At 31.9% G+C, this 108,563-nt stretch overlaps 7 protein-coding genes, 2 long non-coding RNA genes and 1 other non-coding gene across 18 annotated transcripts; 5 read left to right on the plus strand and 5 right to left on the minus strand.

The window, feature by feature from the left end:
* Positions 1-23,284: 23,284 nt before the first annotated feature.
* Positions 23,285-24,439, plus strand: LOC149988459 (uncharacterized). The gene is made up of 2 exons (XM_090252493.1): positions 23,285-23,843; positions 24,179-24,439. The coding sequence occupies exons 1-2, from the start codon at positions 23,574-23,576 to the stop codon at positions 24,254-24,256; spliced, it is 348 nt and encodes a 115-aa protein (XP_090108619.1). The 5' UTR covers positions 23,285-23,573; the 3' UTR covers positions 24,257-24,439.
* Positions 24,440-26,193: 1,754 nt separating this feature from the next.
* Positions 26,194-31,335, minus strand: LOC112285965 (Phenylalanine 4-monooxygenase, chloroplastic). The gene is made up of 6 exons (NM_001426583.1): positions 30,988-31,335; positions 29,972-30,260; positions 28,793-28,923; positions 28,505-28,572; positions 27,526-27,700; positions 26,194-27,024 (listed from the first exon to the last, which is right to left on the minus strand). The coding sequence occupies exons 2-6, from the start codon at positions 30,192-30,194 to the stop codon at positions 26,437-26,439; spliced, it is 1,185 nt and encodes a 394-aa protein (NP_001413512.1). The 5' UTR covers positions 30,195-30,260; positions 30,988-31,335; the 3' UTR covers positions 26,194-26,436.
* A 176-nt stretch (positions 31,336-31,511) lies between these two features.
* LOC149988460 (uncharacterized) lies at positions 31,512-33,276 on the minus strand. The gene is made up of 2 exons (XR_016504469.1): positions 32,000-33,276; positions 31,512-31,647 (listed from the first exon to the last, which is right to left on the minus strand). It is a non-coding gene; the product is annotated as an uncharacterized LOC149988460 (long non-coding RNA).
* Positions 33,277-51,302: 18,026 nt separating this feature from the next.
* On the minus strand, positions 51,303-52,765 carry LOC112285486 (aquaporin TIP1-3). Its single transcript, XM_024526354.3, has 2 exons — positions 52,348-52,765; positions 51,303-51,957 (listed from the first exon to the last, which is right to left on the minus strand). Exons 1-2 carry the CDS (start codon positions 52,685-52,687, stop codon positions 51,542-51,544), a joined length of 756 nt encoding a protein of 251 aa, XP_024382122.1. The 5' UTR covers positions 52,688-52,765; the 3' UTR covers positions 51,303-51,541.
* Positions 52,766-54,358: 1,593 nt separating this feature from the next.
* On the minus strand, positions 54,359-56,944 carry LOC112285588 (uncharacterized). The gene is made up of 2 exons (XR_016504470.1): positions 56,739-56,944; positions 54,359-56,517 (listed from the first exon to the last, which is right to left on the minus strand). It is a non-coding gene; the product is annotated as an uncharacterized LOC112285588 (long non-coding RNA).
* On the minus strand, positions 55,361-55,456 carry LOC112286197 (small nucleolar RNA Z43). Its single transcript, XR_002970955.1, has one exon. It is a non-coding gene; the product is annotated as a small nucleolar RNA Z43 (small nucleolar RNA).
* A 7,681-nt stretch (positions 56,945-64,625) lies between the features above and the next one.
* LOC112286058 (uncharacterized) lies at positions 64,626-69,094 on the plus strand. 7 transcript variants are annotated; one of them, XM_090252495.1, is made up of 6 exons: positions 64,626-64,721; positions 66,130-67,410; positions 67,577-67,699; positions 67,830-67,943; positions 68,120-68,410; positions 68,553-69,094. In XM_090252495.1, the coding sequence occupies exons 2-6, from the start codon at positions 66,190-66,192 to the stop codon at positions 68,727-68,729; spliced, it is 1,926 nt and encodes a 641-aa protein (XP_090108621.1). In that variant the 5' UTR covers positions 64,626-64,721; positions 66,130-66,189; the 3' UTR covers positions 68,730-69,094. The 7 variants fall into 7 exon arrangements, with proteins under 7 accessions (XP_090108621.1, XP_024383358.1, XP_024383359.1 ...); XM_024527590.3 differs by having other exon boundaries at positions 64,665-65,190; XM_024527591.3 differs by lacking the exon at positions 64,626-64,721 and adding an exon at positions 64,789-65,162.
* A 3,368-nt stretch (positions 69,095-72,462) lies between these two features.
* On the plus strand, positions 72,463-79,012 carry LOC112286057 (uncharacterized). Of its 2 annotated transcripts, none has more exons than XM_024527589.3 (11): positions 72,463-72,983; positions 73,359-73,699; positions 73,899-74,403; positions 74,509-74,684; positions 74,853-75,021; positions 75,520-75,572; positions 75,776-75,919; positions 76,014-76,118; positions 76,367-76,693; positions 76,866-77,135; positions 77,481-79,012. In XM_024527589.3, exons 1-11 carry the CDS (start codon positions 72,776-72,778, stop codon positions 78,432-78,434), a joined length of 3,252 nt encoding a protein of 1,083 aa, XP_024383357.1. In that variant the 5' UTR covers positions 72,463-72,775; the 3' UTR covers positions 78,435-79,012. The 2 variants fall into 2 exon arrangements, with proteins under 2 accessions (XP_024383357.1, XP_024383356.1); XM_024527588.3 differs by having other exon boundaries at positions 72,501-72,983; positions 73,356-73,699.
* A 9,822-nt stretch (positions 79,013-88,834) lies between these two features.
* On the plus strand, positions 88,835-93,273 carry LOC112285765 (uncharacterized). Of its 2 annotated transcripts, XM_024526860.3 has the most exons (6): positions 88,912-89,479; positions 89,570-90,613; positions 91,133-91,260; positions 91,458-91,683; positions 91,838-91,965; positions 92,248-93,273. In XM_024526860.3, exons 1-6 carry the CDS (start codon positions 89,224-89,226, stop codon positions 92,968-92,970), a joined length of 2,505 nt encoding a protein of 834 aa, XP_024382628.1. In that variant the 5' UTR covers positions 88,912-89,223; the 3' UTR covers positions 92,971-93,273. The 2 variants fall into 2 exon arrangements, with proteins under 2 accessions (XP_024382627.1, XP_024382628.1); XM_024526859.3 differs by having other exon boundaries at positions 88,835-90,613.
* Positions 93,274-93,667: 394 nt separating this feature from the next.
* LOC112285766 (uncharacterized) lies at positions 93,668-95,622 on the plus strand. Its single transcript, XM_024526862.3, has 4 exons — positions 93,668-94,267; positions 94,520-94,756; positions 94,943-95,030; positions 95,227-95,622. Exons 1-4 carry the CDS (start codon positions 93,869-93,871, stop codon positions 95,331-95,333), a joined length of 831 nt encoding a protein of 276 aa, XP_024382630.1. The 5' UTR covers positions 93,668-93,868; the 3' UTR covers positions 95,334-95,622.
* Positions 95,623-108,563: the final 12,941 nt, after the last annotated feature.

Here is a 108,563-nt window from a genome sequence, read left to right on the forward strand (position 1 = left end):
AGTTGCTTCTCCAAGTGTAGAAGTTTGAGGCTGGTGCAACCTAGATTGTGCCATCCTAGATGCTCCATCACTATAAAGCCTTGCCACGACTCTTTCAATTTCTGCAGTTCTTTGCGATTACGTAGCGATGGCATTCATGATAGCATCCAACTTGGACTCTGAACTTTCTATCATACTAATGTCTTGGCCTCCAGCCATTCTAAGAGAAGGACAGAAATGACTCTACAAGAAGACAATATTGGTTTAGAAGAGGGTACTCCGCAACCTCTAAAATGCCTTAAGAGCTTCAAGAAAAGAGGTAATTCACTCTCTCCAAGAAGAATAAGATTCCAACATTATAATAAAAGAAGTGTCAATTTAGAGGAGGGTAATCCGCAACCTCTAAAACGCTAGTACACCTTCAAGCAGAGGAGTAATCCTCACTCTAACAAGGAAGAAACTAGCTTTTATATCTGAGGTGACTTCAGTCTCGACAAACTGTCATGAACACAAAAATACACGCTCGAGATCTAACAAGAAGTTCAAGAAGAACAGGCAAGAATTAGATTAATTAGATGAATATAAGAACAACACCAGAGAGATGAGCTAGAGCTCGAAGAGATGTGTTGTCGAGACTGAATAACTCTTCAGTCTTGATTCCAATATATACTCCTATTTAGGAGGCTTCTCAAACAACTTCTACCAACTAAGAAGCTTTTCAAGCAACTTCCACCAACTAGGAAACTTCTTAAGTGACTTCCACCAACTAAGAAACTTCTAGAAGGTTCCAGAGACTTGCTTCTAGAAGGTTCTAAGGACTATGTCCCTAATAAAAGAATGATAGTAGGTAAAAATTTCACATCTAGACTTTAAATAGCCATAACTCTCTCATTGCAAACTCAAAGTTAATAACTCTTACACAAAAATTATATTTCTTGAAACCAGCTTTCCGACAATATCTTTCATTTTTAAAAAAAACCTTCTACAACTTTTTGTATGCTTAAAAGATTGACAGTCGATAAACAATTCATATCCTAACTTCAAACAACCTTAGTTTCTTCATACAAAACTCAAATAACAAACTTTATACACCAAAATTATAGCTCAAAATACTAGCTTTTCTGAATATCCCCTCTATATCCTTGAATGCCCTTGAAAAAGTAGCCGCTTCTTCAGTTTTCTCTCGAACAGCCTCTTGAAGCTCATTGGTCATGACCTATAGCCAATGAGAGTGAAGATCCTCTTATCTTTGCTTTATCTATCTATGTAGATGGCCTAAGATCTCAATACTATAATATCGATATCCATATCTTTCTACATCTTTCATATTAAATAATCCTAATACTTCTACTTTTACTTGTAAAACTTACATAAGTTATTTAAGATTTCTACAAACCATAAAATTCTATAGAAAATAACTCATTATTTTCTAATATCATTATTAAATAATATCAATATAATAACCATTATTTTTATACTATGAATAAATTAGAGCATGACATCCACCCCCTCCAAACCTGCACATTCTTTGACATGTCCCAATTTATATATCTTCATCGTCTTTATCATCTTCTGTTACCTCCACGTCTTCTACTTGATCCTGATTTAATATTTCAAAGTACTCAAGATTACATGGATTGAATCTATTTTCTCTTATCTTTAATGCCTTAATTCGTTTTCTAGCCATAGGCATTTTTAGCATTGTTCCATCGAATTCATGAAGTAAATTAGTGGCATTATCATATATTGTCACTTCTACATAAGGAACAAACCATCTTCAAGCAAACTTTCTTAGAGTACTATGTTGATGTTCAAGACTGCTATCAAATACTAACACCCAATCTTCAGCTTGAATTTGTTTGATCTTCAATCGGTGAATTTTATCAAATCTTTCTTTGTTATTCAACCTAGCTGCCTTTTACTTCTTCAATGTAATATTTTTATTTTCATGCAATCTTTCAAGCTGTTGGATTCGAAGCTCTAGCAGTTCTTGTCTTGTAATGGCATCTTTTTAATTTAAAAATATCTAAATAGGCACTGAATCTTCCACTCGCAAAATTGGGTTTTGACCCAACATAAGCTTAATAGGCATATAATCAATAACAATGCTATGAGTGGTTCTATCTACCCATAAAGCAAATGGTAGAAGTCTTGGCCACTTTTTTGGCTTACCTCTACAAGCCTTAATAAGAGCATTAACAATAGAAGGATGCCCTCTTTCACTCTTGCTATTAATCTCAGAATTATAAGCAGTAGTTAATTTCAACTTCACACCATATCTTTAAAAAAAGTTTTTAGCCTCAATTGCATCCAATTCTCCTTGATCTGCTCTCATTCTTCCAATACTTCTATATCTGCTAAAGATGTCTTTAAGGATAAATCTACAAGCCCCTTCTATAGTCTTAGTCCTCAAAGCTCTTCCTTCAACAAAGTTGAAGAGTTCTTCTCTAGCTAAGACAAGATATTTCATACCCCACAATTCTAAAGGCATGGCTACCAAGTTAATCATCCATTGAAAGTGCATGACAAATGGATAGGTAGAATGTAACTCATTCCTATATCTATTTTTAGATTACGATTGGCATTCTATATAAAAAGTCACAAATTCCTCCACATCTTTATAAAGACCTTTCTACCAATATCATTCCATGAATTTGTTGTAGGTGGTCCAAATTCCTCTATGTCCTACCCAAAGGGTATCATAAAATTCTTTAAGAATCTGATTTTTAGTCCGTATGTCATCAATCACTCTTAATGGCACTCCATCTTTCTTTTTCGGCCTCTTCCACAAAAAACTATCCTTTAGAAGATAGTTATAAGACTCATGTCTAATGTCTTTAAAGGTCTTGTCTGACCAACTTTCTTGCCTTTTCATAGTATTCAAATAAATGTCAATGTCTCTCAATTTTTTCTATAAAAATTATCTCTAAATGATCTTTTTTCATCACTTGATTTTACTTTGTCAATAGACAATACATAACTATAGTCCTCAACCTCATCGTCTTCACCAATTTCTTGTGTTTCCATTTCTTCTTCACAAATATATCTAGCTCTAGATAATATATCTGCTATAGAGTTTTTTTTGCCAAAAATGTGTACCAATACAAAATTAAGTCATTTGATGTAGGCTATCTACCTTAACATAGTAATATCAGGAGTAAAACAATTAGCAATTATATCTAATAATAGTAAGCAATCGGTTTTCAACACCACATTGATTCCAATCAAATAATTTTTGACTGCCTTCATAGACAAGAGTACTCCCAAAAGTTCTCGCTTCACTTGTGGATATTTTCTTTATCTCTTTGTAAGAATCCTTATTCCAAATCTGATAGCAAACCTTTTTTCTTCAGCATCATCTTGACCAATAGCCCAACCAATAGTAATTAGGCTTGTATCAATGGTAATAATAATTGGCCTTCTACAATCATAGTCAACTTACCTCAAGATTGGCAATGATTTTAAAATCTCCTTTAGACCTTCCATGACCATTTCTTGCTTCTATTCTCATTTGAATAAGGTTTTTTTTCTCAAGAGATTATATAATGGCTCAACTATCTAACCAAAATGAGGAATCCAAATTAGATAGAAGAAAAAAGTACCTAAAAACCTTCTTATTTTAGTGATGCTATTATATGTCTTCATTCTAGCAATAGCATCAATTTTTTTAGGATAAGATTTTTTGCCATATATCCCACACAAGTATCCAACTATTATAATCTCACCAATTCCAAATTTAGACTTGACAATTGATAATATTAAGTCTAAATCTTCAATTTTCTTTAAAATTCTTTCTACATCTTCAATGTGATCGATTACAAACATTTTGCATCCATAAACATCCTCAATAAAGTCTTTTGCTTCTTCATTGCAACCTTTGATAGGAATATCATCTACAAATGGAATGGTCTTCTCAGGTACAAAATCTCTTAAGATTTTATTCATAGCATTTTGTATATGAGCCACTGAATTTGTCGCACCTTGAAGCAAGGTGTACATCCTCCCAAGTCCTAAAGGATTTTTTTATAGTTGTCAAATTTCTACTTTCTGATGCAAGTTGAAACTGATCATAACCAGAATAAAGATCTTTAATAGAATAAATGGCATACCTTGCAAAAGCCTCAGCAACCTCATCTACAATTGGTCCTAATCCCTTATTTTTAATTTTTACTTTGTTGGCTTGCTACATGTCTTGAATGAATTTCAAAGCTCTAGACTTCTTAGGTGCCACAAACCATCGATTAGAATTTGGAACCATTGATGGCTCAAATATTCCCATTTTTAACTTTTCTTTCAATAAATTCATCAACTTAGGTAGTAAGGATTTTGGTACAGGAATTGGCTTCAAATCCCAAGGCACATGTGGAACAATAAAAATGACCATTGGTGCAATAATCTTTGGATTGATACATCCAATTTCATTTGGTGAAGAAGCAAAAGCCTTATTATGCTTGGAGATCATTTCTTGGAACCTTTTCTTTTCAGGTTTTTTTAAAAATTTACCTCCTCCAATTTTTAGTTTGGCCAATGTTTCTTCTATGAAATTGTGTCCAATCCTTGTAGTTTCTTGTAATCTAGGCTCTTTTTTTGCCTCTTTAATATGATCTTCAGAGTCTAGCGATAGTTGTATTGCCACTGGTCTCACCTTCTTTGCTACAGTCTTATACTTGGCGTTTACTATAGCATCAGTTTTTAATCCATAACTTTCAATCAACCTTGAGTTAACAATTGTCTTTAATATTTCTTCATATAAGCTTCTTGAGTGAATCTCTACCATCACATTAGTAGATGTAGTCTTCTCCCCTTGTAAAGTCTCTAAAACTTGTAAAATATCATTTGAAAATCCTTCTTCTTCAACAACTCCAAAAATAAATTCATCACTCAAAATTACACCCATTGTTTTTAATTTTCTTTCAATATTCTTAATTAATCCTTTATATTTTAAATTCAAATCTTCAACCTTCTTAAAACTTACAAATCCTTCTTTGATTAAATTCCAAATCCTACAATCATTCTTTTGTATATTGGAGCATGCAACAATAGATAATTTCTTTGCACCCGTGGCATCCCATATTTCATGTGTGGGGTCTAAAAATCCAGAAAATCATCATGCTCACAATCTATAGGAGTTTCTCTAAGTTGATCTCTATGCCTCTCATGATTTGGTCTCACTATAAGAAATTGAACTGATCTTTTTTCATCATAGCTTCGAATTCTAGCATAGTGTGAGCCATCATTTAATACCTTAGTCTCCATCCTTGTTGCAGTGATGTATGGCTATCTCAAAACAATCAAATAACTTCCTTGATTTTATATGAAGAAATTTTGTTATACTTCTACATCTCCAACCTTCACCTTGACTGCTTGACAAGCACCAAAAAGAAATCCTTTTTCATTGTTAGCAGCTCTCAATACCTATCTATGGTTAGTATCAATGGGCCATTTTTTTTTTCATAAGTCTTCCTAAATAGGATGTTGATCTCAGAACCATGATTTATAAGAGCTAAAATTAGCTTATCCAAACCTCCAAGCTTGACATGTATTTCCGTAGTGGCTCTTGTCCAAAATGGATGAAAATAAGATGCTTCACCTTTACTTTTTCTATAACGTGCCACCCTTGCCTCTTTTTCAAGTCATCTAATACTTGTGACATGAGTCGTTCTTCTTTCAACAATCTCTTCATCTTCTTGGTTCTTGCCAAATATACCTTTTATTTTGCTTTTGTTTATATGAGCACCAATAACCATTTACAAGACTTCATCTTCCATTTCTCTACTCAAAATTTCATCCAATTCACCAGAAAAGTCTTCACACTTCTTCTTTAGTTCATACATTAATGCAAACACTTGACTAATCTCTTCTTCCTCTTCTTCACTCATTAAAGTATCTAATGCCTTTACCATCACTGCTTTTGTTGTCATCTACCTTTTTCTTTTGATCACGTCAATACTGAGCTCATGAAAGTCTTTTTTTGCAATACCAAGAGCTTCTCTTAAAATAAATTCGATCTTAGCATCCAAAATCCTTTCCTCCAAAATATCCTTCATATCAATAGAAGATTCAATATCTGATTGTAAATTGTAGGCTAGTACTTTGGACTTTAACTTTGTCCCATCTTTCTTTTTCTTACTATTCTTTGCATTCATTCTTTCTTCCCACCTTTCCTAAGGAAGTAGTGTATTACTTGGATATGAAAAAAAAGGCTCTGTTTCTTGTCTTTGCCTTGTATGGCTTGCCGGTCCTTGTTCTAGTGAAAGATCTTTGATAATAGGTGATCCTTTCTTTTTTATTGGCCTTTCTACCTCTTCTCCTTCATCATTTCTACCTCTCTTTACTTCCACGGATGCATCATAAGACTCTGCTTTTCCATGCTTACTTACCAAATAGGCTCTAATGATAGTTGCATCAACTAGATCATTCCACCCAATTAGCTTTTAGATAATTTGTGCACCCCAAACCATTATCTCTTTAGATTCAAGTGATGGAGCTTTTATCTTACTGTGATGTACTTTAATGCTATAAATTTTTGCTTCTTTGCCATGTGACAAGCTACCTTTGTATAATTTCTCTTCCATCAACTTTTTCATACCACTTCTTCTAAAATTGGTCTCAAGAGCCTCATCAATTGCTACATCTCTAATTCTTCCTTCTTTAAAGGTAATAATTCCATTCTTCATGGCCTCTACCTATGATCTACAATCTCCATGCTTATGGCTTGAATCATCACTTCAAATGCACCGTATTATAAATCCTTTTGTATTTTCTGTTGATCGTGTAGAATTTGGCTTTGTCTCTCTTTTTAAAGCACTCATTTCCACTTTTAATTCTTTAATTTCTTTCATAAGTTCTTCAAGGGTTCCAACATCCAATGTCTTACCTCTTGAGAAATTTACTGACATATGAATATCTTGTGATGCCGCTGGAGCTTTTGTGACAATTATTGGAATTGCCTCCATCCTTGCTCATAGTCCTCTAGCCTTTATAGGTTATTGCTTTATAATAGGACTTACTACCTCTTCTAATCTTCTCCAGTTAGTTGTAAACCCACCTTCTGTTGTTACATCTTGTAAAAGAAGAAACAATCTATTTTCTAAAATCTCATCTGTAGCTTGTAAAAACAACTCTGATTTTCTAACCTCCAAAAGGCACTTCTCAGATAATGGAAGTTATTCAAATTTCTTTTCAAATTCTCTGAGCAACTCATTAGGTCCCATATGCTTGCTTGGTTGTTATTCTACCCAATCAAGAAATGCTCTCTTTGATATCCTTTCAGTATCTTCATCAAAATATTCATCATGAAGTCTTTTCTCAAACTTGGTCCATGTATTCTCATGGATTTTTTCATGAAGTTGCCTAACTCTCTTCCTTATCTCTCGTCCAACTGCCAAATCAAAGATTTCAATCATTCTATTCTCAGGCACTTGATAGATTTCTATCTCTCAAGCATAAATTCTGAGAAAGCCGTGATGTTCTTACCATCAAATCTTCCAATCTTACTAATTATTCCTCTTAAAGCTTAGGTAGCTCCTTGCCTTATTGCATTTGCGGCTTATTAATTCATAAATATTTGCATGGCCTTCAAAAAATCTTCAGCAAAATTTTGACTTCTACTACCACTTATTTTTTCAAATCTAGAAGCTTTCATCTTGACTTGTAGAGAATTCAATGCCTCAAGGCGCTCTCAATAGAAGCACCAATAATATCGGGAAAAAGAAAGCTTGCTTTGAAAAAGCATTGGGCTTTTGGCTGATGCTAAATTCTTAATTAATCATAAGACAAAAAATACTCCAAAATTATTTATAATTTTATTTTTATTCCTTTTCATAATATTAAACATAGTAAGAATAAATATCAAATGCCAAGCCTCTAGTAATAGTAAAAGTTGCAGAAATAAATAATAATTATCAAACCTTCAATAATAGTAAAAGTTGTAGCAATAAATAATAATTATCAGACCTCTAATAGTAATAAAAATTATAGCAGTGAATAATAATTATTGAACTTCTAGTAATAATAAAAGTTATAGCAATAAATAATAATTATTAAACCTTTAGTAATAGTAAAATCACTCAATAATTTCCAAATCTTTCATAATTTCCAAAACCCTTTTTGTAGTAGTAAAATCCTTCTAATACCAAAATCCCTTCAATATCGGATCCCTTTGATGCACTAAACTTTAAAATTTGATAATTCTCAATCCCATTGTTAGATTGAGCTCAAATTATCTAAGAAGTAAGGTACTACCTTTAACTCTTTTATATCTAATTTTCAACCATTGATTCTTTACAAAACTCTAGATAACACAATTTCAATAGCATAGTCTTTACATATTGACTTACAAACACCTATGTATTGATTTTGCAATTTCTTACAAACTCAACACTCAAATGACATCAAATTTTTTTGTATAACTTCTCAATATTATAACTACACCTTTAGCAAGTTTGAGCCAAATTTCATTCAAAAATGCTCAAAAAAAATGATTCAAAATATAACCATCAACAATTCGATTCACTTACTACCTTAATTTGCAAGCTCTGACTTCGACCAGCCATTTCTTCATCACTTCAGATCTGATTTTATCAAATCTTGGACAATAGTTGAAGTCCTTTAAGTCAACTTTCCAACTCTACCATTTTATTGTTAAATGCCTTTCTACAATGCTTTATATGCTTGAAAGAATGACAGTAGGTACAAATTTCACATCTAGACTTCAAATAGCCATAACTCTCTCATTGCAAATTCAAAGTTAACAATCCTTGTACAAAAATTATATTTCTTCAAACCAGCTTTCCGACAATACCTTTCATTTTTTTAAAAAACCTTCTACAACTTTCTGTATGCTTAAAAGAGTGACAATCGATAAACAATTCATACCCTAACTTCAAACAACCTTAGTTTCTTCATACAAAATTCAAATAACAAACTTTATACACCAAAATTATAGCTCAAAACACTAGCTTTCTGAATATCCCCTCTACATCCTTGAATGCCCCTGAAAAAGTGGCCTCTCCTTCAGTTTTCTCTCGGACAGCCCCTTGAAGTTCATTGGTCATGACCTATAGCCAATGAGAGTGAAGATCCTCTTATCTTTGCCTTATCTATCCACGTAGATGGCCTAAGACCTCAATACTATAATATCAATATCCATATCTTTCTACATCTTTCATATTAAATAATCCTAATACTTCTACTTTTACTTATAAAACTTACATAAGTTATTTAAGATTTCTACAAACTATAAAATTCTATAGAAAATAACTCATTATTTTCTAACGTCATTATTAAATAACATCAATATAATAACCATTATTTTTACACTATGAATAAATTACAATATGACACCGCTACATATACTATATACCTAGGATCTATATAACTATGTTCTATAGGACCTCCAAAAACGTGTTGACTTTGCATGATACGTATTTTAACTTGCAAAGTAAGTTTTTTATATGGTTGCCATATAGTTAGCTTATTCCACAAGCTTCTAATACATGTGGCATATAGATACCTTTTTGATTAAGTTTCTAACCTACTAATCAACTAAAAATATATGTAAAGTCAAAATAGGATTTAGGATGCTTTTCTAGAAGGTATTATAAAATTATTCTATTTTTATCTAATTCTACCTATTTAGATAATGATTACAATAGGTATATAGTTGTGACTATTTGAAGAGAGAATAGGACCTTTACTAGAAGTGTTGCAAGATTTCATTTGCACAATTTCTATTATAGTTGAAGAAACTTATTTTTTGATACATCGTCTTCTTTGGTAATCACGCTCTACATTTTGTAATTGCATTGTTCCTTTGATAAATATTAAGCAATGTATTTAGCTTCTTTATACTATAAGCATAAGCCATTTTGACCATGTTGAGTCTTTTTATGCTCTGTAAGGATTTTAAAATATATTATATTAATTTACATTGGTTTTAGCCTTGATAAATAAGTTTCTAAAAATTTGAAAATTATTATTATTACTTTAGTTCTTCCTTTCTAATCAAGTCTTTGTTCTTGATATCTTTTAAATAATCAATTGTCACATAAAATAGCTTAAGCTATAAAATTCTTTTTAAAGATTTTACTTTTGGCATTGTCAATAACAAATCTTTGACGCTATCCTTTAATCTATATCAAAATTGAATAATAAAAGCTTTATTATTCAAGTCCACATCACAAGTAAGGTTTTGAAATTCAACAGAATATATGGTGGTTGTGATTGTTGTTTTACTTACTCTAAACTAATTTAATTAGAATAAACTTATATAAAATGATTTGAATACAAAAAAAGACTATCTGCATGAGTTTTCATGTTAGGGGCACCCAATTAACTATCTTCTAGTCAACTAAAATATCTAAGAATGTTATATGTCTTCCGCATTCTATCAAAGAAAATATTGCAATCAATAATTCTATCTTATATATTCACTATCTTCTCTTTTCTAAACTTATGATAATGATAGGTGATACTATACTATTTTAAAAGACTGCATAAAATATTCCATAATTCAATCACTAAAATTCTCCAAACTAACTATCATACCCTGTAATCTACTTCACACAATTCCAGACTCTACAAGCTTCTTCTTGAATCTGAATATTCAATGTATTATAATACTCCTAGTTATATCCATACTTTACAAACAACTTCCATTATCAACTTTTTAATCCTCTACTTATAATTTAATATACAATAAATTCAATTTTTTATTTGACATCATCTAAATCAAATCAAATATATTTAAAATATAAGAGCTTTATCTATTCTTGATTAAGAATAGATTTTTTTTTCTAAATAAGATATAAACATATTAGAAGTTATAGATTATCTTCTTTTAAACTAATATTGTTCTTAGTATCATCTTTCTAATCAAGTCATCTCTTTTGCTTATTCTAAGCAATGTTATACATTTTTTTTAAGTGACATTATGGCAAAGCTTCTTAAAATAAAAATTGCAATGGCTTAAATATAAGAGCAATTAAAAGAATTAATGCTTGCAATGCATCAATTCAATTTATTGCCACTTAAAGCAACAAAAATGGCAAGAAGTGAAGATACAAACATGATTGGAACCGCTTCAACATCTACACCAAATCACATCTCTTCTCTTATAATAGAATATCCTTCTAGTATTAGAGAACCTAGAATTACCTTACTCAAGAAGTTTGATGGCACAAGATCTAAGTTTTGAGGATTTATCAATCAAATACAACTTGTAATTGAACTTCTACCTCAAAGTTATCTAATACTAAGATCACAAGTTAGATTCATTAATATACTTCTTTCAGATTCAACATTATCATAATTTTTATCTTTTCTTGAACAATAAGATTCAATATTGGATAATCTAAAGGCATTTTTGGTGGAGTTTTGATCTATGTATGAAAAATAAGAAATAATTCATGTTGCAACCAATAAAATTTGTATCTTGTAATAAGGTATTTGATTAGTGATAGCATATACTTCATAATTTTGATAACTAGTAGTTAATGTCAAGTGAGATGATGTTGCTTTTATTAGCTAATTTCTCTATAAATTATAATATGATGTAAAGAAATTGATGCTCAACTTACCTGATTCTCAGACATTGAGTCAAGCAATTGATTTTATTATAAAGTATGAAAATCAAATTTTTGAATTTCAATTTGAGAATCATGCAAGAAAATTTCTATACTATTACAATTCAATGATAATACTGACAACCTCTCAATATAAACATTTGGAAGTAGAAGTCATGCAAATTGATGCGGTATGTTTTAAACCTCTTACTAAATAGAAAAAAAAAACTTATTGCCATCAAGAAGGAATATGTTTAAATTGTGGAGAAGCTAAGCATATTGCTCACTATTGTCTAAAGAAACAATACCACTATAAAATAAAAAGTACGAATATCAAAGATAAAAAAATATCAAAAAATAAATTTATCCAGCTGCAATAAAGATCATGCAATTAGAATCTTGTACAAATGAAGGTCCTATCCTCAATTCAGAACCCTTTCTTTATTTTATAATAGATGTAAATTTAAGACCTAATAATCACAAAGCCTTTGGCTTAATAGATTTAAGAACCTCACCTTGTTTCTTAAATAAAGAGTTTGTTAAAAGCCATAGAATATTGTTAGTACAAAAGCTAAACTTGTACATATAGAAGTCATAGATGGCAGTCTGTTATCTTTTGGAGATATTACTCATGAAACACTTCTTATAAATGTAGCAATAAATAGTCATAATAGTTGAATAATTTTTAATATAATTAGGTCTCTCTCTAATCTGGTCATTTTAAATTTATTGTGATTAAAAATATATAATCCTTTGATAGATTAGATTTCTTGTAAACTTGACTTTTTTCAAAGTACTATTAAGAGTTTTGTAAAAAGCAATAAGCCTAGTATAGCCAAATCCATATTCATAGATGCAAAAGCTTTCTTGCATGTTGCAAAAAAAAGATCACCTTTTGTTATTTATGCCACATCCATTTTTAATGATAGAAAGACTTTAAGTGGCATTCTAAGTCAATATCAAGATTATTAAGGTATTTTTGAAAAAAAAATGTAGGTATTCTCTCGGAGCATTTTCCATATGATTGCTTAATTGACCTTAAAAAAAGAAGTTAGCTACCATTTGGTCTAATCTACAATTTATCACAAAATGAATTGGCTAAATTCAAGAAGTACATTGACAAGAACTTAGCAAAGAATTTCATACATCATTCAAAATCTCTTGCTAGAGCTTCTATCTTATTTGTGAAGAAAAAAGATGAATCACTACAAATATGTGTAGATTATTAACGACTCAATAAGATTACCATCAAGAATAGGTATCCTTTATCTTTAATATCTGTACTTTTTAATCAATTAAATCAAGCTAAGAACTATAAAAAAAAATAGATCTATGAAGTGCGTACAACTTGGTCCTCATTAAAGAAGGAAATGAATGGAAGACTGCATTTCAAACAAGGTATGGACACTTTGAATATAATGTCATGCTTTTCGGACTTATAAATGTACTAGCTACTTTTCAACATCTTATGAATGATGTTTTTTGTGAGTTTCTAGTTGATTTTGTTGTCTGTTACTTAGATAATATTTTAATCTATTCTAAGAATATAGAAGAGCATGAAATTCATGTTTATCATATGTTACAAAAACTTAGAGATACAAGATTATACACTAAGTTAGAAAAGTATTTATTTCATATTACTTAAGTTGATTTTTTAGGATATATCATTTCCAATGAAGGACTTATGATGGATTCAAAGAAGGTTCAAACTATTATAGATTAAAATATTTCAAGAACAATAAGAGATGTGCAATACTTTTTGAGCTTTGTCAATTACTATTAGATCTTCATTAAGAACTTTTTTCAAATTGTGGCTCTTCTTATATGTCTTATATGCAAAGACAAACTTAATTGGAGTAAAAAAGCTAAAGAATCTTTTGAAGCTTTGAAGTTGTTATTTATTTCTATACCAATCTTGTATCATGTCAACTTTTCAAAGGCATTTTTTATAAAAATTGATGCATTGCATTTTACTATGGATGCTAATTTATCACAAATAAGAGAAGATATCAAATTCCATCCAATAGCTTTTTATTCCAAAAAATTCTCATGAACTAAGATTAACTATGACATCCATGATAAAGAATTTCTTGTATTTATGGATTTTTTTAAAAAATGGCATCATTATCTAGAAGGTGCTTCCAGTCCGATCACCATATATATGGATCATAAGAATCTCTAATATTTTGTATCAATACATGTTTTGAATTCTCGCCAAGCTTGTTGGAGCATGTCTTTGTTAAAATTTGAGTTCAATATCACTTATTAGTCAAGAAAATAATAAGATTTGTATGATGCATTTTTTAGACATTCTTATCTTGTATCTAAAGAAGGAAATGTAACTATTGATCAATAAAGGATAATTTTATTGAAGCCAAAATAATTTTATTTTCAAGTAGTGAAATCAACATTGACTGTTAATTCAAATTTTTTCAAAAAAATTCTATCAACTATGTCTTTTGATCCTCTTATTTATGATATCAAGAATATTTCTTCTAAGTCTTGTGATACTTCTAAGTTTGAGTTTAAGAACAATCTACTTTATTTTGAAGGATGCTTATATATTCTAAAAAAAGAAACATGTTTATGTGTTCTTCTAGTACGTTACAACTTTCTAGCAATATGATATTTTGAATGCAATAAGACTTTAGAACTAATATTTAGAGATTTTTGGTAGCCGCAAATATAAAAGGCTATGATAGACTTTGTTCAATCATATAACATTTGTTCAAGATTAAAAACTCTTCATCATCAACTTTATAGACTTCTTCAGCTATTACCTATTCTAAAATAATTATGGTCTTTTATTTCTATAGATTTTATTACAGATCTTTCAATCTCAAGTTTGTATGATTCTATATTTGTGATAGTAGATTATTTTATCAAAATGGCACATTTTGTACTATGCACAAAATCTATCATAGATGAAAAAATTAACAATCTTTTCTTTGATAATATTTGTCAATATCATGGATTGCCAAAAATTATTATATTGGATAGGAGGACTTAATTTATATCAAGATTTTAGAAAATTCTTTTTAAGATTTTAAAGATAGACATAAAACTTTCTTCAACCTTTTATTCTCAAACTAATGGACAAAGAAAGCACATAAACCAAGTTTTGGAGCAATACTTAAGGTATACTATCAATTATCAACAAGATGATTGGAAAACCCTCTTGCCATTGGCAGAGTTTTCTTATAATAATACGATGCATTCTTCTATGTAATAAATACCATTTTTTTGTCAATTATGGTTACCATCTACGACTTGATACTTTTGAATTTTCAAAAATTGATAATCTTACAACAAAAGATTTGACAAATCATTTGTCTAAGCTATATGTAACAATAAAGGTGTAATTAAAAGAAGCTCAAGAATGATAAAAGATCAACGCAGATGCTTATCAAAAGGAATAACCACAATTTAATGTAGGTGATAAGGTATGGTTACTTTGTCGTAATATCAAGACTACTTATTTTTATGATAAGTTGGACTATCAAAGGCTTGGATTTTTTCTTATTTGTAGACAAATCAGTTTAGTTGTTTATTGATTATATCTACCAAAGTCAATGAAGATCCATCTTGTCTTTTACATGTCACTTTTTGAACCATATAAGACTATGAATATACCAAAAAGAAGACAAGTCCCATTTCTTCCTATAGAAGTAGATAATAATGAAAAATTTGAAGTGGAAGAAGCTTTAGACTCAAGGCGATGCCAAAATAGGTTGGAATATCTTATCTATTGGTGTAGATATGATATTAATAAATTTACATGGGAGCTAGCAAAGAATCTTACAAATGCAACAAAGACAATGGAGGCTTTTCATCAATGACACTTATTAAAATTAAGATGAAAGATAACAAATCTTTGCTATAAATGAAACAAAATTTTAGGAAAGATTGCATTCTACCTTTTATCTTTGTTTGTAATTTTTGTATAATTCTACCATCAAAGAGATGGAGAACCAACAACCAACAGACTCAATTCAAGAGCCATTATTTACTAACTTGTCGGATGAGACATTGTAATTATCACAGCCTTCAAGACAACATAATAAGGATGAAGACCATGAAAAATGACATGTTCTTCTTCAAATAAATAGCAAGATACAATGCATTTGGTATCATGATGTGGAAAAAGACTTTCAATGTTTGATGATTTTATTGGAGGTAGGCACAACTCTTAATGGTGGTACAAATATTGTGTTTGAAAGAAGTTACAGAGGTTTCAAAAATGATCAAATCATAGGATGGTCTTCTTGCTTTGAAATAGAACATTATTAATGATTGAGAAGACCTATCAATTAGCTTCAAAGGGAACAAAGATTAGAGTATGTCACAAATACAATTTGCTATATTTTAGACTTCTTCAACATATGATCACTGCTTGACATAGAACTTATTCCAAAAAAAGAGGATAATGTCATGGATATATATCTACTGTAATCATTATCTAAGTAGATAGAATTAGGTGAAAGTAGATTAATTTCATAATACCTTGTAGAAAAGTTTCTTAGAAGCTTTTTAGATATTATTTTGAATTTATATATATTTATAGTTGATTGGTAGCTTAAAAACTTAATCAACAAGCTATCCATGTGCCACATATATTGGTAGCTTGTAGTACAAGCTAACTATGTGGCAACCATATAGAAAACTTACCTTGCAAGTCAAGATACATATCATGTAAAGTCAACACATTTTTGGAGGTCCTATAGAATGTTGCTACATAGATCCTAGATAGATAATATATATATAAAGACAAGAATAAAGCCTTCTTTACTCTTATCAACTCTTTTTTTTTGCTTCTAGTCTAGATTCAAGAGTCTAATTTTTTTATCTTTTGGCAATAGCCATTCAAATTTTCTTTTAATATATATATTATTTTATTTCTATTTTGTCACTTTTCTTTTGATACAAATTTTTCAGATTTATGCATCTTCTTCCAATTCATGTCCTTGATATAGATCCCTCACCTTATTTTATAATAGAAGTTTATTTAGAACCAAAAAGTTACAAAGTATTAGCCTTTTTAAATTTAGGATCTTCAACTTGTATTATCGAAAAAGGCTTTGATAAAAAACAAGAAATATTGTTAATCAAGAATACTAAACTCATATATATAAAAATCTTGTATGATCATTTGCTATTTTTTAGAGATATTATCTATAATATTATTCCTTTAGATGTAGAAATTAAAGATCATAATAGCATAGTAATATTTAATGCAATAAGATATCTATGTAATTTGATTATTTTAAAATTATCTTGATTAAAAAAATATTATCTTTAGATAGATTGAAAATCTGTAATCTTAATTTTTCTTATATTTTGATCTAAAATTCTATTAATCAAGTAAAAATACATAAGCCTAGTATATCCAAATCTTTATTAGTATATGAAAAATCTTTTATTCTTGAGGCAAAAAAATATCATCTTTTGCTATATATGCTACATCCATTTTTGATGGTGAAAAGATGTCAAGTGGTATTTCTAGCTAATATCAAGTTTTTTAGGATATTTTTAGAAAGAAAAATATAAATATTCATCTGAAACATCAATCTTATGATTGCTTAATTTATTTTCAAAAAGGAACTCAACCACCATTCAGACCAATCTATAACTTATTACAAAATAAATTAGCTACACTAAAAAAATATATTCAAGAAAACTTGGTTAAGAACTTCATATGCCATTTGAAATTTCTAGCAAAAGCTCTTATCTTATTTATAAAGAAAAAAGATGGATTTCTATAGATGTGCTTAAACTATTGGAAACTTCACAAGATTACCATAAAAAATGAGTATCACCTACCTCTGATTTTAGGACTTTTTGACCAATTCAATCAGATAAAGATTTATATAAAAATAGATCTATAGAAAGCATATAATATGGTCCACATCAAAAAAAAAAAAAATTGAATAGAAGACTGCTTCTTGAATTATGTATGGACGTTTTGAATATAATATCATTTACTTTGTGGACTCACAAATGGACCAACTATATTTCAATATCTTATAAATGATGTTTTTCATGAGTTTTTCAATGATTTTGTTCTGTGCTATTTAGATGACATTCTAATTTATTCTAAGAACACAAAGAGCATGAACTTCATGTTTATTATAAATTAAAAAAAATTAGGGATACAAGATTGTATATCAAGATAAAAAAATATATATATTCCACACTATTTAAGTTAACTTCTTAGGATACATCATTTCCAATGAAAGACATGATAGATCCAAAGAAATTTCAAACTATTATAAATTAAAAGATTTCAAAAATAGTTAAAAATATACAATGTTTTTTAAAATTTGCTAATTATTATAAGATCTTCATGAAGAACTTTTCTCAAATTGTGGCTCCTCTTATATGCTTGACATGTAAAGATAAATTTAAGTAGAGCAAAGAAATTGAAACATCTTTTGAAGCCTTAAAGATAATATTTATTTTTGTACCAATTTATATTGTGTCAATTTTTTTAAGACATTCTTTATAGAATCAAATACATTAAAATTTGCTATAAGTATTGTTTTGTCACAAATGTGAATAGATGACAAGCTCCACTTAATAGGTTTTTATTCCAATTTTTTTTAAGGAATTGAGATTAACAATGAGATCCACAACAAAGAATTTTTTATAATTATAGATTTATTTCAAGAATAGAATCATAATTTAGAAAGTACTTCTAGTCTAATCATTGTGTATATGAATAATAAGAATCTTAAGTACTTCATATTGGTACGTATTTTGAATCATCATTAAGCCTGTTGGAACATGTTTTTATGGAAATTTGAATTTAAGATCACTTATCAACTCAAAAAATAACAAAAAAATTTAGATATTATTTTTAGAAATTCTTATCTTATACCAAAAGAAAGAGATATAGCTTTTGATCAATAAAAAATAATTCTCTTGAAGTTGGAGCATTTTCATCTTTGAGCAATAAAATCAACATTGACTATTGATTGAACCTTTTTCAAGCAAATTCAATTAAGTATGACTTTTGATTCTCTTATTCATGATATGAAGAATAATTCTTCTAAGTCTTATGATATTTTTAAGTTTTGATTCAAAAAATCTACTCTATTTTGAAGGATGATTATATATTATTAAAGATAAAGTATAATTACATATTTTTTAAGTTCATCATGACTTTTTAGTAGCTAGATATTTTGGATATAATGAGACTTTGGAGCTAATATTTAGAGATTTGTAGTGGCTTCAAATGTGAAAGATAATCAAAGACTTTGTACAATCATGTGATATTTGTTCAAGATTCAAAAGTCCTCATTATCAAGCTTATAGATTTTTTAGCCATTACCTATTTTGGAACAACCATAGTCTTTTGTTTCTAAAGATTTCATCATAGACCTTTCTGTCTCAAGTTTATATGATTCAATATTTGTGGTAGTAGATTATTTTATCAAGATGGTATAATTTGTATCATATATAAAATCTATCATTAGTTAAAAATTAATTAAGTATTTTCTTATCAATATCTATTGCTATCATGGATTGTTCAAAGATATTATATTGAATAGGGAGATTCAATTTGTATCTAGATTTTGGAGAATTCTTTTGAAAAGTTTAAAGGTAGATATAAAACTGTCTTCAATTTTTTATTGTCAAATTGATTGGCAAACAAAATAAGTAAATGAAATTCTAAAGTAGTATTTGAGATATATCATCAATTATCATCAAGATGACTGAATAATTATTTTTCCATTGGTTGAGTTTACATACAATAATTTGATATATTCTTCTATCTAACAAACACCTTTCTTTGTCAATTATGGTTACCATCTACAACTTGATACTTTTAATTTTTTAAAAATTTCATTATCTTACAGTAGAAGATTTGGCAAATTGTTTATCAGAGCTACATACAACAATAAAGATACAATTAAAGGAAGCTTAAGAACATCAAAAGATCAATACAAATGCATATTATAATGAACAACTACAATTTAACATGGATAAAAAAATACGGTTAGTTTATTGCAATAACAAGATTAAATGTCTTTGTGACAAGTTGGACTATTGTAGGCTTCAACCTTTTTCTATTTGTGAATAAATTAATTCTATTGCTTATCAATTATATCTACCAAAGTCTATGAAGATCTATCTTATATTTTATATATCTCTTCTTGAACCATATAAGACAATGAATATTTGAAGAAGAAAATAAATTCCACCTCTTTCTATAGAAGTGGATAATAATCAAGAGTTTGAAGTAGAAGAAGTCTTAGATTCAAGGCGGCATTGAAATAGATTAAAATATCTTATTCATTGGTACAAATATGATATTATTGAACGTACATAGGAACCACCAAAGAATCTTACAAATGTAATAAAGAAGATTGATGCTTTTTATTGATGACATCTATCAAAACTAAGATGGAGAATAGCAAATCTTTGTTATAAAAAAAACAAGTTTTAAAAAAGATAGCATTCTCCCTTCTACTCTTGTTTGAAACTTTTATATATTTGTGACACTAAGGAGATGGAGAACTAATAACTAGTAGATTCAACTTAAGAGCTTTCACTTATTGATTTATTGAATAAGACATTATAATTGTCATAATCTTCAAGATGATATACTCAAAATGAAGATCTTTAAGAACAATATATCCTTCTTCAAATAGATGGCAAGATACAACATATTTGATATCATGACCTTGGAAGAGACTCTCAATGTTTGATAATTTTATTAGAGGTAAGAACAACTCTTGATAATGTTTTAAATATTTAATTTGAAAAAGGTTACAAAGGCTTCAACAATGATCAAATAATAGGGTCGTCTTCTCTCTAGTATGAGACAATATTGATAGCTAAGAGAATATATCTACCATCTTCGAAGAGAACAAAGATCAAAGTATGTGATAAACACAATTTCTGCATTTTGGATTTCTTCAACATATGATGACCACTCCTTATGGAATTCGTCTCTAAAAAAGGAGGTCATGTCACTAACATATATATTTATTATAATATTTACTTATATGATTAAGTAGAAATATATAAAAATAGATAATTTTATAATATTTTCTAAAAAAGCTTCCTAAAAGCTTCATAGATATTACTTTAACTTTACATATATTTGAAGTTGATTGATAGATTAGAAACTTGGTCAACAAGTTAACCACATATTGGTAACTTGTAAAATAAGCTAATTATGTGGTGTACATATAAAAAAAACTTGCCTTACATATTAAGATACATGTCTTACAAAGTCAATATATTTTGAAGGTCCTATAGGACATTGCCACATAGCTCCTAACTAAGAATATATATGGAGGCAAGAGTAAAGCCTTCTTCACTCTTGTCAATGTCTTTTTGTCCTTAGTCTTATTTGAAGACTTTCTTGTCTTTTTGTCTTTACCAATAGCCATTTTAATTTAATATTATATCATCTTTGAGTGATTATCTAATCTTTTTAAATAATAGAAGAGTATCATGATCTTTTAGTTCTTCAAGCTTCACGTCCTTGATAAGAAATGGTTAAATTTAAATACTTTGGTAGAATATCATTTTGGCTTATAGATGCTTTAATGTGAGTTTAGAATTCATATTCAAAATCATAGATTATTTCAAAAAATAAAATAAAATAAAATCTAAATGGATATATATATATATATATATATATATAGAATTAATATTGATGCAATAATTTTTTAAATCTTATTAGAATTCTAAAATTTTATATTTGATTAGTTCTAAATTGAAATGATAGAATCAAGATGATTTAAACTTTTAGATATTTTTTTAGATTATCTAATTAATAATATTAAAAAATATTCATAATATATAATACATAAATAATTTTTTAATATAATACATAGAAAATTAATGGATTAGTATTTTAAAATTAATTTTTTTTGTTTGTTTGTTTATTTTTTTTATTTTTTTCACAAATTTTTGCATTCATTTGATACAAGATTTTAAAGTTGAAGATATTGTTTAACTTACAAGACTCAACTAAGAAAAAAACTGAAATTATTGAAGGTAAAAGAAACTTTTTGGTCAATAAAAACTTATTCATTTTTATGAATTTTATATTTCAAGAAAAACTTTGTCCACAAAAAATTAACTTTGTATGTATATTAAAAAACACTCTAACTTAGTAATAAAAAATATTTTGTAATATTAAAAATAGTTTAATATTTCAATCTATTTCGTGATACCACATTTTTATTTTTACAACATTATTATTCAACGTAATGCCAATAATGAATCCAGTTCCAGAAAAAGCCTTTATTTCTTCAACAAATTGTATTTTACGAACTACCAAATACAAACAACCAATACCCTACTTAATGAAATTGGCCTTTCATGCACTCCAATAACCACAACTGCAAAGGAAGGGGACATGAAAGGCACACAACGAAGAGAAGGAGAGGCCAAGCCATGCCCATGCATTGTATGCATTGGGTTGCTCACTCGCAGCGCCCCAGCCCTCGCAGCCGCGCTCTCGTGGCGTGCTCGCTCTAGTGCGTGGCGCGGCGCGGCGAGATGTGGCGTGGCGTCGCACTGCGTGAGATCACGGCGCTGAAATGGTGGCGCGCGCTGACCGTTCTCAGCAGCCAGGAGCTTCCATCCTTCCATCCTTCTCCTTCGGACCTTTACAGATTCCTCGCAACGGTGGGACGGAATTTCATGCACGGCCCAATGTAGTGGATTACTTTGGTCCCTTTTGAGCTCAGTCCGCGCTGCGACGAGTGGAGAGTAGGATACTTCCAATGGGGTGCTGCGCAGGTGGACATGGGTGGGCTGTCGTTTCTTCGATTCAAGGTTTGGAACCGGACTATTGCAATGTCGCTTTTGACACACAAGCTGTTTGAGGTAGCTGGGAATTCTCGGGGTGGTTCGCAGAGGTTGAGTCCCTGGGCGTCGTTGTTGGATACTCTTGAATGATTCTCGAGTCGAAAAGAACGGAATATATATATATATATATATATTCTTTTTACTGTGTGGCTAAGGTCTCGGCGCTGCCTGTTGACTTACCTGTCAACCTCTTTAAAGGTGAGACCTGCAACCGGTTTGGTAAACGGTTTTGAACGCCGACCCAATGGCAACCCTTGGCGCTGGTCGCGATGAGACCTGCGCAGAGTCATGCACCTGATCGTGTGTTTCCGATTCCCCACGCACGATGCGGTAATAACTCCGGCTGGGATTTATCGAGGTGGTGATTTGGGGAAGTGGAGGAAGAATTTGGGTCGCCAAGTAATGACGGTGGTAATCGGAAATTGTAACAAAAAGCCCAAAGTTAAAAGAAATCTCGTGGACCATTTCGGTTGCACCTATTGATTGTGGGTATGTTTCTCAATGCTTGCTTCATTTCACTCCCATTGACGAATCGTAATTTTCTCTCTTTTTCCAGGTCTCCGTTTGCTGCGTTGACGTGGGGCCCTGCGGCCAGCCTCTGGAATCCTGTATATTGTGGCACCACCCGTTTCACTTTGCATCTGCATCCACTCCTCGATAGTTTCAATGGGGAGGAATTGACTTCATATCGCGCCAAGTAGGGTCCAGTGGGGCCGGCTTTCCTCGGGCTACTGGATTAGTTTCTTTATGAAGAACCAGTTCTTTTTTGTTTCTTTTTTATTTTCTACAGCTTTTTTCCTCGTCTTCCTCCTTTTGGGCTTGCAAGGGGAACGGAGAGGGTCGAGTCGAACTTTGCAGCAGCAGGTTTAAAGGCTTCGGCAGAACACACTCTGCCTGTCTTGTGCCGCTCCATTTGGGGTGTCGCTCAACCTTCGATGCCAATGGGGCTCTTCCCTCTTAGCTCTCCTGCTCCCGTACTATCTCTGGGTGAGATTCAGCATTTCGTGTCCACTGGAAGACAATCCTGCTCGCGAGATGAACGATATCTGCACCATTCGCAAGTGCTGCCTAGTTTGATTACATTTTAGGGTGCAGAAGGAATGTCGCGAAGTCAGAACTCTGCGGCTAGCCATAAACTGAAAGCTTGGAGGTGAAACGGTGGAGAACCTAGGTGACAACGAGAGAGAGCACGCTGGAATGCTTTTCATGCAATACGCTTGGATGTGTTCTAGCGTGCCCTCTACCGTTGTCGCCAAACATCTTCTCCATGACTTCTCCTCTCGTCTGTATTCATGTTCTATGAGCCTGCAGTTAGTGTTGTATTTCACTGTACGCTTTCGATTTGGCAGTGAGTGGAGCAAGAAACTCATGCTCCAGATAATCCTCAAATCTGTTCAGTGCTGCCGACTACGGTTGGTGCATGATCACCGTGAGGTCGTGTTCGTCAGCAGTTCGATTGTCCTAAGCGTAAGCTTCATCCCTCTCATCACGTCGTGGTATTTTGTTTCGTAAAATGCAAATCTGAAGGAATTTACTTCCAGGATCGCAATGATTTGCACCATCACGTAGTTTCTAGTACCTCATTGAATCGGTGTAGCAAGCCAATATCTCTCTGACTGTATTTTGAAATGGTATGATCTCTTGTCTCGGCAGCGTTGTCAAGGACCAAATTTGAGTCTCTTTACAAAGGGATACAAGTGTAATAGCACCTGACAATGTCACTCTCCTAGACAGGTCCTGGTTTTCTGTTTCTCATGATTTATTTTTCACATAGAGATCATCACTAAACTTTGATTCTTCAGGTCAAGTTGACTGGTTTGAGATTGATCGGAGCTGAAATCGATATCCTGCTTCTCCAAAGTGAGGTTGCTCCGGATTAAGACTGCATAATGCTTAGTTAATATTCCTGCAAGCAAACTTGCTCAGTGGAAAGTAGTAGTCTTTTCATCTTTGCTAAAACCCAGGATGAGCTGCTGCTCTGTTGTTAAGTACCCACAAGCCATGACCCTCCAAGTATTCCTTAATGAGTATAATATTTTTTCCTGAAGGCTTTAACTCCTTCACCACTTGTCCTGTATAATTCATTCAATTCGCATGCATACTGTACTCTTGTAAGGAATGACGTGAGAATAAATGGAAGTGTATAGTTGTTTTCTTCTGTAGAGTGAATAATGTAACAACACAAAGCATGGTTACAGAACGTCCATTTTTGCTATCAAAATTCCTGGGCACTAAGGTAAGAATTTACCACAACACGAAGAGTTGCTGTTACCTCTGTACTGATTAATCACCACCGCAAACTCTTGTGTACATGCGATATTAGATTTCTGCCACTGAAAGAGAAATAGAGAATTAGATCTTTTGACTGAAAAACCATGACTTCTTTTTTGCACATCTTAAATACCAGATCGTAGAAAATTCTTCGCTAAGAAAGCTCTCAAAAAAATTACAGTCTGGAGCACTGAAAATAGTTCGAATCTTGTCATTTCTCTCCGCTCAATCCATCTGTGAGTCTTCGAGAACACGTTTGTCCATTATCAACGAAGCAACATCAATGTACGCTAGTTCACTCTCAAGGATAATTTTATCCCATTGTATGAACTCAGAGAGATTCTGGGAAAGATGTGGTGTTCGGGAGGAATACTGGGCGGTAGTTATCACAACTGTTTTGAACCTGGGATTAACACCTGTGTCAGTCTTAGTAAGAATTTGAGTATCATAACTCAAAATTGTCCAAGTGGAAGAAAGCGCAGGCTGGTACAATAATGTCAGTCACTGAGGAATAATAAACCAGGCCCATGATTGTAACATGCTAATCTGCGCTGGGGAATGGAAATGTACGCCAATCAGGTCGGGTGGCATTCATTTAGCTCTGAAGCAGCAAGGACAAGAGCTAGATTCACTGTATATTTAAAAATGCTAAGGACAATACTTGAATTGTATTTTAGTTTGACGGAGGAAGGACGACTAATGAAACATACCCTCAATCATGCAACTTGCAACGTGATATCACGTTGGTGATTGTAAGCGATCTGAAAAGAAAGATTTGTGAATCTGCAGCCCAGGCAGTAGAGTCTCAGTGGACTAAGATTACGTAACTAGGTTCATGTGCCCCAGCTGCTATCGCATCTAACGCCTTTTGTCCGTCTCGAGAATCGTTTGATATAGCTCCCTTAGATGATTCATCTTCTTACCTCATCTCAAATGTGGTATTATCAGTAGAATTGGCGAGCTGGTCAAGGAAAAGCACTCAAATCCGATCGATAGCAGCCTTTACCAGTACAACGGCCCAATTCCTAGAATACCAATTGCAATTGCTGTGCCCGTTCGTTCTGAGCCCTAAGTCATATCAGCATATGTCGGAATGAAATTATACTTGTGCATGTTCTCGAGATGCATGCAAAAGCTGCTCACGATTGAGAATGCAACGGCCTACCAAGTTCGACGTCTAGAATTTCCTGATCAATCTGCATGTGTAAGTGTACAGAAGTTGTTAACAGAGAAGTACCCAGGAGCCTAAGATGATCTCTCTTTCTGAACTTGTGCCTACTTCGATTCTGCTCTCGTCTGAGTTGTATTAAAGGATAATCTTCAGAGTTATGACGCAATTACAAACAAAATGAGCTTATTCATGGAAACCAGATGCGAGACAACTCGGTCTCACAACTTATAATCAACCAGTAAACCAATTTGTGCAAGCATTTCTAAGCCTTAGTTCCAATACTTGCCCTTAGTATGTTCACTGTAGCCACTTGAATGCCCAGACTCTGGTTTGAGACAAGTCTTGAGAATATTGCGAAGCTCACAGCAAGAAATTGAATAATGAATACATGAAGCTGTCAACTCTTTAATGTGCATTGTGAAACCACAAGTCAAATTCTATACAAAATAAAACCACCTAGAAGTAAAATGTAGGTAGCATTCACAACTATATAATTTAATCTAAACAACCGTGACTAGAGAATCACCAACAAGAGCAAGGATCTTGATCAGTAATCTACAGATCTATATATGGTCCAGAAAACCAAGGAACTGGTTCTACATTGGTGGAGCTGGAAGTTTAGAGCCGGATTGGCGTATCTCCAAACTTGATGGACTGCACCTCAGGCTTCAGAATGCTTCTGGAATACGCCCTAAGCTTTGCCGCTGCATCTGCAAAGCTCTCGCATAGAAAATACCTCTTCTGGTACCCGTCTTTGTAGCTCATCTTGGGCATCTTCTTAAACGGGTCAAGCTCCACGAACTCAGGCATGAATCCATCCGTCCCCACCCGCATGTGCTTCAGCTCCCCAAAACTAGACAGAAGGCCTGCACCGAACGCTTTAATCTCGTTACCTTCCTTTACTGTGCCAAACTCCACAGTGTACCAGTAGAGCTTCGTAAGGTGCCAGATATCCTTCTCTGAAGCACCCAGAGAAGCTTGGCCAATGGCCCAAGCTAAGTCAGCAAACTCCGGATCAGCCAGAATGGGGACGTGGCCTAAAACCTCGTGACAAATGTCTGGCTCGGGGGTGTACATGGGATTGCTGCCATGCCGAACATACTGGGTTGAATGGAAAGTGCGGAAGGCTAGACCGTTTAGGAAGTCACGAGGGTGGAGGAGTCCAGCTACTGGGCGGATGTGCCATCCTGTGCTCCGTTCCAGGACCTGCAAGGGCACAACAAAATCATATATTTAAACCACTGAAGATGAAACCTGCGAAAAAAGTGCAAAGATTAGACAGAAAAATTTGAATGTACTAGAAGCTAAGGCTCTTGGTCATGTACTGAATGAACTGATCACAAGAAGTTTGCGACGAGTTCGGCTAATACTATCCCTGTGCCATTTCCAAATCAGTCAGGAGATCAATCACCAGACAATCCATTATATACCTCACTGTCGGTTAAGTTGTACAACTTATGAGTGAGGAATGATTATATGATCAGTGACAACAAGGAAGAGTCAACAGACTTCCTTGCGAGAAGCCAGTCGCATACAGACTTGGCGTTTCACTTCTTATAAATGAGGACATATTTAACTTGGTTCTTCTTGAAAATTCATGAATGAGATTTCTGCTCCTGTATTATTCATATTAATCGACAGAAAATGCGCGTGTAAATCATTTGGTTCAATAATTTAAAGAGAACAGAGAAAGAGAATAATAATCACCTCCGAAAGTTCTTGCAGCTGTGGAATATAGTTTGGCTTGAAGTTAAACAGCTCGTAGCAATTCAGGTATTCCTTACAAGCATGAGTTGGGTAGAGGTCCACTAGAGTATCTAACACATGACCCCACACACGAATCTCTTCCGATGTGTAGTCCACGCAAGGAATGGGTTCACCTCTGCATTCGCCGATTCAATTAAAACATGAATGTTAGTTACAGTAATGATGCATAATCACTGGAAGCCCTGTCTTTTGATAGAAAGAAATCCAGAACAATTTACAAAAATATGAAAAAATTGATGAAAAAAGATCCCCAGCAAAACTAGTGAGACATGTATTCTGATATATACTGAGAATAAGTGGTGCAAAAAGAAAAGCCTGAAATGCAATAATTCATGAAACTTGAGATCAAAAGGAAACTAAAGTTGAGGTCGAGTGAGAAGATGTAAGTTAAACTTCAAAATAGTATAAGCTTTTGCACAATTTCAATAGAGATTAATGTACAATACAGCCTGCGTATACACTAATGCTGGTAAAGTAAATTATCATATTTGTTTTTCTACGAACTAAGACTATATTGTACGATCTAAGCAGTTAGCGTGTACAGCATCCGCTTTGGTACAACCCTCAGCCAGGTTATGTATCAAGTGCAGAACAAGGAAACATGACAACTAACGTAATACTTCACATAAGTTCTAGCTTGAGAGTAAAACCAATGCACAATACAATTCCAATGTCTTATTAACCAGACTCTAGTAAATCTAGGATAGGTTCGTCCACATATGCAGTACAAGGTTGCACATGCAGAAGACATTTTTGTCTCCAATATCATTGCAATGAAGGTTTTATCTATTTATACATAGCTTGCTGCTTCGAGTTGATCCAGCTAACGTCTTGGGGTAGTAATGAAACCAAGAAAATTAAGTTTTAGAGTTTTTGTACAGAATAAAATGCTTGGGTTTAGCCGAAAATGTATGCTTACATTTTATGTATCTTCGCAAGGTCAGCAATACGACTACGCCTCCTCTTATATTCAAGATCATGGTAGCCCTGCAAAAGGTGACATCGGGTTTGTTCAGAACACAGCACAGTGAAATCCTTCGTTGAACTGTGTGTATCCTGTCAGGAGCCAGCTCGAACTTAGCCTCAAGGTTCAACCAAGACTGCACAATGATGCACCACTCCTTTCAGTGCTCCTACGATACCGTGCAGATTGTTGAGATTGACCAATATTGAGACTAGAGGAAATACATGGGACTGTTCGACTTACAGGATGATCTTCGGTCAAATCGGCTCCGAAGCCAAGAATGTGGTCTCCATTTGAAATATCGTGGATGCTACTGGGAATAGGTGGAGTGGATGTTTTGTCTGCCTCTCTCTCCTTTTCAGCCGTTGAAACAGCTGCAAATCTCAGCAAATTCGAACAGTTCAGATATTGGATTAACCATTCCGGATAGCCCAATATATTCTCAGAAGACATACTCACCACAATACAAACTTTCGATTAATTTTATGTTTTTTTATCCACCACTCTAGCGACAATTATGTTAGATCCTCCATACCCTCTCCATCTTTTAGCCCTTGACGACAAAGAAATTTTAGTTCACTTATTATCATCGTCAATAACTTGTTTAAGGTAGAGCTGAGAATACGAGGATTTTTCACGAGCATAGAATCATAATCCTTGGGGTGAAATCTTCCGTACGATAACGTTCAAGAAAGATTACCAAAATATGCCACAGCTTACTGACTCATGCTTCTAGCTTTTAATTTAGATGATCAATAAACAATATGAGAGTCCGTTGTATAGTCAAGCTAAATCGCATACCCTTGACAAGATTTTATCACAACAAATGTATTGTTCAATTTGTTCAGTGCTAAGCATCTATAAAGAAATCTGCAAGATGCATCCAAAGTGTTAACAAGAATGGATCTGAATCAGAACCGGTTTTCCGAGTTAGTAACTGACCGCTTATGAATTTCTAAGCGCCTTCTTAGTCCTACCTGCTGAATCCGAAGAGTTGCTTTTAGATGTGGACTTAACTCAAAGGTGTCCCAGCTAGATATGAGTTCGAGAACTCAGTACTCCATGCGAGTATAAGCTGGCTAGGTTACTCTTTGATCTTTCCAACTAAAAATAAGCTAAAAGTGTGCTAAGATTCTAGCAAGAATTTAGGAACGAGACGTTAATTGAATTAACCCCGAAACGACAATCCCCATTTAAGGATGTCATTGAGCTCCTTGAGCTAGCAGGCTTTCATGAAAGGGTATTATATTTGGGATACAATGCACATGGCATCATGTTTGTGTGCCACAGCTAGTTGAATATTAACAGTCCACTACAAACAAAAAATCGTAAAGCAGTTACTTATATACCTATTTAATATTCTGTTCTCGTGCAAATTTGGACATGAACGTTCAAAGATATGAACAACGAAGACAGGCTTACCTTGTATCTGATTCAGCCTCTTCCTACTTGTTAGAAAGATTTCTCTCTGAGACGGCTTTTTTAGTTTAGCTTTGCTAGAGGTAAAGGTATCCTTGACGAGACACAGGGTGCCAGGCAGCCTAGTCTGTACACGACGTGCTCCTCGGGGCTTCGGATCACAGTTACAACACAGTCCGTTGGTGATCGTTGTCGAGTGCCGAAGATAACCCACTTCCATAGCCATTCACTAAAGCCTGATCTTTCTCCAAGCCTTATGATCCGAACTCGGGTCAGTAAACTTCACTTCCAACTTTGCAATCAGCACCAAAAATAAATTCACTGGGTTAGGCTACAAATTTCCGGGAGGACACATGGTCCCGTGAGGCAGTAAGCAGATAATAAGCTGCGAAAATTTAACTACCCAAACCTGGTAGGGACTACGAACAACTTCACTTTAATGAACGCCTAGAAAACGCGCCGTAAGAGCACCAACGTCAGTATCAATTGATATCATTCGTCGGCCAAAGTCGGTATCAGATGATTGAATTCTCAACGACCTCTTAACTAGGCAACTAAATATTCTAATTTTACATCCTCGAGGCTCCAGAATGTACAATCACTCCAACTCTAAAGATAGGTTTATGATGCAGCTCAAGAGAAAGCGAGTGCGCCTCCAATAAGACAGCTGGCACCCAAAGTTGCAGTCTCCCTACGACTTTGATGCTAATTTTAAAACCAATCTGCTCTGCTCGACTGGATACTGCGTGTGCATTCAAAGTATGTGCAAAATCTGCAAACTTTGGGAAAGTCCGATTGTAGCTCAAGGCAAGAAAAATTCCAGCAACATTTGGCAAGCAGAAATTTTGCTCCACACATGCCTGATGGCTAGTGCGACGAAATGCACACATTGGAAACTGTTAAAGCTGGACAGCAACATGCGTGCAGCAACGCTCGAATAATGAAGCAGCTCCCTAAGAAAAGTGCTGGCAATATTTGGCAAGCAGAAATTTTGCTTCACACATGTCTGAGGAAAATACCTGATGAATAGTGCGACAAAATGCCCTTATTGGAAACTCTTAAAGCTGGACAGCAATATACGCGCAGCAACGCTCGAATATAGACGCAGTTCCCTGTCGGATAGATAGTCTCCGGAATGCAAGACGTCTCCGTAATCCTCTTGCAACCAGCATCCAGGAAATTTTCTCTCCAAAACTTCAAAGCTGGGTCCGAGAAAGGAGCAAGAAACGGAAAACTTGTGCTGCAATGCAAGAGTTTTGATGAAGCAAGAAAGCATGAGATGCGAATTTAAGGCTCCAGGAAGAGCACTGCTACGATAGTTAGGGTGGCTGCGATGCAAGCTCACTCATGGTAGACGTTCCCACTTTGTGACAACGGGATTGAGATTGATCCAGCTGCTGATGAGGGAATGAAGTGGACTGACTCGGCAGGGTGGTGCCAGATGGCTGCGCATCAGCAGGGACCCGGCCACCTTCCTTCTGCTCCACCATCGCCGCTACTTTAGCACAATAGCATACCTCCGCACGCAAGCAAAGTGAATCACGTTGATGCTGCCGCCTCACGAGCGCCTCCCCACGAGCTGACAGCAGGCCGTACCCGAATGCCTGGCAAGCTACTTGCCCTCCATTCCCTTCCCTTCCCTCCGCTTCAGACTCATCATCACGCCCGTCCATCCACAACTGTCCCTCGACCACAAGAGAACCAAAAAAACACTAAGAAAAACAGCAGAAAACTTGAGATTCATGTTAAAAGTTCACACTGAAATTGTCGCGTCCAGGCACTCCACTTGCCCAGCCTAACCTCACCAAAGGCAAATTATCATATCCACTACAAATACAAAATATTAATAATCAAAATAATAATACACAAAATGAAAATAGGCATATAAATAGAGGTAGCATTTTGAATAACTATAAATAAACATGCATGTGCGTGTAACTTCAGTTTCTAAATGGTAGTTTGGAGGCTTACGGTTTTTAAAAACCCACCTCAACAAAAATACCCATGAACAGAAACATGACCAGAACCCACCAGATACAGTCCATCACAATAGAAACTTGCTGTAAACGTGCAACATCCTTTGAGTTAAAGTACACTGTCGAGGCAAAGTCAGTTTCTCCTGGTAACAAACTCTGACGGCAATTCCAAGCGCAAGTACAAGAGTAATCCCCCATGGACACCAAGTTAGATTTTCCTGGGTGCGAGTAATCTCATGGGACAGTAAGGATTAATACAGAAATTCAATTACAAAAGCAGGATTCACATGTGTGGGTTAATCTCCAAGGCATTGGGTTCTGACGCAGGTCCATGCCACGAGTAGGGAAACATTTTATTTCATTCCCGAATCCATATTCCCAATACATAACAACAGACACCGCACGGCACCCCAGCCCTCGTGAGCGTAGGCTTGGAACCAACAACCCCAACTCCCCCAAATTTCCTCGCCCAGTTTTTTAAGTCATGAAAACCTAAAACCATTATCTACCTGGTCGGACCTCACAAGACACACACAATTAGCTCCGTGCTTCCTCCTCCTCCTCCGCTGCCGCCACCTGACTCCTGCAGAATTATATCGTATCAATTGAAGCTCAGGAGCATCATCTATGCACCAAGATACAATGAGTCTGAGGAGGGGGAGGGGTGTGTGTGAGAGTGACGGTGAATTATCAATAACTCATAAGATATATTCAAGGTACTTGGAGCGTGGAAATCGTCTCAAAAACAGTTGCAAAAACACACAACCACACACTCAATATTCTCTTGGAAGCAGAAACAAGGAGGGACCCCTGGTTTTGCAATCTTTCTTTCTTGCTTGCTTCAATGCTTCAATGCTTCAACGCTTCTACTGCTGTGCAGATGTGGTTCTATGATCTCTGCGCATTGCACTATGATGGGAGAATGCAAAATTTCAGTCTATCTTTGGAGGCAAGGGAGCATGTGATGCGTTGCAAGGTTGAGAGCTGCCTCTGTTCCTCGGCATTTTAAGCTGTGGCAGTGAATTTGTGAAGATAGAACAATTAAATGAAGTAAAGAAAGAAAGGAGGAAAGAAGGAAGATTATCATCTGTGTTATTAGGAATAAATGGTTTTAAAACAACCTTGATATAAAGTAAAACGCCTGTTTCAGACTATAAACCAATCAATGGGACAACACTTAGACACTTTGTCAAGTGAAACTTCAAAATAGTTAAACTCTTTTTGAGCAAAATAGAACCATGTATATCACAACTTTTGTTCATATGACCACATTGTATATAAAGAATAAATAAATTGGTGTATGTCCTTAAATTTCCCTGATTAGCTGAATTCCAACTGATGAGGAGAGACTACCAACTTCAGCTAATTCCCTAATTGAATGAATTCTAACTGTTACATGATTGGCTGAATTTTATGAAATATTCTTACTCATGATTTTTTAGAAATATTTACCAACCAGTATGTGAATGTTTTTGAATTGTTTTGATACGTTTGGCAAAGAATATGATAATATATCTCAATAAAAGTCCTTTAGTACTCAACAATCATTCAACCAGTTAAATGGGTCCTGCATATATATATTTATATTTATATCTATGTGCATAAACACTAAAACGATTATCCAACAAAATAATTTAAAATGTTGCCAAAAAGAGTTTTTTTCCTTCTTGGTTTTATGCATGTTTTATTGAGTAAAGAAGTTCTAACCTCAAATTAAGATCATAGAGATTCATTTGATTGGGAATCAGAATGATTATTACGCAAGCTTGGAGATTCCTCAACAAGTAAAACAACTTTTGTTTAAAGAGCTTGGAGAACTTCCTAGGCTTGTAAATAAACAGTGCCACTTAATATGGAAGTGTGACTGGGAGGATCCCACTTGCATGCCTTAATCAAACCCTGTTTGAATAAGAAAATTCATTAATGACGGTCATGAATTTAAACACAGGGAACCATAAGAGAACCTCTACTTGTACACGTCATCATTGATGCTATCCTACATGAGAGTTTTTTTACTAAATTAGAAAGTATTGTTGATATAATATTAATATAAGTATTGGCTGTGCTGTTAGTGGGTCATCAATCAAACTACCTACCAACTCATGAAAATCTTTCATTATGTCTCCACCATCCCACTATTTAGGATTGAAATCACAACTATTCTGTGGAATAACAAATCATGAAAATCTATTAATCATGCACAATATTCTTCTCTTTGTACTTTCTGTATTTATTCCTCTTATTGCATGATACCCAATTGCGTGTAGATTTGTGCAACATATGTCAAATTGTCTTTGGTAAATAATTGGGAAAATATCATAAATATCCCTAAAATTTGTCAAAATATCAAAAACACCCTTGTATTCTTGATAATATCAAATCTATTCCACTTTTTAGTGATAATTGTAAATGTGCCCTTAAACATAATACACTATAATCTTCTTGTTTTTTTTTAGTTGCAACTAGGATCCAAAGCATGTATTGCATAGCTTGCAGTGCAACACTTTGCTTCACATCTTGGGCACCTCACAAAATGGATGTCGCCTTTGCAATTGCTAATGTAAGTGCATGCATGAGCTACATTGACTAGTCATATAAGAATCTACTTTGGCCTTTTCCTTGGTAATAGTTTATTAATAAAAAATTGCAGGTGTTCTTGCCGCATATAATAAGCAAAACATGACATTGGCAATAATGCTAGACATAACATTCTTAAAAACAACAACCAATTGTAAAGAACTCACACACAAGCAAGCAAACAAACAAAACAAAACAAAATCATCATCACAAGAAAATTGCATTGAGAGCTAGATATGCTCAATTCTTGCTTTCAACTCAAGTCCTTCCATAACTCCATCAACATAACATAAATGAGCTTGATATTGTCCAACTCATTCAATAACAAGGTTGATGTAGGCATCCCTAGTTGAGCATATTAAATCTTTTTGTCCAAATTGGAAAATATTGCATTGCCTTGTTCCATGAGCTAATTAATATAGCTCATGCATGTACCTACAATAGCAATGTCTTTCTATAACTTGTGTAAGTCCACCTTAGCCGCCATTACCTTGAAATCCCAATTGATGTTTTTCTTGCCGCAAGAGGCCATATTTTCTATCAACTTCCACAAGTCCAAAACTTTGCTTTCTATTCAATCACTCCCATTATGAGAGCTTCAAAATCCACTTCTTGAAACTAGCACCTACATTTATCAAATACTAAAGCAATAAATTGTTGTCAGATTAGCAACAATACAAAGACCAATGCTTCCATTGCAATTGCAATTGGAAGTCAAATTTATCAATCAAATTAATGTATCTAGAGGGTGGAAAAAAGAGCAATATATTGCCAAGAAGGTTTAATGAAGATTGAATTTGAATCACTATTCTCATGGTATTAATTTGACATTTATTGATAATTAAAGATCAACGAGAATTAAAAATTAGTGCAATTGAAAAAATCTATATGATATTAAATTATATACCAAATAATAAAAGTTTTTAATCTACAACTCTTTAATCTTTTTATTTTTTTTTTGTTGTTTGATTTATAATTACAAATAATAATAAAATATAAAATACAATCATATGTAATATATATATATATATATATATAGAGTTGTTAAAACCACAACCTACATTACCATCTTATGATCAATTCCATCCATCCATGTCTTTGTCTCTTGTTCAATGTTCGTTGTCTCCCATTTTTAACTTCCATGCCTTGTTTTTTTTATTTCTATCCTTTATTTCCTATCCTCCAAAATTAATCATCACATGGTTTGAGGGATGTGGCTTTAAAAACTTCTTAGCTATATATATATATATATATATATATATATATAGTTATAAATTAAATATGTATTAGTTGAAAGTAAAAATGATAGTAAATCAAGGATAGTTTTATCTTACTAATAAATAATATTAAAATCAAATGAAGAATTCATACATATAAAAAATTTAAAAAAGTTGAATATGACTTTTGTATAATGTTTATAACTTCATCTTTAAAATAAAAAAATTAAATTATTTTATTTTTTAATTATTAATATTAATAAAAAATTAAAATACTACATAATAGTTTTAATAAAATAAAATATTATTACTAAAGATTTATTATTAAGATATCATTGTATCTTTTATTTATTTATTTATTTATTTATTTTCTAAAAAAACATTTCAGTTCTATCAATTTGATATAAAAAATTTGAGTTTAAATATCTATAATATCGTATCATAAATATTATATTTATAAATCAAATTAGGTTTTTAAATTCATATATTATATTATTATATATTATATGAGTTCCAATTTACATATTATATTAGGTTTTCAAAAATATATTATATCTTTGAAATATATTTTAGAGAAAGAAAAGTGGTATTTTAACAAATAAATAAAATTGAAGTCTTAAAAAATTATTAATAACAATAGAAGAATGAAGTTAAGCATATTTGTGATTATATTAGGCATTCTTGAATTGTAATTTTATAGATATTAAAGAAGATTAAAAACATGGTCGAAATTCAAATATATGCTCTTGAAAAATTATGCCTTATTAATAAAATTAAAAATTAAAAAACTTATCTTGTTTCCTATTTTTGGATAAAACTAAAAAATGGAGTATGTAATAAAATAAATTTGAATTAATTTTAAATTATAAATTATGAAATAAATAAATAAATAAATACATCTTTTATTAAATATTTTAATTAATAAAGATTTAATATTAAATACAATGTAGCAATTTAAGATCTAAAGTTCATCAAAAACATTGAAAAGTAACAATTGAATGAGGTTGGATATATTGGAAAATTTAGGCAAAATTGTTACTACACAAATTCATCAAGATGAAAATTAAAAATGATAAAATTTAGCTTTAAAACCATAAAATGACATAATTGGATTTCACAAGATTACAAGTATGTCCTACATTGAATCTTTCTCTCAAACATCACATTAAAGGATGCTTCAACAATAAAATCAAATTAGTTCCTTGTAAGTTAATAATTATGCTTAATGTTCTTTTTGGCTATTTCTATATCCTCCATACAAATGCAACATCTTTTTGGGCAACCAAATTGACATCATGTGAAGGATGGTAGTAGTATAGTAACATTGATTTAGTTATTACTTGATTCTTTGAATACTCAATGGATGATATTAGAGTGATGGCTATTGCATAAATTGCTTGCTGGGCTTAAATAATATTAAAGTAAGCAATGTAATTAATAATTGATTGTTGCATGAATAATACAATACTAATTATATGTACATATACTTATTATATGCACATATACTAACTATATGCATATAATTATACAATTCTATACATATAATTATGTAATTATATATACATAATATTAATTATATGGAATTTTAGATAACTACCACCAATTATAAGTGAATGTGTAATTTTTTAAATCCAAGATATTAGATGATAGCTTTAACATGTATTCAAAGTTAGAATCAAATAAAGAAATAATGTGACAACCATGTGCAAATATTTTTGATCATTCAATCTACCATTCTATACTAGTTGACAATAGTTTAGTAATTGTATTGGTAATGATAAATCACTCATTATATCATGCCATGATTTACTTACAAATTATTTCTAATATTAAAATTAATAGTATTTCATATGATTTTAAGATCTAAGAATTTAAAAATTCTATAATATTTGAAGTCATATGGCCAAACTGAATATATGAGTTCAAATTATGAGAATGCCCAATACTATGGTCTAATATTTAATAAGTACTTTGCAGCTTTTTTAGATATATTCCAAATTTTTGAGAGTTTAATATTAAAATCAAGAAAAATTAGCATTTGTGTTGCTGTCTAGAAATGTCATATAAGTATTAGATTTTTGAATTGAAATTTTATGTTTTTAACTAAATATCACATACAAAATACATATTTATATATTAGAAATATATTATTGATAACATCAATGAAACATTTTTTTTTATCAAACAAAAATATAAAATTTGGAAGTTTTTAGTTCAATAGAAAGAATGCTAGAATTATTGTCTTTAATTTTTGCAAGAACCATAGTCAATTGTCATTATTTTCAGCATTCATAATATTGAATGCAATAGAAAATAGTTGCCCCTTTACATCAACTGATGTAGCAACAAAGAATACTCTACAATATTTTTCTTTTAAATAGGTATTGTTTATATCAATGATAAATTGACAATATTGCAAGCCATGTAAACTTGCATTGTAGTCAAACAATTGAAGAAAGCCGTTTTCTTCATTCACTTCCAATTTTACATAACTCCTAAGATTTGTTATCTTGATATGGTGATAATATACTTTCAGGTTGGTGTAGCTATTTTCATAAGAGTCAATTAGCTCAAAAACAATCTTTTTTCTTCTATGTTATATTATCAAGTAGGATACCTTAATACCTTCATTACATCAAATATCTTTTCAAATATCTACAGCTTTGTATTTTGGTATGTCTTCCAACTTGTTCCTCTTATTGTTTGCTATCTAATTGGTGCTAGCATATTAGTTATCTAAGTTTTTAATACCAATGCTTGTGTATTTAGAGACAAATGCCCAAATGACAAATTGACTTGTACATGCCAATTGAAATTGTGACGCACGCAATCTTCATTTGTAAGTACTGTGACACTTTACAATATATCTCATTTGGTTAGACTTGATAATAAATGTTTCATAATGCTTGTTAATTACATCATAACAAATGGCTTCCTTTAATTTGTTACTACCACTAAAAACACAACCTAAAATAATTAAACTTGTCATTTTGAAATATGATTTTTGCTCAAAAAGTTCTTAAAAAGACAAACCTATTAAAAATCCAGATTTTGTTGAGGGTGCACAATATGCAATAGCAGGCCAATTTTCCCAAGAACACATTGAAGAAGGTCTTTGGCCTCTTTTCATGCCAAGGTGAAAGTGGAGGTGAATTATCTTTAATAAAACAATAGCAGCCAGCAAGATAGACTTAGAAGAGGAAAGTAAAAATACATAGTTGTAAGCATTCCGAGACATCAAAATGTTTGGACATCGTAGTGTACATTAAATGACAACGGTACATTTTGGAAGTCAGGAAGAGAAGTGGTGGTTTTGAGGAGTCTGTTCTGCAACCTTACATTCTTTTGCACCAATCCGCACGAGCAAAGAAAAACAAGTGAACAGAATTTGCCATTCCACATAAGAGATGTATACAGTTTCGACAAACAACATGGTTGTGGAACTTGTGTCAGATGTTCAAGCTGTGCACTTTATTGACAAGCTGTTGTACGCAGAAATGGGTAGATTCTCACCTCCCATGTCACTTCCACGACATGTTGGGAGCTTTCCGGACGTATAGAGTTTTAGATTGGAGAATTCAAGCGACACAAAGCCGCAAGTTATTTTATCTGAGGAATTGAAGTTCATATTTCTCACGACAGGTTATAAGATTATGGAACCCCGTACTTCTTACATTTCCATCAAAATCCATGTCCCAAAGCTCCTGGCCATGCCGATATCCTTTAGAGGCACTCAGTTGTATCACATTCCTGAGGAATATCGTACACAGCAATATGAAGTTCTTAAGGAGGTAGCTGGAGGATTACTTTTTTTGAAATCAGAGGATTATCAGTACTTTGGAGCCTTGTTAGGTGAAAAAGAGGAAGTGGAATGATCGCAGAGGAGAGTAAGGAGCATAAATTTATGAGACTATTGTTGATGGTAAAGAATAGTATTCCACCGTAGAGAAACATGTCTTTTAGGCAGTAGATTGACAAAGAAAAGAAGTTTGGTGCTGGACCTTTGTTTAACCCGATCTTACCTTTACTCATGTCTCCTACGCTCGAGGACCAGAAGAGGCATCTGCCCGAGGACTAGGAGAGGCGGAGGAAATGCATGTCACGACCTCCAAACAGGCAGTGAAGGTACTATCCTACCCCAGGAGGAAGACGCATGCTCATCGACCATTGCCAATTCAAGTACAACATTCAAGCATTTGTTTGAATTAGATTTCACATGCCGGAGGCAAGGGTAGATTTAGCCCGTGGAGCCGCAACGATCAAGAAGCCATTCGATGCCGATCCACCCCTTAATTACATTTTGAGTAGAAATGGTGTTTTCTATGGAAGTACAAAACCAACTTTGATCAAAAAGGCCTCATTGTCAAGTTGTTCTTTCATGTAGCTCCTCCTTCTGCTTAAGATGTGCTGCACTTTACTATGCACACTTAAGCAGAAGAAGGAGGAGCTACATGAACGGCTGGACCACCTGGAAGTATCTAAGTACAAGAAGACAATCTATGTCGAAACATAAATGATTCGGTGCTTATCAATTGTTTTCTTCTCACAACTGCAAGGAGGTGCTGATGACTGTGGAGGACAAGAAGAGAGGCAAGATATAAAGGTGGAAGAAGAGCAGTTTGCAATGACAGCGACATTATTTGTGAAAAAAAGAGCTGTGCCAAATCTACTGGGCATGCACTTTAGGTGTTAGTTGCAACTAAAAAAAAACAAATAGAATATAGCTTATCACATTGAAGGGCAGATTTACAATTATCACAAAAAAAAAAAAAAAAAAAAAAAAAAAACAAAGAAAAAAAGGGTAGATTTGATATTTTCAAGAATACAAGGATATTCTTGATATTTAACAAATTTTAGGAATATTTATGATATTTTTCTTAAATGATTTGGTGTTTTGAGTGTAACTCTTGTATAACATGGAATTTGAAAGAACATGATCTCAAAAACAATTATTGGACCTAAAAAATTATTTTTAGTAAAAATAATAAAAAAAATTACTATTAAAAACAAAGAAACCAAGTCACACAATAGAAAATATATATATATATATATATATATATATTAATATTTTAAAATTCCTTATAATTTTTTAGAAGAATTTTTTATAAAAAAATATACAAAAATAATTATGTAATTATATTATTACATATTATTTTTTGAAATAAATATAATAAAATATTCAAATTTATTTATTTTATAAATAAACTTGAAAATATTTCTATAGAAAATTAGTAAACTAAAATTTTGTAAGATTTATAAGTGAAATATATCATGGAATTTGAAATTTTGACTTAATTCAATTTAAGTACTTCAAATCTTTAGTTTTAAAATTTTAAGATAATATTGATGCAATGAAATGTACACAATTAATAGCTACTTTGGTATTTTAAAAAATACACTTAAGTTACATTACAATCTTTCAAATTAAGATAAGAATCAAGATAATAAAGATTAAAGTAATAAGATATAATAATTAATAAAAATTAACCTTTCAAACATTAAAAATAAAAATCAATAAAGAATCAATTATAGTTTTAAATTTTATTTTAATTTTAATTTTTGGTTTTATAAAAATATAAAATAAATTTTTTAAAATTACTAACATAAAAATGATCAATTGTATTAAAATAAAAGAAAAATAATTATTTTTTTTTATAAAAAATAATTACATATGTCTTAATTATTTTAATATTTTATAAGAATATGTTACAATTATCATGGTTAATATGTGTATAAAAAATATCTTTAATATATATAATTTAAAAATATAAATATCAATAAAAAAAATATTAAAAATAAGATAACACTTATTAAAAGCTCCACGTAATTTAATAAAATTAATAAGATAATTGATAATAATTAATAATTTTATAATTTTCTAAATATGGTTATCATCTATAATTTCATGCTTTATATTTTTTAAAATTTGATAATCTTGCAATAGAAGATTTAACAAATCATTTATCTGAGCTACATCTAACAATGAAGGTACAATTAAAAGTAGCTCAAAAACAACAAAAGAGTAATTTGGATGCCTATTGTAAGGAACAACCTCATTTCTACATTAGTAATAAGATGTGATTACTTCATTGTAGTATAAAAACTATTTGTCTTTGTGACAAGTTGGATTACTATAGACATAGACCATTTTCTATTTGTAAATAAGTTAATCCAATTACTTATCAGTTACATCTATCAAAGTCTATGAAAATCCATCTTGTATTTGACATGTTTTTTTTACAGACATATAAGACAATGAATATCTTAAGAAAAAGAAAAATACCACCATTGTTGTATGGCATATTTTTTTATCTAAGAATACATTAGATATTTGGCTGTAGAGAGTTTAGCTTTAACTTATTGGTCAAATTCTAATAAGTGATAAATTCTTATTATAGAAGACAAATAAATATAAAACTATGAAAAGATATTCTATTAAATAAAATCCTTTTATATTTAAGAAGCTTTGTATATAAGGCTTTTTAAAACATATAGAAATATTCTAACATTCATTACAATACCAAATCATAACTAACTATTTGCTAGTAAGTTAGATTTCTAATAAATTCAAGGAAAATCCATAACCTCCTTTCAAAAATTCAAATTTATATTATAATTTTTTTATAGCTCTATATTACACTTTTTTACATATATATAAAGTCTTGGCTCTCAAAAACCCCTTTACTTTGTATAAAATATCAAAATTATAGCAAAATTCTTTTAAAATATTTTTCTCGTACAAAGAATTTTTGTTTCTTGAATTTTAATAATTTATATTTCTTGATTCAATCATTTAATTGTTTAAAAAAAATTAAATAATAAAAAATTTATCTATAAACTTTACCACAAAAAAATGAACCACAAATCCACTATAGATTATTTGGCATCTTAGAAATCTTAGCAAATGTTCTAAATTCTAATTTATAAATACTTGAGTATTCTTTTCTTCATATCTCAAAACTCCAAATTTTAAATTTTACAAAATTTATATATAAAATTTAGTAACATGATAATATACATTTTTAGAAATTTTGGCCAAAATCTTATCATATTCCTCAAGATTTAGCTCAAAATACAACTACAAGTGAATCAAGTCACTTACTGCCCTTGGATTGCAAGTATTGACTTCAACTTCCTATATCTCCTTTATTTCAATCTAGAATTCATAAAATAATATATAAAAAATATAGTCAAAAATGTGTTCTCTTTTACTATAATTACCAATCTTTTATTGCTTTTTGTATGCATATGTTATGTCTACAAGAATGACAGTAGGTACAAAATCAATTTTTTAACTTTGAGCATCTATAACTCTTTTATAAAAGCTCTAGTCATTCAAAATTTGCAACAAAATCATGACCAAAAATCTAAACTTTCTAATCCTAACCTTTCTAATTTAAATGGCCTTAAAAGAGTAACCCTAATTCCTAATAAGGCCTTACGTAGCATCCTAAAAGTCCATTCGACATGAATTTTAGCCAATAAGAATGGAGATTTTCATCATCTATTTCCATTCATCCTTATGGTTGGCCTAACTATTCTTTTTTATAAAAGAATCCTTTTCTAATCCTTTTTTGAATAAGTTTTGTATAATATGTATCCTAAATATCAAATAAAAGAAACAAAAGAAGATTTCAAGAGTTACCAATGTCTAATAAAGGCGGCTCTTACTACATTATATAGAAAATTGTATATTAAATATATATGTACATTATTTTCATATGGTAGCCAAACCACAATATAACACCACTTCTTACATAAGTGGATAATAGTCAATAATTTGAAATAGAAGAAGTCTTAGATTTGATGCAATGTTGACTTAGATTGGAATATCTTAGACATTGGTGCGGTTATGATATTAGCAAAGGAACATGGAAATCAGCAAAAAAAACTTACAAATACCATAGAGAAAGTCAAAGTTTTTCACCAACAATATCCATCAAAACAAAGATAAAGGATAACAAATATTTAGTATAAAAGAAACATAATTTAGGAAAGATTACACTCTATTTTTTAATTTTTTTTATAATTTCTATATAATTATGGTGTTAAGAAGATAGAAAACCAACATCCAACAGATTCAACTGAGAAACCATCATTTGCTAACTTATCCAATGAAATATTACAATTATTACAACCTTCAAGACAACATAATAGAGATGAAGATCTTCAAGAACAACATGTGCTTCTTCAAATAGGTGGCAAGATATAATACGTTAGATATCACAACCTAAGAAGAGAGTCTTAATGTTGGTGATTTCATTAGAGGTAGAAATGACTACTTATGGTATTACAAATGTTTTGTTTGAAAGAAATTATGAAGGTTTCAATAATGATTAAATAATAAGGTGATCTTCCTACCTTAGAATAATACATTACCGATTGCTAAGAAGATCTATTAACTACTTTTGAAGGAAACAAAGATAAGAGTATATTGCAAATATAATTTGTTGTATCTTAGACTTACTCAACATATGATTATTACTCCTTGTAGAACTTATTTTTAAAAAAAGAAATAATATCATAAATATATATTTAGTATAATTATTATTTATATAATATGAATAGATAGAAGTAAATAAAAATAGATGAATTTCATAACATCTTCTTGAAAAGTTTTTTAGAAGCTTCATAAATACTTTCTTGGCTTTACATATATTTATAATTAATTGGTAGGTTAAAAACTTGGTCAAAAAATTAACCACTTATTATACATGTTGATAGCTTATAAAACAAGTTAACTATGTAGCACCCATATAAAAAACTTGACTTGCAAATTAAGATAAATGTTGTACAAAGTCAACATGCTTTAGAAATTCTATAAAATATATCACATAGCTTTTAGGTAGATAGTAAATATAGAGACAAGAATGAAGCCTTCTTCATTCTTGTCAACTCACTTTTTACTTCTAATCTAGTTTTAAGAAGTCTCTAATTTTCTTATCTTTTGGCAATAGCCATTCCAGTTTCTTTATAATCTATATACTTCTTTATTTCTATTTTTTGATATTTCTTTGAAAAAGTCTCACTTGTTTATTTGATTTCATCAAGTTCTTATCTTTGGCATCTATTTGATAAGTTTAATCTTTTTCTAATTATTTATACTTATTATAAAATTAATAATTGAGATATACAAAGTTTTAGATAAAATTTATAATTAAATTATTAATTATTGAAGTTTCAACATACTTTAGAATTGGATTAGAATTTGTTTAAGATTCAAAGTTTGATTAAGTTTATATTAAAATTTGATTTAAGGTTTAGAATTTGATTAAAATTTTATAAGAATTTATTTAAAGATTTAAGATTTAATTATAATTTGATTAAGATTTAATTAGAATTTGATTAGGATTTAATTAAAATTTGATTTGAATTTTATTAAAATATGATTAAAATTTATTTAGAACTTGATTAAGATTTGATTAGAATTTGATAAGAATATAATTAGAATTTAATTAAGATTTTTTTAGAATTTATTTAAGATGTTTTTTTAGAATTTTTTTAGAATTTTTATTAAGAAAACTATAAATTTTTATATTTAATTTATAAAAATATAATTTTAATTAAATTTTATTAAGATATAATTAGGCTTATTAAGCTTTACTTGAAATTTATCTAAGATTCTATTAAAATTGTTAAGACCTTGTTGTTGCAATTTCCATTTTATCTTCCACAACCAAGTGTTTTATGCATTCTAAAGCAATATTTCATATAATATAATACTCTATATATGAATCACAAGAATCTCAAGTATTTTATGTCAACACATGTTTAGAATTGTCACTAAGCTTGTTAAAGCATGTTTTTGTCAAGATTTAAATTTAAGATTATTTTTCAATTAAAAAAATAATAAGATTTATTAGATATTTTTATCTTGTATCAAAATAAAGAAATGAAACTTTAGATCATTAAAAAATAATCCTCTAGAATCTAGAGAAATTTTATCTTTGAAAAATTATGTATTCTTTGAGTTTGTTATTACTTTTCAATTGTATGATGTTTTGGATACAATAAAACTTTAGAACTAATATTTAAAGGTTTCTAGTGGCTTTAAATATCAAAAGAAATTAAAGAATTTTTACAATCATGTAACATTTGTTCAAGATCAAATACTCCTTATCATTGACTTAATGAACTTCTTCAGCCATTACCTATACTAAAACAGCTATGATCTTTTGTTTCTATGGATTTCAGCAATAATCTTCCAATATAAATTTTTTATGATTCTTCATTTTTTATAATAGTTTATTTTGCCAAGATGACAAATTTTGTACAATATATAAAATTTATCACAAGTAAATAAATAGCTAAAATTTTCATAGATAATATCTATTCCTATTATAGATTACAAAGAGATTTTATATCAGATAGAAAAATATAACTTTTATCAAGATTTTAAAAAATCTTTTTTAAGATATTTAAAATGGACATAAAACCATCTTTATCTTTTTATTTTCAAATTAATAAACAAATAGAAGAAGTAAATTAAATTTTAAAATAATATTTGAGATATACCATTAACTAGTATCAAGATGACTGAGTAATCATTTTGCCATTGACAAATTTTTTTATAATAACACAACAAATTCTTCTATTTAATAAATATATTTTTTTAATAATTATGATTATCATTTATAAATTTATATTTTTAACTTTTTAAAGTTGATAATTTTGCAACCAAAGATTTGAAAAATTGTTTATTAGAGCTACATGTAACAATGAAGGCACAATTAAAAGAAGTTCAAGAACAACAAAAGATCAACACAAATTTCTATTATAAGGAATAATCTCAATTCTACATTGGCAACAAGATAATTTTATTTTATTGTAATATAAAGACTATTTGTCCTTATGATAAGATAAATTATTATAAACTTAAACTATTTTTTATTTTTGAATAAATCAATCTAATTATTTATTAATTACATCTATTAGAATCTATGAAGTTCTATCATGTATTCTATATATCTCTTTTTGAGCCATACAAGATAATAAATATACAAAAAGACAAATGCAACATAGAAATGGACAATAAGCAAGAATTTGAAATTGAAGAAGTCTTAGATTTAAGGCAACACCAAAATAGGATGGAATATCTTGTATATTGGTGTGAATATGATGTTAGTAAATACGCATAGCAGCTAACAAGGAATCTTACAAATGTAATAATGAAGGTTGATGTTTTTTATTTATTTTTTTATTTTTTTTTTTATTGACAATTGCCATCAAAATCAAAATGAAGAATCAAGATGTGATCATTGCTCCTTGTCAAACTCGACTTTAGATGGATGGATAATATCATAAATATACATAAATTAGAATATATAAATTATTTAAATAAAATATATTAAAATATAAATAAATATAAATAGATTTAATAATATCTTATATAAAAGCTTCTTAGAAGCTTCATAAATGTAAATTTGACTTTATATATATTTGTAGTTGATTGATAGGTTAGAAACTTGGCCAAAAACTTAGCCACATGTTGCACATATTGGCAATTTGTGGTAGAAAGTAGCAATATGGTGTACATATAAGAAACTTGCCTTACAAATTAGACTCTTGTATCACAAGTTAGATATTTATTGAAGGTCCTATAAAACATTGTTATATAACTCCTAATTAGATAGTATATATGGAGGCAAGTGTGAAGTCTTCTTCACTCTTATCAATGTCTTTCTAATTCTTAGTCTTATCTCAAGTATTTCTAGTTATCTTTAGCAATAGCCCATTAATTAAATATTATACCATCTTTAAATGATTATATATTCTTTTCTAGTAATAAAAAGTATATTGACTTTTTGATTCTTTTTTTTCATTTCTTTGATACAAAATAAATAATAAATAATAAATTAATTAAAAAATAAAAAATAAAAAATAGATATTATAAAACTTTTTGTTAACTATAAAAGATTAATGTCTCTTCAATAAGTATTAAAATGCCAAAAGTATATTGAAAAAATCAAAAATAGAATCAATCTTATCTTTATGTATATTAAATAGTAAGAAATATACATATAGAAGTTTTTAAAAACTACAAAGCATGTATGTCATAATAATTTTTTAGAAGTATGAAACTTCTTAGAGAAGATACTATTCTTGTATGAAACACCTAAAGATTCAAATCATAATTGAAAAGCTAATTTTAATTTTTTTTATAAAAACTATTTCTACTAAAAAAATAATTATTTAAGTAATTTTAATGTGTATATAAAAAATATAATTATATATAGAATATTTTAACATTATACATCATATTAAAAAAATAATAATAATGCAATCATATTGAAGTCATTTTGAAAAAAATAACCACATAAAATCTTTTAAACATTACTACATTAATAAAAATTGAATGTAATTTCTAAAAAATTATAAAATAATTTAAGATAATTTTATATATCTTTGATAGAAATAACTATAATATCTATATTCAAAAATATATTTAATAAAAATACAATAAATTATAATTATTTGAATAATTAGTCTCATTAAAATTTTAATAAGTTTGTAATATTAATTTAAGAAAATTCATAGTTTAAATTTAATTCAAATTTTAAACTAATAATTATATATATATATATATATATATATATATATTAAATCTTAATTCTAATACTAAATAGATCATACAAATTTTAATTTTAATTAGGTCTTTTTAATTTAATTTATCTTTTATTTTATTAGCTTGATTTTAAAAATTAATTATATCTCAAAAATCCTAAATCTAATTATATTTTTTCAATATTAATATTTAATAAGACTTATCATTTAAAATTATAATTATGAAAAATAATTAAAATACTATCATCAAATAAGTATCATTAATTTTAATCTTAATAAAAATCTATATTGTGTCTACAAATATGTCTAATAAATATTTTTTTAATCCTAATTTAATAAAAAATAGCCGTAACAAAACATTCCAAAATTTCTAAGTTGAAATCAAATTTATATTTTTTAATATATATATATATATATATATATATATATATATATATATATATATATATATATTTATTTATTTATTATATCTAGATACAATTATTTTCAACAAAAATATATAAAAACTTTATAATTTAAAATGTAACAAGTTCGTATTGCTTGATATATTTGCCATTTTTTTTAAAGCTTTTTATAAATGTTTTAGAAAAAAATATTTTCAAAAAGATAAAAACAGAAAAAACTTTTTTTTTTCTTTATATTATTATCATTGTATAAAAATAAGTTATTTGATTCAAGAAAATTACTACAAATATTTTTGAAGCTCATTTATTAAGATATTTGTTATAAATTTGTAATCAAATATCAAAACCAAAAGTCCACAGATATTTGCCACCAATGCACTTTGGTTTTTTTTATTAGCTAGCTTTACAAGAAAAAAGGTACTTTACTTTGTGGCCTTTTTAGTACCTATTAGGTGAGCCTTAATTTTCCAAAGGTTTTATCTTCATTTAGATCTTTTGCACCACAAAATACATAAGTTGTAGAACATTCCAAAAATCATTTTACATGAATATAAATTTTATTACTAAATACAAAAGTCCTACTTAAGAATTATTTGGCACCATTGTAAGCACTTAAAAGGTCATCTTTTATTTAATGTTGGTGCATTGCAAATAGAGTTTATCAAGTTGGTTGGTGAGTAATATAAGACATTATATAAGAAGAATATCAATATTAATAGCAAAAAAAACCACATCTACATATAAACATTAAAACTACTTGGCTATAAGGATATCGTAGAATATGATATATTTTGCATTGCAAAACAAAATAAGACATTATAGTCATAAATAAAGTAACACAATTTTTCTTCCCTCTATAATGTAGTAGTATCATAATAACAAGTTTTATAATAAATTTAGTTGGTTTAATCTTAGAATTAGGCAAAACAATTCTAATATATGTATATTTTTGTTGATACCCTACTATTCTAAACCATTCTACTAATATGCATCTATATCAAATTTAAAACTTCTATTTTTTCAACAATAGTACCAAACTTTGCCTTATCTTAATTTTTTTTTTTTTATCCTATTTTATATTTCTTATGACTTATATTTGTACAAAAAACTTACAAAAGCATAAATATAATCTATATAAATGTAGTTTTGATCTAGGATTTTAGAAATAACATTCTTAATCTATGCAATGAAGCTAATAAAGAATATTAAATAAATATAAAAATCTAAAATTAAAAAAATTGAAAAAAAAATTAAAAAAAAATTAAAAAATGCACCTCAAAAAAATTCTTTCAATTTTTTTTTTAGTTTGACTAAATTTTTATCTCTATTTTTTTACTTTTATTAATCTTATATATTTTTTATTATTATTTTATAGAATTGGATATATATATTTTTTTAAAAAAATGAATTTTATTGCTTATAAATTGACTTTACATTCTATCTTATTTATAAAAGATAAATAACTTATCTTCTTTCATCTACCAATTTATATTTTAAATTGTATATTTATTCAAAATCCTATTCTAATTATCAAACTAAGCTATTAATAGTCTCTTTTTTAATAGCTAATTCCTTTTAATATAGTAACTTTAAAGGACTAAACCTTAATCATTTATAACATTAAGCTAAGATTGATTTATTAATTAAAAATAAGATCTAATTAAAAAATACCAAAACTTTTTTAAAAATCATTATTATATTATTAAAAAAACTTTTGTGATTATAATTTGCAACTATTTGAAAGAAACTACAGGTTGGAATTCTAAATAAGTCCGGTTTCCTGAAATTCATTGTTCATTGACCAAATCTAATCTTTCATTCAACATAGCTCAGGAAGGTTTTTAGCTGAAGCATGTGAATTTGACCTGCTTCGGATTTTATTCACATGGTTCTGGTTACCAATTTTTTATCCAGTTTTGAAATAATTTGTAATTTATAATTTTAAACAAATACATTTCAGAGCCGAATTGCATCGTAATGTATAAAACACATTCCAATTCCATAGCATTGACCAAACACAAGCTCCTTTGGAATCAGGCTTGGGAAGTGCTTTAACTAAGTGGCCTTTACCTGCTACTGTCTTTAGCATGATAATTTGCAACAGGTCAACTAACTTGCAGGTTTCTTCACACCGCAGAAGGGTGAAGAAACATAAAGACAATCAGTAATATAAAGGTTTTTGGGCTTCAACTTCGAAGTACCAAGAATGTTTTATGATTCACTTAGTTTGATCCGAATCAGAATGGTAATCCTAGTATGAGAAACTACGATTCTCAGGGCAATTGCAATAGAAATCTGAATTGCTCGAGTAGAATGTCGATTGTAGACAGTCTCATAGCTTTAGCTGTGACTTGGTTCACCATCGCCGATAAGAAATGCATGGTTTGCTGGAAAGGATACGCAACAGATAGCCTCTGTATGCCTTCTTCACCGAGCGACTCAGAAATTGTATCTTCTGTGGGGATCGAAGCACATGGAATTGAACAAATCTTGTCAAAACAAGCAATTCGAACGAACTTGAGGGAGAAGATTACGAATATTTCGAAGATGGTGATAGAGTCAGCCGATGGAGAGAAAGAGGCAAGGAACCATTGAATGCTGGGAACTCGAAATTTTACAAAGAAAAAGGAGTCCAATTACACTTCATTAATGATCATATGCAGTGAAATGCTTTCGATACAATCGGTGCCGCTGTCACCAAAACTGTTATACAGAACGATCGCATCCTCAGCGGATCATGACGTTGCCTTTCCATTGCGCTCCTGACCGTGGTGGACGAGGAGACTGGAGGTGGAGAACACCACGAGAAATGAGAGAGAATGTGATATTGTCGATCTAGAAGTCGCTGGGGATGGCGTGATGGCCGGGGGGAGGAGAAGGGGAGATGAACACGCCATCGTAGATGAGAGCAGCAAGGGCAGCGCCAATGAAAGGGCCGACCCAGTACACCCAGTGGTTGGTAAAGTCCATGGCGACCAGGGCGGGGCCGAAGGAGCGTCCGGGGTTCATCGACGCGCCGGAGAAGGGAGCCCCCACGAAGATCTGGGCGAGCACGGTGAAACCAATCGCCAAGGGGGCGATCACTCCCACGGTTCCCTTCTTAGGATCCACTGCAGTCGCGAACACAACAAACACGAGAGTGAAGGTGAGCACTGCCTCCATGAGCACGGCGGACCACGGGGTCATGCCGACTCCAATGGCGTGGCGCGCGACATCCTCACCGGTAGTAACTATCTTCAACACCCATGCGCCTGCATATCAATGGCATCTCAGTTTGTGGGTTCCAGATTCCTCGATCAGCTCATTCCCTAACCAATAGCTACTGAAGAGAAAACCGTCAAGCTCACACTACATATCAAACAACTCGTAATCGCAAAGCTCGCCGATTAAATACGCATTGTATCTGTAACCAGTCAACACTGAACTAGACACTAAAGTAGGGTGATGCTCAAAGCCATTGCAAATCACTAAATCCGCTGTATTAAGCCAAACAAGTTTTACGAATTGAGCAACGACGCGAATCTCGATTTGGTGCCACCAAATTTACATCGCAATTGGTGAAACACTTTCAGTCGTTCTTGAGAAAGTAAAATCAATGCATACAAAATACGAGGTGGATAGGGAAGAAACTGATTCATTACCTGCGGCAGCGCCCAAGAGCTGGGCGATCCAGTATAGAACGAGACGGATGACGGTGATCTTCCCAGCAAGGGCGAGGCCCAGCGACACAGCAGGATTGATGTGCCCTCCACTGATATTGGCAGTGGCCGATACCAGGACCGCAATCGCGAGGCCGTGAGCAATAGCGATCACTAGCAAACCCGCAGCGTCCATGTCACCCGCGTGAATCTTCTCGTAAGACATGACCGATCCGACACCGATGAAGACAAACAGGAACAGGGCGAGGAACTCCGCGAAGGCGCCCTTCAGGGCGTCGGCGCTGGACGCCTCATTGGCCTCGCCGAACGCCACCTTCACCATGGCTGCTGTTGCTGCTGTTGTTGGGCGATGCGAGCTTTCCAAGACGAGGGGAACTGCTGCTGGACTCGGAGCGACGCTGCGATGGAGTGTGCAGTCCGGAGCACTGGCCAAACTCTTATACGAACAGTCGACAAGACAAAATACACATACAGCTAATTCCGCAGCATTTGCAATACCCTACGTTTAGTCATGTAAGTAATGTATAATCTACATGTATTAAAACTACCTTTTTTTGTAAAATTTCAAGCATGCAACACATTGCTTTTGATAGCTGTACAGGCTTCGGAGGTGATACAGCGAGGTGCACTAATCTCTTCTAATTGAGTCACTAATTTGAGTACCTAGTCATTATTTTTAACTAATTGTCCAACTCATTCAAAGTGGCATTAGGTCTAACCAAGTCCTCCAGCTGCAGGAAGAACATGGACACTATGTCAGGTTCCCCTATATGGAGCTCAGCTTTGACCCGGATTGCACGTGTATGTTCCACAGGGGCTATTAGGGGATCTAGCTGGCAGGGTATCGACCCCCTCTAATTCTGACTCATCCATCTAGCTGGCAGAGCTTCTGCGCCGCCTACTTGTCTTCCCATATGGTTGGCATTTGAACGCCTACTGCTCAACACTGATTCATTTCATTCATTCAGTTGGACAGATATCGTTCGTCAATCGTCCCATGGTGAATTGGTCCTTGATTAGTGAACAGTCCAGGATAGCATCCTACGTGGTGGCCGCAAGGTCGAAAGACTGACGTGGAATGCCAGCTCATCGACCTGTCACCTGGGATTCGTCCACGTAGACATCACAAACAGCCAAGTAAGAGCCCAGGCCAAGTGCTCGTGGGACAGGCTTTCCTTGGATTCTAAGCTAATTTGCTACTTCCGAAAGATGTCGCTGGAAAGGATCTTTGCCTGTCGTCTGCAGGTCTTAACTCACGATAATGTAATTTTCATTAGTTTTCTGACACACATAATTTTCTTGCTTAATCATGCCTTTCTGGATCTCGATCAAACCCTGATCAGCTCTAATACTGATTGCTACGGGAATATCTCGAAGTTTCAGAATACCTCAATCACAGCCCAACTGAGGGTGATATGCTTACCGAGAGTTAACTTAGCGTAGCTTATCAACCCACTGGGAAATCGTCTTCGAAGATGTAATTGAGATTATCCATGCACAAGGACATGAGGAAGATAGTTGCGAGACGGGCTTCTGGCAAATTACTGAGGTTCCAGGCTTTGTGAACATGGTGACCGAGGAGAGTGTATTTGGACGATTACTGGACCATTCCAGTGCAGGTGGCGTGAGATTACAAGATTGTGAGCGGATTATTGTGCTGACAGCATGTGAAACCAATTTTGTACTTTCGGAATACAATTATTTTCTGGAGGTCACATCTTCGTACAAGACTAGATAACGAAGGATGAGCCAGACGTTGTACAATTGGAATTAGCTATTTTGACCCAGTTTCAGTTCACCGAATCTTGATTATTCTTTTTCAGCAAAAGCACGCTTCGAGAGTGAACTGATGGAGGACAGAGAATCAGGAACGTACTCAGAGTTTTTCCGAAGGCCAAGCATGAAGAACGAAGATGTAGTTCCATTCTGTAGTTTGGGGGCACTGGACAAAGACAACAGAAAATGACTTTCTCAAAGACAATCACACCCGACAGTGATCACATGGGCAACTGACACCCAAGTTACATGTCGACAGTGGGATTCAAACCCACGCCCTTTCGGCCCAGTACCTGAGATTGGTGCCAAAGACCAACTCCGCCACATCAACGGAAGAATACAACTTTCAAGACAAGGTCTATTGTCTGATACACCACTAGCCCTATCCTTTCCCAGGAGAAAGTTTTACATGAAGAACTGCATATGTAGGGCCATTGCTCAGTCCTACACATTGAAAAATGTTAAAGCTAAACAGCAATAATCTTGTAACTAAACGAGCTATACAGAATCTAAGCTAAACCATTGTGCCAACTTTTACTACACAATTAATCATAGTATGAAAGAAACAAAATTGTGGTCAAATGAAGACGACGAAGAGTTCAGCTTCAAGAGAAGACTGGGGATACTTCGGGATAAAATATCAATTTCACCAACATAAGTTACAGTTACAAATATATAGCTTGTGAAAGCAATCGGGAATGCTCTTTAAATTCTCCCGGATAGCTCGACTGCATCGACGCCCCTCACATGACATGTGGATTAGGACCAGAGGACTTGATACAGCACTCCTGAACTCAACGTACACAAGAGAGATTGTTAATGTCCACGCAGTGAAAACAATCCGGCTCAAGACACTCAACAGAAAGTGGACGACGAGGAGTAGTCAAGGACTTCAGAAATCAGCATGGCTACTGCCTTGGAAAGGTTGTTAGTTCCGAAGAGTGAACTTGTCGAAGCGGGTGTGCAGAATTTCGGACCAGTTATCGTGCAAGTTGGAGCCCTCCGGGGCATTGTCAAACAAGGCAGATTATGTGAAAATGGAAAATTGGAGTGGCGAGGAGTTTTGCTCAGATGAGACTGTCTGAATCATCCTGGATGAGTCACGGACTCCTGCACCTTCTGGGGTAAAATTCACAATGATGTTTGGTTCATACTTTTGACTTCGGAAAGTCGTTGATCAAGACTCAGTAGATAATAGTGAACGCTGTTAGCGCAGATGGGACATCAGATTATGGGTGGTGATCTTTTTAGAATGGTCGGCAAGGCTTGTCAGCCAATACGTTGAACGAGACCTTTCTTTGAATCGTCATAGTCCCTTGTGCATGAAGTTCAACTCAAGGATACACCAATTGGCGCTGCCGCTGTGATGTCTCCAGACAGAGTTACTGTGGATTTCTACACTACTTACCAAATCCAGTTTTCATATTTCCCACATTATTAGTAATTATTAAACGGCATGAAGAGAATAATTTGAGGTTTCCTAGACAAGGGAATTGGCCTCTCCAGCTCCCATTCTGCCCGAAAATTTTACATACTATATAACCAATTCCGGTTGAGTGAATAATGGGAACTTCAAAACACTTGCAATCTGAAACGAGAAAATAAGACTGCCAGGAACCTACAGTCAATGAAAAAATGCACGACGTTCTGATAATGACGACCAACATAGCTTGTGATCCATTGGACGGAGCGAGACTTTAAAGCACATGGCCTTTCTCCGCGTCAAATCTCCACAAGGCACATGAATGTTGACGTGACCACCAGTGAGGACATCAGAGTTAAGATTCTCAGCACATCATACTCAGGCGAACGAGACCTTAAGTAACCTCATCATCGTCCGCCTTACAATGCGAACCAAAACAATGTATATAAAAGAATATTCAGGGAGAGGAATTCGACATGGATTCCTTCCCACCAGAACTTGTATTCTTCGCTCTAGATTCTAAGTCACTAAACCCTATATACCTGGACAAGCAGTATCGTCGATAACCATCGACTACACTCAAAAATGCTCTCCAATGACACTATGCGTAAGGTAAGATAAAGACCCCAAGAATCTCGAAACCTATAACTCCACAACTACGCGACGCAGGACCATGCCTGATGCAGGGAGAAACAGTTCCAAAAAATGGAGTAATGAGGTGAATCCTGAATGGTTTTGTAGTGGTCGTGTGAGGCCGCCGTCGCCACTTCAACGGGCTAACGGCGATAAGGATTGTAAACTTTGAAATTTCAAATCTCTGCGCTGGAAGAGCCGTTCGATGATTCATCGGACGGTGCAGGGTTGGACTCGATTTATGCAATTAGGTCTTCAACCTACGCACCTGATCCTTTTAGGGTTTCTCTCTGAGTTGGAGCAAATGACCCTCGAGTGATCTGTTAATCACAGAAATTACTGTGAAGATATTTTTCGGGTAAAATTATGTGAGATCCTATTCATAATCTTTTCGTCCTGATAAAGCAAAACCTAAAATGTTGTAGTTGTTAAAGGTAAAATTCAGTTTTGTTTGCTGATAGAGTTAGTTTTTATAATTCATTTGTGTGTGTATGTGTGTGTGTTTATGTGTATAAATTTATATACATACACATGTACGTACATGTAATTATTTGTTTTTGTCTCTGCCTTTCATTGCACAATGCTGGCCAATTTTCATTTCTTTTTAATTGAAATAAATGTAATGAACTCCATTCAATGTCTTTCTTTTGTAGCATTTCTTGGTTGATTCTTTGTTTATTTGTTTTTAATGAACTCCTAATGATATTACTTTGTCTTTAAACATGTTAACTACTATAAGTATCTTTCCTTTTCAAAGAGATAAAAAAATTGGTTTTGTATTATAAACAAGAATCTAACAAGCATACTCAAATATTTTGTCGAATTGCCAGGTTTTGAAGCAATCATCGTTTGAAGTTGTTTTAAACATTGACATATTATTGATCCAAATAAACACTATCACAATGTATATAACAATGCAAAATTGTAGAAGCAAAACCATAAACTTGCATTGTCAACTATTTTCAATAATAATAATAATAATAATAAGCAAAATATATATATATATATATATATATATATATATATAATGACATAATTTATATCTCATAATATTACTAAAAATTATACCAAAAATACCAAAATAATTGTATCAAAATCACTATAAACATATGCCTATTCACAATTTGTAAAAATATGTTATTCTTTTGTGTATAGCACTCAAAGTAACAATTGTGTTGTTGTGTTATTGCACTTTCACATGTGTTACTTTTTCTCATTGTATATTGCTTTGTTTTGTGTCAAAATATTTTTCAAAATGATGTCTATTCATTAAATGAAAACATATGTAGAAAATATATATATATATATATATATATATATATTAGCTAGAAACCCATACTATTGAGCACCACGATCTCTCAACACATCCATCCATTCCCTTGTTCATCTATGCTCCTTTGTTCTCATGTTCCTTAAGTTCCTTGAATTCTCTACTTCACAACCAATCAAAATACTTCTTTTGTTTCTTTGTGTTATATCCAAGTTATTTTATAGATATATTTACATATATATATATATATATATATATAACTAATTATTCTATAATTTCAACATTATAAATGAAAAATAAATTCATTACACTAATATATAAATATATACTTGTTATCAATTTTGACATAGAAATTATAATAGAGTCTTTTATTGTCAAATTTTATACAAAACCAATTGAATTATATATCAACAAGCCTTCAAGTATTAGTTCATAAACCTTAAGGTACAATATTCAATTAAATGTTTACATATTATAAATAATAATTTGTGGTCCATTGAAAAGTTAATTAAAAATTTAGGAAAAAGTTAAATATTTATTTTTTATTTACAAAATCAATAGATCTTTAAGTTTTTAAAATATCTAAATCTAGTTGAAATGTAACTATTTTATATTATCAAAGTTGGATTTGAAATGATTATCAATTTACACTTTTTAAATTAAGAAAATTGTTATATAATTGTCTAAGTCAGTTGTATATAAAAAAGAAACTATATGTACTTACAAACTATACATGCATAAATGATGATTTTATTTAATAAAAAAAGAAAATCAGCATGTTATCTAAAAACTTACGAAGATTAAATAGAAGTTTAGGTATTCACTATTACAACTTAGTTAGGACATTTTAAAATTTTAATTATTATATAGTTTTGAGATTTCATTTATTTATACATTATATTTTTTTAATATATTTTAAAATTAAAGTTTCATTTGTTACACTTATAGAATTATTTATTTATTTATTAGGTAATAGGATGTAAATATATACTATTAAAATATAATAAAAGAATATAATTAAAAAAATAGAATAATAAAAAAACCTAAATTTTTACTAATGCAACCTATATGTTTAAACCATCATTGTATTCTTTCAATCTCATCTCCATTCTTAGCCGTTCCTTTGCTTCAAACCATTGTCTCATTCCTACTTGTTCTCCTATGCACAACCATTGTCTCATATCCAACGGTTCCTTTATTTCCAACTTTTGCCTCATTCTCAACTACCCGTCTCTATTTTTAGTAATGATTGGGAATGGAAGGTTGAGAACAAATATAGCGGCTACAAAGGTGCAATGATGGTTAAAATAGAGTGGATTGTTTAATAAAATTTAGGTTGCTTCATCATTTTTCTTTTAAAATAAAAATAAAAACTAACTAGACTTGCAACAAACTTTAGAGTTTGAATATTATGTTTCTATTAATTTGAAACTATTTATCATTCATAAATCAATTATCATAAAAAATATAAGTACAATTTAAAAATTTTTTTAGCTTTTTTAGATTTTTTTGTCTTAGAAACTTTACATTTGTATTATTATTTTTATTTTTAAATAAGACAAAATTATAATCAATATAAAATAACTAATGTGTATATAAGTTTTAAATAAATAGATCATGGATTTTTTTAGCAAATATCATTTCAATACTATTATTGTAATTTTTTAATAAAATTCTAATGCTAACAAAATATATTTTAAAGCCAATTTTTAAGTTTGTATTCTTTTAATTTTTATCATAACCTTATATAAGTATAATTTTAACTATAATAATTTTTATAAATATTTTTTTAATCTAAATCTATATATTAAGATTGCTTGAAGAGACAAGTGGTGGCTTTCATTCATTCCATGCATTCCTCTTGTTTTTCATCAAAAAACTTAATGTTATCTAGAATTTGAAAGAAAGCAAAAACTTGACTAAAACTCAAGCAAATATAAACTACTTGGACAGTAGTGGTTCTTATTTGATGTATAGATTAGTCTTTGTTTTCATCATTGCTAGAGTTTAATAGAACATGAAATGATGAAGTTCAACCGAAATGCGGCCATTTAATTAAATGTGAACAGATTCAACAATATATTATTTGTTGCATGTAAAGAGTTACACTATTTTCATGGTTGCAATTTGATTTTGCATATTTTTCTTTGTCAATCTTAGCATTGTGATTGCAATGATATGAGCCCCATTTATAACTATGATAATGATGGACATATTGCAAGTGATGGTACTTGATCACGAGTTCATAGGAGGGCCATCTCTTTTATTTTCATTTTTTGCAACTAAATGCAATTGAAGGTGAAGTTTAATTATTGAAAAAGAAGCGGACAATCAAACACCAACAAAGAGAGGTGCAAGTTGTGATGGGCAATGAAAATACAAATGGTGATGAGGCATAGTCTAATGCACATGCTATTGTGTGCTACATTGTTTCCAACTCAATGGTGTTGGAAATTGGTTGAATATGTTAGTTGCTTATTTATTTTTTATGTTATATTTGGATATAAGGTAAAAAGATATTCTAGTAAGCAGCATTTGGAGTGAAGTGGTTGTTTGACATTAATATAGAGGTTGTTTGTTATAACTGTTAATTGTGCATTCTCCCATGTGATAGTGCTAAAAACATTGTCTTGAGTCATGGTATACAAACTAGTGAAATTTTCTATTTTGGAACTGTTTTGCTTCAAATCAAATTCCAATGTAAATATTATAGATCAAATTAACTATCACCAAATTATTTTATCACACTTTAAATGATGTTTTAAATAAGATGAAACTCCATCCACAATCTTACATATATCAAGTATATCATTTATATTATATTATTTTATATTATAGGTACTAATTTTGTTTGTGCATTACTAATTTTGTTTTAGTAGCAATAGAAGGCAAAGCTAGAGGTTTCAATTTCTTTATTTCTTTAGATTTACAATTCTTAGTTAGATTTATAGGCATTGCATTCAAAATTTGAATTTAAAATTTGGTATAGATAGGATGATGGATGAAAGTTGATTGACTTCTATATATTGAGGTTGGTTTTGTTATTGTTAATTGAGAATTTAGATGTACAATGTTTGGCGGATAAGTTGTTCCAACACAAATAAAATCATTTAGATGTTTCAATTGTTGTAGGTAACGATACCTAGTCATAGGAAGTTTATAAGGTTCATTTTTTTTTTTTTCATTTTTTTTTTTTTTTTCTGCAATTCAGGATAAATGCACAATTGAATGCAAGGTGTAAGTTGTGAGAAAAGAAGAACGATAGGCATATTGCATTATAAGAAAAAAAACATATTCTAATTTATTCTAATTAGATTATTTTTCAAATTCAAGCATGTTGCGTATTATAAATTTAGTCAATTTACAGCAAGGATGGAGAATTAATATTTTTTACTATATCGTCTTTGCTATTGCAAATTTTACATGTTTCTGTTTGTCAATCTCAACATTGTAATTGCAATGACAATTTTTTTTTTATTTATTTTTTCATTTTTTATTTCTTGATTGTTGAAAGATATTATTGATGAGCAATGGAATAAGAAATTATTTGAAATTATACTAGGAAATTGTAGTGAAGCAAGTGTTGAGAGTAGATCTAGAACTTACTTGAAAGTGCTCTAAAGTAGACATTGTTTAAAGGTCAAATGGAAATGTTAATTAAATTACATAGCCGAGAGGGAAATTTGAGCAATTATTATTTTTTAATACTTTGGAGTATAGGCATGAAGACTAAAAAGGATGATTGAAAATTTTGTACTTGATTTATTTGATTCTACACTGCATGCATTTCACATACTTTGATCATCATCTTTCTCTCTTCTATAATAGAAACTAGGATATCATTGTTAAGCATGGATTTGTATAGAAATTTTATAAGAACTAAGGTCATTTTGTTATTTTATAATTTTATATTAATAGTTTTTATCTATATAGTTATATTTATAGTATTTATAGTTTTCATATTATATTTATTATATTACATCTATATATTATATCTTCATTATAAACAAAATTCTTCAAAAAAAAGTTTTATTGGAATTTTAGAATTATTATCAACTACAATAAAAATTACCATATAAAAATTTAATTGTAGGAGTTTTATTTCTTGCTTTTATATGAATTTTTTTATATTCAACTTCATATATATATATATTTATTTATATTATTTATTAAATAAATAATTAAATATTTATAAATTTTATTATTCATTTTGATTTTAAAAATATAACATTTTGGAAAATTTGAGCTTTTTATTGTGAAAAGTTGTTGTAAAATTATGTGTAATTGTGATCAATATGGATGCATAAATGTATAATATTTTTATTAAAGCACTATGGTATTATAATTTGACTAATTAAGATATATCTGCTCATTTGTATTTTACGTGTATTATGTAATTTTGCTAAATTACTTGAGTATGAAGGTTTTATTGGAATTTTATGGAGGTAAAATTTTGACACTTACAAACTTATTCCAATTATCTAGTGGAATCTGTGCCATTATAAATGGTCCAACTTTAATAATGAATTGAAGAGAAATTGCTAAACAACAACATAGAGAATGTGAGAGAGCATAAAGAAAAGCTGAAATAGAAAGTTCTAAAGCCATATATAATCTAGAGAGGATGAATGTTTTGTGTCGTCATTGTAACGCACTACATTGATTTGATGAACATTTAGTCTAATTACCAAGGGAGTTGCCATTATTTGGACAATGTTGTTGTCAAGGAAAAGTTTCTCTACCATCTCTACTTCCTATGCATTTGCTTTTTAGACATTTATTTGAAGATAAGAATGCAAGAGCAAGGGAGTTCCAAAAAAATATCTCTTAGTAAAATATTGTACATGTGTTTATGTCCTTAGGTGCAAATATTGATCAATTTGTGCTTCAAAGAAATATTCCATGTAGTTTAGAATAAATAGAGAGTTAGAGCATTTAACAAGAGGGTTGTTATCAAAAGAAGGTATTGACCCAACTTATGTACAACTCTATATTCATGATACATCATTTGTACAAGATAGAAGAATGAGACATAATCGTGGTTTATTGAGCCAAAATATGTGGAAAATTAGAGAAGTTTTGATGAAAAATAATCTATTTATTGGATTATATAGGCAAGCACATGAGATACTATCTCATGCATAAAATAAAGGAATAATGTAAGTAGATCTTATTGTTTCTTTGCACGTTATAAATGAAAGGAATAGACATCAACATAATCTTTTCATTACTTTTTAAAAAATTGCTATTATATTGCCTAAAAATGGATCATAGTATAATACACTTTGTGATATTATTATTCACCTATGTAATAACGGGCTATTAGAAAGGATTCATGAAGCTCATCCTACTTATTTGCACACATGTTGAATGTACACACACATTGTATATAATAATAGTGGTGTATTTGAATTCTTGATAGTTGCATTATTATTGACTAATATTTCTATTTGCCACTTGCCAGATTGGAAATGATTCAAACTTATTGCTTGATAATGTAGTTATCCTTCCTAATCACATGATTGTTGATCAATAATTAATGTCTTTAATTGGTGTTGTTTATCCAAGGCTGATAGAAGACAATGTAGTAAATAATGTCTTCTTAAGAGATAGAAACATTTTATCAACATGGAATGATGATGTAGAGATTATTAATGAGAAGATTATAGCCATATTTTCTAGAGTAGAAGAACAAGAATATCTACACGCCAATGAAATTATTGAAGATGGTGTTGACAACAATAATGTTTATCTAGTCAAATTCATCAAGTTGCTTAATCTATCTAGAATGACCAAATGATGGCTTTGTCTTAAGATTGAGACTTTGATGATGCTACTAAGAAATATTGCTCCTTGCTAGGAACTTTGTAATGGAATCTAATTGATAATTACATGACTAATGGATTAAATTTTTGAAGCGAGAATTCTTAGAGGAAAATTTGTTGGAAATTTGATATTCATTCCGTAGATTACATTAACTTCTACAATAAAAGAACTTCCATTCATTGTGAAGAAAAAGCAATTTCCAATCCATCTTGCATTTGTAATAATAATAAACAAATTCTAAGAACAATTGGTGAAGCACGTTGGTTTGGATCTATGACAACTTATTTTTTTTCCATGGTCAACTTTATGTAGCACTCTCTCAATGCACTTCTTCTTGTTCTATCAAGATTCTTCTTCCTAGAAACGACAATTTAAATTCCATACAAAATATTGTTTTTCCATAAGTTTTAATCAGATAAATATTAGTAATTTTTTTTATATTTTTTATTTTAATTAATTAATTTATTGACTTTAGTACATCTTTGAATGTCTTAACATACTTTATGATTTTTTAATGTAATTTAATGTTTTTATTTATTTATTTATTTTCACAAGTAATTCCTTAAAAAAATTAACTTCTTTTTTTGCATATTGTTTGTGACACTGGAATGGGTTTACCTATCCTACTTCATAGCTGAAAGCTCAATTGTATATTTTATTTCTTTTTATTTGTATTGTGTCTAAAAGATTTGATTAATTATTTGGGGTTATTAATTTTCAGAAGGAAATTTTGATTAATTATTGAAGCTTATTAGTTATCAGTGAAATTAATTATTAGAGAAACGCTGTATATATATTTTGTGGGTGTTCACAGTAAACATGATGGGCGGCTCAGCAAGACAACTCACCGCGTGGGGGAAAAGCCCCAAACCCAAATTGCTTTGCTTTGGTTCCGATCCCCAAAGCTTTGCGGTGTCCGTGAAATCGTTGCGACTAAATAAGCGGTCTGCTGATTTGGATAAGAAGCGCTATTTTGGTTGCGGGCGAAGGAGTTGTCGTAGAGCAAGACGGGATTTCAAATTCGGCGATGTGGGTGCACACCCACGATTCAAAAGTATGCTCCACGCAAGGTTCGAAAGGATCCCTTTAAAGGCACCGAGTGAAGATATTTTCGGCGCTTTTGGCGAAATTCGTGCGAGGGAACGAAACCCGTTGATCAGATCGCTCGCGCATCGCAAAGCATCCTCGCATGAAGACCCACGATAAGCCCAGGAAGTGAGCTCACAGCCCGAATCTTCTGCGTCGACTTCTCCATCCATCATCAACCGATCATCAATCGAGCATCAATGCCGATCGCCGCATCGGACCCCTCAACTCGTTGAAGATTTTTACAACACGTGCTCCATGTCCAGCTTAGTCACTCATTTTGATCGTCACGTTACGAATAAGGGTTGCGAGGGGAAAATCTGAACGAGGCCCATGCCGACGGTGATTGATTCCACCCCCTGAAGCTCCGGTCAACCTGCAAGGATTTATTGGGAGGCGCCACCGCCATGCTAAAGACGGGGGAGCAAGTAGGGAAATTGCAGGGAACGGGGATATTATTCATAGAACTGGGAACTGTCATTGGGTCTTCGCAGCTAAACCCGGAACGGTCCAAATGCCCACCCGTCTTGGTTGTTGCTCCGCTTTTTTATTCCCCTCCCCTCCATCAAGCCTCGTTTCTACGTAGTGGGTTTGATCGATCTCCACGTTTTCGTTGGTTACGCCCTCGCTTGGCCACTCCCGCACGAAAGCGGCCGCCATATGTTGCTTCATCTTGGCTAAACAGTGCCGCATTTCTGATTCGGTTGTTGCAACCCTCGGGCGTTGACGTTGGAGCCGTCTTCGGACTTGATAGGTGTTTCTTTGATTTCCCTGAGTTTAGAGGTGCGCAGTCAAGATTTTCTCCGCAGAGGTTGTTTCACAAAATACTTCCTTGATTGAGACCTATTCTTTGTTGCGAGGATATATTTTTGCTGTGAGTATCCTAGTTTTCGAAGTCGCTTGCACAACTTAAAAGCAGATACTCAAAAAAATTCTGATTGAAGCTTTTGGATTTTTGTCGTTTGCTTTTTGCAATGAACTGTTGCGGATCTTTAAGAGTAGTGGTCATGTTGCTGGTTGTGTACGTGCTGTTTGGGCCTCTCAATTCCGTCTTTTCATTCGCATGAAGCACTTGGAGTTCACATGGTGATCGATTTTGTGATAGAGCTGGAGATCGCTTGAGCGATTCTTGAAAAATCCGTTTGCCCAGGGAATTACAGTTGGACTACGCTTTCGTGCTCTGGAATTTGGTCGATTCAGATCGCAAATGTTCTATCCTTTTAGGAGCGGGGTAGTTCCACATGCATACGAAGCAAGCACAGGTCTAGGCAGACGTTTTGCGAAAATGGGATTTTATGGAGAGAATTGTGGCGTGATCTTTATGTGCCCATGGAAACCCCCGTGTTCTGCTGCAATATTCTATGAGAAATGCAAAAATAAAAATAAAAATAGATGGGTTTAGCATGTAATGAGCGTTGTTTTCGGCCTGGTATCCGCCGTAATACACTGGATCGTTTGCAGCTTTCTTGTCGTCAAAGATGATGAGAAGTCTAGTTCGTTAACCTCCCTACTCTTAGTAGAGTGTATGCAGTACTTTGAAAGGAGGATCTGGGTCCCATGGTAAATTGAAATCAAGGTTACGAGCAGTATTTGGTTTATTTGTGGTCTGTTTGCAGTTTATGTTTCTATCACTAGCCGGTCGTAGGCAGGTGAATTATGAAGTCTATTTGCTCCTCCATCTCATTTTGTTTAGAGTTTTTCTTTATTCCTACAACTAGCTCTCACTATTTTTGAATTTGTCATCCACCAGGTTTTGAGGCTGCCACAAGGAAATACTAGGCAGTCGTCTTGATCTTGAAAAACTGAAGAAATGATAGCAGCTTCAGTTGCTTCGGGCATCTGCAACTTGGCTCCAACTTCGCTCCATCTATCTAACTGCCGTGAGCGAGATCTAAAGAAATCCAGTGTTCGTCGACATGGTTTTCTTAATTGGATGCCCAAGAAAAGGAGGATTTTTGATGCAATAACATTCAAGTTGCATCACTTGGAGCAATCAGCGTTCAGTGTTATTGAGTTTACCAATCGAAGATCACCAAAAGCAGCTGGTGTGAAGTTAAGTGGTGGGAATACTGGCTGTATAAAGGAGAATGCTTCATCACAGTGTGTGTCAACTTTGGGGCAGTTGAGACAAATTTCGATTGTCAAGAATTTCCATAGAAGACCTTCTATGAGGAAGGTTAGGAAAAGTATGAACAGTCCCGTAGTTATTCCACCCGGTTCTAGAGCAGTTGGGTCCTGTAATTTGTCGACTCTTTTTGAGAAAACTGTGAAGCAGAAGTTGCATCATAGACAGTCGGAATTATCAGAGAATCGGCGCATGGATTTGGACACTACACAGGATACGAGGAAGCAGAGTCACAGGGCGTTTCTTGCAGCATTGGGAGCAGCAGGTTATGTTGTTTTGTCGCTCAAATCTTCAGCATCTGCTGCCGAGCTTCTCAGAGTTAATTTTTCGGATCCCGTCGCATCCACAGCGGTCCTGGAAGTGCAGTTTACAGGAAGCATGCTGAGGCAGCTTGAGGGGGAGATACAAACACAGCGGCAGTTATGGAGGATTACAAGTGTTAGCGCAACTGCTCCGCCAGTAGGTCAAAGTCAACAATCTCAGAGCATTGACCCAGTATCAGTGCAAGAATCCAGGAATGCGGTTCCTGAATTGATGGAGAATTCAGAAGATCCGTTTCAGGCTTGGTTAAAAATACAACAAGAATTAGAGCTTGAGGGAGAGATTTCGGCTGTGCCTTTAACTCGACCAGTGGCCCCTCCGTCGCCGGTAAAGAAGGTCGTAGCTGCGTCAGTGGCTGTAGCGGTGGCTGGGGCAGCGTCTACGGCAGGTCGAGCGGTTGCTTCGACTGGGGGTTCTGCTGTAGTAACATCCTTGACAGTGTTGCAGCAGTCTCCTCTTTCTGTCTCAAGATTTCTGGCTAGAGTAGCTCAACACTTGGGAGGTGGAAGTGTGGCTGGTGCAGTTGGGGCAACGGTTGTATATCCCTTAGACACCATCAAGACTCGAATGCAAGCTCAGAACCTGGTACGTGATGGAATCATGATTTAATCTTATCATGATTTTGCGTATGCTAAGTAACTTGTAAAGATACAACGAAGTTCTACACGCTACTTGGCACACACAAAATGTCAAACCTAGATGTATAAATTGAAGCTTTCAGATACTTACGAATGTCTTGTAACGTTTACAGGATGGTGATGAGCCCCAGTATAAAGATGAGATTGATTGCTTCAAGCAGCTAGTTACCAAGGAAGGACCGGCGTCTCTCTACAGCGGTCTGGTGCCACAGCTTCTCGGCATAGCTCCTGAGAAGGTATTGCGTTTATTTTAATTATTTTTGGCAGCTGATCGTACTTTTTACTTTTGGATAACTGACTTGATACTTGTGATGCCACTATATACAAGAGTATTTGGTGTCCATTGATTTGTGGGAAACACCGCAGGCTATGAAGCTGACAGTGAACGAGATATTGTTGAGTAATCTTGAAACAATGATGCCTGGTTCACGACTATGGGCACTAGAATTTATTGCTGGAGGGGGTGGAGGTGCTTCTCAGGTATGACAACCGAAGCTTTCAATTAAACTCACATGGAAATTCTCGTGATACGAATGATGCAACCTCCATTATCCTCTCAATCCAAAGTTTTGTCTCCCTTTCATGCGTGTATGTTGGAATACGCTGATCCCTACCTGTGGCACTTAGCACTGAGGCTGCCTCGATGTTTTTTGTAGGTGGTATTCACGAACCCAATGGAGATAGTGAAAGTGCGGCTTCAGACTCAGAAAGAGGGTGCACCCAAGAAAACCTTCTGGACCATAGTGAAAGAGCTCGGAGTCGCAGGACTTTATGAAGGGGCAGGTGTCACCCTAGCTCGTGATGTTCCAAGTTCAGCCATCTTCTTTGCTATTTACACTCTGTTACGTCAACTCTATCCTGATCAAAGCTTCCTCGCCGGAGCTATCGCTGCTATACCTGCCACCATCTTGGTCACTCCAATGGACATCATAAAGACGAGACTTCAGGTATTTTTATGGAGAGTTGGCTCACAACTCTTCTGGTGTCTGATTTTGATTTTAGTTTTCAGGATGCATGTACACGTAGTAAGTTGCGCCATAGAACCTTCCTTGCAAGTAATAGGAAAACTCATTTTAATTTTTTTTACAGAAAGAACCTGCGCCGGGAGAGCAGCAATACACAGACTGGTGGGAATGCTTGCAAGATATTGTAAATAAAGAGGGGCCGCAAGCCCTTTTCAAAGGCAGTCTCCTGCGTGTTTTACGAACTAGTCCCCAATTTGGCATTACACTGATGCTGTATGGGATTCTGTGCGAAGGTTCATAAGCCCATGGAGTTTGGCTTATTCGAAGCAGGTAGTTAAATTGGTGTCCTCATTCATTCTTTGGTGAAGGTTGTGTGTATTCAGGCTCTGTGATTGGAGCTCTGAATCGAGTGTTCACAGCTGCTTACAGTCATCGGGTATGTATATATTTATACATATATTTATAGAGAGAGAGAGAGACCAAGCTCTCCTGTGCCATATGGAGAGGATGCGTCTATTACATTGAAATCATTTGAAAAATATTGAAGGATTCTTTGAGTAGGCAGTGGCCCTTGATGGTGTACGATACCTCAATTCTTTTGTAAATTATTTCTCCATTTTGGAAAAAAATTGTAAGTTTTTACTGGTTTAATTCTCATTTTTATTACGTTTCGCTTCAATACAAACATCCAGTTTGTAAATGTTTCCCTTAGTGACTTCTACTAAGGGCTCATTCGATTGTCAGCGAATGGTTGGAACATACCTGATGCGTTCCTGAATTAGAGAGTTAGGCTTTCATTGGGTTTGCAGGATAGTGCCATTTCTGCTGATTTTTGGAGTGCAAATTCGAAGTATACCCTCGAATCTAGAGCCGATGATCTTATCGCCATGCTGTTTCCAAACAGTCAAGTATCTCGCAGTCATGTGAGCAGAATAGCAGAACGATCCAAATAACAAGCGCCACTTCAATTTGCTGACAATTATCGAATATTGTGAAGATTAAATTTTATCATTCCTGGTAAGTATCTGGAAGTTTTGTTAGAACGTACACTCGCGACCTTGAAATCACTCTGAAGTCACAAGGCCCCATCACCGCCTGGGTTGAGCTCCAAGCCTCGATTTCAACTTCTGAGTCAAGGCTAGCATTTCCCCATTGAGCCCGTGTTGTGCTTTGTACTGGGCTAGCTCACCCTAGGGTCTTTGGTATTACATGAGGAGCAACTAAACAGACTGTGAGAGTCTCGGTTAAGCAGACCCTTCTTTTTATTCCGTTGCAGCCCTTACGGATGCGGTGTTTGGATTTTTTTTTTAATTTTTAATTTTTTAATTTTTTAATTTATTTATCAAGTTCTCTTCAAGAGATGAGAGACAGTTTTTACTAAATCAATCCACTCCATCTTCAACTACCATGAAAATAAAAATGAATTCTACATTCATTTCTCCACTATTAGACCATGAAAATAAAAATGACCTCTACATTCATTTCTCCACTATTAGATGTGCAACCAAAGAAAACCAACTACATTCATTATGATTACTTTATTCTTCATTGTTAGTGAGTTGATTGAGTAAAATTTTGGATCTATTTCTATATATATATATATATATATATATATATCATCATAACGAAGTTATTTTCATCTATTTTTTTTAAAAAAATTCTATTTTATATTACAAGATTATTTTTATTATTTTTGTTGTGTTGTCTTATATTTATAATTTCTTAGATTATGGATTTTAACACAAAAGGTTGCTTATAAGACAAAAATGTACCTCAATTTCAAACTTGAAGTTTAGATCTTTTTTAGATGAATCAATTTTAATAAAAATTTTCTTCTAAGTGTACATTAAGTTTAAATCTATATAGTCTAGTGATTACAAAATATTTTAATCTCTGGACAATGGTATCTATTTATAATTATGTAAATATAAAATAATTTAGAAAGAAAAATACTTTCAACCAATATGCTTATATGGATAAAGCACAAAAATCTATAATTGTAATTTTAAAATTGCTTCTTTAATTAAATTATGGTATATTAAAAAAGATCCTAGAAGCCATTTTGAATAAACATGATGTTGTCTATTTAAAAAAGTGAAACTATAGACATAATTTAAAAAATAAAGAAAATTATTGTAATAAAGACAAAAAGAAAACCAATAGTTCAATTGCTTAAAAAATATAATTTAAGCATAAAAAAATAAAAATGACGTTGTTATGAAGGAAAAAAAGACATAATGTTCTCCACCATTAGAATATGATACAGATTATTCAATCAAAGTCAACTTTTTGTACCATAATATAAAGCCATAACAAGAAAAACTTCATAATTGATTGGACAAATTTTTAAAACAAGTTGTTTTTAATTCTTTTAATATTTTATAATTTTCTAAGAAGGTAATGTCTTCTTAAAAGATATGAATTATTGTAAGAAAGCTACATGAAAGAAATTGTAGATGTTCTTTAGTATCATCTATTGCAAATTTATTTTTCTTAAACCTTTAGTGATGTCACCATGCATCTTTGTAATCTCTTACAATGGATCTTTGTAACTTTTAATTTTTTTAAAAATAAAAATGCTCTATTCTCATCTTTAAATTATTTTATAATATTTTTTTTCTATTTAATTTTTTGTGAAATTTAAATTTTAGATTCTACTTTATACTTTAATAATTTGATGTTTACATTTTTATCATTTCCCATGTATAATTTTTATTTTCTACTATCAAAGAATTATTTTATTTATTTACTTTTATATTTATAGTTCTAAATTATATCAGACTTGTTATTACTTGTAATACATAAGTTATGAAATACAATACATATATTTACAATATATAATATCAATTTCAAAGATACATCAAACATGTATGAATATCATTATTTATTTGTTATTTTATAAATTTAAAGGCTCTTTTCTTATACATAAATGAAGAAGATTAAAAAAAATTTAATTTCTCTCATATAGAAACAATCCTTCACTTGATTCTTTTAACAAGTTGTACATCTAATGTTTTATAGAAACAAACCTTCACTTGATTCTTTTAACAAGTTGTACATCTAATGTTTTATTAGATGTACAATATTCTAATTATTCCAGATATAAAATATTTTTTCTTCTCTATAAATATTTTTTAAAACTAGGTATTAAAATATTAAATAGGTAAGAATATTATTTGTCCAATCAAATTATTAATTCTATCTAAGTTTTGTTATATATTTACGAATAAATAAATAAAAATTAATATTAATAACAACATAAAAATCTATTTTTCTTATATTACATATTATTTTATTTAAAAGTTTTAATAAAAATATTTAATCCAAAAAATACTAGTGACATTAGATAATAAAAAATTTGTTGCACATCTTGATTTATTCAATAGCCTAATTTAGAATTACATTAAATGATGATATGTCCAAGAAAAAGAAAAGAGAAAAAGCATTTAAGACAATGACAGATATTCTTCTATGGAAGAAGCAAGATATTCTAACATTAAAATTGTCTGTAAATGTTTTAAAGCATTCTTTGAAGCTTAAATATGTATTGTAAATAGTGTTATTTTATTATAAAAATAGCAAGAAGTACAAAATCAAAAGAAAAAATTGGTGTCCAAAAAAACTCTAAACTACTTTAAAATTGACATGTTGTATTAAAATATGTAAACACAATATGTAAAACAATATCAAATAGGCTAAAGATTCAAATTTTTATTATAAAATCGAAAATGAAAATATGAATAATGAAATATCACTTATTGTATAAAAAAAGAAAAAAAGAAACTAAAGCATGAGCTACAAAATGCACTTACCATAAATGAATTTATGACATATGAGTGGGAAAAGTTTCAGAAAACCAGGTTCAGGAATGAGAGGAGTGGGAAAGGACGAAGAATATACACATATTCATTAATGGGCCCAAGCGTGTGGCTATGGCGAACTGGAGGGGGAAGGGGGTGGGGCCACTGCAACGAGGGCCACAAACTACTGCAAGTGTATTCAAAGCTTTCCCGAACATCAGTTTGTCATCCGCAGTGCAGCTCTGCCTGACACTTCTCATGAGCCCCTTCGCTGGCTTGCATCTCTCCCAAAAGTAACACAATTAGCTCCGAAGAGTACCCGTGTGAGGGTCTTTGCTTTCTGCACTTTTGTGAAACAAAAAACCGATCTTGAAACTGAGAGGTCTAGAAAGGCCTTTGATTGAATGGGTGTCTTTTGAAGAGACTCGTGGTTTTTGCCATGCTTTTTAGCGATGGTGTTTGGAGTTCCATGAGTGTTTAGTCTGGAGGTGAAGTTTCTGAAGTGGGTTTCTCGGGTACTGCGTTTTGTCACATTGGCGGTAACGCCATGGCTGCAGCAATTAAGCTCAGGAGCACTCCTTGCTGTGCTTCGGGTTGTGTTGCAGACACTGGGGTAGGGTTCTCTGTTAAGAATAGCAAGGCCCAGAGTTTTCTGCAGGTGTGTGGAAGCGTTGGTGTTGGTGGTAATTTGTGTCATGCATGGAGCTGCAAGGGCAGGTTCGGTAGCGGACAGACCGTGCCCTTACCCAACCAAGGTATGAAACTCCCTGTCTTATTCTCAGGATGTCAACAGTGGTGCCAGTGTTTGTGTCAATGTTGCAATAACTCTTTGGACCTCTAGGAGTGTGAGGTTGTGAAGTCGGAATGAAGAACAAACAAGAAATGAAGTAACACGGTGCTGGATTAGTCTGGTTTTTATTGCGATATATAATTGAAGTGGCAAAATATACTGCAGTTGAAACACAAGGTGATGTTCCTGTAGAAGGTTTCGAAGGAAATTGTGTAGCCGCTGATGGCAATAGCGATGAGCTGGGAGTCGAGGAACCAATTTGGATCAGTGGATGTTCGTTTAGCTTACATGATGGCATGGATTTGGTCGTGACTTGGTATGAAAATATTCTGATCAGCAGGTGCGGAAAGACAGAATCGGATGAGGGGGGTAAACGTCACACAGGCAGTTTTGCGTACAAATTCAAAAGATGACACTCTCATGTCTGTTGAAATTCAAATGGATTCTACAACCGCGTGGGTCCTTGACCAGGAGCATTCCTCAAACCAATTTAGCTCGAATTTGAGGGAATCTACCCAGGAAAAACCCGAAGTCGAAGAACTTCCTCAAGAAAAAGCGCTTGTGGAGATTGCTGCTGAAACGGGGAATGTTGAAGAGGGGGCCATGGCAGAGACATCTGATTCGTTTCGTGATGGGAAGAGTTCACTTGGTGCGAAGGGAGGTAACAGTGATGAGTTTCAGGTGATTAGATATACTTCGGCACTCGGGACATTCTTTGCGTAGCAATCTTCGTTATTCGTGTCGGCATTCCTCTCATGTTCCCTAGATTTATTTGGAAATCCATGGTCTATTCGTGATTTTAAGGTCGGTTTGGATCATTCACTCTGACTCAGAAAACTTCCTGTAAAGCTTCCCGTTCACGTGTTTCATTGGGTTTCAGTTGGCTAGTCTCGGACCTACCAACGATGAGATATTGAAGGAAGCGCTAGCTGAGGCGGTCAAAGTTTCACGTGAAAATGGAATTACGTTGGGGCAAAAGCTAGCGTACAATGAAGGCGAGGTGGAGGCACAGGGTGTCGTGATGAAGAGCGTAAAGGCTCCAGGGAGTGGACAGGCCTCGTTTGTGAGGAAAGCCTCGCCCTCTAATGCTCATAAACGCCGGCAGTTTTGGGATAACCTACGAAGCTCTGTCTTCGCTAAAACTTTGCAGAAAGACGGAATGGCGATAAAATCGTGGCTCCTACGTGACGAATCTCGAAACACTGCTCCTATGACAAGCGTGAACAACATATTGGCTAATGACATTGATTTCATGAAGTGGAAGTCCACTCGTGTGGGTCCATTGTTTAGTAAGAAAGTCGGAGAGATTGTTGCTCTGAGGATCATTGAAGATGAGAATGCTACTCCGGGAGCTCTGGGATTCTGGCCCCAACCCTATTACCCTGGTATATTGTCTTGGTCACATGCATTTCTGTGTTTGCTTATGAAATGGCAAGTAGAATTAGTTTATATTTTATGGATGTTCACTCAACATTGTAAAATTCGTGCAGAGTTGCGAGGTAAGGATCTTTTGATCGCTGATTTCAAGACGTTGGAGAGTTATTCGAGCTACATACAGAGTGTGCTTCAGAACTTCCAAGTACCGCTTCAAACCAACTATGACCCTGATCAAGTTGCAGCCTACTTCCATCGCCGTCCACATGTCCTCCTCTACCGTCTCCTTGAGGTACATACTTTATAGCATTGAGAACAAACGGTTACAAGTTCCTTCTTGTGTAATTAGACATCTGCAACGTGAGTTTTATATTATGCTTTAGGATAGGTCCCGTATCCGTCTATATACTGGGCTTCTCTGAGAATTTGCTGGGGTATTGGGACGATGCTCTGTTGTAAGGTTGGCGTTGCATTTGGATCAGTAGCGTTGGAACGAGGTGTACGGATGTCAACTTTAAAGAAAAACAAATTGGGTGGAATCTCAGAGAAAGATAACACTGAAGTCACTTTAAAGACAGCTGTGTCTTTGAAGCAAGCCTTGCTTGGTCTTGGCAGCACTTTCATCAAAGGTTCACTCTTAATTGTGTCTACTCTCCTCTTTCTCACCAATGAAGGACTTTCACGGGTGGGATATCTTTCGTTTGTTTAGAGTCTTCTACTTCTATGGCTTTGAATTTCTTAACCTTAAGTTTTGACTTTGTAGTGCACCTATGGAGCAGTTAATTGATACGATGACATCACTGTTTGCTGCTATACTTTTCTACACAAGTTTGATTTGGGGACCTAGAACTAATGTCAGATAGCGAGAGTGTGTGACCTGTTACATGATCAGAGTTTTAAATGAATATGGAGTGACTTAATGGATTTTGTGAGAAAGGACAAAGATATTCGTAAAAGACCTTCCTGTCGCAACCACTAAAATGTTATTATTGTAGTAATGATACAAATGTCTCTTATTTTCTCCTGAGTGAGTTAATCATAGCCTAGGCCAAGCTCTAAGACGCAAGGTCTATAACTCTTTTCGTTTGAGTTTGAGATCTCACACCATTGTTGGTGCGTGAATGCAGTTGCGCAGTCACTTTCTGCCAGGCCTGACTTGATTGGGACAGAAACTGCCAAGGTAAATTTATTTCCAGAATGTTTTTCTTCATGAAGATGAGTTGAAGATGTTACACATCTGATGTTCACCTTACGTATCGGAGCTGGCTATGTAATCTAATGTTCACCTTACACGCCTTGAGCAACACTGAATATCGTTTTTTGAATGGCACAAGAATCACTTTCAAGAATGCTCACAGAGGAATGTGCGCGCCTTGTTTCAAGGTACTTGCTGAGCTTCAAGACCGTCTGCCACCGTTTCCCAAAGATGAAGCTATTGCCATCATAGAAAGGGAGTTGGGGTGTAGTGTAGCAGAGGTTTTCTCCTTCTTGTCGGAGGAACCAGTCGCCGCAGCTTCATTTGGCCAGGTATATAATTGTGAAGAAATATACCATACCAATATGTCTGAAGAATATCCTCAATTATGAATTACTAAAACTGTTCGAAGTTTTTGTGGTATAGGTGTATCGAGGACGCACTAAGTCTGGAGAAGAAGTGGCAGTAAAGGTTCAGCGACCTAATCTATTATTCAATGTTGCACGAGACGTCTACATCCTTCGCATTGGAGTACACTCCTGAGACTCTTGGTTTACATTATTTAGTGTGTTCTACTGTCCGTTTATTTCTTAACAATATTTTCAATCGTCAAAATCCTATTAGCTCTTAAGCAGTTGTTTGCAATGCATGTTCAAGTTGGGAGTGTGTTTGAACTATTCCGTGCTTGCATGCTGAAAAGTAGAGGTCTTGGTAATGATTGTGCATGATGGTTTCACCTTTATTCTAACCGTTTTGACTCAACGTGCATGAAAACGCAGATGATAATATTGCAGAAAGTTGCAAAGCTGAGCAACAATTATGCTCTTGTAGCAGACGAGATAGCGCAGGGCTTGTACGGGGAACTTGACTATAGACTTGAAGCTGCAAATGGGGCAGAGTTTGCTTTGGCCCACAAGCACATACCTTGGATGTATGTTCCAAAGACATTTCCGCACATGACGCGGCGGAAGCTCTTAGTTATGGAGTGGTTAAAAGGCGACCGCCCGCTTGACTTGCAATCTGTGGCCCAAGGACTGCCGTATGTGGATGGCACTCTTCCCAGCCAGGAAGTTCAAGAGGAAGCAAGGCGGCGTCTTTTAAACATGGTTTGCTTTCTAGCCCTGGTCGCCGTCGGGTCCATATCAAATTATCATGATTTTTGGCGTCATTTTTATTCATTTCGTCTAGTTTATAGCTTCTGAAGCGCGCCGTTAGAGAATTCATGTTTCAGTTCACATGAATTCTTAACCAATTCGTTTACCTGTTTGGCAACCTCAGGTTAAAAAAGGAACTGAGGCAGCTTTGATTCAGCTGCTTGAGACAGGAGTAATGCATGCAGACCCTCACCCAGGAAACATTTTGCTAGGTCGCGATGGGCAGTTGCAGTTCTTAGACTTCGGTCTTATTACTCATATGGATAAAAAGCATCAAGATGCGATGCTTGCTCTTATTGTACATTTGGTCAATGGAGACTGGCAGGGTTTGACGGATGATTTGGTTGATATGGATGTGGTGAAGCCAACTACGGATCGTTTTGCAGTTCGACTGGTATGTCACAGGCTTCCGAATTCTCTTGCGTTGTCCCTACAATTTCTTTTACGTGAAGTTTGTGAAGTTTTGCTTTACATACCGTCAGACTGTTTGGACGCTATCAATCCTTCCTCAAACTTGAGAACATGGGTCTCGTGTCCATCAGAAGTGTAGACTTCCAAGTATGTACTTAGGGAATTTTATGATGGGAATTGTTACTCATAAAGTGCTATGTTGTGGATTAACTACTGAAGGACATTCAATTGAGTTTTTTGTTGAAACAAAATTAAAAATAAAAATAAAAATAAAAATAAATTCACGTTGCTTTGCTGACCAGTTAGCCTGCCATCTGTATTTGGGTAGGCATTGGAACGAGCATTTGGAGAGGGCCCAGACGCGATTGTTAATAATGGCATACCAGACCCAAACTTCAGCTTCAACAAAGTAACTAAAAAGTTTTTCAGAATTGCGTACAAGTTCAAGTTTCGGCTCCCTCCTTATTATACATTGGTGCTCCGATCGCTTGCTTCGTTGGAAGGCTTTAGTCTGGCCGTCGATCCTGAGTTCAAAACTTTCGGCTCTGCGTACTCATACGCTGTACGGCGTGTACTTCTGGACTACAGTCCAACCACCCAGCGAATGCTAAGGTCCCTTTTCTTGACGGAAAATCGTGCGATTAAGTGGGAACGCATATCAAACCTCCTGTCTATCTCCCAAAAATCTGTAGCAGATCGTGCAGTTTTGGAGGTAGTTACTATTCCCAAAGGAAAAAAGACTGGAGCTTTGGCTGCTATTCCGGATACCCTGGCAGGCTTAAATAACCCACAATCCAGCACAAGTAACATTGCAAGGTTATTATCTTCAAGACAAGGCGTCGGAATTCGCCGAGTGATGTACGAGGCAGATGCCCGTGACATAGCTTACATGTTTGTTTCTGCTCGCGCTGCTAAGCACCGACGCATCATTGCAGAGCGTCTTGGGGAGGCCTTATTCAACATCTTAAAAAGGAAGTACACCGCTGTAAATATCGAGCATGTGGTTGTGTCGCAGCCTGTGACGATGACTGATCGAATCGCGAACGACAGACGCTTACATCTGATCTTGAAATCTATGGTGGAGCGATTACGACCCCATCCCATCTTATTGGCCAGAGCTGGTTGGACTTCCATTTTCATCGCATTGTGGGCTGCGGCTCTTGCTCTCCATGACTTTGCAATCCATGTTAGCTTCAAGGTTCTTGAAAAGGCCCATTCAACTCACGAACACAATCCCAATATCAGAACCCAATCAGAGCTGGCGAATTGTGACCTTTGGTAAAAACCCGTTGAAGAATTGGATTACATTCAGAGCAACGCCGACTCTCACACATACAGGCACATGTTTGTATATATATATATATATGTATATATGCGCTGAATCAGTCGGCAAGCCAGCAAATTGGGTGCGGCGTCCTAATCACAAGAGCAGCTCTCGATCCAGATCGAAGATGCTCCAAAGAGGTTAGTTTCCATTTATAGTAGGGAGACTCATGTCACCTGGAATAATCCAGGCAGGAAGCCTTAAAGGTTGTGCTAATTTTTGTCCTACAAACAGCCGTGCCTTGTGTTTTTCTTTGGTATCCTCTCTTTCTGTTGCACAATTAGCGCCTGCAAGACCCGTTTCTGTAGCTGTATATTTAGCCTGTAAATAATCTGAAATTTTTCGTTCCACTGGTTTATATATGTACGTCTGTGCGAGAGTACAAAAAGGGAAAATTGTAGTGTTTTTTTTATCACATTGTGCGATCTGTAACAATGGATTGCTCAAGATATTCTGGTACAGTTTGAAAATCAAAGGATTCATGAATTTATATCATTATTTTATTATTAAATGAAAATTACTATTTTTCTTATTAATACTAATGTTGTGTGATTGTGGACTGATATGCAAATTTTAAAAGGAAGCTTTCATTAGATAAATAGTTGGACCATCAATATATGAATTAGCTTTTTATATACAAGTGCCAAATCAGTTTCATAGTATCTTCATTTGTGTGTGTGTTTTTTTTGTTTTGTTTTATTTTTTCAAATGCAAAAAATGGAATATGTCTAATGCATTAATTAAGTAGGATATGGTACAAAACCAACATCTTATTTCTTAGTACCTAAGAAGGTGGAGTCTTAAATAAAGTAATTCTTATTAGTAATTGGATATGTACACTTTACTAGATTATTTTAAAATCACATTGAGGTTTTTTAAAATTTCATTTAATCATCTTATACATTTTAACACAAAAGAAACATCTTACCATCTAAGATTTGTGCTATTTTTTTAGAAAGAAAAGTCTTCTATTTGAAATCCTTTTCAAAATTCTACTTGGTAGTTAACCAACTAATTTGACCACACTGCCTTAGAGCTACAAAGATTTCATTTCTTATGTGTTATACCATAATTATTTTTAAAAGATAAAATTATTTCTTTAAATCTAATTAATTTACAAACAAAGAAAGTAAAACTCAATATACTCTTATGTTACTTAAAAAGAATAGATATTTATTCAAAGTTAAAACAGTATTGAAACTAAAATGGCTATTATTAAAAAACAAAAAACTAAAAAGTCTTGAAACAAGACTAAAGATTAGAAAGGCATCGATAAAAGTAAAGAAGGCTTCATTCTAACCTTTATATATACTATCTAACTAAGAACTACGAGGCAACATTTTATAGGACCTCTAACACATATCTATCCTGAAAAGGATATGTTTTAACTTGCTAGGCAAGTTTTTTATAATATACAAGCCATATAATTAGTTTGTACGACAAGCTAACATCACATGTGACACATGGCTAACTTATTGGCTAAATTTCTAATCTATTAATCAACTACAAACATGTATAAAGTCAAAACCAAGTCTATGGAGCTTAAAGAATTTTTTTTATAAGATATTATCAAATTTATTTACTTTTATTTACTTCTATCTATTCATATGTATAGATAATATGAATAGATAATAGTTACATATATATATTTGTGATTGTAATGGATGTTGTTGATAAAAACATCAATATTCTTTTCTATATTTGTAAGATTTTTGATTAGCTCTTATATGCATTCATTAATATCATATCCACACCAATGAATAAGATATTTCAACCTATTTTAGCATTGCCTTGGGTCTAAGATTTCTTTGACTTTGATTATTCTCCGTTTCTATAAGAGGAGGTGGCATTTGTCATTTTTTTAATATATCTATTATATTGTATAGCTCAAAAAGAGACATATGAAACATAAAATGGATCTTCATAGACTCCAATAGGTGCAATGAATAAGCAATTGGATTGATTTGTTCACAAATAGAAAATAGTTCAAGCCTTTGTAAATCCAACTTGTCACAAATTCAACTAGTCTTGATATTGTTATAAAATAATCATATCATATTTCTAACATTGAATTGAAGTTGTTCTTTGCAATAGGCATCTACATTGGTCTTTTATCATTCTTGTGCTTCATTTAATTGTACCTTTATTATTGTATGTAGCTCAGATAAACAATTCTCTAAATCTTTTGATCCAAAATTATCAATTTTTGAGAAGCCAAAAGTATCAAGTTGTAGATGATAATCATAATTAGAAAAAAGTATTTATTATATAGAAGAATGTATCATATTATTATAAGTAAATTTTGCCAATGATAAAAAATTATCTAATTTTATTAATAATTCATGGTACACTTAAAATATTTCTCTAAAACTTGATTTATGCACTTTATTTGTCTATTACTTTCAAAATAAAAAGTTAAAGATAGTTTTATGTCTATATTTAGATTTTTTATTTTAAAATCGTGATACAAATTGAATCTTCTTATCTCTTATAATATCTTTGCATAATCTATGATAGCAATAGATGTTATTAAAAAAAACTTAGCTATTTTTTTACTTGTGATAGATTTTGTATTCAGTACAAAATGAACCATCTTAGTAAAATGATCTACAATCATGAATATAGAATTATAAGAACTTAAGATTGAAAGATTTGTAATAAAAGCCACAAAAACAAAAGACCATGGTTATTCTAAAATAAGTTGTGGCTGAAGAAGTCTATAAAGTCAATAATAAGGAGTTTTTGATCTTCAACAAATGTCTCATGATTGTACAAAGTTTTTGATTTCCTTCCACATTTAAAGCTACCAAAAATCTTTAAATATTAGATCTAAAATCTTGTTGTATCCAAAATATCTAACTGTTATAAAGTTGTAACAAGCTTAAAGAATATATAATTATACTTTATCTTTTGGACTATATAATCATTTGTTAAATTATAATAAATTATTTTTGAATTAAAAATTAGAAGTATGATGAAACTTAGAAGAATTATGCTTAATATTACAAACATGAAGACCATTGGATTATACTCAATTAAATTTGTTTGACAAAGGTTGAATCAATAGTCAATGTTGATTTTATTGCTTGAAGATAAAAATCCTCTAGCTTCAAGAAAATTATTCTTTATTGATCAAAAGCTACATTTTTTTTCTTTAGATGCAAGATAAAAACATCTAAAAAAGACATCTCACAAATGTTATTATTTTTTTGGTTGATAAATGATCTTGAAACCAAATCTTAATAAAGACATACTCCAATGGGCTTAGCAACAATTTGAAACATGTGCTGCCATGAATTACTTAAGGTTCTTATGATCAATATATATGGTGACTAAATTTATAGCACCTTTTAGTTAAAGATGTCATTCTTAAAATAAATTTATTATTACAAGAAGCTCTTGTTGTGAATCTTGTACTTGATCTCGGCTATTAAAAATTTCTTAGAATAAAAAGCTATTAGATGGAGCTTGTCATTTGCTTTTTGTGATCACATCCATAATAGAATCTGATGCATTTTTTTTATAACCAATATCTTAAAAAAATTGATATAATTCAAGATTGGTATAGAAATAAATGTTATCTTTAAAGCTTCAAAAGATGCTTCAACTTCTTTGGTCTATTCAAATTTGTCTTTATAGGTCAAATGTCTAAAAAGAGTTTCAACTTAAAAAAAATTTCTTGATAAAGATTTGATAATAATTGATAAAAAATAAAAAAATATCACAAATTTTTAATTATTTTTAGAATCTTTTAATCCATGATGATTTAAACCTTCTTAAGATCCATCATAAGGCTATCATTTGAAATGATGTATCTTAAGAAGTCAACTTGAGTAGTATGAAATATACAATTTTTTAACTTCATATATAATCTTATATCTTTTTTTTTATAACATACAATGAGTATGAAATTCATATTTTTTCTATTTTTAAAATAGATTAAAATATTATTTAAATAATAGATAAAAAAATCACTATAAAATTCACAAAAGACATCATTCATTAGGTATTGAAAAACAATTAATGTATTTATAAATCCAAAAGGCATGACATTATATTTGAAATATCAAAACCTAGTTTGAAACATAGTTTTCCATTTATCTCTTTTTTTAATGCATACCATCTTATATGTATCTTATAGATATATTTTTGTATAGATCTTTGCTTCATTGAATTGATTAAGAAGTCTTTAAATCAAAGATAAAGAGTGCCTATTCTTAATGGTGATCTTGTTGAATACTTGATAGTCCACATACATCTCCATATTCCATCTTTTTTCTTCACAAATAAGATAAGAACTCTTGTGAGAGATTTAGAATGGCATGTGAATTTTTTAGTCAAGTTCTTATTAATATATTACTTTAATATAACCAACTTATTCTGTAATAAGTTATACATTGATTCAAATATTGGTTGAGCTCTATTTTGAAGATCAATGGAATAGTTATAAGAATGATGCTTTAAAAGAATATTTGGATTTTTCTTCTTAAAAACATCTTAATAATCTTGGTATTGGCTTGAAATGCTACTTGAAGTCTTTCATCCATCTAAAATAAGTGAGGCATATATAGCAAAAGCTTTTTCTATATCTAAAAGAATTATTTGATAGATAACATCTCCAAAGGACAACAAACAACCATCTATGATTTCTACATGAATGTTTTTTTTTTTTTTTTTTTTTTTTTTTTTTCAACTAAAGATATTTCTTATTTTTAATAAAAGCTTTGTCTATAAAACAAATTGAAGCTCTTGAATCTAACAAGGAAAATATTTTGTGATTTTTTAGTAAAAAAAGGTGAAGAATATAAAGAAAGAATAAGACCTTTGCTTTGTATTATGTAAGATTTCAAGTGCATGATTCTTACTATAATTTTTGTTTTATTTTTTTTTATTTTGTTTTATTTATTTATTTTTATGTATCAACTACTTTGACAATAATGCTCTTCATTTTTTTATTATATTGCTTCTTTGGATAATGTTGAGCAGTATATTTAGGTTCTCAATAATGTAAGTACAATTTTTTTGGATGATGTCAAGTCTTTTCTTCCTCAGTAAAAAATTTAAAATGTATTGTGTCAATATGCATAGGTTTTGACTTTGGTAAATAAGCATCTAAAAGCTTAGAAGAGTGCCATGACTTGACTTGTATCTCTCTAATCAAATATTTTTTCTTTGCATCTTTTAAAGAATCAATTATTGCATGCAATAACTTAAGCAATAAAGTGTATTAATGATTTTGCTTTCAAAACTGTCAACAATAAATCTTTGATATTTTCTTTTAATCCATATAAAAAACGATTGATAAAGATTTTATCATTCTAATCCATGTTGCAATTAAGGTTTTGGAATTTAATAGTATATATGGTGGCTAAATATAATCTTTTTGTAAAGATATGAATTTGATATCTAGCACCTTTTCTTGATTACTTTCTCTAAATGTAGCCATAAAATCTTCTAAAAATGAATTTAGATCATAAAATAGTCATAAATCATTTTCTATCAAAGATAAAAATCAAGAAAAAATATTCTTAAATAGAAATGCATCTATAAATCCAACTTGAATAAATTTATCAAGATATTGGAAAGGATGCAACCTTAGATAGAGCTTCACTTATTATAGAAATCTTTAAAACTTTGATTTTTTTTTGTTAAAATTTTGTGGCATACTTATCTTTGTCTCCTTTATATTTGTAATAGCAAGTCTTCTTGGATTCAATTGTAAATTTATTCTACTTGCTTCTCTCAATTGTACAATTTTTTGGCATAGATTTTGAATTTAATTGTTAACTTTTATCATAGATTTAAAAATAGTATTTTTATGATTCATGTTTAAAATATGTAAGATTTTGATCCTATAAATTTTGAAAATTTCATGAAGATTTGTAATAGTTATAAATTTATTTCCACTTCCATCAAAAGTAGCATCCATAATTTTTTTTTCATCAACAAATCAAATAAAATCATAATTGAAATTAGAAGAGGATAATTTATAGCCATTAATATCAAATAAAAAATTTATACAAAGGGACAGTTGATTTTTTTTAACATAAAAATTAGTGTTAAAAACTAAATTATTAATTTAAAGGTAGGTAGTTTGCAACCTTCAAAATACAACAATGGAAGTGGGATAATCTATTCACTTTTTAAAAGAAAATAAGAATAATAAATTAGAATTCTTGCTGAATTATTAAGGTCATAAATCAAAAAAAAAAAAGAAAAAAAAATCAAAACACTCTTATGTCATTCAAAAAAATAGATATTTATTCAAAGTTAACATAGTATTAAAATTAGAATGGTTGTTACCAAAAAAAATACATCTAAAAAGTCTTAAAATAAGACTAAAGACTAGAACGATGTTGATAAGAGTGAAGAAGACTTTATTCTTGCCTCAATATATATTATCTATTTAGGAACTATATAATGACATTCTATAAGATATTTGACACATGTCTAACTTGTAAGACATGTCTCTAACTTATAGGATAAGTTTCTTTTTTGTGCGCCACATAGTTAGCTTGTTTCACAAGCTACTATCATAAGCAATACAAGGCTAACTTGGTAGCCTAGTTTTTAATCTACTAATCAACTTCAAATACATATAAAATCAAAGATGCATCTATAAAGCTTTTAGAAAACTTTTCTACAAGATATTATCAAATTTATTTACTTTAATCTACTTCTATTGATTCATATTATCTAGATAATTATTATTGTAAATATATATATGTCTATGGCAATAGAATTTTTTCTATGAATCTAACTTTAATAAATCCAATAGGATATTAAAAAGGTTTTATTCTTAGATAGAGCTTGATTAATTATAAAAATCCTCAAAATTTTAATCTTATTCCATTAAACTTGTTTTGTATACTAATCTTTGCATCTTTCATACTTATAGTAGTAAGACTTTTTAAATTTAATTGTAAGGTAGATCTACTTGCTTCTTTTAATTACAAAACTTCTTGAAGTAGATATTAGACTTTACTATTGACTTCTTTTATAGACATACGAATAATACCTCTATAATTGACATTGATACTATGTAAAATTTCTATCCTAAGAATGTTGCCAAGCTTGTGAAAATCAACAATTATTACATATATATGCTCACTTTTGCTAAGTCTAGTATTTATATTTTTTTTTATATTTCTATTATAATTTTTTTTAATAAATCTACAAGTCAAATTATAGAAAGATAATCTTCATCCTTAATAACAAATAAATTATTTTACAAAGATGGTTAGTCCACTCTCTTTTATAAAAGAATCAATGTTAAAAATAAAAATTGTTAGTTTAAAGGTGGATAGTCTACAACCTTTAAAATACAATAATAGAAGTAAATTAGTCCACTTATTTAAAAAAAAAAAAACAAAAAAAACAAAAATAGTGAATTAATACTCTTATCAAACTATCAAGGTTATAAATCACAAATAATAAAAACTTTGATACATTCTTATATTTCTAAAAAAATAATAGATTTTTATTCAAAGATAGTATATTATTCGTAATTAAATGACTATTACCAAAGACAAAAAGATTAGAGATTCTTGAAATAAGATTAAAAATAAGAAAGATATTGATAAGAATGAAAAAAGCCTCATTTTTGCCTTTATATATACTACCTAATTAAGAGCTATATGGCGACATTTTTTAGAACCTCCAACATATGCTCAACTTACAAGACATGTATCTAATTTACAGGACAAGTTTCCTACATGTATACCACATGGCCATCTTATACAAGTCACCCACATGTGTAACATGTGACCAAGTTTTGAACCTATCAATCACCTACAAATACATATATGAGCTAATATAAAATATCTATTAGTTGATATCTTATTCTAATTTATAATAATTGAATTAACTTAAATATTTAGTTAATTACAACTATTGCATTAATCTTTATTAACTACCTCTTTAATTCTTCCAAAATATTCCAATTTAATCCAAAGAACTTCATAAAATTTATATATGCAAATTTAATCAAATCTAAAAGTTTTTATTTATTAATAAAAATTTAATATTTCATCACATTTTATTTATAAATAAAATTTTATCCATGGATAAAAATTCATCCATTTAAATTCATTCAACTAGCACAAAAATTTATCTTACAAAATCTAACTTCAATAACATAAAAGTTCTTATAAACTAATTAATTTTTGTTTATAGATCTTTGAAAGAATGTGATGTATTGATAATATTACTAATAAGCTTGTTGGATTTCTAAAATTTTCTTATTATAATTATAAAATCTATTTAAATTAAAGATCTCATATATAACTAAATAATAGAAAAATTAAACTATAAAGTTACTAAATATAAGGAGAAAGTATTTTAATGGGAAGATTCTTTCATATATGCATGTTATGGCAAATCAAACACTTCTAATCGATGTCTTATGCTTCAAACTTGTTATATTTGTGGCAAAATATGCCATCTTATTCACAATTACTTCAAAGCCAAGAGTATGAAATGAGAGAATGCAAAAAATGTGAGGCATGTTGATGTAAGTAATGATTATATATTTATAACAAGTGAAAGAAGTTTTATAGCTTTTATGACCAAATAGATTGTAGATTTGGATTGTTTCAAACACATGATACGATTAAAATGTTCATTTAACATTTATAAGTCTATTCAACTAATAAATATATATATTAAATATAATAGCTTGGCAAAAGCTATTAGATTTTTTATTTTATTATTGAAGATATTTTTATAAAGAAAAAAAAGAAAAAAATAAGATTTAAGGATATTTTCTATATATCCAAATTAATACAATATCTCTTATTAATAAGCAAACTTATGATGGATGGTTTTAAGGTCTAATTTGAAATTGATGGATGATTTGTAAAGACATTAAGTTGAGATATGGTTGCCATGGATCCAGCAAATGCTACTTCTACATCTTCTTTTATAAAAAGGAAAATAAAATGGAAGTGGCAATATTTATTAAATTTCTATTAAATCAACATAATAATAATAATAATAATAATAATAAAAACAGCATTTGGCATTGTTGTCTTAGGCATTTAAATTTGAAGAACATGAAAGATCTTCAAATCATGGTAAATAGCTTGGATCTTAGTCTATATACAATAGATATTGCTTATAAAGAACAACTTTAAAGAAAGTAACAAGTGGCTTTATTTTGAAGTGGTGGAGCAATACATGCTTCTAAAGTATAAAAAATAGTACATTTAGATGTTTGTAGACACATGAAGGTGTAGAGACAAAATTCACCCTTCAATCTAAAATACAAGATAGCTTCAATGGAGAATTGCTTCTATTTGGTGGTATAAAGAGAGAAAAATAAATAAATGAATAAAATAAAAATGGAAGAAGAAGAAGAAGAAGAAGAAGAAGAAAGAAAGAAAGAAATAGCAATACAAAACAAGTAAAATAATTGCAATCAAGTAATTGCATATTACAAAAATAATCACAATTTGTTCATTGAATTTTTATCTTATAACAAGTAAAAAAAGTAAAAATAAAATGAAATAGATAGTTAATTTTTATTTTTTCAACAACACAAAAAAGTATACAAATCCAACTTAATATGAATAAGTTATGATAGTTTAAAGATAAAATATAAATATTGAAAAAAATGAGTATGTAATTTTTTTTTTCTCAAGGATAATTTGCTTAAGAAATCAAGAATTTGAACCTCACTAAGGTTCACGATTAGTATATAAGAGTGTTGTAAAGAGGCCACAAGGCCTTAGTCTTATCCTCCTATCTACATCTAAGATGCTACAACCCATATAGGACTAATGCACCTCCCTTCGTATAAGGACTATATTAGTTGTTAATCCTCATATTTTTTATTAGTAAAATCAATATTTTTGCATTTTTGACTTCATCTTAGAGTAAAAGAAAATCCAATTAGTCTAATAATCTTGTAGGACCTTCGAACCTTGCTCCATTTCTTCATATAGGCATCTTAAAGTAGTAAAATTTATTTATTCAAAGTTTTAAAAATTGATCATAAAATTTCTTAAATTTTTAAAATAAATTATGCAAATCTCTATAATGTTTTAATAATACTAATATCAAATTAAGGCTACCTTTTCCTACCTTGTTGATTTTTTATAGAAATTAAATAAATTTAATCAACTTAAAAAACTTTTTTTATAACTAAATAAATTTAATGTTGTATAGAATTTTTAGAAACAAAAAAAATAATAAATAAATAAATAAAATTACTACATATATTTATTTGGAAGAAAAAAAAATCAAAATCTTTCAAGATAACATGATGAATTTGAATATATAAGGTTGGAAGTATTGGGAGGCCTTCCAACATGGTATAAGATTTGTTGAGGGAACCGATGTATTCATCTACAAAGCCCCAGAGACGTTCATCTATGTAGCCCGAAGCCAGAACGAGGAGCTCCCTATCCGCACAGCTGGAGCAGAGTTGTCGAGAGCATTGCGAAGTTTTTTCAAGCATCGCGCCACGGAGACCGTCCCACACTCATCGTCGCAATCCATCTACCTGCAGCGTAGCTTTGCCTCCACCTCACCTGCTTCGTCCCAGTTGGGTTCTTGAGAATTTCCAGAAACAGTCTCGAAATCATGAGTTCTTCAGTCGCTATCGTTTTTCTGGGACCTTTGCAAATGTTGCATTCTCCGTAGCTCTTGCCTTTTGGCGTCGCCGTCGGAATGCACCGATGCCGTGGTTTTGTTCCGACAGATCGTATCTGCAGCGTGTTGGAAGAGGAGCTGAAGGTTGGGAGAGATGGCGGTGAATGGGGGGGTCCCTCCGGCGTACTGCTTGCCGTGTAGGCGTCGGGTGCTACATTTGGAGTCTTTGTCTCGGTTCTCGACTTCGAAACCTTTGCTCATTCGAGTTCCGATTGGGAGGAGGAACTTTCATTTTACTTCTGATTTTTCCCAGTTGATTGTGGCGAAATCCTCGTGGGGGTTTAGGGGTAAGGAAGGTGCGGGCGATGCAAGGGAGGTTAAGAGAAATGCTGCGTATGGTGTGTCTAGAGGTATTTTGCGAACCCGGAAGCCGAACGAGAGGAAAGAGGTGCGGGATGTTGTAAATGATGATGATGATGATAGTGATAGTGATTGTGCAGATTGGGAGGAATTTGACAGTGATTATGTGGAGACTTCTGGAAGGTTTATGCAGAATCGCAGTGGGGCTAGTATCTCTAGGGCAAGTAGTGTTGACAGGAACAGAATTGGAGCAGATGCAAATTATGGCACAGAATTCGGCAACTCCAAGTACGAGGGTCGAAGTAGGTACAGCAATGGAAACATAATTTCATCGTTGGGTGAAGATTTTGAGCGGGAGTGGAGGCAACCACTTAGCTCGAAAGTTCCGGACAGTCCCAGGAAGTTGAGACTTCCATCTAAAAGCAGTGGCTTGGAGCGTCGGAGTAGGGAAATTAGGCCGAGACAGGAGAAGCACGTCAGAGACGATTATGACGTAATAGGTGGCTGGATGGGGACCAGGGAACCAAGCGAGAATTTCAAAAACTCGAGCATATACAAGCAACCCTCGGTACCATTGGACAATGCTGTGAAGCATCAACGAGGCGTTGGGTCAAATCGATACCCCTCGCCTCCTCCGTCCTCTGGAAAAGTCCCGAAATACCTGAGACCGATACATGAAAAGACGAAGTCCTTAAATCGAAAGCGACCTAAATCTAAGCTCTCCTCTCCCACTGAATCAACCCCTGAGACACCCACCCCTCATTTTCAACTCCAAACTAGAAATACGACCGACTATGCTACATCCTCTGATTTTATTATACCTCCTGTTATTAAACCTGAGCTTCCTTATCAGTTCAGCTACTCCGAAACTCCTAAAGAGACTCCGCTAGGGTACCGGGAGCCGTTGTACTCTCCTTTCGGACATGAAGGGGTGACCAGACCATATCTGGGAAGGCCGTCCAAGATGAAGAAAACAAAGAAGATACGGGCAGAGTCTTGGGGTTCTTTCGATTCGCCACGAGCTGACAAGAATGATGTCAAACCTATTCACAGGTCGGGGTCTCATCCAGAACCTCAACCTTTGGGGAAATCACGGGCGAAAATATTGGGCGCTCCTCTCACCACTGCAGAAGTAGAGGAGCTTGTAATGCAATGTCAGAAAGAGGATCGTCAGCTCAATTTAGGTGAACTCCTTTCCAGATTTCTTCACATTTGCGTCTATCTGAAATATTGTGTATTTTTTCGATTCTTTCCTCGTGAGGGTGAATATTCCCTCTTACTTGAGATTTATGTGTATGATTCTATCAACTTCTGCTACTTTGTTATCTCCTAGTTTCTGAGGTCGCTGCGTTATGAATTTAAACAGATTACGATAGGAGGTTTGCTCTGCTTATTCTGGGTTCAGGGTTTGTGCGGCGGTTTCAGCTTCGCCGTACCTAAGTAGATGTAGGAGTTTTCAAGATTTTATAATTGGTCAATATAGCATATGTATTTTTTAAATCTATGGGATAAATCCGACTCAGCCTAAAAATGAAGAACAAATTTCATAAGACCTCGTCGTGAACTATATGCTAATTGCGCTGTAGTATACGTCGGTGTCAGGTGAGCCACTTCAATTATGATTGGGTAGATTCTCACTTGAACGTTTTTGTTGAACGGCTATCCTGATCGTTGCCTGTTTTGGTGGTGCATTCCATGTGAAGGGAGGGATGGTTTCACGCACAACATGCTGGCTTCTGTGCATGACTATTGGAAGCGTCGTCAAGTTGTTAGAATAAAGTGCAAAGGTGTTCCCACCGTAGACATGGACAACGTTTGCACCGTTCTCGAGGTCTGAACATTTCCTCTTTTAACAAGACTTGTCAATTGCTAATTGCATTTAGCAATAACACTGCCCAAGTTTGCATGCTCATCGGCCCTTGCTAGAGCAATTCTAAATCTTTTACTCTGTGGGCTAATTGCGTGATTTGTGATGGATATGCATAGATGAGAAATGGTTCATGAATTCATAGTGTTTACAATGCGCAGGATAAGACTGGAGGCAAGATAATCTCTCGTGCAGGAGGTGTAGTGTATCTCTTTCGTGGTCGCAATTATAATTATAACACTCGACCTAAGATTCCACTAATGCTGTGGAGACCTCCAGCACCTGTATACCCTAAGCTTATACAACGCGCACCTGAGGGTTTGACTGTTGAAGAGGCTGACAGCTTACGGAGGCGTGGGCGGAAAATTCCAGCAATATGTCATTTGGGTAAGAATATTAGAGTCCAAATTACAATGGTAACCTTTGGATTCTTCTGGACCTGATGTTTTGCATGTAGGTGTATGTCATTTTGAAGAATATAGTTTAATGCTTGCTGCCATTTTACTTGGAACCCCTAATAGTTCCGTGGCTTGGATTGTAGGTAAAAATGGAGTGTATTTAAATCTTGTCCGGGATGTGCGAAATGCTTTTCAAGCTGACAATTTGGTCAAAGTAGACTGCGAAAAAATGAATACCCATGACCTCAGGAAGATCGGTGCCAAACTTAAGGTAATTCTCGTATTTCGTATCACTCTGTTCCAGTGAACTTTCAGATTGTGCTCGTATCTGCTATCACTCTTGTTTAAGTACAGTAGTCTAATGTATACTTCACATTTTCAAGGATATTGTCCTAGAATGTTTTATGGTGTGAAAATTTTCCTTGAAAGTTGATCCTGGATAGAGTTCTAAGAGGATTCAAATGTTGAGGGGGGTCACCTCCATTCTTCATGGCTTAAACTTGCTGCTACTTAACCGTTGATTTATTTTGCACCCCTGTTTTCACTTCGACAGGATCTAGTTCCATGTGTTCTCCTTTCCTTCGACCATGAATGTATTTTGATGTGGAAAGGACCTGAGTCAGTTGAGAGCTCAAATGAGCTCGAAGACGACTACTCTAGAAAATCTGGACCGTCTGCTTCAAAAGATTCCTCTGAGAATGGTAACAACGAGGACGATGAATGGAGATCGAAGAGTGGTCCAGATATAGATAGTGACGCAGATGAATCAATTATTGCTGGAGATGAAGACTGGGAGGCAGCACATAAGAATGATGAGGCACAAGAACCGATTCAGGAAGAGGGAGACTTTAGTTTGACAAAACATAGAGCCTTAATTTCTGAAACAGATGTTCCGCTGCACGATACAGATGCCGAATCTCATGCAGGATCTGATGTTAAATCCTCTTATTGCGAGGAAGAAGCCGAGCTGCCAGGCAAGGATATCACGAAACCAGAATTTAACGAGGCAATTAGAGAATTTGAGTCTTTATGGCAAGCAGCTAACTCCTCTGGCGAGGTTTTGCTATTGGATGAGCGTGAAGTTGACCCTGACCATATTCTGGAGCTGGTGAAGGACCATTTTGGTGGAGTTCCGATGAAACCTCGTACCAAAGGGATTGCAAGCAAGAACACTGCTAGATCAGCTGCAATGAAAACTACAAAGCTGGAGAGGGTGCCCAGGGATTCTTCTGGGCTTGTGCAAGTTGACGAATTGGCTAGACTCTTAGCTCCATGAGCTATTCTAGATGCCAAGAATTCTGTAGTATTTCCACGATGTGATTCCTTCAGCTGCCGATGCTCGATGTAGAAATATTGCGCTACCTACAATGCAAGATGCTGGTTTTTTCACTTCGAAAGAAACTTGCTTCCTGTCCACTTTTCAAGTGTTGGACCGTCCAAGTTTCAGAAGAGGGTTGTAATTTTAATGTGACAGCTTTTTTAGTTCCAATCTTCATGATTGTTGATCAAATAGATTTCCAAATTCCCGTAGGCGTCTGTAAACGGCATGACAGGATATACTTGAAGGCAAACTTTCTTACCTGTTCGCGCATATGTTGTGATCTTTTAAACTAAAATACTTAAAACCTGAACTTCAAATAGAAATAAAAATTAGTATTAGCTTATGTGCCTAAAAAATAAGTATTTATTATAAAAAACATAAAAATTAACTTCTTTTTTTAGATATATTATTATTTTTAATAATATTTTTTATTATCAAATTTCAAATAAAATAAAGTTTAGCTGTATGAGTTACAGAACCAAAGCACTCTGAACTCACTACCCACAGTGCACGTGGAATCGTTTCTAGTCATCTACGTTTCGGTCTAGAATGGCCAAATCTACGTAACTGGAAGACATAAACTCCCGGAACGTGTTCATACGGGCACAAGCTATTTAGTAAGCCCTAATTCTCAGTCTAGCGATTTCTTTCTATTTTGCAAGCAATCCTGTGAACTGCTCCAGTTGTGTTCGCAGCTCCGCGATCGGCATTTCACTTGCAAGCCCTTGTCAAGGCTCTTTGTTTTTCCGATCGCATTGTTACGTATGTACATGTGAAAGTCTCGCAAAAAGTTGCAATCTGATCACGAGAATTTTGCAACTCTGGGTCGCGTTGCTGAGCTCCGCCATCACTCATGCTGCGCCCCGGCCTGTCTCGTTTTCTGCCGCTCCGAAGAATAATTTCGTCTTCCTCTCACGCGGCTGCGGCTGTGCCCTTCTCCTCGCTGTCCAATTCTAACTTTCGACGAAGTAATGCTTCGTCGGTTCCACATGAAGGACATGAAGTGCGAGAAGCACCGTTATGGTTCTTCTCGCGATCTGAAAATGGGTCCTTAGGCTTTTGCAGGGCTTTTAGTGTGTCGCGTATGGAGCTGAAGGAGTTTTTAGTTTCAGGCACGGAAGAGACCATTGAGGAGGCAGAGTACATTGAGTATGTACCGGAAGCAGACGATTTAAGCGGTGGTGAAACTCTGACGTCTTTGCTAGAGGAGGATGTGCATTCTGATACATCGGATGACGAGAGATTCTCTTGTGTAAGTTCGCTCTGCTGTTTTTGAAATTTAATGCATTGAATTAAGGCAATTTTAAGCTATTTGAAGAGGATTGCTCGATTTCTGTACTTGATGTATGTATGTAGTTTAGGGTAGTGAGAAGTGCTGTGCGCAGATGCATCCAAATTAATGTATCGGGGGGATTCTTCTTCTTTCGGAATCCTCGTGGTTGACGTGCATTGGTATGTCTTGTTACTCTTATGCTTCTGTAAAAAACTTGCAGGATGCGTGCAGGAAGGTGTAGACGAGGGGATTTTGGAAGATGCAGAGCCAAAGTCAGATCCTGAGGGTCGGAGTTACCTTCACGTGCTGACTGTAGAGGAAGTGAAAGAGATCCTTGATAAAACAAGGGCTGATGATGTCCAAGTAATACGAGTGCGTGACCTTTGTGAGTGGGCTGATCATTTGGTAATTGCATCCGGCCATTCAGGCAGGCATTTGAGGGGAATTGCCGACGCCATCTGTTTCGAAGTAAGTTTTCCTTCACCAACCCGCACATAGAGCAGAACATCTGATGTAGTAAGTATATACACATACTTCGCAACCGGCTTCTATTGGTGTAAAAACGAAGTGCGCGATATTTCAACATCCTGTAGTGCTCTTACTGAATTATTCCATTTTTGTTCCTTTCTGGTTTAATTTCTGTTCCAACTTCAGGTGAAAAAGCGCTCAACAAACGTGGGAGACAATGTATATCCAACTGTTGAGGGTCGAGACAGTGAGGAATGGATGGTGGTTGATTGTGGTACGTTGACGGTGTCTGGTGTCCTATTCCTGCATTCAGTGTTAACGTTCTTCATCATTCTTGTGTTCTGTTTTACTAGAAAACATTTTTCTCATAGAATTAGTTTGCATCTGTTACTACTCCAGTTATATGGTAAATGATGACAGTACTTCTCCCTCTTCTCTTGATTGATAAACAAATCTGGTGATGGTTGCAGGCAGCATTGTAGTGCACGTGTTTAGAGAGGATGTTAGATGTGAATACAATCTGGAGGAAATGTGGCGGAAACGAAGACCAGCAAACATTAAAGACATTGGGCTTTGACACTAGCAGTCTGAGCAGTTGCTTATGAGGTGGATTTATCTGACATTGACTTGAGCACCATGGCGAGCACTTTTTCCGGGCTAAAGCTTTTCGTGTGTTTTGCTAGGATCTTTTGTAACTTCCACTTTGCAGCAATGAATGCAGAGCCAGGTTGAAAATTATATTCAAAAACCAATTACAAGCTATCCAGTTTTGATTGTTATCAAAAGATTATTAATATCATCAGATAGAAAAGGAACTTTGTGCGGTGTGCTTCAAAATGTAATATTACTCCGTTCCATTTGTAGAAGCTTGTCTGATTCGTGGCAACATAAATGTTTATACTTCATGTAAAACCTGAAATTAGTTTATTTGTTTCAGTTTATCTTGAGATCGATCAAAAGTTGGAAAATAGGGTTTTGTAGGAAGATGGATTGGGAAAAAATTCTTAGGACAGTACACGTGGTCCAGTTCTCAATAGATTGGGTTCTTGTTGTTGTTTTCTTTTTACATTACACAATTTTTAAAATTAGTGATTCAAAAGTAGTTGCGTGTATTTTTAATTGATTAATTTTTGATTAACAACAGTGGATATGTGGTCCCAAACTTTATTTAAATTCTTCTTGCAATTACTTTGGATTCAAGCAATTTAAAAAAGTATTCAATGCAACATTTGTATAAAAAGCCGGAATAGGTAAATTAATGACAAAGCTTAAATATCACTTAGATTGTAAGCTTTGGATGAATTAAAAAAGGTGCAATTTAATCAATATTATTTTAATACATTCCACATATATCACTTTTAATATTGAGATGTATTGGAATAAAAGAAAAATAAAATAAAAGACTGGAAATATACATAGAAATATACCTACATACATAATAATATTTTAATAAAAGACATTTTAATAATATACAACCTTCTATATGACAAATCTTTAAAGAATGCATTGTTTATATGAAACAAAAGAATAATTTTCTGAAAATTATAGATCTTTGTTTTAGATCTTATTAGTATAAAATTACATAATGTAAAATGGCCAGTGTACTAGCCACTTTTTAATAATTAATTTTTAAAAATATTTTAATGTAGCAAATAAAAATATTTGTAGAAATCTTGTGTATTAAAAGAAGATTACATTAAGCATATAATTTATAAAGAAAAAATTCTAATCTATTCTCTTACTTTTATATCTGTAATTTGTATAAAGTGTATCATTTCTATTATTTAAAAAATTCCAGCAATAAATTTTAAAATATATTAAAATTAAGTATAATATTACAATAGCCAAATATAAAGCATATTATTAAATTTTTAATAAAATAAAAATTAAAGTAAAAAAAACTTAATATATGTATGTAGGTATATTTCTATGTATATAAATATTTTATATTTTTAAATTATCAATAATTTTAAAAAATCAAATTATATATTTTATTATATAATTAAAATATATATATTTTTCTACTTATATGGATTTTAATAAATTTTTAGTTTTCTTATTTATTAACCACTAAAATTAATATTTTTATATTAATTATTATCAAATATATAAAAAATATATCAAATATAACTTATATATAAATAAAGAGTACCAAATTTTTAGATGGTTGTTAAAAATAGTAATTTTATTATTTTCAAAAAGAAACTATTATGTGGTTTAATATTTCAAAAATAAACTATTTATTATTTGCAATAATATTTACCTTTGTTTCACCAATTATGCAAATTTGAGACCAAGTATCTACATAATAATTTCTTTTTGAAAGCTTCTTATTCTGTGCTTTAAACTATTATGTGGATACCTTCATTTTACTATATGGACACTTTCCTAAATTATATCAATTGTTGAGAGCATTAAATATAGCCAGCACTTTCTATAATATTTATTGTAGTTTATAATAAATACTATATCTATAAGGTTTGAAATATAGTGGGAAGAAACTATTCATCTTTTCTCCTTCTCTTTATATACATGAGATAACTACATCAATATACTTTTGTTTTTTTGTATATGTGTGTGTGTGTTTTTATGTGTGAGTATATTACTTCCAGCTACTCTTGTGTCTCTCCAAACATTTTCAACACCTTATCAGCACAACTGCTCATGTATACTAATCTTAGTTCTTAAAAACATATGTGTACTTTCTCCTTTACCTTCTCATCATTTTTTTTTTTTTTTTTTTTTTTTTTTTCTCTTTAGTGTATCATTCTATATGTTATTGTTGTTGTGCCTTGAATACTACGCCTTATTGCCAAATTGTTGCGCCTTACCATTGACTACAATGCCTCACCATTTGCTGTTGCCATCTGCCACTATTGTCACCATCTACCGCTACTACCAATGTCAAGGTAGAGAGAATATGCCTTAAGAAAGCATTGGGCTTTCGACTATCACTAATTACTCAACCAAGGATCAAGATTAAAAAAAAAACACCAAGTTTATATATAAAATTGTCTCTAAAGGGGCAATTACATCAATACATAAGCCCAAAGTACCAAAGATCACCAAAAATGTGATAAAAATATTATAAAAACTTGTATATCTTTAAGGTGATTTTTCTCCAAACTTCAAAAAATCATATTTCACGATCGGACCATCCAAAAAACCAAAATTTTACATGAAGTATTGATATACTTTTAACAACTATCACAACAAATTTCAACTCCAAATTTATTACGGATCTTGAGATATTGCTAAAATCCTAATAATAGCTTCAAATCCTTGCTTACATACACTTGTGTGAAAATTTCTTCATATCTCACAAATTAAATATTCAAATACCATAAAATTTTGATATATAGCTTCTTAACCTAATAACATATAGTTTTGGAAATTTTGAGCCAAAAGTTCATATAATAAACTTAAGATATGGCTCCAACCATTACTATCAACAAAACGACTCACTTACTGCCTTTGAATTACATGTGCTGTCTTCAACACTCTATAACTTCTTCATACAAACTTTAAATGCAAAAATTCTTTTACAAAAGATGTAGATCTTGAAATCATTTTCAGAGCCGCACCTTTCTATCTCCATAAACTTTCATAAAACTCCTTGTATCCTCAAAAGAGCAACAATATATCTTAAAAAGACTTCTTAACTTCAAATGGCTATAATTTCATCACCTAACTTCAAATCATCTAAAATTTTCACACAAATTGTAGCTCAAATCCTAAACTTTACAATTCTTACTTTTGATTCTCAAATGCTCCTTTTGAAGTTGCCAAAACCCTTGTTATGATTGCGGATAGCCAGTTGAATGCCTATTGGGCATAGCCTTCAACTAATAGGGATGAAGATCTTTTCTTTTTTCCTTCATTCATCCATACTTTGATTTTATCCTTCCAAATAAGTTTTTCAAAGGTTTAGATCTTTATTTTTGAGCTGCAATCTTCTCTTTAAATTTTATACTAAATATCTAAATTTCATATAATTTAAATACTATAATTAATATAAATAAACTTTAAAATAAATATTCTCACATCAATTCTCTTCAAATTAATCTACTAACTATTTTAATATACATCAATACTTATAAATATATAATATTTTTTAGTTAATTTTTATATACTATAAATAATTACAATACAACACTGTAATCCACTATAGTTTATTATAGATCTTTTTTTGTGTAAAAATAAATAAATAAATAAATAAAAATAAAAAATCCCCAAATTTTTAATATTTTTTATTTCAAGTTCTATTTTATCATTTTATTTGGCTTTACATTTCAAGGTGTATTTTACTCGACCTTTTTTCTTAATCTTCTATTTTCTTCACGAATTTATTTATAATACACACTTTAACATCTTCAACTACCTTTATTACATTTTCAACTATCACCACTATATTCCAACATTTTCAAACTCTTCTATTTCTACCATTGGCTGCTAATAGAAACAATTATCTATTATAGACAAAAATGGCAAAAATAAATTTATTTTCATAACAACTTCTAAATATAATTTTTTTTAAAGAATCTCCTACCATAAGTATTTCTATTCTTCTTGCTATCCATTAAAAAGAACTTCTTTTCCTTCATTGTCATCTTATACATGCATTGCAATATTAATATTTAGAAATCAAAGAATCATCCTAAAGCACTTTGGAAGAATCTTAAATCAAGGTTTAATCATCAAAAGTCTATTTTTTTTTTTTTTTTTTTTTTTTTTTTTTTGTATACATGTCATGATTGGACACATTTATATGTTTTGAATTTTTCAAATTTAAATGCTTTCAATAGTGAAATGTATTGTAGTGTCTTATATAGACAAAGCATCTTTGAAGCAGAAATGATTGAAAAAATTCTTTCTATATTTCCTCTTGCATTTGTTGTGCTAGCACAATAATATATGAACATGAAATTTCAAAGTCATCTTGATCTCATGTCTTATTTATTTCTTGCAAAAAAAAAAATGAACTACTTTTGTATAATGCAGAAGCTTGTTCTAGTATAATCATGGTTTCAAAATCTCATATATTTAAAATTTCAAAGTCTAAGAAGAAATTATATAAATATGGAAAAAGTACTCATAAGCACCAAGGCAGTCATAATTGTGACAATTTCCACTCATATGGAAAAAATAAATGCTCTACTATTAAGTATAGTAAAAAATAAAAATCAAATATGCATTCTTTTTATAAATGTGGGATGATTGGATATTTAGCACATGCGTGAGGCACTTCAAAATACTTTGTTAAAATATTCCAAGAAAATTAGCTTTGAATTAAGGCTTATAAAGTTCATACTATGGATGCGTCCATGGATTCAATTGGTATTGATGATTTAGAAGCTTATATGAATGATAAAATCTCAAATAATGGCTCAAATGATGCATTCATTGATTCTGCAACAACATATATTATGCTATGACATAGATAATTTTTTACTAAAAAGTCTTCAACTTGGCAAACTAGAAATTTGATGACTATAGCTAAAATGAATGCATTTCATTTCCAAAAGAGAATAATAATGGTAAAATTATCCATCGGATTCATCATAAAATATAAATATGTAATATTTATATCTTGAGTACTTCAAAGTTTGATTAGCTACTGAGATGTATTTGTTAATGGTTATTACTTCTTTACCACCTATCTAGATACATAGGAGATTTTGGTTTTTTCACACAACTATAAAGTTGTTGAAAAAGCCTTTGTTGCAATAAATGATTATACCAGATTGCAATATAATTTTTTTATTATCTTTGATTTTGTATCATCTATCATAGAAAGTTGCATTTTTCTTTGGTATAGACAATTGGAACACCTAAGATCCACATTATTTTGGAAGATAATTTCATATATAACTGAGCATAATTTAAGACCTGCAAATAAAAATTCTATAGAATTAAGTTTTATATGTGTACAAGACAAGATGATAGCTCGACCTTCAATTTCAAAACTCCCACAAGAATTACTACCAATACTTAAAAGATTGCATGGTGATATTTGTGGTTCTATTAATCCAATATCTAGACCATTTTGTTATTTTTTGGTCCTTATTGAAGTATCAAGCAAATAATCACATGTTTCATTATTATCAATCCAAAATATGGTATTTGCTAATCTTATATCTATGCTTATTTTTTTGGGAATATTTTCTTGATTATCCTATCAAAATATTGCATATGAACAATACAAAATAATTTGCATCAAAGTTTTTTGAAGACTATTTTATTGCAACATGGATTAAGTTGATATATTGTGTTCTATATAAACATACTCAAAACAGACTTATAAAGTCATTTATAAAGTGTATACAAGTCATTACTTGGCTACTCTTTCTTTAGGAAAACTTACTTGCATCTATGTCGAATCATGCAATTTTGCATGCTGCACCATTAATATGCCTTCATCTTTCTCTTCTTGAAATTATTATACTACAAGAGCTCATTTCAGGTCTTGTTCCAAATATATGTCACTTATGGATGTTTGATTGCCATGCTTAGGTTCTAATACCAAAACCTCAATGATGTACTATTGGAGCTCATTGATGAAATGACATATTTGTTGATTTTGATTCATGAAGCATTATTTGTATTATTGAACCATCAATTATAATATTATTACATCCATATTTTTAAAATTATTCTTTTAAAGAGAATGTATTTTCATCTCTTTCAAGAATATCTAATCAACAAAAAAATACATTACTTGTATTTGGAGCATCAAAAATGTTTACAATGAATCTTGATCCTAGAACGTCTTTGGTTGAAATTAAAGTAGCTAAGATTTTGTATCTAAAATGGATTACAAATGAAACACTTGATGGCTTCAATGATGCACCTTGAATTACAAGTGTTTCTATTAATGAGGCTCAAAATGCACTTGCTTAGATGCAATATCACTAACTAATATACCTCATGTTATAATATCAAAAACTAAAAAGACTTGTGGACCAAATAAGCAACCACATAAGAAACAAGCTATAATATGTACTAATTCTGGTATTGTTTTGTAGAAGTTCTTACTAAATCTACAAGACCATCAATTAATGATGATATGTTCATGCAAATTATATCTTTATTTCGTACAATAAAAAATCTTAATTAAAAAAAATAAAATCAAGTCTAATATAAAATTATCTATTCTATATTGTGCTATAAATGATATTTGGAATAGACCATCTATTATAATAGATAAATCACTTGCATGTATGATTGCAGAAGCTCTTTCTTGTGAGAAAGAAGATCCCAAACTTTAAACAATTGAAAAATTGATGTATCACTTTGACTGATTAAAATAGAAAATTACCATTGAGGAAGAGAATGCTTCTTTGTATGATAAGAAAGTGTTTGATTCAATTATGGACACTCTTATATCGTGCCTTATGGAATATAAGATGGTATTAATATACAAGCAAGATATTAAGGATCAAATAACTTACTAAAAAGCTTGTCTTGTTGCTCAAAGATTTATTTAATGATTTGCCATTGATTATGAATGTACATATTTTCCAATCATGGTTTCAATTATATTCTAATATATTATTGGAATGGCATTTCATGCCACCTTTTGAGATGTGCCTCATGGATGTGGTAATTGTATATCTGTATGGTTCTCTTGATGCAGATATTTATATGAAAATTTGATCTAGTTTAAAAATAAGAATTTTAAATATACTTGCTTTAAGATAATATTATGGTATTAAATTACATAAGGCCCTTTATAGTCTAAAAAAATTTCGATGCATGTAGTATCAACATCTCCAAGATTATTTAATTACAAATAAGTTTGTAAGTAATCTATTAATGCCTTGTTTGTTTATTAAATGAAATAAAATTGATTTTATGATCATTGTTATATATATTCATGATCTTGACTTAGTAGATATTAGATCTGCATGCGTTGCAGCTACTAATCTACTTATCCATGAATTTGAGATGAAAATACTAAAAAAAAATGACTTCCTGCATTGGTCTTCAAATTATGCATCTTATAAATCACAGTATTTTTCTCTATCAATTGACATATATTAGACAAATTTTGTAAAGATTCAATATGATTGATGCTTATCTATTGTCAGTACCAGTAGTTGGACATGGTTGTGATGGTGATGATCTATACCATCTGTACAAAAAAAAAAAAAAAATATTGAGAAATGAGTATCCATACCTTACAGCAATTGGAAAACTTTTATATTTAGCCACATCTATAAGACCAAATATTATATTTGTAATTAGTGCCCTTACAAGACATAGTACATGTCCAACACTATGACATTAGAATAGCATCATTCATTTATTATGTTATTTAGAAGACACTGAATACTTAGAATTATATTACAAATGATTTAGAAATCCAACATTTATTGGATATTGTGATGTAGGATATAAATTTGATATTGCAACAACTAAATCTCAAAAAAGCTATATATTTATAAGACATGGAGTTGCAATATCATGGAAATTAATAAAAAAAAGTATAATTGCAACTTCATCAAACCATGCAAAAATTATTGTCTTACATGAAGCATCTCAGAAATGTATTTGGTTGCAATCAATTGATAAATCCATTCAAATAACTTGTGGACTTTCATATGGTGATTCTCCAACTATCTTGTATGAAGACAATAGTGCTTGTATTGCACAAATGTAAGTTGGTTTCATTAGAAGCAACAAAACAAAACACATTGATCCAAAGTATTTTAGTTATATCCATGACTTGGTTATTGATTAAGAAAATTGAATTTGTAAATAACCTTGCTAATATCCTCACCAAAACTCTCCCTTTGTGCAACCATTGCCAATTTATTTATGCCATTGGCACATGGTGACTTGCTTTTTTTAAACACAAAAATTAATGAATTCTTTAAATAATTAAGAAAAATGATGTTGTACTCTTTTTCTTTCATGTATGGTTTTATCCATAAATATAATAAGGTTTTTTAAGACAAGATTTTTATAAGGCAAAAATTGTTGATCTTGTGAGATTACAAAAAAATATAGATCATAATTCTATGAAAATTATATATTATATAAATATTATGACAAGCGAGGAGGAATGTTGAGAATATTGAATGTAGCCAGCATTTTTTTATAATATTTACTACAGTTTATAGTAAATATTGTAGCTATAGTGTTTGAAATATAGTGGAGAGAAATTGTTTGTCTTCTTGTCTTTTCTTTGTATAAATGAGACAACCACATCAATATACTCTTATTTTTTTGTGTATTGTGTGTATGCATATTACTTCTAACTGATCTTGTGTCTCTCTAAACATTTTCAACACCAAAAATATACTATTGCTATAAATATTTTAACAAAATCAATACTAATGGGATTGAAAAATATAAATATAATAACAAATAACAAAAAAAATACAACACATGAATATTAACAATATAGAAGCTAATCACAGAAAACAAAATAAGTAATAAAAGAAGGATGTCTACCTAATAAAAGTGCTATATGGACAACCCCCTTTAATTATTTGCTTAGTTTTATTTTTATATTGCTGATGTTCCTATATTGTGGATTGTTATTGTTGTTTATTGTTGTTTTTATATTTTTCAACCTCATTAGCATTTGAATTGTTGAAAACCTTTAAGTAATAGTATATTGTTTGTATAGTAAAAGAAGTATCCACGCAATAAGGAGGTGTCCACAGAGTAAATAAAACAAAAAGGTATCTCTCTAGTAGACTCTTTTTAAATATGATTATTAAAAAAAAATTATCATTGATATAAAATATATTTTAAAGAAAATCAACTTTAAAATTCTAATATTAAGTATAAAAATTATTATTATATCAAGTTTTATTTTTTAAATACTATTTGTTTTAGAAATATAATATATTAAAAAAATAATTTAAAAAAACTTTAAAACATCAAAATTAAAATTTTAGTATATATATATATATATATATATATATATATATATATATATATATATATATACTACATAAATATCTGATAATATTTTATAATATTTTTTAAAAAATATAGTAAATAAATTATAAATTAATTTTTTTAAATTTTATAATACTAAAAATAATAAACTTAAAATATATTGAATTTATTTTTATTGTGATTAGAATATTATATATAATTTTATAAATATATTTAAATTTATTTCTTTTTATATCTAAACAAAAATTTAGTAAAATTCTAATTTTTAATACTATTAATAATAAAAATTAATCACATAAATATTTTAATAATATATTTTAAAAATAATGTACAACTATAAAATTTATTTAAACTTATGAAGTTTAAAATTTAAATAGATTATATGAGAGTGAAATAGATAAAATGGTTTAATTTTATTGAATAAATTAATAAATCAATAATAAGAGAACTAAAAATAATTTTATAATGTATTGAAAGTTTTATAAAAAAATATAATTAAAATTAAAATATAAAAAATATTTAGTTTTAAAACTTGTTATATTTTTAAGTATATAATTTAATTTTAGTTAAAGTATATTTTTTTAGTAGAATAGAATGTCAAATTATAATTTAATACTCAAAACTTTGGTGGCTTATTGATATTTTAGAATAATATTAATTATTTTATTGTATTCTAATTTATTTAATTGAATAAATATAAATTTGGAAGATTTATTTAATACAATATATCAAGGACAAAAACTTGAAGAAGATATGTAAACAATTGATATAAGTATCAAGGGAAAATGATAAAATGATAATATAAAGTATGTATATTCAAAAAGAAATTGGAATGGCTATTGTCAAAGACTAAAAATTTAGAAACTCTTGAAAGTAGATTAGAAGCAAGAAAGGAGTTGACAAGAGTGAAGAATATTTTATTCTTATCTCCATATATACTATATAATTAAGAGCTATATGACAATGTTTTATAGGACTTCTAACACGTGTCCAATTTGGGAGACATATATCTTGACTTGCAAGACAAGTTTTGTTTTATATATGCACCACATAGTTAGCTTATACCACAAGCTACCAACACATGTGATATGTAGCTAACTTAATGGCCAACTATTCAACCTACCAATCACCTATATATATATATATATATATATATATATATGTAATTGCATCTATGAAGCTTCTAAAAAGCTTTTTTATAAGTTAGTATCAAATTAATCTATTTTTACCTATTTGTATCTATTCATATTATCTAGATAATTGTAGAAATAAATATGTATGTCTCACATTATAGAATCTCATCAAGAATTATAAGAAAAATTTCAAAAGTATATGTATATATATCAAATTAATTATAGAATTATCTAAAGAATGAATAAAGATGATAATAAGTGATAAAAAGTAATATTTGAACTTCATATGTGGAATAAGATAAATAAAGATGTTCTTATTAACTATTAGATTGGTGGTGCAAGAATATCACAAAAAAATAATTTAAAGATGAATAAAAATTATGACTTTTGTCTCAAGCATATTAACCAAAATTTTAAGTTGTGCAAACATTTAGAATAAAATATGAATTGAATTTGTACTATTGATGATGCATGAATATTTTATTTGTAGATTTGTGCTAGATTATTATTGCTTGGATTTTAGAAACAAAAACAAAAGAAAAAAATAGAAGAAGTTATTTATTACACCATTTATTATTTAAATAATTTTAATTAAATATAAAAATATTACTTTAAATTATCCATCAAAAAAAAATACACTTTTAAAATATGTTTCTAAATGAGACCATAAATATAATAATAAATTATTTCATGTATGATTATTTAATTAAATTAAATAAAAAATAGTATTAATAAAGTAAAATTATCAAATTTTAGAAATGTTTTATTAAAAATTTATAATATAAATTTATGTAATATTTTGAGCATTCAAATGCAAAAATATACATATATATATATATATATATATATATATCAGGGAATATTAAATAGATCCAGGTATTTGCTAAATTGACCTACCTATGATGAAGAATATGGTAATCACAACGAATGTGGTTGATTTTTATTGGTTTATGATCTAATAGTGGAGAAATGAATCTAGAAGTTTTTTTTTTTTTTTTTTTTTTTTTTTCCTTCATTATGTGTGGGTAAATTTAGTAAAAATCCTGGGTTTAGAATCATATGTATGTACAGAATCATATTACGTGCATACCTACAAAGGATATGTAAGTATACATATACCATATACGCAGTTCTCCGTCCTTTCGAGCCTTGTGGAAATCTGTGTCGGTGCAGCGAACGCCACCGACAAATCTCGAAAGCACGGGCTCCACGACTGAAATGGATTTAGGCGTGCCCGAGGCATCAGAATAGTGTTGATCATATAGCAAATTCATCTCATTGCAATTGGAGACGAGGGGATTGTTGCATCAAACACAGTTGTTATGGAGATTCTGGAGCCATTTCGCAAGAGGTTCTCTCGCCGACGGCCATCTTTTGTTGCGGAGCTTCTCACAAATCGCCGTAAAGTGTTCGTCGAATCGGAGAATTGTGCTCACACGACTGATTCTGGCAACGGTTACAGTGGCCGCGCAGACTAAATCGATGCATTACATGTCTGGAGTGAGAGATCGGTCCCTGCAGTCGCCACTTTGAGCGTTGTGGTGTATACTTGCGACGTGAGCACATTCTCCACCAATTACCAAAGTCTCAAATTTACACAATTCTCTTACCGGGAGAATGATCTTCATATTGGTCTTGGTTAAATCCCAATTCCCGTCGACTTAGGATCACTCGGTTCGAAGCTTTGCAAACCTGTAACTTGCAATGGGATCAGGTCTGAACTCTTTGATTGCTCCTCAAACATGACGTTCCACATGGGATGTACGTCGGTCATTTGAAGTTTAATGGGGCGCCAAATAAATTCATTGGCAGTGTTGCTGTAAATCTCCATCAGTCTGCACTTCTAAGGAAACAATGCGAGCAGATGTGGACCTGTCCATGGTACTTCCGTTTTGCGTGGATCAAGAGGGTTCTGCGTGTCAGCTGCCCTTGCAGTGCAAAGAAATATGTGGCTTGCAAAGCCGGACTACGTGGACACGGTTGGTTCTGCAAATCACCCCGGCGCGTATTGCGAAGCTGTTATAAGTTTGGTGATGTCAAACCAACGAGCTGAGTAAGCCGTGTGAGAATTCTCAGTTTCGCATTATTTTCACTTGAAGTTAGTTGATGAGAATCAGTTGCGACAGAGCTCAGTTGTACACAGCACGTGCAATTGATTGATAACTACGTTACATGTATCTTCGTTTGTGCTCTACGTACATATTTCATTACGATTGCAGAGAACTTGAATGAAATATGTACGTAGCTCTATATGCTCGTTTATTGAATGAAATCGTTTCTCTAGCTGTTTTGAGTGAATCCGTTTATTCGGATCCTTGATTTTCTCAAGCTGACTGGTGTATTCCCTGCGTAACGTCGTGTACGATATATATATCGCAGCTAGTAAGTGGTATTTTCCTCATCGATGATCAACGGTAATCTAAAAATCCATTGAGAGGAATGCAAAGTTATCCACATTCTAATTTAAAACATCAGTTAAAATCCTTACTTTTTTCCTGGGAATAAGATAATCAAAATAAAGTTAACGATGAGCGAATCTAGAGGAAAAAACCAACTCAGAACAGTAAAATCCTGTTTCGTTTTTAAGTACGAAGTATCCTAACCAATTCCTTCCAAGCCACCGAACTCAACCAAGACCAGGTCCTCCCGAAACACGGAAAAAATAAATGTAGGTCGTAGTACCACAGACCATTCCGCGTATCCTGAAGTAGAGGCTACACAATGCACTTTGGCTCCAAACTCTTGGTCTGGATATGATA

Source organism: Physcomitrium patens, chromosome 8 (assembly GCF_059467195.1).
Source record: "Physcomitrium patens ecotype Gransden chromosome 8, ASM5946719v1, whole genome shotgun sequence".
Lineage (NCBI taxonomy): Eukaryota > Viridiplantae > Streptophyta > Bryopsida > Funariales > Funariaceae > Physcomitrium > Physcomitrium patens.

Coding starts and splice junctions, on each gene's coding strand:
- LOC149988459 (XM_090252493.1), top strand. CDS start 23,574: ATGCTTTTCATGCAATACGCTTGGATGTGTTCTAGCGTGCCCTCTACC. Junction 23,844..24,178: donor GCAGTTCGATTGTCCTAAGC/GTAAGCTTCATC, acceptor TTGATTCTTCAG/GTCAAGTTGACTGGTTTGAG.
- LOC112285965 (NM_001426583.1), bottom strand. CDS start 30,194: ATGGCTATGGAAGTGGGTTATCTTCGGCACTCGACAACGATCACCAAC. Junction 28,573..28,792: donor ATTTGACCGAAGATCATCCT/GTAAGTCGAACA, acceptor CACCTTTTGCAG/GGCTACCATGATCTTGAATA. Junction 27,701..28,504: donor CTTGCGAAGATACATAAAAT/GTAAGCATACAT, acceptor CGGCGAATGCAG/AGGTGAACCCATTCCTTGCG.
- LOC112285765 (XM_024526859.3), top strand. CDS start 89,224: ATGGCGGTGAATGGGGGGGTCCCTCCGGCGTACTGCTTGCCGTGTAGG. Junction 91,261..91,457: donor ACGTTTGCACCGTTCTCGAG/GTCTGAACATTT, acceptor TACAATGCGCAG/GATAAGACTGGAGGCAAGAT. Junction 91,684..91,837: donor TCCAGCAATATGTCATTTGG/GTAAGAATATTA, acceptor CTTGGATTGTAG/GTAAAAATGGAGTGTATTTA.
- LOC112285486 (XM_024526354.3), bottom strand. CDS start 52,687: ATGGTGAAGGTGGCGTTCGGCGAGGCCAATGAGGCGTCCAGCGCCGAC. Junction 51,958..52,347: donor GCTCTTGGGCGCTGCCGCAG/GTAATGAATCAG, acceptor ATTGATATGCAG/GCGCATGGGTGTTGAAGATA.
- LOC112286057 (XM_024527588.3), top strand. CDS start 72,776: ATGGCTGCAGCAATTAAGCTCAGGAGCACTCCTTGCTGTGCTTCGGGT. Junction 74,404..74,508: donor GCCCCAACCCTATTACCCTG/GTATATTGTCTT, acceptor AAATTCGTGCAG/AGTTGCGAGGTAAGGATCTT. Junction 75,022..75,519: donor TGGCAGCACTTTCATCAAAG/GTTCACTCTTAA, acceptor GCGTGAATGCAG/TTGCGCAGTCACTTTCTGCC.
- LOC112285766 (XM_024526862.3), top strand. CDS start 93,869: ATGCTGCGCCCCGGCCTGTCTCGTTTTCTGCCGCTCCGAAGAATAATT. Junction 94,757..94,942: donor CCGACGCCATCTGTTTCGAA/GTAAGTTTTCCT, acceptor TTCCAACTTCAG/GTGAAAAAGCGCTCAACAAA. Junction 95,031..95,226: donor ATGGATGGTGGTTGATTGTG/GTACGTTGACGG, acceptor TGATGGTTGCAG/GCAGCATTGTAGTGCACGTG.
- LOC112286058 (XM_090252495.1), top strand. CDS start 66,190: ATGATAGCAGCTTCAGTTGCTTCGGGCATCTGCAACTTGGCTCCAACT. Junction 67,411..67,576: donor GAATGCAAGCTCAGAACCTG/GTACGTGATGGA, acceptor TAACGTTTACAG/GATGGTGATGAGCCCCAGTA. Junction 67,944..68,119: donor GGGGTGGAGGTGCTTCTCAG/GTATGACAACCG, acceptor TGTTTTTTGTAG/GTGGTATTCACGAACCCAAT.